The 144,179-nt window shown below is 41.8% G+C and overlaps 2 protein-coding genes and 1 non-coding gene across 7 annotated transcripts in view; all 3 read right to left on the bottom strand.

Moving 5' to 3' along the window:
- Positions 1–21,662: 21,662 nt before the first annotated feature.
- DCLK3 (doublecortin like kinase 3) lies at positions 21,663–66,498 on the bottom strand. Of its 2 annotated transcripts, none has more exons than XM_039526180.1 (5): positions 66,187–66,498; positions 43,170–45,049; positions 32,560–32,692; positions 31,460–31,627; positions 21,663–27,906 (listed from the first exon to the last, which is right to left on the bottom strand). In XM_039526180.1, the coding sequence occupies exons 1-5, from the start codon at positions 66,263–66,265 to the stop codon at positions 27,710–27,712; spliced, it is 2,457 nt and encodes an 818-aa protein (XP_039382114.1). In that variant the 5' UTR covers positions 66,266–66,498; the 3' UTR covers positions 21,663–27,709. The 2 variants fall into 2 exon arrangements, with proteins under 2 accessions (XP_039382114.1, XP_039382115.1); XM_039526181.1 differs by lacking the exon at positions 66,187–66,498 and adding an exon at positions 51,756–51,775.
- A 9,695-nt stretch (positions 66,499–76,193) lies between these two features.
- Positions 76,194–76,268, bottom strand: TRNAK-UUU. The gene has a single exon. It is a non-coding gene; the product is annotated as a tRNA-Lys (tRNA).
- Positions 76,269–95,933: 19,665 nt separating this feature from the next.
- Positions 95,934–144,179, bottom strand: part of TRANK1 (tetratricopeptide repeat and ankyrin repeat containing 1) — a 77,838-nt gene continuing 29,592 nt past the window's right edge. For 2 of the 4 annotated variants that reach the window (XM_039523829.1, XM_039523828.1), the window contains 17 exons: positions 143,991–144,122; positions 142,078–142,248; positions 138,617–138,778; positions 131,813–132,067; positions 130,274–130,450; positions 124,933–127,854; positions 124,125–124,324; positions 123,444–123,581; positions 121,539–121,682; positions 120,376–120,532; positions 119,604–119,692; positions 113,013–113,116; positions 112,715–112,847; positions 111,158–111,303; positions 102,508–105,575; positions 99,894–99,995; positions 95,934–99,047 (listed from right to left, as the gene is read on the bottom strand). In XM_039523829.1, coding sequence (XP_039379763.1) covers positions 98,938–99,047; positions 99,894–99,995; positions 102,508–105,575; positions 111,158–111,303; positions 112,715–112,847; positions 113,013–113,116; positions 119,604–119,692; positions 120,376–120,532; positions 121,539–121,682; positions 123,444–123,581; positions 124,125–124,324; positions 124,933–127,854; positions 130,274–130,450; positions 131,813–132,067; positions 138,617–138,778; positions 142,078–142,248; positions 143,991–144,122 — 8,210 coding nt within the window. In that variant the 3' untranslated portion in view covers positions 95,934–98,937. Of the gene's footprint in view, positions 99,048–99,893; positions 99,996–102,507; positions 105,576–111,157; positions 111,304–112,714; positions 112,848–113,012; positions 113,117–119,603; positions 119,693–120,375; positions 120,533–121,538; positions 121,683–123,443; positions 123,582–124,124; positions 124,325–124,932; positions 127,855–130,273; positions 130,451–131,812; positions 132,068–138,616; positions 138,779–142,077; positions 142,249–143,990; positions 144,123–144,179 lie in introns of those variants that run through there. The other 2 variants (XM_039523831.1, XM_039523832.1) reach the window with 2 other exon arrangements.

Consider the following 144,179-nt stretch of genomic DNA (forward strand, 5'->3'; position numbering starts at 1 on the left):
TATACCCACATTGCACAGGTAAAAGATGATGTAAGGCAGGGAAGAATCAGGTCCCTAGTTTCATATGAACTTCTTAGTACTGGCTGTAATCCATTCAAAACCATAGAAGGCTGCTGCCACGAAAAAGGGGGATTAGCAACACATGTTCTTTGTGAGAAAGAAGGCCAATAATCTATTTAAATTGGTGCAATTATCCAGTCAGGTCAGGAAAACAGAACATTTCTTATCTAGGAGAATAGTGGTGGGTACTCCAAGCTACACGTTTTAAGGGGGCATCTAGACAAAGAAATACTATTTTAGGGGTGATTATACCCCTCTTGCCATAATTATATACATAATTTAGATCAGGTACATCTCAATCAGTGCCTAGATATTGACCTAATGCATTCAGCATCAGCGAGGCATGACTGTGTTCTAACTGAGACAGCAGGACAGCATAAATCCACGGCTTAGAAAATCAGTTGTAGAAGCTTGGGACTGTTAGACACCAAAGTACCCAACAGATAATTGCAGAAGCCAAGTGCGGAATGTGGTGCACAATTATTTCATTAGTCAAAATAAAACTAGCAGAAGTCCTAGTATTAACTTGCAAGGAGAGGTGATCAGCAGTCAAGCACTGATTGCTATAGTGGCTAAAAAGAATAAAGAGTGATCTAAAGACTAATTCTATACAGGGGTGGCTCCAGGCCCCAGCACGCCAAGCACGTGCTTGGGGCGGCAAGCCACTTGGGGGCGCTCTGCCGGTCTCCCACAGACGTGCGGAAGGCAGTCTGCCTGCCGTGCTTGGGGCGGCAAAATGCCTAGAGCCGCCCCTGATTCTATAGGATTGTGCGTATGTGCAGGGGTTGGGGGTTTTTTTGGAATTTTGGGGCAGAGGGTTAAAGTGTAATGGGCTAGTTCAGTGCTTCTCAACCTTTTCTTTGCTGAGACCCCCTTATTTAGTAACGTGGAAAGGGCAGGGTGGTCACAATCCCAACACCCCTGTATGACCCTGGATTGAGAACTCATGAGATATTTAGGTTGCATTGTACCACTGCCCTTTACAGGAGAGAGTCAGAACTGTTCACATATGTTTCATAGACCTTTTAGTGGTATGAGTTAATGAAGAGTCTCTTATAGCTGAAGTGGTAGAGGCCAGTGCTTTCAGAGCAGGCGGCAGTGAGTTCTGTCCCCTCTGCTACGGTGAAGTTCTGATTATGCTGCACATCATAGCCAATGATAACTGTGACATTCCTAGGGAACCACAGATTTGTTACAACAGGAAATAGTATAATGTTCATAGAGGCTTTTTTCTATGCTATAGTACAGTTGTTCTGGAAGCTACAGTAGGTATGATCCAGAAGTAGAAATGATCCCAGTTACTTACCATGCTTTCCTCTCTGCCTGATTTGACTGAATATTGTGCTTCTCACCCCACAGCTCTTTATAAGCCCTGAATTGTAGCACGTTTTTCGTGCTCAAACAAAGCAGTGCTATAGCTCCAGAAATGGGAAAGTCCAGTTTGAAGCAAAAGCACAGAGGCCGGGATCCTCAAAGGCCCCATCACCCATTGATTTCTGGCCCAAAGAGACACTCCCCCCCCCACACACACACACACTTGCAGGTAGCAAGATAAAATAAGCAAAAACATCCAACATTGTAACATGTATTTAGTTATTTTGAACACTTAACTTTTATGTTGCAATACATTTGTTGCAGACATTGTTGTGCAGCCAAACAACTTTCTAGTCACTTTTGGCTTTCTGCAGATCCATCCAATGACAAAGCAGCTCTTCTATGTAACTCTGCTATAGGTGCAATTGAGACTTTGCATTCCTGCCTCTGAAGGAAAGCAGCATCCATCACCTGGGAACATTTGCACGTTGTCTGATGTCAAATTATCCACCTTGGTTTCTCAGATGTTTGGCTTCTCAAACTACGTCCACAATTCTCAGAAGCTTATGCAGCCAACACTGGAAGCTTGGGTGACTACAAATATACACTTATGGAGTGTTTTACAAGTTTTCTTCTTTGCCCTGTTGCAGAGGATATGAGTCTGTTATCGAGTGATACATCTAGATCTTCTCGACGAAAATATGTTTTAAAGGGGGATGAGGGGGAATATCCAGATGGGAGTAGATGAAAGAATGGGGTTGTTCAGGGCATAGCTACTCAGCTGGGATTCTCATGAGCCACACCAGGGCTTTCATGGACCCATTTTAGACATGTTCAGGCACAACTAACTCAGCATGCCCCAGCTAATAATCTGACCTCACAAGCACTCATTGGCTGAGGCAAATGCTGTACGCTGTTGGCCCTAGTACACAGGGATTAAAAGACCGCCAAACACACAGCATAGATTAGAGAGACAGAGCATACTAGAATCTAGTCTTTGTTTGTGGGTTTGCCCTTGGCAGAAGGAGGCTGGCAGGAAGAGAAGTGAAGAGAGGCAGGCATGAGGATTGAAGGCTGCTGCCCAACTACACATGCTTCCAGACACGATTCCTTTCTACATGCAGAGGCAGGTGAGGGAGAGGAGGGAGACCAGGCTGGCACAGCAATGGAGAAGGCAGTAGCAGCAGCACTACCTGGTTAATCAGGTGTTTGAGCACTGCAGAATCTTCTTCAACTTCATGGAGACATGTCATCTGGCAGTACCCCTGAAGCCATCGTGAGAGGTGACCTGGCCAGACGGACACAGAGGAGACAGTTTGGAGGTGGTTTTTAGCCTTCATTGGAGAGGCAGGGTTTGCTACCACTCAAAACAGGAAAACAACAACATGTTCTACTGAAAGTGCCGGGTTACGCAAAATACAATTACCTGATTTTGCACTGGGCTGGGACAGCAGGTTTAATGTACCCTTAAGTCTACCAAAATCACTAGAAAAGTTCAAGTGTTCACTTCGTCATCCCCACCAGAAGCCAGCACCTCTGGCATCTCTGTGAACAGTGCTGGCATGAAGTACTGGGTGAGTTCTTACTCAGAGGAAAGTGTGCCACCTACTGATTCACAGTAGGGAACAGACATGAGGACCATAGTTAAACCCAGATATATTTTAACAGCAGAATCCCTATACACTCAAATTATTTATTGTATACAAACCTGACTTACAAGAACCTCAGCTGCTCACCTTTGATCTGGACCCACTATCCTTACTGTCTGAAGGCTCCTGCTGGCAAATTGCTAACAACTGTGCTGTTTGCCTTTGTAAACAATACAGATATTTTAGTTTTCCTCTGAACTAGACAATATTCTAGCAAGTTAAAAGCAAAACAAGTCAAAAAAATGCTAAAGCCTTTTCAATACAAAAAGGGTGGTACTGTTTTATATGAATCATTTATATGGTTTGGGTTCTGTTATAGGTCCCAGGTGTGCTCCTGCACTGCCTGAGAAGGAATTTAAAGAATATGCACTTGATCTGGTCATATTTAAACCAATGGAAATTTTGCTCTTGATTTCTATGGGAGCAGAATCAGAGCCGAAATCTATAACTAGTTCGAGCACTAGCTGTTGTTCATGATATGTTGTTGAATCTCAAAAGACCAGATACATTAGTGACATAGGTATGTACAACTCCATTGACATCCATGTTGATTGGAATGGAACTGTGCTCAATTTCACCAGTGGGAGAATTCTACTCTGATCTAACAAGAGGAGAACACAAACTCCCCTTTGCAGAGTCTATCTGGAGTGAGTAGAAGAAAAGAAAATACCTCTAGTAGAAGAGGACAAAAGATATATTTGACATTTCTTCCACAATGAAAATCCAGAACCGAGCCATTACTTTTATTTTTATTTTTTAATCCTTAACTCTGTTAGTGTTTTTAAAGCAATGATAATAACCATCCAAGGGTCAAGTATGGACACTACCATGATAGTCCTATATACCAATCATGCTCTAAACCTGAGGTCAGTAATAGTTTTATGTAAAACTGCTCTCTTCCTGTGGAAACACTTTTATATAGAGAAATTTTGTGTAACTGCTTCATCTGGATTAGTTTCAAAGCAAAGGGACTTCTATGCATTCTGAATAAAAACAACTGTTTGTGGCAGACTCCATTTCAAAATTAATATTGTTCCAGTAAAAACAAAAACGTTAAACAAACCAAAGAAAGTACATACTGTGATGGTCAAGATTTTACTATCATTTTTGTGCTGAGATCACCACCTGGTGGTCATTACTTGAAAATGATGTTTTCTCAGTGTATTAGAAGGCCAAGGGATGAAAATATTTTAAGGAGAGGACAAGTCAGAAACGGGATCTGTGAGAATTGGGTTGACATTAAGAGTTTATTGGATTGGCTGAATTTAGAGCAATTATCATTAAGATAGAAGTGAATGAAAGCCATTGTTGTGTGACAACAGTTCAGTGCCCATATGAAAGGAGTTGGTAGTCTCTATACTTGACTGGTTTTTGTTTTGATCTATTAAATGCTCAGTAAAATGTTACTGCAGTGGCTGCTTGAAGCAGCATCACCCATGAAAAGGAGTAACAAACATCCCTGACAAACAAGTCCTTGACAATTGTTCTCAGATAAGAAAATTATTGGTGTTCCAGAATCTTTAGGTTTTCCAGAGTAACACTGTCATTCAATGGCCTATCAAATTTCAGTATTTACCATCTTAAAGATAACACAGCAGACATTGCTTGTTTGTTTAATCTCATGTGATAGTATTGGGCTCCTTCATAAGTCATCAAGTTTCAGGAATTCATATTGGTTTGGCTTGGCTTATCTTCTAGGCAACCTTCCCTATCTCTCACCACTAAGTCCCAAGGCCTTGTCTACACTAGCAGTTTTCTGCACAGTGAAGCAGTTTCCTGTGGTGTAACACCCAAAGTGTACACACTGCCAAGCCACTTAGTGCACAGAAACTGTGCAGTTGCAGCGCTGTAAAAAAAACCACCCCGGCGAGAGGCGTACAGCTTTCTGCACCAGTGCTACAGCACCGCAGTGCCAGTGTAGAGACACTGACCAATTACAGCGCTGTGATTGGCCTCCGGGAGGTGTCCCACAATGCCTGTTCTTGCCTCTCTGGTCATCAGTTTGAATTCTACTGCTATTCCCTCAGGTGACCAACCGTGAGTCCCACCCCTTAAAGTCCTTGGGAATTTTGAAAATCCCCTTCCTGTTTGCTCGGTGACGTGCCAGTGGTCTCAGCGCATCTTTCCAAGTGGCCATGCCTGTTTCACACACCAGAGGCGATCCCCCCGCTTGGGGCAATGCCAAGCTGCTGGACCCCATCAGCATTTGGGGAGAGGACGCTGTCCAGTCCCAGCTGCGCTCCAGCCGTAGGAATTATGATACCTATGGACAGATTTCACGATGCATGACAGAAAGGGGCCATGAACAGGACACACTGCAGTGCAAGGTCAAAGTGAAGGAGCTGCAGAACGCCTACCACAAGGCATGGGAGGCAAACCGCTGCTCCAGTGCTGCACCCACGAGCTGCTGGTTCTACTAAGAGCTGGACGTGATACTCGGTGGCAACCCCACTTCCACTGCGAAGGCCACTGTGGATAGTTCAGTGGCTCACATGACAGTCAAGAGTGGACTAAGCCAAGAGGAGGAAATCTTGGATGAGGATGTGGAGGGGAAGGGTGACGCAGAGGACGACTCGGAGGTCAGAGATGCATGCAGCCAGGAGATCTTTTCTACCCCGGAGGAGGTTAGCCAGTCAGAACTGTTGGAGCTTGGCGAAGCACAAACGGGAGAGGAGGCTCCTGGTAAGTGGCTTTGATTTTGGGAATTGCTGAAGGGAGTTGTTGGGGGCAGGAGGGTTGCAGAAACAGGGCGGGCTCCAGGCACCAGCTTATCAAGCAGGTGCTTGGGGCGGCAACTCTGGAGCAGGGTGGCACTTTCAGGTATTCGGCGGCAATTCGGAGGAGGGTCCCTCACTCCCGTTCGGAGCGAAGGACCTCCCGCTGAATTGCCGCAGATCGCGATCGCGGCTTTTATTTTATTTTTATTTTTTTGGCTGCTTGGGGCAGCAAAACCCTGGAGCCGGCCCTGTGCAGAAAGCAGGCTTGTGTCTGCATGGTGATCTTACCACCACATGCCTAGTCTGGCCGGTGGAACAGGATGTTGATTGACTCCCTCACTTCATGGAAATCTGCCTCAGAGATCTCCAGGAAACTCTCATGGAGGTACTGGGCAATCTGCTGCCGCGGGTTCTTTGGCAGAACTGCTTTGTTTCTTGTCCCATTAAAGGTAACTTTCCCACGTCACTCTGCCGTCACTGGGGGTGGGGGACCATTGCTGCACACAGGTGAGCACACAGGTGAGCCTGGACAGAAGCCGCAGTCTTGGAGTAGACCCTCCCTTGATTCCCTGCTCACTCTCAGCAGCGAGATATCTTCCATAACGAACACAGCCTGTGGAAAATGTGGGGACAGTAATGATTATAAGCCCCCCCCACCCCTAGAGCCACATGCCCAGTGTACAGTAGGGTCTGGGAACACTGATTTCCCCTGCCCCTACGGTTACTCAACATTTTGGGGGTCTTATGGCTCATGTGTGCTTGCCTAAGGTCAGCCAGTTAGTGACAGGTGTGTAAATAGTGGCTGTGTTTTAAATCAGTGGTCTGTGTCTTGCAAACAATACTGCTTCTGTAAAATGTTGTATTTTGGCTTCACAGATATGACCTTGGGAGCCCAGCCTCCCTCTTTGTTATCGCTGGCTGAACAGCTGCACAGAATTAGAAAGTGGCCATGAAGAACTAAAGAGGACTTCCTGCGTGATGTCATGATGCACTCTGCAGCCAAAAAACAAGAATTGAAGGAGTGGCAGGACAGTGAGAAGAGGGATGGAAAGGAGAAAGCGGTGCGCCAGAATGAAGCCACGGAGTGGCTCTTAAACGTTATGGAGTGCCAAGCGGACATGCTCCAGGCACTACTAGCACTGCAAACCGAGCAACTCCACACCCGCCCTCCCCTGCAGCCGCAAAACTCTTTGCCATGCGCCCCCCCCCCCCAAACACTGCCAACACACTCTTATCAACCTCCTGGATCCAGTCTGTACCCGCTGCATTCCACTCCTGCCCCATCACAGTCCAGCCCTGTGGACTCCCAGTACCCACTGCACTCAATACCCGTCCCTCTGCAGTTTAGCCTGGCTGAAGTACAGTACCTGCTGCACTGTACTCCATAGGACAAAGTTGCATATGATACCTGGACATACACAAAACTTTAACCATCCTGGGACCCCACCTCTCCTGGGACCCTCCTGGGACCCTCCCTTCCCCCAGTTCCCCACAGTGCTGATGTGTTTTTTCGTTTGTCTCTCTCCTCTGGTTGTTGTTTTGTAATAAAAGAATTGTTCTGGTTTGAAAGCAATCTTTATTCCATTAATTGAAAGCAAACAGAGCCCTGCAAAGCAACAGGCAATTTTCTTAAACCTTCATAGTGCATCGTCTGCACCAATCACAATCACCTCCTAGCATTACAAGCACTGCACTCTTGAGCATAGCAACAAATATTAGTGGCTTTCAGCTTCAAATTGCTGCCTCAAGACATCCCTGATCTTTATGGTCGTGCTTCTCTAATAGCCCTGGTCTCTGGTTGTTCATATTCAGATTCCAGGCACTGAGCCTCAGCGGTCCAGCCCTGAGTGAAGCTTTTACCCTTCCCTTCACAAATATGGAGCATACAGCACGCAGCTATAAGCATAGGAATATTGTCATTGGCCAGGTCCAGCCTCCCATAGAGGCAGGGCCATCCCTAGCTATTTTGGTGCCCTACGCAGCCCCCCCGCGGGGGTAGGGGCTGGCTGCTCTGCTCCCCTGGCTCCCAGGCTTGGGGGGAGGAGGGAACCACCCCCCAGCACTCGCCGGCGGTGCAGCTGGGAGTCAGGGGAGCAGAACAGGCTGGGGCCGGGTCGCTCTACTTACCAGTGAGGGCAGGCCCAACCACTTCTGGAGTCCTCAGGGGAAGGGCTGGTGTGGGGGCAGAGCAGGGGTGGGAAGAGGCAGGTGGGGGCGGAGCAGGGGCGGAGTGGGGGTGGGGCTGGGGTGAAGCAGGGGCGGGAAGAGGCGGGGCTGGGCGGGGCAAGGGCAGGAGCCATGGGGAAGAGGTGAGGCAGTGGCTGGAGCAGCACACAGCTGCGTAGGGCACCAGATTGGTACCCCAAATTTCCTGGTGCCCTACGCAGCTGCGTACTTTGCATATGGGTAAGGATGACCCTGCATATAGGCAGTGCCAGCAGGTCTTTAAATGGCCAAAAGCACACTCAACAGTCATTCGGCACTTGCTCAGACTGTTGTTGAACTGCTCCTTGCTGCTATCAAGGTTCCCCATGTTTGCCTTCCTAAGCCAGGGCATTAAAGGGTAGGCAGGGTCTCCCAGGATCACAATGGGCATTTCAACTTCCTCTACAGTGACCTTCTGGTCTGGGAAGAAAGTCCTGGCTTGCAGCTTCCTGAGCAGGCCAGTCTTCCAAAAGATGCGTGCGTCATGCACCTTTCTGGGCCAGCCTGCGTTAATGTCCGTGAAACTGCCATGGTGGTCCACGAGCACCTGGAGAACCATTGAGAAATACCCCTTGCGATTAATGTACTCGGTGGCTAGGTGGCCTGGTGCCAGAATTGGAATATGCGTCGCATCGATCGCCCCTCCGCAGTTAGGGAAACCCATTTGTGCAAAGCCAGCCACAATGTCACACATGTTGCCCAGAGTTACAGTCTTTCGGAGCAGGATGCGATTAATGGTCCTGGACACTTCCGTCAACATGCGTTCAGCAGTCAACTTTCCCACTCCAAACTGCCCAGTGACCAATCAGTAGCAGTCTGGAGTAGCCAGCTCCCACAGTGCAATCGCCACGTGCTTCTCCAGTGACAGGGCAGCTCTCATTCTCGTGTTCTTGCGCTGCAGGGCTGGGCGAGCTCATCACACAATCTCATGAATGTGGCTTTCCTCATCCGAAAGTTCTGCAGCCACTGCTCATCCTCCCCGATGTGCATGACGATGTGACCTCACCACTCAGTGCTTGTTTCCTGAGCCCAAAAGCGGCGTTCCACTGTGGTCAGCACCTCTGTGAATGCCACAAGCAATCTTGGGTCGTAGCTACTACGCATGGCAAGATCAATGTCGAACTCCTCTTGCTTTTGTAGTTTAAGGAATAACTCCGCTGCCACTTGTGGCGTGTTAGTGAGAGCAAGCAGCATACTGGTCAATAGTGCAGGATCCATTCCTGCAGACTGAAGAGGCAGAGCGCACTGTACACAAACCGTTGAAAGATGGCGCCAAATGCGGACGGAAGCACAGGGATTGCTGGGATGTGAAACAATGCATCCCGGGGCATTGGGATAGGACCCAGGATGCCCCGCAACCCCCTCTGCCTTCCCACAATTCTTAGTGGCAGAAGAGGAAGAGATGCTCTGTGGGATAGCTGCCCAGAGTGCACTGCTCCAAATACCGCTGCAAGTGGCGCAAGTGTGAACACGCTATTGCGCAAGCAGCTGACAGTGTGAAAACACAACAGCAGTTTCCCTTCAGTGCTCTCTGAGTGGCGATGTAGCTGCCAGTAATGTAACTCTGCCAGTGTAGACATACCCTGAGTCACAGCTATATTGCAGTACTGCCTACAGGACCTCCGTCGGGCTAGGTATTGTATAAACCCATTAGAGCCAATGGTCCCCTGCCCCAAAGAGCTCACATCTAAAATCCCAATCCTGCAACCAGCTCTACATCCACAGATCCCTCTGGTATCCCACTGAAGACCCCCATGTGGATCTAATTGCAGAATCGGGCCTAACAGACAAAAACAAAGGGGAGAGGAGCTAGAAGGGTTAAAACATTCCAAGCCAGTCACCAAGGTGAAGACTGATAGATGCACATCTTATTTACCATATTCTTAAAGAAATTTTAAATACAATTTTTTACTCCAAACTTTCTCTTTTACGTTTACATATTTATCCTTATCCCCATTCAGTGTTTAATTTAACCCTGGCCGTACTGAGTGTTAAGGTTTTAAAACACTGTATATTTAACTCTCTTTCCTCCTTCTTTCAGTGACAATCAATCCTTACCTGCTTTAAAGTATTTTTAATTTATTTTAACCTTGGGAACCCACAGTTCGGCTGCAACATTACTTCCCTTTTTCACTCGTTTCCCCCAGAGGCCAGCCCTTCCCATTCTCACCTGACCAGTGTTAGTGATACCAAGCCCCCTTCCCTTTGCAATAGGGATCATTCCATTGATGGCGTCAGCATCCTACACCTACCTGCTTCTCCCAGCATAGTGGGGAGGAAGAACTCCCTGGAGCTCCCGTTGCACCCAGCTGGGAAATTGAGGGAGGTGTTCCAGTCTCTGCTCCCTGCTGGCTTCTAGGGAGTGTAGCAGTGAGAGAAGCTTGGACCACTCAGTCACTACCCTGCCTTTGAGCTTCTCTTACTCCTCTCAAGGGGAAGGAGCATTTAAAGTTCGTTGTGGGAGGAGGAAGTTACCATAATTCATTACAGACATTACAGTAGTGGTTAGAGATACTAACTGAGGTTGGGCCCCTGCAGTACTAGCACTGTACATACACACTGTCCCTGCCCCAACAATTATCATCTCAATGGACCAGCCAGACAAAGGGGTGGGAAGGAAAACAGAAGCACAGAGAATTGACTTAACTAAGGTCACACAGCAGGTCTGTAGCAGAGTCAGGAATAGAACAGAGGTCTCTTGCCTTTTACGATGCTGCCTTAGCCACTAAACCATGCTACTCCACTGAGGCTTCAGACTTCTTGCTCACTGTGACCAGGGACTCACACCTTCCTCTTCGTTTGCAATTATTTATGTGCTGCATTCAGGCTTCAGCTAGTGTTTCACAATCCTCAGTCTCCCTTGAGTACAATAAATAAAGAACTTGCTCCTGTAGGGTCTATCTGTGTGTTCTTGAGCTATCGGCTGCAGAAATACATTAAATAATTCAAAAGTGAGCTAGGGGAGACATCCTTGTGGGAAATCATTTATCTAAGTATATGACTGTTTAATGGAAATCTTAACAGGGAGAAATGTGCATGTCAATTGAAAAAAAAAAACATCTCCCTTTAACAGAAAACTCCCACTGGCTCTACCTGGTTAACTGATGAGCAAAGATAAAGAAAACTGTGACGTTAAATATAAAACACAACTTTGGGATATTTTCAGAGGAATGGAATGAGTCTGAAGGGGAATCCCAATCGGTGTATGAACGGCTGCTCCACTGAGTGGTGTGATCACAGTTGGAGAGGAAGACCTGGGGAAAAAATTCAAACAGAAGTCCCGTGGGGAGCCAAAAATCTCCCAGGAAGCTGGTCCACCCCATCCTTTAAACCCTTTTCCATCTCGGAAGCCAGCAAGCTCACTCCTCCGCAGGCTCAGGACCTCATTTAGCTAGTAAGTTACCTGCAATGGAGCAAATCCCTGCCAGAAACATAACCACTAAAGAGAAAAAAGCCCACACAGAGATAATTTGGGAGCAAATTACCTACATTTAATTTCCTCAGAGATCCAAGAAAGAATCACAGACCACTGGGAACAGCACATGCAGACTGACAATACAACACAATCCTAGGTGGGCAGCATAGGGTCGTATGACGTTTTGGTATGTAATGCTGGATTCACAGATTGGTAGAAACATAACATCAGAGGTCAAATATCCTCTTTAATTCTCCCTCTCGCTTCCTCATCTCCATTCTCATTTTTTTCCCTTAGGGCTTGTATTCTCTGTAGATAGATTAACTGGCAGGATGTGCATTCATAGACGCGATATATTATGTTGATGTGTGGTAAACACATGTATCACATACCAGTGCAGTTTATCACATGCCTCTCCAGTTTATCACATGGCTATCACCTTCACATAAATACATTGTAATCTTTTAGCCAAGAGGAACATAATGTTAAAGTTCCAGAGGGAGGATCTTTTTCATTTATAACATTAACACTTGCTGAAAGAGCCTTAAATTGAAGAAATGATGCTTACTGGTGATATGAGCTGACCATTTGAATTATATGAATCTTTGACAGAACAGACATCAAGTTGCAGCCACAGTTATCAAGTGGGACTGAATCTGGGCATTTTCGCCTCAAAGCCTCCACCATTTGAGCTCAAGGATAATGCCTTCACCTATGAATTAAATTGCAGGCTGCATAGTTGCTGGGACCAGCCACTAGAGGGATATTCACCTACACAGTGTATATTATATTCACATTCATGTCAGTATCTTAAAGCAATCTCATGTTTTCATTTCCTAAAACGTTTCTAAAGCCCAGTTTTACACAATGCAATTAAAAAGATAAACACATTCCATTTCAATGGTTACATCGCTATTATTCCAACATGTGTTTTTCTCAGCTGGCAACCGCCATAGAGCCTGTCTTACAAATTTTACCATGGTCGATGCTAAATGAGGGAGCCCGTAAAGCTATCTATCTCATTTTAAAATTCTTCTAGGAAGTTGATTGGTTTGTTTAAAAACCCTGTGCGAGTCATTTATATGATTATAGGAAATTAGTGCTCTCTAAAGCGATATCTGTTTTAAAAACATGATAATATTACTTGTCTTTTTGTTGACATAAATTATATTAATATCACAATATGTAAAGCAGTCATTTTCTTTTATGCTACCATGGCTTTCCTAATAGCAGTCCTTCCCAAACATATTCTTTCATTATGTCATGTTTTCAAGATGCACTTGGCAATGTGAAACTTGTCAGATTGAATGTACAACCACCTCTATTTTTAATGGCATGTTTACAGGTTCTAGCATGAAAAAACAGTTTACCTGCAGCAACAGAATGAATATCATATGCTGCTCACTTTCAGTATGAATTTTCAAATCATAAACCTGCCTTCCAGTTTTCGGTACTTATGTCTCTGGAGAAGAAATTAGGAGTCTTCAGTTTGTAAGCTGTCATTTACTATGTTTGTACAACTCCAAGCAATCGGAGTCCAATCTGGTTGGCATCTAGGTGCTATCACAATATTAACACTGAATAAATAATAATGTTTATTTTTTTTAAAAGACCTGACAACCAATTTCCCTGATTTTTTCCCGCACTGTTAGACTAGGAGTCAGGAACCAGGGTTCAACTCCCAACTTTATCACAGACTTGCTTTGGACTTTGGGCAAGTCACTTAATCTCTCTATGCCTCCTTTTCCCCGTCTGTAACTTTGGAATTATGATACTTATTCACCTAAGAAAAGCGCTTTGAGATTCTCAGATAACATTGCTATAAAAGTGCTAATACCAGAGAGTATTGTTCCCCAATGCAGATGCCTCAAGCCACTTTTTAGAATGCCCCAGAGGAGACTAAGGGGGGATATGCTGCTCTGCAGTGTGACGTAAGATAGGAGCAGCACAAAGAAAAGATCCATTCAGGTCAGACAATAAGCGTCAACCTTGAAATTACATCTACCTTAACTCTGGTGATGTAACAGGAAACATCAATCCTGTCAGGTGGCTGATTCCATAATGCCCTGGAAAACTCCCATAAGCCCACACTTGCTTGCTTACAAAATTAGTCGAAACAATAGTTAAGAATAAAATTGTCAGACACATAGAAAAACAAACTGTTGAGCAATAGTCAACATGGTTTCTGTAAAGGGAAATCGTGTCTTACTAATTTATTAGAGTTCTTTGAAGGGGTCAACAAACATGTGGACAGGGGGGATCCAGTGGACATAGTATACTTAGATTTCCAGAAAGCCTTTGACAAGGTCCCTCACCAAAGGTTGTTACATAAATTAAGCTGTCATGGTATAAAAGGGAAGGTCCTTTCATGGATTGAGAACTGGTTAAAAGACAGGGAACAAAGGGTAGGAATTAATGGTAAATTCTCAGAATGGAGAGGAGTAACTAGTGGTGTTCCCCAAGGGTCAGTCCTAGGACCAGTCCTATTCAATTTATTCATAAATGATCTGGAGAAAGGGGTAAACAGTGAGGAGGCAAAGTTTGCAGATGATACTAAACTGCTCAAGATAGTTAAGACCAAAGCAGATTGTGAAGAACTTCAAAAAGATCTCACAAAACTAAGCGATTGGGCAACAAAATGGCAAATGAAATTTAATGTGGATAAATGTAAAGTAATGCACATTGGAAAAAATAACCCCAACTATACATACAATATGATGGGGGCTAATTTAGCTACAACTAATCAGGAAAAAGATCTTGGAGTCATCGTGGATAGTTCTCTGAAGATGTCCACGCAGTGTGCAGGGGCAGTCAAAAAAGCAAACAGGATGTTAGGAATCATTAAAAAGGGGATAGATAATAAGACTGAGAATATATTATTGCCCTTATATAAATCCATGGTACGCCCACATCTCGAATACTGTGTACAGATGTGGTCTCCTCACCTCAAAAAAGATATACTGGCACTAGAAAAGGTTCAGAGAAGGGCAACTAAAATGATTAGGGGTTTGGAGAGGGTCCCATATGAGGAAAGATTAAAGAGGCTAGGACTCTCCAGCTTGGAAAAGAGGAGACTAAGGGGGGATATGATAGAGGTATATAAAATCATGAGTGGTGTGGAGAAAATGGATAAGGAAAAGTTATTTACTTATTCCCATAATACAAGAACTAGGGGTCACCAAATGAAATTAATAGGCAGCAGATTTAAAACAAATAAAAGAAAGTTCTTCTTCATGCAGCGCACAGTCAACTTGTGGAACTCCTTACCTGAGGAGGTTGTGAAGGCTAGGACTATAACAGCGTTTAAAAGAGAACTGGATAAATTCATGGTGGTTAAGTCCATAAATGACTATTAGCCAGGACGGGTAAGAAATGGTGTCCCTAGCCTCTGTTTGTCAGAGGATGGAGATGGATGGCAGGAGAGAGATCACTTGATCATTGCCTGTTAGGTTCACTCCTTCTGGGGCACCTGGCATTGGCCACTGTCGGTAGACAGATACTGGGCTAGGTGGACCTTTGGTCTGACCCGGTATGGCCGTTCTTATGTTCTTACCCATCTGAGGTAGTAACCTGGACACCTGATTGCAGTGTAGCTGTAGCTATGTCGGTCTCAGGATATTAGAGAGACAAGGTGGATGAGGTAATCCATGGTCCAATAAAAGGTATTACCTCACCCACCTGGACACCTGATTGTCATTTGTAATACTGTAGTGTACAGAGTTCAGCTGACCATGGATCTTCACATTTCCCCTAGATGGCCACCAGTGCTTGCATATTGTTAAGAACTGTGGCAAAGCACAACACTACATATGTTGAGTGCTATCTACTGGCACTTTATCTATTAACTCATGATTTACATCTACAGAGAGCTCTCAGCCTCAAGCCAGCTGATAGTACACTTGTATGATTGATTTCTTCTGTGATACAGAAAAGTGAGTATTTTTTTCTTATAATGTAGGCCCAAATTACCAGTACAGAATCTCTGGGCCTTCACTTTCAGACAATGCACCCTCTCAATCAATCCCCTTCCCTTGGTACCAGCTCTCTCTAGCTCTCCTTGCTACATGCAAGTGTAAAAGTATAATTAGCCAGGCCAAAAAAGAATGTGAAGACCAACTAGCAAAAGACACAAAAACTAACAGCAAAAAATTAAAAATTAAAACATCAGCAGCACGAAGCCTGCTAGACAACCAGTGTGGCCACTAGCTGATCAAAGTGCTAAAGGAGCATTCAAGGCAGACAAGGCCGTTGCTACTCCTGGGGGAATTCTGCACCAAAAATTAAAAAATTCTGCACACAATATTTTAAAATTCTGAATATTTTATTAGTCAAAATAACACAATATAATCATGCCAGTGTCAATTATTTTGGTAATTTATTGTCAACAACTATGTCTGTAACAATACAGATAACAAAAAAGATTCAGGAAATGTTTTTTGACAAATAAATTCCTTACTAGGCATATTAATATAGAACTTTGAGTAATAATTCATTTAAACTACAATACAGAAATGTATTTTCCTCCAACCCTTAGAAGCAGTGCAAAGGCTTAGGTGAGTCAGGGGTAACAGAGGAGCTGAGGGAGAGGGAAGCAAATGCTAGGAAGAAGCGGGGGAGTGAACCTGGAGGGTTATTAGGGGAAGTATGAACAGGTTCTTTGGTTGGGAAGGGATTGTTAGTGAGACCCTGGCTGATCCCTAGCCTCTTTCATTCAGTCAGGCACATCTGCCCCAGTCCCCATGTATTCCTACACCTCAATTCAGCCAAGCACATCTGTACATGTTGCCATGTGGCCTTGCACCCCCACTCTCCCCTGTCGCCAATGTGTCCCCGCACCCTGGCATAGCTGCCCCATCTCCTTATATCTGTGCACCCTCCTCCCCCCATCCTTATGTATCCCTACATGTATCCCCTCCATCCTTATGTATCCCATGTGGCCCTGCACCCCTACTCCCATTCAGCCCCTGGCTCAATGCTGTCACCCCACTAGCCTCTGTGCCCGTTCCAAACTGTTCTGCCCACTAGCCTTTCTGAACTCCAGCCTGTGTGACTCTGCCCAGCATCCGTGTGCCCCCCAATCTGTTCTCTCCCAGCCCCCATAGCCTGTGCCTCCTCACCTGGCCCTGCAGGCAAGGGGCTGTGAGGAAGGCGACCTCTCCCTGTCAGCAGCTGGCTGCTCCAGCCCATGAGCCCACGGTCCTCTCTTCTGGCACAACCTGGTGGGCAAAAGGTGTAATTACAGCTTCCCTTTGCCTCCACATCAGAATCAATTATTCTGATGGGGGTGGAATCTGTGGGGGACATTAATGCTGTGCTTGTGCAGTGGTGCTGAATTCCCACAGGAGTACATTGTGGAGAAGCTAAATGAATTCTCTGCATCAGTCTTCACTGCAGAGGAAGTGAGGGAGATTCCCACACCTGAGCCATTCTTTTTACGTGACAAATCTGAGGAACTGTCCCAGACTGAGGTTTTGGAACAAATTGATAAATTAAGCAGTAATAAGTCTCCAGGATCAGATGCCATTCACCCAAGAATTCTGAAGGAACTCCAGTATGAAACTGCAGAGCTAACTGTGGCATGCAACCTATCGCTTAAATCAGCCTCTGTACCAGATGACTGCAGGATAGTTAATGTAACACCGATTTTTTTAAAACGCTCCAGAGAAGATCCCAGCAATTACAGGCCCTTAACTCTAATGTCAGTACCAGGCAAATTGGTTGAAACTATAGTAAAGAACAGAATTATCAGACATATAGATGAACACGATACGTTGGAAAAGAGTCAGCATGACTTTTGTAAAGGGAAATCATGCCTCACCGACCTATTAGAACTTTTTGAGGCTGTCAACAAGCATGTGGACAAGGGTGATCCAGTTGATATAATGTATTTGGACTTTCAGACAGTCTTTGACAAGGTCCAACACCAAAGGCTCTTAAACAAAGTAAGCGGTCCTGGGAGAAGAGAGAAGGTCCTCTCATCAATAGGCATATGGTTAAAACATAGGAAACAAAGGGTAGGAATAAATGGTCTGTTTTTACCTTGGAAAACGGTAAATAGCAGGGTCACCACAAGGATCTGAACTGAGACCAGTGCTGTTCAATATATTCATAAATGATGTGGAAAGGGAGATGAATACTAAGGTGACCCAATTTGTAGCTGATACAAGATAGTTAACTCCACCAGAGTGGCCCTTTGGGGCCATCTGCCTGTCCCAAGTCAGGGTAAAGGAGGAGGGTTGGGCGTGGGGCTAGCAACCCCACCCCATAAAACATTAATTTGCTACAGAAACGCCAACAATAGAGATAACAGAGGCTTTTATCCTGGAAAAAGAAGGGTCTTCAACTCAAAGACACATGATGCTGGGTGGTGAAAGCTGCGAGGAAGCCACTAAGCCGATCACCCTTCTTGCAACCAGGATTACCATCGGCACATGGAACGTGAGGACCATGTACGAGTCAGGAAAGACGGCGCAGGTTGCAGTAAAGATGAGGAGCAACAACCTGACCCTACTAGGTATTAGTGAGACAAGATGGAAATTAGAAGAAGGAGGTGGGGCTGGATAGGACACACACTACGCAAGCAGCCAATCAACATCACCAGACAGGCATTGCGGTGGAACCCCCAAGGCAAGCGGAAAAGAGGCCGTCCAAGAAACACCTGGCGACGCGACCTTCAGGCTGATTGCACAAAAATGGGCTATACCTGGAACCAGTTAGAGCAAATGGCCCAGGATAGAGGACTCTGGAGTTCTATGGTTGGCGGCCCATACCCCGACTGGGGTGACGGGCATGAAAAAAAAAAACAAGATAGTTAAGACCAGAGCAGACTGTGAAGAGTTACAAAGGGATTGCATAAAACTGGGTGACTGGGCAACAAAATGGCAATTGAAATTCAATAGTGATAAATGCAAAGTAATGCATACTGGAAAACATAATACCAACTATACATACAAAATGATGGGGTCTAAGTTAGCTGTTACCTCTCAAGAAAGAGATCTTGGAGGCATCATGGATAGTTCTCTGAAAACATTCACTCAGTGTGCAGTGGCAGTCAAAAAAGCAAACAGATTGTTATGAACCATTAGGAAAGGGATAGATAATAAGACAGAAAATATAATGCTGCTATATAAATCCATAATGTGCCCACACTTTGAATACTGCACGTAGTTCTGGTCTATAAAGATACACTAGAACAGGAAAAGGTACAGAGAAGGGCAACCAAAATTAGTAGGGGCATGGAACAGCTTCCATATGAGAGATTAAAAGACTAGGACTGTTCATCTTAGAAAAGAGATGACTAAGGGGAGATATGATAGAGGTCTAAGAGATCATGAATGGTGAGGAGAAAGTGAATAAGAGTTATTTACCCCTTCACATAACACAAGAATCAGGGGTCACCCATTCAAATTGATAGGCAGCAGGTTTAAAACAAACATAAGGAAGTACTTGAGTGATCCATCCTATCGTCCAGTCCCAGTTTCTGGCAGTCAGAGTTTTAGGGACACCCAGAACATGGGGTTGCATCCTACATTCCCTCTAAGGTGCGTGCCTGCACAGCCGCACAGGACACCAAGAGCTGTGCACTTAATGAGCAGAGCCGTGCAGGAATTCACACTGCACTCAGGGGTGTGGCCACAGGTGGGCCTGGAAGATGTCAGTGGGGTGAGGTGGGGGTGATGGGGAAGCTTGGGGCTGCGGTGGGGCAAAACGCTTCTTCCTCCCCAACCCTGGAGCTGCTGTGGCAGGGAGAGATGCTCTCCCCCAGCCCAGGTGCTGCTGCAGGGAAAGAGGGCTGGGGGGAGTAATCTATCCTCACTGCAGCCCCAGGGCAGCCTGGACCCCAAACCCTTCATCCCCGGCCCCACCTCAGAGCCCAGACCCGCAGCCGAGCCCTCCCCAACCTCACACCCCAACCCTCTGCCCTGAGACCCTTCCCACACCCTGAACCCCTCATCCCCGGCCCCACCCCAGAGCCCTCACCTCCCACACTGTAACCATCTGCCCCAACCCTGAGACCTCCAACACACTCCAAACCCCTGGGCCCCACCCCTGCCACACATCACCTCCATATTGGTTCACATAACAAAATTAATTCTGCACATTAATGGGAAAAATTAGAGGGAACATTGGTTGCATCTCTGACCAACTTGGTTTATAGCCATTGATGGGCCTATGCTCCACGAACTTATCTAATCCTTTTTTGAATCGTTATACTTTTGGCCTTCATAATATCCCATGGCAATGAGTGCCACAGGTTGACTGTACATTGTGTTAAGTACTTCCTTTTGTTTGTTTTAAAAAACTTTGCCACCTCACTGTTTACCCCTTTTTCCAGACATTTACGAATATGTTGAACAGCACTGGTCCCAGTACAGATCCTTGGCATTCAAACTCCTTAGCTGGCCTAGAAGACGTCATCCTAATTGTTTAAGGAATGTCATTGCCTAAAAGTAGGATCAGCTATATAATGGTGTGATTGTTTAAAAAGAAAAATTGGAAATCAGATTCATTTTCCTGCCTTCAGTGGTTTTCTGTATATAGCTTTGTTCAAATTTTCCTCTCATTTCCTGCATCCCTTCTACAGCTCAGCACATTTTTGTTTTACAACCTTCCCACCCCTTTTCCATAAACTTGTGTTTTTTGTCTTTCTTGAGGAGTTGTTATTACATTTTAGTGCTCTTAAGTATTGCCTGAGAGAGTTATGAAGACATTCACAATTAAATTTCAATGAAATCCTTACTTGGTTGAATCATTATTCAGACTTATTTACATGATGGAGAGGTTTCAGTTTTATTTATTTTTTAGGACTCCCACCCAACACTCAGTTCTGTTGTTCAGGAGTGGTGACCCAGATGGGAGGATATTAGGGTTGCTATGGTACATACTCAAAACCACTTTTCCCCAGACACACTTAGAAATAACTGGGAAACAATCACTGGAATGTTATACACACTGAAAACACATTTATTTTACTCAAAGATTCCTTCGCCTCATTTACATCGATTTATTTCAAGAAAATAAAGACATCGTGGAAAAAGTAAAGAGTTTCTTTGCATTTTCATCCCTTGTGCTTACCTGTCTTGATGGTCTCCTTTTCTTTTGCTTAGCTGTTACTTCACAAGGGCCACCATTTTAAAAATAGGTGCAAGGTGCACACCAACAGGGTTACTGCATATCTGTTGAGTTTCTATATGTGCAACATGCATGTGTTTTTGCAGGTATACCACTGCTTCTATGTTTGAAAGTTGGCCCACAATGTATCCTACACTCATCAGTATGTAGACATTAGCATATCCTATTAGGTTCTGCTTCCAGTATTGGCCAATATCAGATTGTTCGGAAGACAAACAATAACAACGCACCTGGCCAGTTCAGTGCCATACATAAAGTGGGTGCAAGGATGGGTTTTATCTGTGCCAAGCAGGTGATAAGCTTATGCTCTGAAGTTAATTAAAGTTGTCAACATCTCAAGCCCTGTATCTACAAATGTTTACGGTCACAAAATTATACCTTCCTTTTAACAATCCAGTAACAGAATTTGCTTGATAATGGGCTGCTGTAATGAATTTCACAGACTTCTGATCCACTCTGTAATTACAAGTCTCTCTAGAAAAACTGTCTTCATTACTGAAACCTTTGAGATTAAATATTTTTTGGAAAGTTCTGTGCTGAAATTTTTCCAGAGACATGCCTTCTGAAGGGACACCGACAATCGTATTCTAAGAGGCATCATTGCCTCACAGAGCAATAATAATATGACCATCGTTCATTTAAGGCATGAAACTCTAAGCAATCAAACCTAGCATCCAATAGACCCTATTCACTACAACTATCAACAAAGGATTTAGGAAATAGTTTGTAATGGATCCTAAATGTTTCCCCCAACCAATATAGTCTGGTTGTATTTTTCCATTGAGCAGATATTCCCACTACTTTACTGCAGAAGCACTTTTATTTCTAAATTAAGCTGCACTGATCTAATTTAGTATTTAGAGATAACCTTAATGCTCCAGATCTTAGTTGTTTACTTACATCACTAATCAGCCCTGATGGTAGCACACAATGTTTTTTTCCTGTTCTGAACCATTTCCCTTTTAAATGATTAAAACTAACTTTTTGCACTATCCAAGCAGTTTCTGAAGTGCCAATGCAGGTTTTATTTGCATGTAAATAAAATCTCTGTTTATAATGCAAGGCTGGTTTAGTGAACAAGTAGACTGGATGTTACAAGAAATCACCTCCTCCCTTCCCAACAAATAGCATCTGGTTGTGACAATTTTAAAAGCATATTTCAGTAAAGTATTGCCAGACTGTGACTTTATTAGGAACACAGGAAACATAACTATATCCAGCTGTTAAGATCAAAGCATTAAATCACAGTCTTAATTAGCCCTCTGAACATACCACTAAAATGCAATGCGGCATTGTTATAAATTAGAGTGATTACTATAAAAAGGCAAGTATTTGATAACCGATACCACACAGTTATTCCTAGTTGAATAGTAGGGAAGCTGTGGTATCGTAGGTAGCATGTTACGGTAAATGTGGACACATACAGATTTTAAATGGCAACCACTTTATCACAGGCATTCATCAGCTATAGAGAAAGCCTTTGACTTCTGTAACTTCTTAATATGCCATCCATATATTATATACATTTCTATTTATGATATTTCAGGTACAAGAGTATTGATGCTGAAGACCTACAGGAAAATAGTACTTTTCAATGTCAGAATTGAAATATACATGAACTGCTGAAAAACCGAGTCCTTTTGAAGAAGTAGCTTTTGTAATAATTGTCAATTTTACTTATAATTGCTTGTTTTCTCAAGCAAAGTAAATCCATTTTAAAATAAATAAATTAGAATTTTAAAAAATGAATATATGACATTTCAATGCATTGCTATGTACATGTGGTTTTAATGGAAATAGCTTCAGTTGTCATGCTTGCTTGCTGGAACAAAATGTTCAATGGACATGATTAGTTATGGCACTGAAATAAGGACCCTACTGGAACTAATTTATGCCCCTATCCTGAAAATATGTACATATCTGCTGCGCTTCACTACTGTGAGTAGCCTCCATTGAAATCAATGAAGTGATTGTGGTTTGAAATTAGGCATGCGTGTGTTTGTATGACCAAGGCCTTAGAATAGGTCTTTCCCAGTGAAAATGAAGACACATTACATTCGGACTGTGCCAGCATCAGTCTTTTTAAACACATTTCCAAAACTGATAAAATATATATTGTTAGAAAACCCATACACTTACAGCCTGTACTCCTAATATAGTAAATTAGAATACATGATATACAGTGTTCACATGCTGAAGTTTATATCCCAGTGTCAGTTGGAATAATGGTACAATTTCATGCTACCTGTAAATTGGTCTTATTATAGGATCAACAGTACCAATACAGATGCCAAATCATTGTGATGGCCCATACTCCTCTGAGAAGCTCATGACACAACCTTGTTGAATTCTACTGCTGGACTTGCATAGGACACAAACTTGACACCAAAAGAAGTTTCAGGAGAAATCTAGGAGGCAAGAGAAAGGACATCTAGGAAGGAGAGAAGGAAGTAAATTGGTGGATTCATGCCTTTGAAAAGATCAATTTACAGATAGAATAAACTTGTCACAATCCCAGGCAGACTGCATCTACCAGTCTGAATTCTGGACACTGGGAAAAGGCAAGCTGTAGACAATCTTTCCTTCCCAGTGGAACCATCAGTCAGACCAGAGTTTGGAGGGTGATGCTCCAAAAGTCCTTACATTACCTTGCAACCAAATGCTACCTCAGTAGAGGGGTGGAAAAGCTACCTCATAATGTCTGATGAAGGAGTATACCAAGGACCAGCTGGTGGCTTTCAAGATTTCTGATTATGACTCTGTTCTGAACCATCCATAAAGTAGCTATATATCAAATAGCACTCACATGAGGAAAGATAACCCAATGGTGAGGACATTAGCCTAGGATTTAGGAGAGCTAGGTTTAAGTCCCTGTTGTGCTGCAGACTTCCTGTAGAGCCTTGTACAAACCAATTAGGCACCTAAATAACTTTAAAAATCTAGTCCTAACTCCACTGATTTCAAGTTAGTTAGTTGTTTAGGCACTGACTTGCTAGGTTCCTATCTGCATCTTTAGTCTCTCTGGGCCTCAGTTCCCCATCTGTAAATACAGATAACAATACTTCCCTAGCTCAGAAGGTTGTTGTGAGGATAAATACATTGAAGATTGTGAGGTAATGCGATATAACAGTAATTGAGACATGTAAATATAGATAGATGAGAGGATTGGGACCCAAGTAAGGCAATACTATGTTTTTGTTAAGGTGGAAGGGGGAATTGCCCTTTGTGCACAAAGAAAGGAGGAGGTCTGGGGGAAACTTCATTAAGTAAGAATTTAATCAGCGAAGAGAATTGTACTAATGGAGAGAGTTGTGAGCCTATGAGTCATGATAACTGCCACCAAAAGTAAAGTTTGGATTTAGCCTTCAACATCATAGCTTATGAGGTGAGAAAAATGCAATATTAACCACAGGAAAGAAACATACTTTTTGCTTGTCGTCCTCTTGAATTTGATAAAGTATCTAGCAAACCCCGTTACTCGATTTTTTTTTTCCTTTTTAGGGAGATGCCATTGATTTCCACAGCATCTGGAATACAGAATCCTATTTTACGCTTAACTTTTCTTTTTAAAAGGGTCTTTCCTGGATTTTTCCTTTTTAATATTCAGAATCATAAGGACACTGGTAATTAGTTTTAATATTTATTCTAATGGAATAGTCTGGCAATATGAGCAGAGGAAGACAAGGAGGAAAGAGAAATTTCACTCTCCTCAGGAGGGTGAAGAGGAAAAGTGAGAACAAGATCTCAACGCGGCTTTAGTCTTCTCTTGCTTCTGGCTGTTTTCCTGTGTGATTTGGGGTTTGTCTGTTTTTTGTTTGGTTGGTTTGGGGTTTTTTGCTTTGCTGAGGCAACGAAACTGGCTCATGATGATCCAAATCTAAGGGGAAGGTGACTCAATCTCAGGGAACCATAGGAGGGAGAAGGGGTGATCGGAGAAGATTGCTGAAGTGGGGGGGGGTAAAAAAAAAAGAGAGATACAAATGGGGAAAAGCTCCCTCCAATGAACAAATCCATATAGAAGAAAATTTGGGATCTATGCACCATAAAGACTGGGTCTGGGTTGGAAGGTCTTGGAATAGGAAGGGAAGAGGAGAGAGAGGGCAGAGGAAGAGAAGAAATAGTATTAGATGGGAGGAGGGTTGCGAGCCCTCACGACTGAGGTGCTTTCACAGATTCCCTGCCTTTGCTAGCTTTCTTTGGCTGAATCCTCCTCCATCTTGTTAAATGTCAGCATGAGCAGGGGATCCTTGGTGGTACTGGGCAAGCAAAACATTTTGGCCCCCTGCAGACTCATTGCTTCAGGTTCTTGGTTTAGACCGCTCTAGGCCTCTGAATCCACAGAACTGGCGAGTGTAGAGCTGCAGAGACTGGGCCCTGGAAACAGGGGAAGAAAAGAAAAAACGAGAATAGCTAAAAGGGAAGGGAAAGGAGAAGGTGAAAGCCCCGAGGAGGAGCACTGAAATGCTTCCTAAACATCTCAATTGAGGCAGATGATTGGAATCCATCACTGAGTGTCTCCTTTTGTCCTGTGCAAGACCAATGGTAAAATTCTTCAGTGCTTCCTTCATAGTGTAGTGTATTAGCATTCCCTTCCATGACTGCATTGTCCAGGGCCAGGACTGTGTGCAATGACATTAGGCAGTATAGGCTGCATTTAGTCAGTCTAGGATTTAGAGAGCCAGAGAGAATGACAAGAACCTGTCCTTGTAGCCGCAGAAATAAGAATCCCTTTTATATTCATCACTAGTGCATCCTGTCTCTGCTGTACCATAAAGCTGTTACACACACACACAATTTCTTAAAGGTGATCAGACTACAGGGTTGTCTGAAATCCAGACTGGCAGATTCACTGCACCTAAAAATGTCACTTCAAGCTTATTCTTATATTAAAATATCAAGTAAATTAAGAGAATTGCAATATCTGATATTGCAAGTTAGAAGCTGTGTTTTACAATAGTTTCCTGTCAAAGAATTAACAAGTTTACAGAGGGAAAATTACTACTTACACACAATTACCACACAAGGCCTCTGGAATACTGGGGCTTTTTAGGGCCCTGACTCAGGAAGGCACTTACACACATGCTTAAACACATCCGTGTTCAGGAAAGCACTTGAGCCCATGCTTTACTTCTTTCCTGAAAAGGGATGCGTTCCTTCATCAGGGCCAAGACACAAATGTACAGAATATCAATTAAATATAATTACTGGCATAGTTTCATTTAAAGGTCTGAGAGTTCTGATTAGTAGTTGAATTCCACAGTAACCTTTAATTGAGTAAGTATTAAACATAAGCCAGTTCAACTTGATCATAAATATTGAAGGCGCAATTCTTCTCTCCGGCCACTTACCAGATCTCAATTCTGACATTTTATTCTTGCTGCAGAACGCTTTGTTAGAACAGACACATGGTGCAACACCTTTCATTTTCCTGGCAGTCCCGTCAGTTTAAACTTTAAACTTAAAAAAATATTCTAGTCCTTATGGTTACTAAAATATCCTTCTGATTATGAAACAATACAACATTGTTTTACTGTATCTACAGATAAAAACACTGAAACAATAGCTCTGAGTTTGCCCCCTTCATATCAATATTGTTGTTAACTACCACATGTGAGCTGTTGGACAATTTTACCAGAAACAGACAACAAATGTGCTTCTTGCTTTTGGTTGGATAACAAATAACTCAGGGATACAAAAGATATATTAGGTCAGACTCAATCCCTAGACCAGATTTTTCCTGACAGATTTTTTTTTAAACACTTTATCCTGTCCAGTTTTAAATAACTCAGTAACTGAAGATTTTTCCACTTCTCTTGGGAGATTTTTCTATAGAATAATAGGAACTATTTTCCTGATTTTAGTTTTTAATTTCATCCCATTATTCATACTTGTAGACTAGCCAAGTAAAACACCAGGGAAGGGGGGCATAAGCCACCAGGAGAAGGTGGCAAGAGGAAGGAGGCCAGTAACAGACACCAGAAGAGTCAAAAGATGATTAAGCAGAGGAGGGAGGAGGAGGAGGGAAATTATTATGTTGAGAGGAGGAAAACAATCAGAGAAGGGGCTAAGGAGAGCTTTAAGAAGTCCCACAACTTTTTCCCCTCCTGCAGCACATGAGAATACTGGAATCCAGAACCACCAGTGTGGATCTGAGAGGAGAAATCTGATCTTCAAAAAACACCGAGTAACTATTCTCCACACTCCGCCTCATAAAAGAGAGACAGAGTTCCCACAGAAATTGCTCACCCTCCCGGACTTTTTTTCCCCCAGAGAAGGAAAAGAGAGACTCCTCAGTAGCACATAGCAAAATGTTACAACAGTCTTGCACAGCTGCCATGAAAAATTACCAGCCATGACATCCTTCCTCTCTCTCAAGAATCAATGTAGAAACATAGGAATTGCATACCGTAACAGACCAATGGTCCACTCTACTGCTCTGTCTCTGAGAATGACCAAGGAAGGATGTTTCCTAATACCTAACACCACAAAATAGCTAATTCGGTGACTACTTTTGTGAGCAAGACTGCAAGGATTTTTATTCCCTCATACATACTTAGGTGTTCACATGATAAGCCAAATCACAGAGGTTTGAGTTGACCTTGTAATATAGAACCCCACTGCTGAAAGAAGAGGGGTTCAAATTTTTCTCTACCTGTATCAACTCACCACTATTTATATTGAATACAAGTAGCTTGCATCATATTTAATGTAACCTATAGCTAAAGGATATATTCCTTTATATTTTGTTTACTTATCATTTCTGTCAAACAGTAACTGATATAAAGGCTCGGTCTAGAAGTTAAGTGCAGGGTGTCTACATACATATACGTATTTCCAAAACAAGGTGCCATAAACACAAAACTTCTGGCAGCTACCATAAAAATAAGTACAGAAAACACTCTGTAATCATTACTGATGGTAACTGCAAAAGCAAATACTTTTAGTCTATAAAAGAAAAACAGTTTGTAATATAAAGACCCAGTTCAGTGTTTAAAAAAAAAAAAAAAAAAAGGACACATGTAGACCTATCCAGTGCCCACTGAAGTCAGTGGAAAGACTCAGTCACTTCAGTGGGAGCTGGACCAGGCCTTGGAATTCCAGAACTTCCCCAGATTCTCAAAATCTAAAAAAGGTCAAGCAACAACAAGCAGCAGCTATGGGCTCAATTCATTTAGGAAAGGAAAAAACAAAGAGGACTAGATTAACAAGAAGGGGTTTCATGTGTCATCATCTACAACTCCCTTCCTGCGCTGGCTCCGAAAGTGGCGCTCAATATTTATTGTCACTTCCCTCTGCAGGTTTCTGCTGTTGGTTTTTCCAGCTGTTCTGATCCAGGGGTGCTGAAGAACTTGTTGAGCTGTGTAGCGCTTTTGAGGATCTATCACCAACAGCCTGGTTATCAGATCTTTCGCTGCTATTTCATGCCAAAAAAAATAGAAGGGGAAAAAAAATACAGTGTGATGATGTTGATGTCCTGATGTCCAGTGATAACCAAATAAAACATTACCTCCATTTTCTTACTACTTTTGCCATAATAATATGTATGACTATCACTGAGTCAGTGCAGTGATTGGAATCAGAATTTAATGCCATGAGGTTGTTATGCTTATAAAAAGCACACAAGATTTTTTTTATAGGGGAAAAGGCAACACACTGCATTTATTGAGAATACAGCAGTTAGCATATGCTTTTTAGTCAGTCTCACACACACACACACACACACACAGTCTCACCAGTTGATGTTTATAGTTATTAGTTTAGAGTTTGGATTAATTTAGTGGCCAGCCAGATTGGTTGCAGAGGGGAGCCGGGCTCTGTTGATTGCGATTTGATGCTTTGGAGTTGTTGGCAAGACGAACCCAAAGCCCCATGGCAAAGCACTTTGTTATTATAGTTGAGGGGGTTTTGTTGAAGTTTATGGATTTTGCTGAGTTAGTTTATGACCGGTTATTTTTTAGTGGGTATTGTTTTTTGATGGCTCAAAACACCTTCGGGAGGGTTATTTTGTTTGGTTTTGATTTAATTAATTATTTTGTTTTAAGGATGCTAGCCTTTACCTTAGGGTTGTTAATTTGCCCCTTTTTAACTATAGATGCGTGTTGATTTTTTTTGGTGATTTTGAGGTTTTTTAGGGTTGGGTTTTTTTGGTTTTTCTTTTTTTGGCCATTTAGCTTTAATAATGGCCTTTACATTTTTTTTTAATGCATACATTTTTTATTTACACAGTTTTTTGCAGAGATCTTTAAAAGGTAACAAATTGCAGTGTTTTATGTTGAACAAGAAAGGCATTGTAAATTAGACCTTACTAAATTTTGTAATTATTTTTTCCACACTGGGGCCTCAGCCTCTGAAATTCCTCTAATTTAATTAACAGACACAGACAAGATTCTGTCTGTTACTTGCAAGGCATAAATAAAAAGAAAATGGCTAATACTAGCATTTATTTATTTTATTACCTTAATTCTTACTATAAAACATACACTGTATATAGCCAAAACATAACCAATTATATAGCACAGTACCCATGGTACAACATAATCCCCCTTTTGACCCCTTGAGAACAATTTTTGAGTGGGTCATATTTTATATACCATATATACTCGTTCATTAGCCCATTCGTTTATAAGCCGACTCCCCCAAGATGCTTAGGTAAAAATAGCAAAAACTGTATGACCCTTTCATAAGCTGACCCTATATTCAGGGGTTGGCAAACTTTGGCTCCCGGGTGTCAGGATAAACTGCTGGCGGGTCTGGATGTTTTGTTTACTTGGAGCGTCTGCAGGCATGGAGCCCCTCCGCTCCCTATGGCCGCAGTTTGCTGTTCCCAGCCAATGGGAGCTGCAGGAAGTGGGGCTTCCCGCAGCTCCCAGTGGCTGGGAACGGCGAACTGTGGACACAGGGAGCTGAGGGGCTCCATGCCTGCAGATGCTACAAGTAAAACAAAACAATAATGTATTAGATATTCAATTAAATGATTCCATAGAGTTTAGAATCATCAGATTTTGGTGTAGACCCATTTATAAGTTGACCCCCGCTCTTTGATTTATCACTTTTTACCAAAAATATTCAGCTTATGAACGAGTATATATGGTAATTGTTTTATAGCAACGTATTGGAAGGGAATTTGAGCATGTGGTTGTAATTTGACAAACATTTTTATTTAGCAACACATACAAAACATTTTAATTAGGCAAATACAGAATAGTACCAATACAATTAACAATGGATGAAGCATGATTGATAATATACCTTTGGAAGTGGGAGACCAGTTTGTAAAAACATTATACCAATGATATGCAGTAAGGTTGGTTTTTTTTAGAATCAGCTATTTTAATTATATATTTATTTGCATGTGTTTTTTGGAAAATTTGCTTTATATTTTTTTGAGTTTATTGTAAAAACTGAGTGACTTTTGCTTTTAGAAACAAATGATTAGGTAATTTTTGCTAATTCAAACCAAGGGAAATGGAGAAGTTAACTAAGGGGGCGATTACGGTACTTTGGGCTTTTTTTAGCTTAGGAAGGTAATAAGTGTGATTATTAATGTATAAAATGTTTGCATTGCATTTACACTTATTTATTGGTGACTAGGTAATGCTGTTATTTTTTTTTTAATATTGTTTTTTAGGATACAATACACACACATTGTTTATTATATACAACACGGGTTATATTTTATAGTTTATTTTAGATGCATGTGCCTAGCGATATATTTTTACTGCATGGTTTTGTGGTGGCAGGCAGGGCGAGGCATACCTATTTGCAAGGGTTTTATTTTGACTGACTTATAATGCGAGGTAACCAGAAAGATTTTATGGTCAATTTTGGTAGTGGTCTGGTTTTGATTTAATGAATTATTTTCTGTTTTAAGGATGCTAGTCTTCACCTCAGGGTCGTTAATCCGCCCCTTCTCAACTATGGATGCGAGCTGATGGTTCTCTGGCGTCTTTGAATTTTTTCAGTTTTTTTAATTCTCCTCCCTTGGCCATCTGGCTTCAACCATGGCCTTCACACCTTATCTTTCCCTGATGCATACATTCCTCATTCACACAAACCGTTCTTTGCAGAGATCTTCAAAAAATAACAAACAGTGTTTTATGTTGAACGAGAAAGACATTGTAAATTAGACCTTACTAAATTTTGTAACTATTTTTTTCTGCATTGGGGCCTGGGCCTCCAAAATGCCTCTAATTTAATTAACATAAACACAGACAAAATTCTATTACTTGCAAAAGATAAATTTTTAAAAAATGGCTAACACTAGTATTCACTATTCTATTTATTTATTTTATTACCTTAATTCTTACTATAAAACATACACTATATATAGCCAAAACATAACCAATTATATAGCACAGTACCCCATAGTACAACAAGGTGACATATCCCTAATGTGTCTTTTGGCATCACCATTGTCCCCCATAAGAAGGCAGGAGGGCAGAGGCAAAGGGCAAATTTCCAAGATAGAGGATTTCATCTGCAAGGCACCAGAGGAGGACAAGCAATTGAGGGAGCTTTTGGCTGCCAGGTTTGGTTACTTGGTGCCAGGCCTGTGGAAGAACAGAGTTCTATGTGCATGCTTAAGACTAAAGGCACTGCTGAACAAGGGTTTTCAAAAGAGATACTGCAGACAGATAAAGTATTAAACTGGATGAGGAATCCCATTAACTTCAATGGGGTTATGGGGTCTCCCTTGGACATTATCCTTGTGTGTCTTTTTGCACAGACCTTCACACTCTAACATCACCAAATGTTCTGCTTTGATGCCTTAATTGTAGATACATTTATAGCCAGACTGCAGAAAAAACCCTTGCTCTTCAGAAAGGGAATTATATCCAATTTAAATGTATCAGATCTGATTTTTATACACACAGCTGTTGATGTGAACTGAGGACTAAAGTCATGTTTTAAAAAATACTGTGACATTCTGTAAGATCCTGAGGTAGGTTATAAGTAATGAATCTTACCACCCGAAATACTGTCCCAGTATGGTGAAAGGAATTCATAGTGACCCAGCTCTATGATTTTAAACAGTTCTTCCTGATCTCGCTCCTGACTTCGGAAAGGAGGGAAGCCACATAGCAGAATATAGAGTATCACACCAGTAGCCCACATGTCTACTTCCAGTCCATAGCCTAGGGAAAAGAAAAGAAAATACCATTTTTCATACCACAGGTTAAATGCCTCTTACCAAAAATACCTTTTAGAGATGAAACTCAGACTTGCAATGAACTGCCGGCTTCATATTACATTCTTTAAGAAACACCATTGATCCACAGCTTTGCCTGCTGCTCAGAAACTCAGTTTTCTGACCAAGAGTGGTGAATGGAATAAGTAGTGACCAAGGCAGCTCTTGACAAACTGTGTACTACACTATACTATCATTTTATAATAACAGTCCTTCCATAGCATCTTTCCTCTTCAAATATTGTCAGTGTTACAACACCAGTGTCTATTATAGCTTAATTGAAAAATGCAGCATACATTTAAAAAATACCCTTGTAAACCAGTTATTTTCAGGTTCACATTCCCTTCCACAAGCAGTAAACAGATCCCGAGTTTCCTTTGTAATTCTGAATGATTACAGATGGGTGAGTCTGCTCTAAAAACAAGAACCACAACCAGCACACTCATGCCCTGAGCCAAATTGAACCCCAAACCTTTTCCAGGTTTGAATATATTTGGATAAGAAACTCCTCAACTCTTCCTTCTCTCTCTTTATCTTCCAAAAATGTTGGGTTGTTGCTTAGTGAGACCATTCAGGGTCACTGCCTCCTCTTGCACTGATGGGACTTTAAGGTTGTAGGGGCTTCGACCATGAGGTAGAAGAAAACAGGAATCTTCAGTGAGTAACACCAAAACAATTCTTCTTTCTTTACACAATTTTAACAAACATAATCTATGCTAGTTTGATTCTTGTCAATTGAGAAGAATATACATTTTAGTATTTATACATTAATAATAGGAAGGTTAGTTAGGTTTCTTTAGTGACAAGCAATGCACAGAAATATTTTATGAATAGAAAAGGCAGAGTAATTGATTTTTTAAAAACTGATATTATATTCACCCTTCTCAGCAAGTATTTCAGGGGAAACGTATGTTGGTGTTCCACACACAGTAAATATGGGTTTCGTAACCTTCTTTGCAAGGCCAAAATCTGCTAGTTTCAACGTAGTAGATTTATCTGCATTATGCTGAACCTGTACCAAAACAAAAACAAAACAACACAAAACAGATCTTTAATCCAATGGCGTTTGAGAAGCAAATGAACAGATGAAATTCAAGATGGGGATAAACAGAGAGGATAAAATCTTTAGCCCAACAGTAACAAATTCAAGTTAGCCAAAATGAAGTAAAAAATCAACATACCAATAAGCAAGAGCAGTCTGTACATTCAGAAAGTCAAAAAGACAAACATTTTCAGAAGGAAAGGATATAAATGAAAAAGAAAACTTACTCTTCTATAAACTGTGTTACTCAGCAATTTCCAAGGAAAAAACAGGTGGTGTGGCGGGTATGAATAAAGAAGAAATTGTTCTTGTTTCAGACAGAGATTTCAATGTTAATTTACCCACCATCACCGCCTTTGGAAACTAAATGCTTCACAAAGAAAAAAGCGGTGGGGTTCTTTCACACTACTAGTAACATTTCTGGTCACATTAATTTCAGATAAGATATCAATTTTGTAGTAGCACTGCAAACTGATTCCCCTCAACTTGATTCATTTATATGGCACTATTAAGGGTTTTCAAAACCTGGAAATTTACGCATTATTCTGCCCAAATCTGTACTCTGCATCCTTTTATGGAAATGGATATGGTGGAGTTGAACACAGGAATAATATAGAAAGGACAGGAGGGAGGGACCCTGACTCTGGAGCATTCTTCTCATCACTATACATCATTGGCAGATTACATCTTGATATCCCTCTGGAAAATATTCAAAATCTACCTTTCATCCTAGTTTTGTTAGTACAGATATTTAATTTTTTTTAAAACCATAATTAATGAAACATTATATTTGAGAAACCAAAGTACTAGAAAGTCCAGCAATGCAGAAATGCTACTGAGTATATTAATATTCTTAATACTAGTACAATACTTAGTATTCATACTAAAATTTTAAAAAGAAAACTAATCACGTCTTTGCTTTGAAAGAGAAAGTGTTAACCTCTATCAAAATAGGAAACAAAGAAATGTGGCTAACTTTTCTGCAAGAAATCCAGCAAAATCCAGAGAAATCTGGACTTCTCAGGTTTTGAAGGGATAAGTTAGAATGTGAGATGCCAAGCACACCCCACATTCCGTAATTACAGCTTGAGATGGCAACAAATTCAAAATGGTCCTTGTAACAAAACAACTGAGGGCACAGATGGGATGAGGTTTGCTATCCCATATGCACTACCCAGTCAAAGTACATTTGTATTCATTGCAAAAATTATAAACATAGCAATGTTCCCAAATCCACTAAGCAAATTTAAAAAAAAAGACATTTTCAATTCAAAAAAGAAAATAAGATATGTATTAATATAGTTAATAAAAAAAATCCATACCACTTTTTAGTAATGCACACCCAAACCTGCTGAATTTTTTTTAAGAATTAGTCAACTCCCCGATGACATTTTGTATTCTAATTTCTCAGCAGCACAGCTGACAAAATGCAAAAAACATTATTATTTATACAAAGGTAACCAACCACAGTTTTCTAGAGCACTGTCTATACATAGAGCAGTGGTGAGCAACCTGTGGCCTGCATCCACAGGCGGGCTGCCAGACCGTTCGTTTACATTTGCGCGGCTGCCCACAGCTCCTAGTGGCCATAGTTCGCCGTCCCCAGACAATGGGAGCTGCAGGAAGTGGCGCGAGCCTGGCTGTCACTTCCCGCAGCTCCCATTGGCCGGGAACAGCAAACCACAGCCACTGGGAGCTGCGGGCAGCTGCACAGATGTAAACAGTCTGGCAGCGGATTACCCTGACGGGCCGCATGCAGCCCACGAGCCGCAGAGGGAAACTCAGTCCAGGTTACCTAGTAGAGCTCACACTCTAAGAATACAAGCACCAAATCAAGAAGGATACACGGATACAATCGAAATACATAAAGTCTTTATGTACACTGCGTATGTATGTGCTTCCTGTTTGTAGATGTCTATGTATACCTACATACATATACACAGAACTTTTTTCAAATATTTAATAAATGCATATCAAATATACCCAACTGCCACTCAAACCCTGCAAATTATCTTATTAAGAGATAAATGAAAGTGAAATTCTCACATCCTCATTTTCAAACTTGGGGACATTGGCCCCAGTCCTGCAACGAGTTCCATGCAGGCAGACTGCTGCTTCTGTGCAGAACCCCATTCAACTGAATGCGATATTGTATTTTCTCTTTTATCAACCAATCTTCAACTCTACTCTCTCATTCCAACACAAGGTGGCGATGGTGCACCACCTGTTATTTCAGAACACCACCAATTTGTTTTCCTTTCACATAGCAGCGAAATAGGTAGGAATACTAAACATCTTTGATATATTTTATGGCTGTGTAAAAAACACATCTTTCAAAGAAAGTGCTGTAAATTGTTGGGATGCTTGGAGGCCCCAACCACATAGTGATCTGCTAGCTCATTATGCCTGGAAACAATTTAAAAGCCAGCCCAGGTGGGGTGGCTATCATTGCTCCACACAGTTCTTTTATCCCTGTCCTCTCTCTCTCTCTCTCTCTCTCTCTCTGCTATAGAGCCTTTCATCAGGCAGCAGAAAAGCAAGTAGACTTCCCCTACACAAATGTTTATACACTCTGGTAGAATAAATTACTTGTCAATCTCTTTTTCCTTCTGAGATCAAAGTATATAATCTCAGTGATGTGACCGAGATCCAAGGCTCCACAGCCTACTGAGCTGAAAACCGACTGCCTCTCCCAAGCCTACAGTGTGTGTTCCATGGGACAGAGTACAATCTTGTCAACCAAACATGGCAGTTAGTGCTGCCATCATCATACTTAGGGGTTTCTAATGCATCCATCACTGTGCACCCATATGATTTCTATTACCAAGCTACTATTTGACTTGGAAGGAAGGGCCATTGCAGCAGTGAATCCTCTTTTCCCTTCTCCATTAACCTGACCACAGCTACTCCTGCTCCTTTTCTCTGGCCATGTCTACACTATGAAGCTGAGCCATGTTTAACAGGAGGTGTCAAATCCTCCTATACCCCTTCAACTGGCATTAAACAGGTGTCTTGTTTTTGTGGGACAGAGTCAACACTTGAGGTATCAAAGTTTGCTTGCTCGAAAGCGCAGTTTAGCTCAGCTGACGGAGTTAGTTGCTCGGAGGGAGACAGAGCAGCTGCATTCACCTGTTGTTGAGCATATTTTGTTTCTGTAGTGCAGCCACAGCCCTTATGCCTCCCAGTTCTGCTGCACTGAGTTTGGAAGGAGGTGGCAGACAGAGGAGTAAAAAACAAAAACAATGAGAGCAAATGACTCCTGCAAAAGTTGCCACTGATAGGTGGAGGGCAACACTACATGGAGAAAAACAAATGAGTTTTCCTCTCACCATAAAATCATAGAATATCAGGGTTGGAAGAGACCTCAGGAGGTCATCTAGTCCAACCCCCTGCTCAACTAAATCATCCCAGCCAGGGCTTTGTAAAGACGGGCCTTAAAAACCTCTAAGGAAGGAGATTCCACCAACTCCCTTGGTAACCCATTCCAGTGCTTCACCACCCTCCTAGTGAAATACTTTTTCTTAATAGCCAACCTAGACCTCCCCCACTGCAACTTGAGACCATTGCTCCTTGTTCTGTCATCTGCCACCACTGAGAACAGCAGAGCTCCATCCTCTTTGGAACCTCCCCTTCAGGTAGCTGAAGGCTGCTATCAAATCTCTCTTCACTCTTCTCTTCTGCAGACTAAATAAGCCCAGTTCCCTCAGCCTCTCCTCCTAAGTCATGTGCCCCAGCCCCCTAATCATTTTCATTGCCCTCCGCTGGATTCTCTCCAATTTGTGTACATCCTTTCTGTAGTGAGGGGCCCAAAGCTAGACACAATACTCCAGATGTGGCCTCACCAGTGCCGAATAGAGGGGAATAATCACTTCCCTCCATCTGTTGGCAATGCTCCTACTAATGTAGCCCAATATGCCGTTAGCCTTCTTGGCAATAAGGGCACACTGTTGACTCATATTCAGCTTCTCGTCTACTATAATCCCCAGGTCCTTTTCTGCAGAACTGCCGCTTAGCCAGTCGGTCCCCAGCCTGTAGCTGGGCATGGGATCCTTCCATCCTAAGTGCAGGACTCTGCACTGGTCCTTTTTGAACCTCATTAGATTTCTTTTGGCCCAATCCTCCAATTTGTCTGCGTCACTCTGGACCATAGCCCTACCCTCCAGCGTATCTACTTCTCCCCCAAGCTTAGTGTCATCCGCAAACTTGCTGATGGTGCAATCCATTCCATCATCCAGATCATTAATGAAGATGTTGAACAAAACTGGCCCCAGGACTGACCCCTGGGGCACTCCACTTGATACCGGCTGCCAACTAGACATCGAGCCGTTGATCACTACCCACTGAGCCCGACAATCTAGCCAGCTTTCTATCCACCTTATAGTCCATTCATCCAATCCATACTTCTTTAACTTGATTGCAAGAATACTGTGGGAGACCATATCAAAAGCTTTGCTAAAGTATATCATGCCCACCGCTTTCCCCATATCCACAGAGCAGGGTATTATAGAAGGCAATCAGGTTGGTCAGGCATGACTTGCCCTTGGTGAATCCATGTTGACTCTTCCTGATCACCTTCCTCTCCTCCAAGTGCTTCAAAATGGATTAGTTGAGGACCTGCTCCATGATTTTTCCGGGGACTGAGGTGAAGCTGATAGGTCTGTAGTTCCCTAGATTCTCCTTCTTCCCTTTTTTAAAGATAGGCACAAGTTTTCAAAGATAATGGCCAATGGCTCTGCAATCAGCCAAGTCCCTCAGCACCCACAGATGCACTGTATCTGGCCCCGCGGACTTGTAAAGGACTATTTAGAAAAGCTGGACTTGCACCTGTTCTTTCACCACTGAGGGCTGCTCACCTCCTCCCCGTACTGTGTTGCCCAGGACAGCAGTGTGGGAGCTGACCTTGTCTGTGAAGACTGAGGCAAAAAAAAGCATTGAGTACTTCTGCTTTTTCCATATCATCTGTCACTAGGTTGCCTCCCCCATTCAGTAAGGGTCCCACACTTTCCCTGACCTTCTTCTTCTTGCTAATGTATCTGCAGAAACCATTCCTTTTAACCTTCACGTCCCCTGCTAGCTGCAACTCCAATTGTGCTTTGGCCTTCCTGATTACATCCCTGCATGCTCAAACAATATTTTTATACTCCTCCCTAGTCATCTGTCCAAGTTTCAACTTCTTGTAAGCTTCCTTTTTGTGTTTAAGCTCACCAAAGATTCCCCTGTTAAGCCAAGCTGGTCACCTGCCATATTTCCTATTCTTTCTGTACATCAGGATGGGTTGTTCCTGCACCCTCAATAAGGCTTCTTTAAAATACAGCCAAGTCTCCTGGACTCCTTTCCCCCTCATATGAGCCTCCCAGGCTAATCCTGATCCTGCCCATCAGTTCCCTAAGGGAATCAAAGTCTGCTTTTCTGAAGTTCAGGGTCCGTATTCTGCTGCTCTCCTTTCTTCCTTTTGTCAGGATCCTGAACTCGACCATCTCATGGTGACTGCTGCCCAGGTTGCCACCCACTTCTACTTCCCCTACCAATTCTTCCCTGTTTGTGAGCAGCAGGTCAAGAGGAGTACGGTCCCTAGGTGGTTCCTCCAGTACTTGCACCAGGAAGTTGTTTCCAACACTCTCCAAAAACTTCCTGGATTGTCTGTGCACTGTTGTATTGCTCTCCCAGCAGATGTCAAGGTGATTGAAGTCCCCCATGAGAACCAGGGCCTGTGATCTAGAAACTTCTATTAGTGGTCCAAAGAAAGCCTCGTCTAGAAAGAAGAAAGCTTCCTGGTCTGGTGGTCTAGCAGACGCCCACCATAGCATCACCCTTGTTGCTCTCACCTCTAAACTTAACCCAAAGACTCTCAACAGGCTTTTCTCCAGCTTCAGACTGATGCTCTGAGCAGTCATACTGCTCTCTTACATACATTGCAACACCTCCACCTTTTCTCCCCCACCTGTCCTTCCTGAATAGTTTATACCCATCCATGACAGTGCTACAGTCATGTGAGTTACCACACCAAGTCTCTGTTATTCCAATCACATCATAGTTCTTTGACTGTACCAGGACTTCCAATTCTTCCTGCTTGTTTCCCAGGCTTCTTGCATTCGTGTACAGGTACTTAAGATAACTAGCTGATTGCCCTACTTTCTCAGTTTGTATCAGGAGGCCTCCCCTGTTGCACCCTCCTCCTTGAGTTTCCTCCCGGTATCCCACTTCTCCACTTATCTCAGGGCTTAGGTCTCCATCCCCCAGTGAACCTAGTTTAAAGCCCTCCTCACTAGGTTAGCAAGCCTGCCTGCGAAGATGCTCTTCCCTCTCTTTGTTAGCCGGATCCCATCTTTTCCTAGCAATCCTTCTTCCTGGAACAACATCCCATGGTCAAAGAATCCGAAGACCTCTCTCTGACACCACCTGTGCAATCATGTGTTTGCTTCCACAATTCGATGGTCCCTACCTGGGCCTTTTCCTTCAACAGAGAGGATGGACGAGAACATGACTTGCGCCTCAAACTCCTTTATCCTTCTTCTCAGAGCCACATACTCTGCAGTGACCTGCTCAAGGTCATTCTTGGCAGTATCATTCATGCCCACACGGAGAAGTAGGAAGGGTAGCGGTTTGAGGGCGTGATCAGTCTCGGCAGACACACCATCACATCCTGAATTCTAACTCCAGGCAAGCAGCACGCTTCTCAAGTTTCCTGGTCTGGACGGCAGATGGATGACTCCATCCCTCCTCTTGGGAGTGGTGGTCATGGAACCCCCATCCCTAGGACAATGCATCCCATGCCTTCTGGTTGATGGGGTCTCCTTCTGATCCCTTCCCTCAGATGACTCTTCCAAACCATTCTCCGCCATAGTACATGTGCAGAGAGTCTGAAGACGTTTTCTTACCTGTATCTGCACTGGGGGTACATGGGTTCTCCTCTTTCTTCTTCTGGAGGTCACATGCTGCTAATTTTCTTCCCCGTTCTGCACTGCCTTCTCTGATCTTCAGCATGCTGTGCCTGCAGTAGCAAACGCTGACTTCTATCCAGAAAGTCTTCATTTTCTCTGATGCAACGCAGGGTTGATACTTGGGTCTCTAGTCCTTTAACCTTCTCTTCCAATATTGAGACCAGCTTGCACTCCATACAGATGAAGTCACTTCTATCCTCTGGGAGAAAAAGTCAAATGTGACACATCTTGTAAGGTCACAACTGCTGATCGCTCGCTATCCATATTGTCTTCCTTCTAAGAGTCTCTTCAGATGTTCTATTTACTGCTCACAGAAGCCTTAAAAGCAAAAACTCTGTGGGAACTCCCCACAGGCAAACTCCCTCTGTTTGCTTCGCCTCGGTTCGCAGCTCACTCACTTCGTAGCTGGCTGCTTTTTTATAAAGCTGCTGGCTCGAAGCAGTTGCCCCTGCTCAAAGCCTTCCCTCCAATCAATGACTCAAGGCCCACCTGGAAAAAATTCATACTTTTCAAACAACCACACCTCCCATTCCTCAAGTCCTGGAAGTTGTCAGGGAATCCAGTATGAGGACAGGCTCTGATAGTCAAGGAGAAAACGGAAACACGGTAGCACTCTTTGTTTAAACTGATGACACTCCCCTCCCCAGGGCCCATTCCACACCCCATTACCTGCCAAATGCATACGACAACGGGATGAGACTATTAGCTTGTGTTTCACATTTGTCATTGCTAGTCTTCAACTGACAGCACTTTAAGATTACTGGGAGCAGTTCCTCCTAGTCCTATGCCATGTTTCCAGTCTGTCTGAAGACTCAGGGAAACAGTATTACAATGGGTCACATTAAAAGGTCAGAAAGTTAAAAGCTATTTCTTGAATGTATTGTGTTTATAAAGGTGCTTATTGGACAGCACATAAGTGCCTTACAAAAACCAACAACAACCATTATAATTAGAAATAAAGATCAATCAGCTCAAATAGAATATCGATCAAGACCTAAGATTCTATAGGACAAATGCAAGACCCCAGTGACAAGCAACCCACCAAAGAAACGAACACAGTTCCTGGTTCACATGAAGAATGGGGAAAGAAAGGGGCTTGACAACTAAAGAAAAAGGAAAACAAAAACAACAAAAATGACAGCTGACATTCCGCAGAACCTGACAGGTTGATAAAGTTTAAACTCCCTGGCTAAGCTCAGCAATAGCACAGTTCCAGATGTTTATGCATGAAAGGACAGGTCAGCCCCATGCTCATTCAGACTTTGTCCTCTCTGCCAAGACTGACAACAAGGGGCCTAATTAGTGCCAGTTGTGCTTGCAGTTTTTGAGATGTGGAGCATAAATTCGTTTCCCACAGACTGACAAGCAGCCATCGCTATAACTGTAAAAGAATAAGAATTATACATTTAAAAAATAGCGTTGACCTCAATTTCAGCTCCTTCCATAATACCCCTATGTGTAATACTTCTTTTAACACTGAGTTTTAAAATATTGTGGGCATTGTGGATTTGTTCGTTTGTTTGTTTAAAAGGATTTTTTCCTTGCAAGGCTTTCATAAATATGAGAATTTCAAACAGCGTTTCATAGCAGTATCTACAAATACACAAAACAATATTGGAGGTTTCTAAACTCGTTTGTATTAATAGCCCATTCAACCTCTTAAATATGATATGATTGATATACCCAATTACAACCAGTTGAGGTGTTTTTCTATAAAAAGTATCTATTATAGGAAGTCAGCCAAGTAACAGTAGGAGGCCTCTAAAACACAAATTTGTAAACAGCTATTTCTCATTAGCTTTAAATATCCATGCTCTAATATGAACAAATATCTGCTGAACATTAGGTACGTTTCTCTTCATAAAATCTTCTGTATCCCATTGTACCTTATCTGTATGCAACAGAGTGGCCAATATGAACATATTAATCCTGTAAATGTTCACTAGGAGACAGATTCTCCATTACTTTGCACCTTGTGTAGTCATTTATACCAGTACAAAGTGAGTGTAAAGTGCCAGAAGATCTTTGCACTGGGATAAGTACCTACACACATGCAGGGAAATGGAGAATCAAGCCCCAAGTATTTTTACCAGCATTGATTTAATTTTGGTAAAGTTTGGAAAAAGAGGCCTGGGTTCATAATGGAAAACTAGCTTCAGAAAGAGTGCACTTGAATTCTGAGCCTTTCATGCCAAAATAATAGGGTGTGCAGGCCCTGCTCAAGGCATAGCATAGAAATACACTTCTCCCCATACCCAACTGCTTCAATACACACCAGCACTCACCAGGAGCCAGTCCCCACATTGTCAGCAAGGCAGACACATCCATCTGGGTTCCAAAGCAAGTCCTCCATATCTATCCCTGTTCATTCTCTATCTGCCCACAGGCTACTTCCTCCTTTGTCACACTGGACTTACTCCATATTCATGAGAAGCATATGTTCCTTTAGGGATTTGGTTTGCAAAGCGTCCAGTTTTTTTCCTATGTCCCTTTGCTAGCAGAAGAATTAGAGTTGTTCAAGACATGCAAATACAGCCATCTGTGTTTTTCCATCTGGTCAGAATTTTGGAATACTGGTGAAGAGTACAAAATGCATAACCAGCAAGACAGAATAACTCACTTTTACACCTTGAACAGGGCATAATCCAAAGCCCCAATCATGGCAACACTTATGCACACGCTTACACATAATCACGAGTCGTCCCATCGACTTCAGTGGGACTGCTCATATGCTTGAAGTTAAGAATGTGTGTAAACGTTTTTGGCATTGGAAGCCAAGTTAGAATTTTGCTCTTTGGGAGAAGCTTAATACTTCAGCTGACTTCAGTACCATACTTCACTGGGACATGTATGTTTTCATTTCAGGAGACTTATCAATCAGTGAGTAAATTCCAGGTTCATGAAGTAAACAATTGCATCATGCTCTTATCATCAGTAACAGACATATCCTTACAATGTTAGAAATCACCATACAATCTCCAGTAGACGACTAGCATGCTGGACTGAGTGATATAGCTGCAATGGAAAAAGTGACCTTCAAATTAACAGGCTGAATGGGCATTATTTAATAATTTTTGGTTCACGTGTGATATGTTTTATGATTCAGAGTACGCGTTAGACAAAACATTTGCGCTTCTGAACCTAAAAATAGGTCCCTAAATAAGAGGCCTGATTTTCAGAAGAACTGCAAACACTCAGCATCTCTGAAAGTCAGGCCACTTACTTAAGTGCACAATTGCAGACATCTATACTATATGGTAGGCCTCTCTGTATTTATGCTAAGGAAACTGTAAGACTGATTTCTCTTCACCTTTGTACATTTATTTATTTGAAAACGCTAACAGTACAGTGTGTATCTTTTCCCTACTACTGGATATTTTCTGTACTGTATTTGTTTAAAAGCAAAAAAAAGAAAAAAAAATTACATATCCACAACTCTCCACCCACCCCAAAAAACCTCCAATAATTTCTAGACAGATGCAACTTAACTAAACTTCAGTACTTACCAGAAGATTTTCTGGTTTCAGATCTCGGTGGACAATGTTCTTGCCATGAATATAAACTAGAGCCTCACACAGATCAGTTATCATGAGAGCAGCATCGTGCTCAGTGAACTTTACGCTCTCTATGATTGCATCAAATAGGTCTCCTCCTGGGACATACTCCAGGATTAGGTAGATCTCAGCCTCAGTTTCATACACCTCAATCAAGCTCACTATGTTGGGATGAGAAAGGCTCTTAATGATCAAAATTTCATTTTCCATCATGTCCTCCTTCCCCTTCAGCTTGGACTTATCAACAATTTTCATGGCATAGTTCTGATTGGTGTTGCAGCGCCGGCACTCCTTCACAATAGCAAAGTTTCCATCCCCAATGGTTCTGCCTATTTCATAATAGCTCTCCACATCAGCTCTAGTACGGATATTTTGCCTCAGCCTCATGCTTTCAAATTCTTGTGGCTTGTTTTCATCTTTGTTGGCTTTATGTTCTCCCATCTTTTTCATCCTTGTCGATTCATTCTCTCCACACACTACATTCTCTTCCCCTACAGCACTTTCTTCTTTTCCCTTCCACACCTCTTTGCTCTCTCCCTTTGCTTTTATGGGCTTCCCTGCATCTCCTTGACAGTCTTTCATTAACCAACAACTTTGATTAATTCTGGAACTGCTTCTATTCTCTTTCTTTGCTTCAGGAGCCCCCTGCAGAGCTTCCACCGTATTTTTCTTTATCTTTACTAACTCTTTGTCATGATTCTCATGCCTTTCCGGATCCCTTTCCTTCTCAAAACTCCTTTTTTGGTTTTCTAGCTCTTCATTAACATTCCTTTGTAGAGGTTTCCAGCTCCTTCTACAGCCAGTATCCTTCCATTCAACTTCCTCACCTTCTATAGAGTTTTCTGAAGACTTCCTGCAATTCCTCATTTTTACATTCCTTTCTAAATTATATCTCTGACACATTCCCACATTCAGGCCTCTGCTCTCAAACGAGACATCAGCCTGTCTTTCCCTTTGTAGTTTTTGCCTGAGCTGTCTCTCCCTTTGACACTTCTCACATCTCATTATCTCATCTGAACTCTTTTCTGTTTCATTCTCAAGACTTTTCTCTTGATTAAAGTACCTTTCTGCTTCTCTGGCTTTTCTAGGTGGCTTCGTATCTTGCTCTCTGCCCCAACTGTCTCTGCCCCATTTTTTTTTGGCCTTCACCTTTTCTTCTTGCCTGGTCTTAGGTTGAATTTTTCCTTCATGCCTGGCTCCGAGTTGGGAAGACATGGCATCATTGCAGTTCTTGGCAATCTCTGTCTCATCAAAGCCACTATCCACAGCTTTGTCACACAGCCTGCTCTTAAGTTTTTGGGACTGTTCCAAGTTTTGTTGAATTATACCAACAGCATATGGGTTACTAGGAAAAAGTTCTTGCATTACCACTTCAAGGTTCTTCAGTGTCAACTGCTCCCTTCCCATAGCAATGAATGCATCACCGTCTCTGAAGAAATCAGAAACACTTCTTATTTCTCTGCCTTTCAGGTTGTAAAGTTTTCTCACACGATCATTTTTCCAACGTGGAAATCCCAGAGCTTCTGATATATCAGCCATCAGCTGTTCAAAAGTCTGTACAGATCGCCTGTTCAGAAGCAATGTGATCTTCCTGAGTGTGTGTCCACTTGGTTTCACCACTGTAACAATCCTCGGCTTTACAGGGCTATTCTCTGAATGGATAGTGTGAAAACCATTCCTGGGGTTTAAAAATGGGGAACTATAACTGTTTGCACCCAAGAAAGGTTTTCCAAAATTTCCACGGCCAACAGGTGGACAAGTCCCTTGTAGCCTCCTTTGTGTTATCCTTGAGCTTATGCTGTTTAAAGTGTGGTCAAACAAGCCTCGGTGTCCTGTAACAAATAAAGAGACTGCAGATTATTCATTTTCCATCAGAGGAAATTTCCAATTAACAATTTGCTACACATCAATATATATAACTTCTGGAAGTAAAGCTAAATTCATTAAATATTGTTGAAGTGCTTTGAAATCCTTTGATAGAAGGCAGTATGTACTTGCATCTCCAACAATATTTTTATTTGCGTGGTAAGGGTTTGACCACACACACACTCACACGTAATTCTAACAAGAATGGCAAACTGGAATTTTCCTATGTAATATATTGAAACAAACTGGAATTTTCATTCTACTCTTCTATAAACAGAGTTTTGCATGAATTGCTTGTAAAACTACAGTAATATAAAATTATTATTTTGTGGTTCTAAATAACATCAAATGCTAATAAAAATAGTTACATTTAAATGCAACATGCCATTTAACATTTATACTCCATCATGATGTATCTCTGAGAAATATATAGTCAAAATTCATAAAAATATATCTTTAAGAATTCAGAATAATCACTTACAACCTATCATCTTCTGAAATGTTTGCCTGTGTTTTATATTTGTCTGTCTCAACTGGAATGTAAACTTTTCAGTGCAAATATCTTATTTTTATGTGGTTGTAAAGTGCTACATACACTCATTCAGATACCTTAGTAATGGAGACTCTATAAATACCCACATAGATTTGATGTAGGGGACTCCATAAAAAATAAAATCAACAGTGATTTTTTTTTAAGACAAGCAACCATAACTCACTATTTCCTTGGTTTCTAATATTTGGTTACTGAATATTTACTGGTTTCAGAGTAGCGGCCGTGTTAGTCTGTATCCGCAAGAAGAACAGGAGTACTTGTGGCACCTTAGTGCCATTCTGTGCATCCGAAGAAGTGAGCTGTAGCCCACGAAAGCTTATGCTGAAATAAATTTGTTAGTCTCTAAGGTGCCACAAGTACTCCTGTTCTTTTTGTGAATATTTACTGAAAACACTGTGACCATACTTGAAAGTTTTCCACGTAGGATTTCAGCATAGAACGAGTATACCCTTGCCTGGAAGAGGCCTTCAGAACCATACCAGATGTCAACCAACAGAGGAAACATTCCACTCATGTTAAAAAAATTGTTATCTTTTCATATGATTTCCTAAAGACAGGAATGAATAAACACTATGTTTATATGTAGTGATGGCTGACCCATGTTAAAATATGATTTATTCTTATGTATGTAGATGGCAAAATAATATAATCATTTTAGAGAACCATGTTTTAGTTTCCATATCTATCAGGATTCAAATATGGTTCCCCTACATTATTATAATGCAGTTCTTTCTATTCATACAGACACGAACCAAATTTTTAAAATATGGTTATATCATGTTACCAACTCTGTTTAAATAGGTCTGGTTTTAAAAGTGTACTTGTATCCTATGATGGGGTATATAAACCCCACACTGGGCCCTAAGGGGTTAAAAAGCAATACTGGGCTTAGGTAGCCCCGCCCCTCTGGGCCCACCAAGCATGTTCCGACTGGAGGAGCAGGTTAAAAGGAGCTCAGAAGCCGAGACAAAGGATGGTGGACAGGCTGCAGGAGAGAGGAATCCTTCTTCAGGAAGCCAGACAGAAGGTTGATCCTGAGAAGGGACCAGAGAGCGGGTAAGGCCCCGGTAAGGCCTTCTCCAGCCACCACCTCCTTTGAGAACCTCCTGCAGGGCCCTGTTCCTTTGGACAGTTTTTTGTTAAGCGATTAACAGACTGGACCATAAGGACCAGGTCCCTAATTGAAGGGATACATAGGAAGGAAGAAGCCCAGAGCAGCAGACTTAGACTCTCTGCCAGGAGGACCCTGCTGGTGTTGTTTCCCACAAGGTCCTGGCTTGGAAAGGGAGGGCTTGGATCCCCATACCAAGCCCCGGTAAGGGCTGAGACCTAGATGCAGATAGAGAACAGAAGATTCTCGGCTTAGGGTCAGAAACAGGCACCTCTATCACCCTGACAGAGAGGGGCCGGAAGTTGGGTGCACCACCCAGCCCTCTGAGCACCCTATCACATGGCCAAACATTCAATATATTTGTAGCCAAAAGGATAAGACATGAAATGGGAGCTATAACAATTACTGGACAGTGAAGATGGAAAGTCCAGTATCCAATTTTTCAGTCATCCAGATGGTTCCATCCCTTTTGACAAAATGTTTCAAATATCCTTCTCAGTCTTTCACATCTCCATTTTCTTCTGCAGCATTCAGGGCTCCAGTCTTCAAAGTGCTGAGCATTCTGACCCCAGCCAGCAAGGCACTTCAAGCTTTGTCTAACTGCACAGGAATAGTCCCAGTGACTTCAACAGGTCAAGGCCAGAGTGCTTAGCACCTTGCAGGTTTCAAGCCTATAGTGCAGGGGTGGCCAAACTGTGGCTGGTGAGCCACATGCGACTCTTTTACCATTAAAGTGCGGCTCCCCACCCCCCACCCCCAATTCTCCACCTATCGGACTGCAAGGGGAGCTCAAAACCTCTGTCTTGCAGTGGGATGGACAATAGGGGCTTCTGCCCAGCAGGGTGGGGGGGCCTCGGGGCTTCAGTCCTGCAGGGTGCACTGGCCAGGGCTTGGGACTTCAGCAGGAGCGTGGCTGAAGCACCAAACCCCGGCTCCCAGCAGATGTGCCCTGGCCCTTGAACTTCTAAAGATTGTTGTATGTGGCTCAGAGGCCCAGTAAGTTTGGCCACCCCTGCTATAGTGATTTGCTTTTTATCTTTGGGAACATCATCTTCAATATGTTAAACTATGTATCTTTGTTTGTTCCTTTCATTAACTCAGAGTAAGTGAAGGAGACCATGACTCCTTTCCTAAACCTTAGGTAAAAGGGAAAGCCATTCTTAAATGGAAAGTATTTCAGCATCCTCCGTTTTCCCTAAAACAGCCCATCCGAGAGGCACTGTGAAAAAAGGAAAGAAAAGAAAAGAAAAAAAAGAAAAAAAGAAAAAAGTTCCTCAGCTGTAATTGTGGCTCAGCAATGATGGCTGTGTATCCTTCAGCAAGTCACTTAGCTTCCTGTCCCATCTGTAAAATGAGAGGATATTTCTCCTCGGCAGGAGTGTTGTGAAGTAGTATTAGTGTCTCTTCAGGTTGCTGTAAAGCGTTATGTAAGTGCTATGCATTACTAATGCCCAGTGGTGTACTGGAGAGAGTTATTTTTGTCTTTATTTTATAAGCATGATGTCCTGGTTTTCTTGAAAGGTCAATGTGCTCTACAAATTCTTCAGCCGTATGATTTATATTTTACCCAGAACGGAAGCCTACTGTGAATGTATGTAACTCAGATAATATATTTATTCTCAGAAAATAAAAGACTATAAATGAAGTCTAAACCATGCTGGTTTCTAGGAAATGATAAAGTTCTTAATTTCATGCACATCTGTATGTCCACACTTCCTACGTGCACAGGCATCCGCCACTGTCAAAAAGTTACTTCACTGTATTGAAACAGTGTGAGACAAAGTGATACAGCGCATTATCCTCTTGCAGTATGAACACAATGCTGCTGTGAGAATTAACTTCTCTACAGATCATCATTCTCTGGCTTCCCACCTGTACTGCTATGAGTGTTTGCAAAAATACCCATTTATTAAAAAACCCTTGGTTAGGTTGTTGACTGATTGTTATTTTAACAAAAATGTTCCAGTATAAACGCCCACCAAGCTGAAGCCAGGCATTTAGGGGATAATTTAAAGATATGATATTTTTAAATGGAAGTTTCCAAGTTATGCCAAACATATTTGCTAACATTAATGTTACATGTCAACATCAGCACAACTCCACAGCATAGACGGCCCTTATCCTCTTCCTCCCTCTCTGTTGGTAATTCCACCATCCTTACTTGTCCCTCAGACTACAACTTCAGTGCTGCTTTTTACTCCTCTCTTCCTCTTCAATTGATATTATTCCTAAATCCTGCTGTTTTTTCCCCTTTGCAACATCCAGCCATTCCTTATGGCTAAACTCTTGTGCAGACCTGGTTCCACCTCCCTTGACTACTGTCAACTCCCCTTTTTTGGCCTCCCTGACTCTCTTCTTACTCCCCCACATTCCAACCAGAACGCAGCTGTGAAACTTTTCTAGCATCCCCATCAACTCCTTGTTCTCACTTTCAAGGCCCTGCACAAATTAGCTCTCCTACCTCTCTGCTCTTGAATTTTTTTCCCCCCACTGCCTCCCTCACCACCCTTCATTCCTTCCCAGCAGCTTGCCTGACCACCACCACCGCTCTTATCTTTTCCCACGCTCTAGACCTTCTTCAAGGCAATCACCCATATCCGTAACCCTCTTCTTGACTCCACCTAGCATGCTTCCACCCTCTCCTCCATCATGCTTCTCACCCTAATCTTCCCTCAAAGTCAATGTATTTTAAATAATAACTATAAAACCTTCAAGAGGCATGCATCACTAACCTAAAACACCCATAAGGTGTGTTCCCTCATCCCTCTACCCTCCCTCCATATATTCTTGGAAGTTCCTCAAGTCAAGGACACTGGATTTTTGTCTGTAGAGTGCTATGCACATTTATGGCACCATATAAATAATACTAATGATAGGGCTGGAATGAATGGTTCATCTGGGCTGGGAACTCTGTCAAACAAACCCATCAAAACCTTAGGAGTCTACATGTGCTATTCCAGTTTGTGATGAAAACAACATAAAAGCATGTAACTGGGTAAATGCAAAATGTAAGCAGCTTTCAGCATGGAAGTACCTGAAACTGGCAGCACTAAAAGAAATGTTCTGAGCAACATCACAGCATAGCATGTATGCACTCTAGTGTGAGTGCGAACAGAGAGCCGAACAATATTCAAAGTGCAAAAATCACGAAATCCAGAATTTAAACTCATTCTTGTCCCTATTCTTGAACAAGATGCAAAGAAATAAAGTATGGATTAAGCACCCACACTGCTTTTGTGGGAAATATGTTGAAGTCATGGAAAGCCAATGGAGAGGAAATGCATTTCTTCTTTCCATACTTCTTGTGACCTATAATTGGTTTGAGGGGGAGGGGAGTTACAAGGTCCTTGTAAAGGCTGATATGAATCTATCTTTATATGCATCACCATGGACATATACAAATGTCAATACATACCCACATGTAAAATCCGAATGTGACAGGGATTATGAGGATTTGGTAGGTGACAGGAGGATGTTGAGGATTGATGCTGTTGGTAAACATGGCAAGAGAGCAAAGCTGGGGAGAGTCAGTATTGGGGTAAACCAAGCTGAGTACAGAGGGCCATGAAGTTCTGCAAAAAGACATGTAGAAGGTATGCAGTTCGGGGTTGGTGGGGAGATGTAGACACATATAGGAAGAAAAATATATATAAACAGTGGTGACTATCCAAATAAATAACTAACAACATAAATAACTATCTACAAGGAGACAGTCAGGATGCATTGATTACAATCAAAAGTGATTTAAATCACCAATTTTAATCATGATTTAAATTAGCAAACAGGAAACCTTAATTTATATTTTGGTTTCCATTTGTACTTTTTAGTTATTTTCTTAAAGAAAAGTTTATTCTTGGTAATCATTAAACCACGCTGATTTGCAACTAAATATAGGCTTTACACTACATTTGGTACTACTTTTTGATAACCAGGAGGACACTATATCTGTTCACGTGTATTTAAGCAATTATATAGCTTAACATACAGATTTTTAATTTTTACATTTTTATGTTAGAAAATGGTGAATGATGTGTTTTTCTTGTTTACAAGCTGATTACTTTTTTACTTAAGATTTGTGTTGAATTCTATTTGGATGGAAACTGACATTCAAGAGAAAAAGCACAAAAATATTGTTTCAGTATTCCCCCCCTCAGCCAACTGATTCCCAATCTCCTCACCAGTTTTCCTCACCAGCTCCTTGACTCAGTCACCTCCTTGGTTCCCAGTCTCCATCCCCAACTATTTCCAGCCTCTCTCCCTGCCCCCTAGCTGTCAGTGTCAGCCTCCCCACCGAATCCACTCCTAGCTTCCACCCAGCTCCTGGGCCCAGCTTCCCCTCTCTTCCAGTCCCAACCTGTAATCAATATCTGGCTTTTAAGAATAATCTTTGCACCTGACATGCTATACATTTGAATAAAATTTTTCCAAGACTAATAGGCTAGTGTTTCCAGTTGTAGCGACTGTGTAAACAATACCTCTGTAAAATTTACTTACTGTAAAAGGATGCCTGTGATCACATTTTATTTCCATCTGACTAATTTAATACGTTCAGGAGACTTGTTATATTGTGCCTTCCCTCTTTGCTCCCCTTTCCTACTCTCTCGTACACAGTATATATTAGCCTTGCAAGTTGCAAGAGTTAATAATTTACAATAAGGAACAGGAGATCAAGGCAGTATAGTTCTGCAAGATTCAGATTACATCCTACAGATAACAGCTGATGCACGCTGGTAACCTGTGTGAATTACTTAAGGAAACCATGATATTTAAAGGACTGCTCTGAATTGAGTGCGGCTCAAGTATGCATACTTGAGAGAATCTCTGCCATCAATTGCTTTCAGATAACCATATATGCAATGATCTGTGTCATCCCTGGAACAATGCAGCCCTTCAAATACTGTTGTTCTAGTACTGTTGACTACTGATCTTCTATCTTTAGAAATAAAAATTGAAGTTATTTATTTTTAGAGTCTTCTTCGGATATATAAACTGACCATACAGCTCTCACCTGACAGTGTAGCAGGGCCATTGATCATTTGCATTCAGATATCAATTTGGTAGCTCTGCTTTAAATAAGAGTTGAATAACAACAAAATCTTTCTCCTTGTTGAGATTCAGTCAGTAAAGGCAGTGGATACTCAAATTCCTAGCTCCTTAATTTGATCCGGCAGGGAAAAAACATATACTCTGATGCCACAGTCCCCATCACCAGAAACTGAAAGGACAAAAAATGTTGAGAACCAGTGGATTTCACTCTTTTTAAAACTTATTTGATTAAATGTTTTGGATTCAAGTTAAGATTATTTTTACTCTCATGTTCTCCATTGTTTCACCTGCTTTGAAATAGGAACTGGGGATGCTCTGATAAATGGAGCAAAAGATTGTCTAGTTTTAGATTGCCTCCATAGGTCCCTCTCTATCCTTTGCTGAAGTGATATTTTATTATCTAACAGGAATGCTCTTTGTATGAGGTACTTCTTCTACAATAAAACTGTTGTTTGTGCTGTGATGAAAGCAAATCAATATCTCATAGGGTGCCAGTTCCACAAAGGCTTGAGCATGTGTGTAACTTTACTTGTGCGAGTAGTTCGACTGACTTTAAGGAGACTTCTTGTATGCATGCGTGTGTAGGATCAGGGCCTTAGATTGTAATATGTTATGATTATTCTTCTTTATAATTATTCCAAGGGGCTCTGTACTTGAAGTGTAGACCTAATAAAAATGATATTGACAAACAGTGAAGTCATGGCTAACTATTATATTGCTTCTTACTATTTAAAGTCACTTTGTAATACTGTCTTTAAAATATTCATCCCAGTGAAACCTGTGACATGATACTTCATCTGGCTGCAGGGAAAAGCACTGCAAAGGCATAAATACTGAAACCATGATCTTGCGAGGAAGAGCCAAGAAGGAATGCAAGACACTGAGTGGAAACATTTTTCCATTGTTTTTGACAACCCGCTCTGCACTTGCTCAGCCAAGGTGGCCCTGTGAAAACTCTGACAGGTCGCCTCCTATGTCATCCACAGGAGGCCATACTCATTGATAACAGACAGCGTGAGCAATGCGAAGAAATGAAGGAGTCAGTGCAACGCCCCAGGCAATACTCGGTCCCACGCCCGGTCCCAGAGCCTATGCAACTCAATGTAGCCCGCTGCCATTTGACTCCCTAGGAAAGAGAATGCCGTCACTGCCACGATTTTTGTTCCCACTGTGGGGAACTGGTCACACAGTTGCCAGTTACCCGTCAAGGGCCACAGTCAGGCAAAATTCAGGAAACAACCAAAGGGGGCTGGTCTGCATGGGCCCCGAGCCATTCATCCCCTTACTGAAACATGCCCAAGGCACGTCAAGCCCTCATTACACCTCCAAGTTCAGGTCTGCTTCTTCATCCTAAGCAGGTCTCGATAAGTTCCCCTGCAAATGGGTACTCATAGACTCCAGGACTGTGGACAACTTTATAGATACCGATGCTGCACGTGCCAGTGCAGCCAAAGGCAATACCCAGCCTTGTAGACAGAACAGATGGCTCACTCCTGTCCTTGGGCCCTGTGACATAGGATACTATGCCACTGGAAGTTGTTATCCAGAACCACTGAGAAACCATAAAGTCTGCTTACCACACTTTCCCATAATCCTCGGCGTCTCATGGTTGTTGATCCATGACCAACATATCCTGTGGCAGGAATGGAAAATCAGCTTCCACTCTGAATTCTGCCAGCAAGGCTGCCTGAATGCACTGCCTGATGGAGCTCAGCCAGAAACCAGGTCACTGCTTAGGAATTCCCCAGACCGGGATCGGCAACCTCTAGCACGCAGCCCACCAGGGTAAGCCCCTTAGCAGGCCAGGCAGGTTTGTTTACCGGCCGCACCCGCAGGTTCGGATGATCACAGCTCCCACTGGCTGCAGTTCGCCATTCCAGGCCAATGTGGGCTGCAGGAAGCGGCGGCCAGCACATTGGCCTGGAGCGGCGAACCGCGGCCAGTGAGAGCTGCAATCAGCCAAACCTGCAGATGCAGCAGGTAAACAAACCAGCCCAGCCCACCAGAGGGCTTACCCTGGCAGGCCGTGGGCCAAAGGTTGCCGCTTCCTGCCCCAGACCCTGGCTGTGGGCCAGATGAGACCATCTCTAGAATCAACCCCAGCTCTTCCTGCTAAGAATCACTAATACACAGAAGTCTTTGAAGAAAAACTGTGGATGTCCTACCACCACACTGGGACTATGACTGTCTGACTGAGCTACAGCCTGGGGCCAAAATACCCTTTGGCCATCTCTTTGCAATGTCAGAACCAGAACTGGTCATCCTGTGCTCCTACCTCCAGGAGAATCTGGCCAAATGCCTCCACCACTTTCCAGCATTTAGTGAATGAAATATTCCATGACCTCTTAGACCAGTACGTTGTAGTTTACCTTGATGATGTACTTGTCTTCTCCAAAAGTTCAGAGCAACATATCCATCATATCTGATTGATCCTGGATCCGCTCTGCCAACATGTTTTGTATGTGAAACTCCAAGTACAGCTTCAGCCAATGTTCTATGGAGTTCTTGAGCTATATCTTGTCAGCTGAGGACCTCCAAACGTACCTCAAGAAAGTGGACATTGTTTGGACCTGGGTAGACCCTCAAAGCACCATGGAGCTGCAATGCTTCCTGGGGTTTGCTAACTTTTATAGACATTTCATTTCTGTTTTTTCAGGCCAAATAATCCTATTGACAGCACTTCTACACAAGAAAACCTCCTTCACCTAGTTCCTGGTGGTACAACAGGTTTTCCACCTGCTCAACATGGCCTTCACCCATGAACCACCCCGACACACCCCAATCCAATGCAGTTCTTTGTCATTGAGAAGAACAAGTTAAGACCAAAGCAGATTGTGAAGAACTTCAAAAAGATCTCACAAAACTAAGTGATTGGGCAACAAAATGTCAAATGAAATTTAATGTGGATAAATGTAAAGTAATGCACATTGGAAAAAATAACCCCAACTATACATACAACATGATGGGGGCTAATTTAGCTACAACGAGTCAGGAAAAAGATCTTGGAGTTATCGTGGATAGTTCTCTGAAGATGTCCACGCAGTGTGCAGAGGCGGTCAAAAAAGCAAACAGGATGTTAGGAATCATTAAAAAGGGGCTAGAGAATAAGACTGAGAATATATTATTGCCCTTATATAAATCCATGGTACGCCCACATCTCGAATACTGTGTACAGATGTGGTCTCCTCACCTCAAAAAAGATATTCTAGCACTAGAAAAGGTTCAGAAAAGAGCAACTAAAATGATTAGGGGTTTGGAGAGGGTCCCATATGAGGAAAGATTAAAGAGGCTAGGACTCTTCAGCTTGGAAAAGAGAAGACTAAGGGGGGACATGATAGAGGTATATAAAATCATGAGTGATGTTGAGAAAGTGGATAAGGAAAAGTTATTTACTTATTCCCATAATACAAGAACTAGGGGTCACCAAATGAAATTAATAGGCAGCAGGTTTAAAACAAATAAAAGGAAGTTCTTCTTCACGCAGCGCACAGTCAACTTGTGGAAATCCTTACCTGAGGAGGTTGTGAAGGCTAGGACTATAACAATGTTTAAAAGGGGACTGGATAAATTCATGGTGGCTAAGTCCATAAATGGCTATTAGCCAGGATGGGTAAGAATGGTGTCCCTAGCCTCTGTTCGTCAGAGGATGGAGATGGATGGCAGGAGAGAGATCACTTGATCATTGCCTGTTAGGTTCACTCCCTCAGGGGCACCTGGCATTGGCCACTGTCGGTAGACAGATACTGGGCTAGATGGACCTTTGGTCTGACCCGGTACGGCCTTTCTTATGTTCTTATGTAATACTTTCAGAAGGGTAAGGTGCTAAACCAAAGTCAGCTGTATTGGGCCTTGTTCTTCACACATTTTAATTTCACCATTACCTACCTCCCTAGAGCCCAGAACAAGGCCACTGACACCTTCTTCCAAAAAGGGGAGTAGTTCACCAGCCAGGACCCATCTTGCATGGAGCGACCCTGCATCCTCAGTCGCTGTGATTTCTTGGACACCGCCATTTCCCAAGACCTCATGTCTTTGATCCACTCAGCAAAGAGGGTGGAGTCCCTTCCCAAGGAACTCAGGGTAGGAAGCAAGGGGCAACATCAGATACGGGATGGCTTATTCTACATCAAGGGTTGTCCGTATGTCCGATTGGGACAGTCCCAAGTGGAAGTACTGAAACTCAGCCAAGACTCCCCACCAGCAGGTTACTTCTGCCTTTGCCTGATTCCCTGCTCTTTCTAATGGCCTCAAATGCTCTCCTCTGTAGATTTTTGTGAGGTTTGTGTTTGCATTAAGAGGCCACGCTAGAGACCCCTGGACACTCCAATACCTACAGAAACCCCGGCTAGACTTTGAGCAGCCATCAACCCCGATTTCATAGTGGAGCTTCCCATGTCTGATAGATATACCATCACCCTCACTGTGGTTGATCAGTTTGTGAGGTTTGTGTTTGCATTAAGAGGCCATGTTTCCACTGGGAAAAGTCCATTCTACACAAACTTCAGGTTTCATCCCTGTCTCCATCCGGATGTACCTGCTGTCTCCACAAACTCCACTGCCACCAACTGGTACAGCAAATTCATAAAGCCCACAAGGAGCTTAAGACGCATTTTGAAAACACGCAGAGGGACTATAAATGATACGCTGAATGCCGGCACCAGAAAGGCCCAACATTTGCAGTTGGACAAAAGATCTAGCTCTCAGCACAACCTCAGCTGGAGTATTGTGTCCAGTTCTGGGCACCGCATTTCAAGAAAGATGTGGAGAAATTGGAGAGGGGAGGGTCCAGAGAAGAGCAACAAGAATGATTAAAGGTCTAGAGAACATGACCTATGAAGGAAGGCTGAAAGAACTGGGTTTGTTTAGTTTGGAAAAGAGAAGACTGAGAGGGGACATGATTGCAGTTTTCAGGTATCTAAAAGGGTGTCATAAGGAGGTGGGAGAAAACTTGTTCACCTTAGCCTCTAAGGATAGAACAAGAAGCAATGGGCTTAAACTGCAGCAAGGGTGGTTTAGGTTGGACATTAGGAAAAAGTTCCTAACTGTCAGGGTGGTTAAACACTGGAATAAATTGCCTAGGGAGGTTGTGGAATCTCCATCTCTGGAGATATTTAACAGTAGGTTAGATAAATGTCTATCAGGGATGGTCTAGACAGTATTTGGTCCTGCCATGAGAGCAGGGGACTGGACTCGATGACCTCTCAAGGTCCCTTCCAGTCCTAGAATCTATGAATCTCCACACAGAATGGCCTTGTCGAAAATCGGGCTACCAATACCTTGCCCATACACGATCAGCCAGGTGATCAATCCAGTGATGGTCAGGCTCTGACTCCCCAAATCTGTCAGGGTATACCCACTGTTCCATGCATTGCTGCTGAAGCCACAAGGCGATAACTCCTTTGCTCATTGACAGCAACCGCTACCCCTTCCAGTACAGGACCAGGGTCATGATGAATGTGAGGTCCATGAGGTTTCACATTCTAAAATCAAATGTTGTTGCCTCATTAACTGGGAAGGTTATGGCCCCGAGGTGCACTCCTGGGAACAGATCCATGTGCCTGACCTTGAAGCAGCCTCCCGGGCAGCCCACCCAGACAAACCTTGAACTAGGGGGATGATGTAAGGATTGGCAGGACTCAAACCTGGGCTGGCAGAGCCACCAGGCAACAGACACCTCCACACCACCACCAACAGCTGTAATCCAGCCCCTCCCTGCAATCTACAAACCACAGCAGATGTACACTACTCGGACATCCCATCCAAGAGTCCCGATTGCCAGCCACCTCTAAGGCTCCTCATTGGCCCCTTAGCCCCATATAACTCCATGGGACATACCAGGAATCGTCCAGACAACAACATGGACCCCAGTGAGCTGCCATGACCAACTATGCTTCTCTGCTCCCCAATTCCCAGCATTGACTTTGGCTCTGACTTGGATTCTGACCCTCGCTCCAGACCCAGAACCCTGACACAAGTTCTGACCTCTGGAACTTACCTCAGCCCAGAAATTTGATCTTGAGCGCCGACCCCCATCCCAGAACTCTCACACTGTGACTCAGTGTCCCTATCTGTAAAATAACCTCCCTGCCTCCCTCAATTAAAAAAAATTAGTTAAAAAACAGTTAAGATTGCTTAGTTGAACATTCCATAATACAACAATTAAAAAGAGTCAGAAAATTCCTAATTAAATCCTCAGTCATTTCTTGCAGCCTACAGCCATGACTTTACTATCTTCTCATTATCTCATCTTCAAATATCACCCATGTACAGACATTCTTCCATCTACCTCCTCACAAAAGATGCAACTTTTGACTCTAATTGTGTGGATGTTTCCTAGTTGTTTGGAAAATTAAATGTGTTTCATGTTGAAGTAGTGTGTGTTGTGTAGATTTTTAGTTTATGGTTATATTTAAATTTGTTGTATTGATTGGCAGTTTGTTTTTTAAAGTGGAGATAATTTGTAATAGTGTTATTTTGGGGAAGATAATCATAGAATGTTTCTATCACTTATTTAGGTGAGGTACTGGAGTTAATGTTCTGTGGTTCGCGTGGAGGTGGAAGGAAGAGATGTGTGCAATGTCTGAAATAATGTGGAGAAAGTGACTTAATGGTTACAGGTTGCAAGAGATGACAGAGGTCTTAGCTAGGGATTTCCTGGCATTTTAATAATTATGTTGGTAGAATATTCACTTAACCAGTTGTTACTAAAGTATTTTGTTTAGGAAAATTTCCCAGATTTTTAAAGAAAACTGTATCCAGGGGGATAAAAATCAGATTTTTTAAAAATTAAGTTAAATACATTTTGTTGTTAAAAATAAGCCTATTTAAAATTAAGTTTGAAATCAAAGCAATGTATGTTAAGGGCTAAACTTAATAAAACCAATTATCATTATTTAAATTAAATGCAAATATTAAGCAGTATATGTTCACTGCCAAAGTGTTAAGGCACTGAACTGGTGGAAGTCACTGGCTAAGCACCTGGAACCAACTTTTGTTGACATGTTAAACCAACTTTTGACAGCAATAGCCTCTTTTGCAGGTGCTGAGAAAATATTTTCTTCATTTCAGTTTATTCAACTAGTTTCAGTTCAATGACTAGGTCATTCAAAGTTAAGAAATTGATTGGGATTTGAAAAAGCGGGAAAGGTTTTTTTGTTTTTCTTTTCCAATCTGCAAATAAAAAGTAGGTGTGAGAGGAAGGGAAGGGGCCACAGAAGGGGACAGGCTCCTGCATGTGTGCCGCTTTTGCCTTTTGAAAAGGTGGTCACCTTACTCTCACTGGAGGAGCTGAGGACAGAGAGGGCACTGATTAACTGGACAGGGCCAGGGGTGCATGAATTTTCAGCCACCCTGCCAAACGCCTAAGATCAGCAGTAGAGGGACAGAAAGCTGGAGGTTAGGCAGGTCTGCTTCCTGACCTCTCTCTACTCCCTACGCAGGCCACTATTCACTGGTAGGCATCCTCCTGGCTGCTCCTCTGTTCCCATACAGGCCCAAGTTTGGCATAATAATTACTCAATCTATAAATTCCTAAATTAAACCATTATTTTACATTAAAAGAACTACTCACAGCAAACAATTGCTGCAATGTTATGCTTCTTTGCACAGCTGGGGGAATAAATGAGTTCCTCCCACCCCTCAATGCAGAGTATGAGGATAGGATGTCATGGCAGTTTGTACACAAAGCCCTGAGAAACCCACAAAGTAAACAAACTGAAAAAGGGAAAATATTTTTTTCTCTAATCTCTTTCCGTTTTTGTAATATTAAGTGCCTGAGGACGGGCTACAGGATGTTCATGGTGGAAGGCCTATGAACTCATACTCCCAGTAGGTCAAGCAGAGCCCAAGTCTGTCAAATCTACAGGGAACAGTGTTGGTGTTGCATGACCTCACAGTGTCTTAACTGTAGCATTTATTGGTGGGTTAACACAAGCAGGTATACTCCCCAAAATGACGACACAGGCGAGAGCTCAAACAAAAGAATATCTATTTATTGCTGGAAGCGGTTACAGAGAAAACTCCTCTCCTGCTGCTGGCGTTGCTGACTCAAAAACATGTTCGCCTTCTACTTCCCAAAACATGGGTCCTTTCCATCTGGGAGGGGCACACCCTCAAGGGGCTGTCTGTGATGTGCCACACATGTTGGAGGCCCAGCCAGCACAGTAACTGCTATCATAACCCTGTTTATTTATTCAGGCTTTTGCCCAAATTAGGGTGACCAGATGTCCTGATTTTATAGGGACAGTCCCGATATCTGGGGCTTTTTCTTAGATAGGTGCCAATTAACCCCAACCCCCTGTCCCAATTTTTCACACTTGCTATCTGGTCACCCTAGCTCCAATGGTGGTGAGACAATTGGTGGGAGGGAGTCTGTTTAGTTTCACAGTGTTTGGTTTCCTGTTTTGTTTTTTGAACTCAACATTTTTACTGAGTTTAGGTAAGTAGAGAATTATGCAAACAATCCACAGTCCATTAGGCAATTCCACTCCCCAGTTATTTAAAAAACAATGAACAATGCCAGACTGTAGATGCACTTAGAGCTTGCCAGGCAAGTGCATCATAAAATATACAAGCTACCATTTAAAATAAAAACAAGTGAGCAGTTGCAGAATTTTCTTTTTAATCTTTTATGCAAAGTCATAACTTAATAGCTTTGAACTACACTACAAATGACTGTTTTATTTATGTGCACAGTGCATCACATCTTTACAAAAGGTAAGTCAGTACAATTTTTAGAGAGATTTCCTAATGCCTCTTTTTTAAGCTATACCACCTCAAAATGTCAAAAATTAAAGTTCTGCACTAAAACAAGGTTTAAAAAATGGCACTTCTGAGTCATCAGCTCCCTAAATGTATTTCAAAATCAGATCATCACTCTTCATAAGTTTTTTTTATACTCCTGGTAGTCAACACAGCTACGAAAGGAGCTGGATTCCACCTAGAGAACGATTCAGTTACTCTTGAGCAAATTCAATGAAAACAAAGAACATGCACAGGTGCCAACTGAGGGCATAATTAGGCCTGCAGAACCTTTAACAACTCGTGATGATATTGCATAAGGAAATAAAGGCCCCACTTGATTGTCACATCCCATGTTTAGTTTGCAGAATTGGCAATTAGATAAACGATCGTTTTACTTGTAAACTGAGAAAACCTGATATAGAGTCACTCAGAGCTAATGTATAGTACACAGGCTTTGCTGATACAGCTATACCAGTATATTAATATCAGCAGAGCCACCTAGTGTAGATGCAACGTATGCCAGCAAAAGGAGATTTTTTGCCGACATTAGCTAAATGAATAAAAGCACTCTTCTGACAGCAGAGTTGCACCTACACAGAATAGCTATCTTGGTGAGGATGGGTGTTTTTTTCAAACCCTGACCAATATAGCTATGCCAACAAAGTTCTGTAGTGGATACCTGGCCTCAGACACAAACATGGAATGTCCTCAAAGTCAGTATTATACAATCTCTTTTTAAGAGTAGAACCACATCAATAATGACATGACCATTTAAACAAAGACAGTTGCGTTGGAACAGTTGTGAAAGAACGTGTCTTCTGCAAGGTGAACTGTCAGCCAGCGCTAATTATATTTAAAAGTATAATGACAGCTTAAAAATCAAGATGTTCAATCCATTAATTGCTAAACATTTCTATTAACTTCATTGTTTAGGATGGCACAAAAATGATAAATTTCAATTTTTTTTCAAGCAGGCAAATACTAATTGAGTGGAAGATCGTATTTTCAAAATGATTACTGAAAGCTTCCTCTAGGACTACTTAACACAGTTAATTGTTTTGCATTCTTGTAATAATTAGGCTGCATAAATTACACTAGAAACAGAGAGAAGCTGGAATATGTACCTGATTTTCATTTCCAATGAAAGCAAATTACCTCTAGGTAAGTTAACAACTTCCAAGTGTTATGGAAACCTCAAGAGCATACTAGAAGCAATTAAATAAGTAATTTTCCTTTTTTATATTTTCTTAAGTGTGTATAGGATATTTTCCCACCTATCTATTTTTCTGGGAGCAATACACTTTGAAGAGCAGCAGTGGCAGACATGCATCTTGCCCTCATTAAATCTTCAGATCTTCAATAGGCTGATTCAACTCAGAAGGAGCACAATAATATCCTAAATGAGATGCTAAATTCACAGTAGTGCCCAGACGCCAAATACATTTTTGAGAATATATAAACGGACTTCAAAAGTTGTCAAATAGTTTAGTAACAATCAAGGTGAAGACTGGGTGTGATAACAGTAGCAGAATCCTATCCAATTAGACCTAAAACTGTTGGAAGATAAGGAAAGGGAGCCACAGAAGTATCATTATTCATCTTTTTCCATATGTATGCTTGTCCCTGTGGAAAGCCAGACAGCGAGGACTCACAGTGTTGGACTAATCAGAATGAGGACAGAACAAGGGAATTTGCCCATCGGCCTCCCCTAGCAATCAAATGTGGGAATTCCCATGGATTCCCTGGAGCAAGTGAAGAAGCAGTGGTAGAACACAGATAAAGGAAGCAATACTGAAGAAAAGGAACAGTCCACTGATGACACAAGGAGACTTCAAGAATATCCTAACCCTCTATACCGTTTTTCCCCCCTCAGGAAACCTATGCCACTTATCCCATCAGCAGATCCAAACACTGCCCCACCCAGTCTACTAGAAGGGACATCAGCCAGGAATTTGTCAGAGTTTCCTGACAAGAAAAGGAAGACAGCTTCAACTGACAGCTTCAACTGATAAGAAATGCAGCGGTTGAAGGATGGAACAGCTGGTGAGCAGATGACAGATGCATCTTACAAGTTAGACCAGGAAGATTTTTTGTGCATTTTACATCACTTGAAGGCTATTTTTATACATTCTCATAAATGTATTGCTCCCAATATTTCAAGGAATTAAACTGCATTCGGAGTGGGAGAGAAGGGAAATAATTGAAAAACGGAAAGGATGGCTAGAGAAAAAGTAGAGGAGTTGGGAGGGCGGGGACATTGTGCTTTGATGTCCACGTCATTGACATCAGAAAGGGAATATTACCCGAATATTTTTAATTTGTTCTAGGAAATTCACTATTCATGCTTAATTTTTTCCAACTGAGACTTCCTTTTCTTTTTTTCCCCCTCACCCCCTTCCTTTGCTGCCAGGAAGTATTTCCTTGGAAACCATCAGAGCAAAGGAATTTTTTAATTTGTAAATGCTTCTCCCTGGTTCCCACTTTTCCAGCTCCAGAAATATTTTAAGTTTTTCTCTGACTTACCTGCTTCTCAATTCCTTTGTTTATATTTATTTTATGAATAATTTAATTCCTTTGAATTTTTTTCCCAGACCAGTCTCCAAAGAAAAAGAATGCATCAAACATACAATCAAAAATTGCAGCCAGGCAGACAGAAAAGCAAGTCAGAGCAGAAGCTGCAGTATAGCAAAACAATCATGTATTGGACTAACATCTAAGTAGGTTTTTAAAATATTTTATATGTTAATAGCAAAAATACTCTGAAAAAACAATTAGTTTTTGGTTGTAAATGATACTGCAAACTCTGAGATAACCCACAATATAGTTTACAAATTAGAAAGAAAAGATTTTTTCCCTAAGAGAAGGTTTTATTGTTGTTTTTTTTTTAAGAAACCTTTTAGTATATTATGTGGCAAAAAATATCATTAGCATCTGGGGAGTTTTCTATGTGTTGTGACCAGAGAAGCAGAAAATTGCCCTACCAGAACAGACCAATGATCCATCTTTTCTCTCTCTGTGGTTATTGCCACATTTTCTTGAGGAAATCTCAAGAAACCCCATAACAGAAAAGTATGGAATACCTTATCCATAAATATCTATTCCATTTGTTTATAATGTACAAATTTAACTCTGTTTTTTAAAGCTGAAATAATCGCCGAAGTCAGAGGGGTTCAATGCTAGAGTAGAATCTTGAACTCTGTCCACGTGTTTATTCATGTAGCTCCACTCCCTATGTCCAAGAATCTGTTTTTGATATGCAAGGCACGTGACAATCTTCCCCACCCTTTGAAATGCATGTACATTATGCATGTATGCATGTACAACCACAAGTTGCGGTTCTAGTTACTTCCAAGACAACTTAAAACTGAAGGCTAATACACAATCCTTAAACTTGTTTTAACACACAGTTGTGCAATACCTAAATCTCCGTACAGCAAGAGCTATTAATTTCACAAAGCTTGTTTGCTCTTTATCGGTCCAATGGATTGCATTCATTTTATGTATATAGTGCAAATACTACAAGAGGTTGAATGTTTCCAGAACCCCAAGTAACTTCTACTCTTTGGCTCTTATTGTAATATAAAGGAACCCTGCCCATGTCTGTCTGAACAATAAACCATGAATTTTATCTTGTGAATTTAAAACCATCATTTATTGCTGTTTTTAAATGGTCTTACAGCCTGGGAAAAGATAAGTTTACTCGCCCTCTAATACTTCTGCAAGAAACAGCAAAAAAATTATTCAAGTTTTAGTAGTCTTTTTCATCATTTTCCCAAAGGCCTTGCACTTAAACAATAAAAAGCCAGTGAGGGGTTTATCACATCACATAAGGGCACTTCTCTTTCCTCAAAAAAATGAATTAAAAATTCCATATTCAAGATACTTCAGTGATGAGCACAGTATAAATGGGAAGATGAAAAAGAGATACCAACTTCAGACAATCTGTAAATACATTTAAAAAAAATAAAACTATAATCTTAGTTTGATCAGCTGGATATTCATAAATTTACTCCAATGTGAGAAATCATTTATCTTTAATACAATTTGCTATTACATAGTCCCAAGTTTAAAATGTAACAAAGATTTCTCTTCTTTCCCCCTTTACACACCAAAAGTGAATACCATACCCCAAGTTTGTACTAGGAGAACAATACTGTGACTGTTCTTGTAAAACATGATTTATTGAGCTGCTTATCCCGCCATACATGGTACAACTGCTACCTTAATAATATATAACAAAACTTTCATGAGCAACAATACTGGCTTTACAGCTACTTTGAGACATTATCCAGTTATAAATCTGAAAAGCACTGTTTTATCCCAACCCTCACAACCAGAAGAGAGTATCAGAGGGGTAGCCGTTTTAGCCTGGATCTGTAAAAAGCGACAAAGAGTCCTGTGGTACCTTACAGACCAACAGACCTATTGGAGCATAAGCTTTCATGGGTGAGTACCCACTTCGTGCGTATTCACCCACGAAAGCTTAAACTTATGCTCCAATACATCTGTTAGTCTATAAGGTGCCACAGGACTCTGTCGCTTTTAACCAGAAGAGAGACTCAAAGTACTGTATGATTAAGGGGGATCATCCATAAAATATTCTTCAAGACTTGGGGAGAGAGAGAAGCAGCTACAGAAATAACCAGGAGAATAGTCATAGAGGGTGGAGAGGGGAAGAACATTAGAATGGCCTTAATGGGCCAGACCAACCATTCATCTAGCCTAGTAACCAATGCAAGGTGCTTCAGAGGAAATGGATCACTTGATAATCATCCTGTTCTGTTCATCCCCTGCAGCCCATTCCCAGGTTCTGACAGTCAGAGGCTTAGGGACATCTAGAGCCTGGGTTGTGTCCCTGACCAAACAATTACATCCTCTCCAAGACAGATGCTCCCCTGAAACTGCCCTGCAGGGCGTGGCTCCCCTGTCATAGCAGGGCAGGCATCAGGCACAACATGGATTTTCACAAAGCAACATAGGAACTGATGCACACGAACTGCATTTTGGTTCATCCAGTCCAGTAGCCTCTCTCTGAAGGTGGATAGTCCCAACTGCTTCAGCAGAGAAAACTCTGAAACAGGCAGCGATGGCCAGGGAAAGTTTCCTCCTAAAGCCCCAATAATCAGGGCTTCGCTTCTGCCCCAAAGCTTGGGGGAGGGGGTATTTACATCCCTTCCAAAGCTCTTATTTAACTGTAATATTTACTTTTATATAGATAAGAATATCCAGTTATCAAGGTCCAATCTCTTTTGAAACCTGGCCAACTAAGCCCTGGCCTCAATGCCATAACCTGCCACCACCACACCCACTCACCCCCTTGCCCCAGTGCAGTCACACCGATAAACATCAGAACTGCCCCCCATGGGCTGGGGAAGCTGCAAATGGCTCGACAGCCTGGTGGTCTGAGCCCTCGGCCAGGATGGGGGTTATCCAGGACCCAGCCCCCCCCTGCTCCAATGGGCGGGGGAGGTCCAGTACCTGACACCTTGTTCCGCTTTGCAGAACAGACGCCCACAGCTCCCTGTGGGACCTGCTGGGAACTGCTGCACCAGAGCGGCGGCGGAGGGGGCAGGACCCGGCGCCCCAGAGCAGGCGGGCGGAGGTCACTGCCCGGGCGCTGGAAGGGGAATGGCGCTGGCGGGGTCACTTACCCGGGTGGTGGGCGTAGGGGCAGCAGGAGCCCGCGGGCCCCGCCGGGGGGTGCAGCGGGGGAGGCGCCGCGGCGGGCATCGTCCCGGGGGTCGCTCCGGCAGCTGCTGCGGTCGCGGCTGCTCTGGCTGGCCGGGCTCACGGCAGCAGCAGCGGCGGCGGCGCCGCCTCCCGCTCGGGGAGGGGCCGGGGCTGGCCCCGGGGAGGCGGCGCGAGAGACACAGCCCAGCCGGGCGGGGCGCGGCCCCCGCCGCTCTTTCCCCACCATCCTCCGCCCCCTACGCTGCTGCCTCTCCCTCAGCTTCGCATCTCCTAGTCACCCGCCACGTCCCGCCTTCGCCCCTCCCCAGTCCGGCCAGTTTATTTAGTGTAGCAGAGAGTGTGGGGCCTCTGGTTCTTACCAGCGCCCAGCACATGAACCTGGCAGGGGCTCAGCAAATCCTTTTACTCCCTGACTTCCCCCAGTCAGCCAAGTCCTCCCCCCCACTCACAGACACACCCCCTCATCCTGGAACACACTAGCAAGAGAAATGGGAGCTACTCCATCACTTGATGTCTTCAAATCAAACCTCCACAGCCTCTGTGTGTTAGCCAAACTCAAGTTATTTGGGCTCAGTACAGGGGTAATGTGTGTGATATACAGGAGGTCAGACTAGATGATTTAATAGTTCCTTCTGGTGTTAAAAAGTCTTTAAATCTCTGGCTCGAGGCAAGAGTTTAAAATGTGCTAGATTGATGCTCCACCGGCCTAACATAAATAGCAAAAACTTTCAACTATATAAATTGTGTTCTTCAAACACCTTCTTACCCACCTATGGCTGACATAGGAGTTAAAAATGGGGGAAGAATTTAGAAAAAATTATTAGGCTGATTGAGCCCCTTAAATTAAAACCCATTCTTTTTCATAACCTCACCCCAAATCTTCTAATCCTGTTTCCCCTCACTCTTCAAACCCTTCTATGTCCACTCCTCAAAACATTATCTTCTTTTTTTTATCCTTTGCACCTAATCTGTTTCACCAGGGCTGGCATTACCTACCACGCAGCCATTTGAATTTAAGGACCCACTGATTCTTCTCGTAAAGCATTCTATTTAGAAATCACTGTGTGTGATACTGCATTTTCTTAATTTCTCTTCTCACATTGTTATTGCTTAGGGACAGCTGCATGAAAATAAAATCTACATTTTAAATTTTAATCATTCCTGATCCACTCCTGTTGCTATAATGCTTTGTTTGTGATATTACAATTGATTGCTGGGGAAATTATTTCAGAACAGGTTTATTACTGCAGACCAGGAATAAGTAACAGGAGCAGATGAACTCCTAAATCAAATATAGCTACCCCATTTGTCTTTATGTACTTTGCTTAAAATATACTACAACTGTCCGTGGATACACAATGCTGCTTTAAAGTTAATCTATTTATTTCCAGCATCTGCTGGGAATTGCCATCTGTCTTCCTGGTGCCCAGAAATCTGGCCTATAGCACTGTACAAATAAAGCTAGGAATGGGGATTCCATAACATGACAATGTTAAAATTAAACTCATCTGCGAAAATACTGGTTACTTGATTTGTATACATGTAGTAGCAGTATTCATTCAAGGCTATTTCACAACTTGCTAGGAGCCCTTGTTATGTCACATTAGGTTTCATGTTTTAACACTAGCACTATAATACAGTCTAAGGCTTGCAGGGAAAATTTGCCAATATTTTTATTACTCTTAGTTCATCATCAACAGTGGGAGTCCTAGTGCAAATACACCACTGGTTGCCACAGACATTTTAAGAATAGTGTCATGTAAGCCTGTTCAGAGCAGATATAACCAATGTGATCCTTAAAACACAAAAACGAGTGCCACCAGACTCCTCGTTGTTTTTTGGACACAGACTAATACGGCTACACCCTGATCCTTAAAACATAGGCAACTATATTAGGGATGCTAATACTGCTACCACTGGATCTGTGGTAACAACTGTGGGAAATGTTTCCAAACTATCCCTCTTGTAGATAGAACTGCAATTAATATAGCATGGCTCAAAAGAAGCATCTCAAACCATTTTACATAAAATAACCAACAGCCAGAAAATTAACCTTTACTGAAGGCTAAAAAAAAAAAAGACTAAAATAACAAATCTTAACTGAATCCCCCAAATGCACATATTTAAAGTTCAATGAAAGTAAACTCTACAGCTTGATTGCAATTGCTATAAAGCTGAAGAAATGTAAACTGAATGTAGCTGTTTAGTACTCAAGAGGCAAAATCTTAAAACCTGTTCAGTAAGATACCAACAACCTGTATTAAAGTCTCCAAGATTATACATATTGCTCAGATCTGACTTATAGAGGAAGCCATATTAATGTATTGAGTAGATTACATTAAATTTGAAGTTTCTGAATAGATTTTAACACAAATAATGAAAGGAGGAGCATTTAATAATATCATAGACCCAAATAAACACATCTTGCAACAGATTAGCTTAACATTAGAAAATTCATTGTCATCCCGTTATTTATGTCAGAGAAGGATTTCAGTTGAAAATCACAGGTGCTGAGTCCACAGGTGCTGAATGAAAAGACAAAACAGATGTGGTTATCTTATGCAGAACAGGGGTAACACAAATTGTAACAAACGCATCAAACCAAATGGAAGCAATAGAAATTGTCAAAATCAAGGTACCAACAAATTCAGGTTATAAATGCTAATACAATGAATGGAACAATTTCCAAAGGGAAGGAAGTGGGCATGCTGCGGGTACTCTGACCTGAACTAAGAAAGAGTAGTATTGTCCCAGAATAATCCTAATACAATCCTGTAGGTAATAATATTGAGTAAATTAAAAAGATCAAAGAAAAACCAGTAAAGGAAACTACCGCTACCATAGCCAGCAATATGACTCGAATTGAGAGGCAAGCTTTTGAAGAATCATTACCACCCAGGGAGTAATAATCATATCATTCTGTACCTCTTGCCAGCATGAACTTGTATTTCAAGTATGCGTTTGAAAAAACCTATACATTCTTTCCTTTTTAAATAGATTTTTAAAATCTAAAATTTTCGATACCAGGTTAAAAAGAGTTTATATTACAGAGGGCCAAGGAGGCGATGTTCAGATCTGGATCCAGATACCTGCAGTTGTAGTGTTGGGTTGGACTTCTGTTTTATACTGAACCAGAACTATAGCTTCTGTCTCAACAGTGCCAAAAGCTCATGAGCTCATAGTCTCCTCAGATTTCAGAACCCACTGGCAGAAATCTTGAGCGATCATCTGTTCTGCATCCTCCTCACCTCAAATCCTGTCTGCTTGGAGGATGGGAGTTGTTTTTATTCATTCTTCCTAGAGCTAGATTAGCCCCCATGAAACTTGTGGACTCCTAGGAAATCAGAAAAAAAAGCCAAAGAAGTCCTAATGTAGACAGGGCTCCAGCAGCTTCCTGAATCGTTAACTCTATATTTATAAACCTAATAGGGTTGCTACTAGCACTAACACCAATTCAGCTGAACAAGTGGGAATATTTTCGTAATATTCCCCAGTGATGACAATGCTTACAGCTGCCACACCTAGGATCCTGCAAAGCTGCACGAGGCTCCAGAATCGCAGGTTGAATTTCAGTTTAGAGTAATTGTTGCATTTCAACTATTATTATAAGGTGCAGAGAAACTTGTAGTGCTTCTTGCATTCAGCAATGGTGTGTAGCTATACTGTAAAGTTTCTGAACCCACAACTATGACTCTGTCTGCTTCCCTTTTTGTTCTGGAATGGCAAGTCGTTGCATTAGCAATGACATTCACCTGGAATTTTACTTATGGGGAGGAAATACAGAGCACGGTAGTTTGGACAAATTAAGTAATGTTAGCTTCAAGTATCGTCCTCTTAACAAATTGCCTTGTTTCAGTTTTTCAGTCGCTGAGATAATTAATCAATGTCAAATCAGGATAATTAAAAGTTAAAATGTAGTGATGCTCTTGATCGTAGAAATATTATAAATGGCAACATTTTGATGAGGCTGGAGAATTCTCTCTAATTAAGCTTTTGGAAATGACTAATACATTATTTTAATGAAGCCTCGTCAGAATAAAATGAACAGAAATTGTGACCACTTGACATTCTCTGCTCTTCCAGATTGTGCCTCACATCATGTGGCTTGTGTGTTGTACTGAAACATACTGGTTTAGGACTGCTGTCTCCCTGGGAAACTCACAGAATGAGACGTCTCCCTCAGGACAGATATCTCAGTGAGCAACATTTTATAATAAAATAATAATAAATTGCATACAATAATACCTTCCATTCAAGGATGTCAATGCTCATTATAAACATTCATTATTTAAGCCACACAACAACCCTGAGGTGCTCGGATACCTCGGTGATGGGTGACTTTAAAAGAAAACTCTAGATAGATAGATATTATCTCGGTTTTACAAACAATAAACTGAAGCATGAAGAGATTAAGTAACTCAGTCAAGGTCACACAGCAAGTCACTGGCAGAATTGAGAATAGAACTCAGGATTTTGACTCTCAATCCCTTTGAGCTATGAGACTCTATTTTGTTCCCAAGAGAAAGATGTAGTCCAATAAACGATTCACAGGCTTGCCACTCAGGAAGCCTTGAGTTCTAATCCTAGCTCTGAGAGAGGCTTCCACAATGATTTGGAACAAGTAGCCCAATTGCTCTGTCTCTGTTTCCCCAGCTTTAAGAAGGGGGAGGGGGAATAATGATACCTACCATCACAGTGCTCTTGGGAGACATCTTCTTAGCATATGCACAACGTGCCTCAGTGTCACGTGACCAGGATTCATTACCAAATGTGGTCCTCTGGTTGGCTCATGAGCTTCCTTGGCTTGGGCCGGGGAGTGCGACATGAACACTGATCCATGCCCCTGTGTTGGGATACTTAATGTTGTCAAAGCATTTGAAGATGAAAAGTGCTACATAAGTGCTTTTATTATATAAATCAAGAAAAACTCTCAGCAGCATTTATTGCCTTTCTTTATAGGGCAAGAGTGCACAGGTCCAGGACTCTGGGCAATCATATATGAAAACGTGGTCAGTGGTCCCAGGGAATTTACAACACAACAGTGTTTTCTGATATCAGAGACACTGATTTTGGATAACATTTTCAAAAGCATTGGGCTAGATTTGTAAAGGTGTGTGAAAATTTTACCTGCTGTGCATTCATCTAATTGCTTTGTTTACTTCATGTTCTGATGTAAATTATAAAGGCACCTTCGGGGAATTCCTTATGGGAGACAATGCTTTTCACTGGTACTAATGGCCATGGCAGTAGAGAATTTACTTGCGACGAGCACAAAAGTGATGTTGGCAGGATCACAGTTTAAAAAATGACCATTTGTAGTGTGTGCAGGACCCCAGTCTGGAGTTACTGATCGCATGTAGGTTTTCCTGTTATGGATCCAGAGTATGATTAAAAATAAAAATAAAAACAAGAGAAAGAGAGATAGACGGGAAAACATAAATCACCAGACCAGAAATTGTAACAGAGCCTTTCATCTCTACGTCATTTAATCTATTGCAGTTCAATACTGATGAAGGGTTCTGACTCCTGCCAGCTGGTGCCTGATGAGGTAGTTAGGTACCAGCAACAGGCCAGAGGGGGAAACACTTTCCTTGTTTCCTGGGCATCTCCTCAGCAGCAGCAGCTTCTTTCTATTACCTCAGCTCTGCCTTGTAGCTGCCATTGTCCTTCCCATCCCCCTGTTACATAATGCGTTCTCACTCACCTCATGCACAGAAGTCAGACATTGTGGGAAATCCAATTCCCTGTCTCCCCCAGAGTAGGCTCCCTAAGGGAAGGAGATGGGGCAGGGAGTTCATTTTTATTTACACAGGCAAGTGGGCTGCGATCCTGCTTGCCAACCCTCTGAGGTTGCTCTGATGACTTCTGCCACAGATTGTCATGAGACCAGTGCCTCCAGCCACATCTCCAACCAGGAAGTAGAAAAAGGGCTACAAAGTTGCAGATTCAATTTGAGAAACACTCCAACTATTAAAAAAAAATTTATTGTAACAAATACGCCCTGGTTGGGGATTTTCTGTACCTTCTTTAGCAACATTTGAATTTTGTGTTTTGGGGCAAGATCTACTCTCATTAATACTACTTATGTCATATATAGTGTCTTTTATCTGTAGATCTCAAAGCACTTTATAAAAGATGGGTAAGCAACGCTATCCTCATTTTCCTCCCCTCTCCTAACTGACCTCTCCTCTCACCGTCGTCCACTCCCTCCCCCCCAAATCATTTATCACCATCACATTGTTCATTCTCTGTGTTATATGCCTTTCCCCTATCCTTTGTCTTGTCTGTTTATATCACAAGCTGTTTAGGGAAGAGATTATTATTCTGTTTGTATAATGCCTGGCACAAGTAGGGCCCCATTTTTTGTTGGCCCCCTAAGTACTAACATAATAAACATGACTAATACTACTAACAATTTTACACATGGGGAAGCTGAGGAACACCGAGATTGTGGGTCTAATTGCCCCTCCCACAGGAAAATCTATGGGCTATGACAAAGGGGGTAGAATTTTCCTGGATGCAAGCCTTGCAGAGTTTTCTCCCAATCATAATAAAAGGCAAGTGCAACACAAAGAGCGAGATTTGCCCCTATAAACATTTAGAGTTTGTTTAGGTTAGAAAAAGAGGTTGAGGTTAGGCCAGGGTTACCTCATACGTGTTAGCTAACCTGGACCTTTACCTTAATGTAGACCCAGATTACTGCTTAGATTCCATAAGGACCAGCTAAACCAAGGTAACCTGCACATACACTACAGAAAAGACTGGTTAAGTCAGTGTTTGGTAACCTGGTTTAGTTAACCCCAGCCAAACATGGACCTCTTTTCCTAATTTAGACAAACCTTTAGGAACCCCTTTGATAAATGTATATTATATTATTTTGTTCTATGTGCTATACGGTGTTATCTAAAAAAATATACTGTAGGCTTTTGCCTTTGTTTCAGCCTCAGGCATGTGAATGGGAAATATGTGGGCTGTTTCTGTTTGAATCCATTACAGTATGGAACATTAGGTTTCATGTCATTCCAGTCTGGAGGAGAAAAGGCTGCTTTTAAAAACAGATCTTCTCTAACAAATTACAATTAGCACAAAGAGATTTTTTTTTATTTTGTCATTGACATCATCATTCCACAGCCAAAGTAACTTGTATTCAGCTATGTACTTAGGAAGAAATTGGATGTGGAGGGGGCAGGTATTAATTTGCAAATTACATCATATGACAAAGAGAGACAAATCCTCCAATAAAATTACATTGTAGTGAAGAATGTGACAGAACCAAAGATATTTGTATTATACTGACCAGGGCCAGAAACCCAGAATTTGCATAAGTGTTATAATATATATTTTTTAAAAGATAACTGGAGTATAATTCTTTTGAGAGGTCATATTAGCAAGAGAGCTTAAGAAGAATCATGTGATGACACAGAATCCTTGAGATGTAACTACATTTTTCATGTTTGCCTTGGCAAAGATTTAAACACACACATGTGAAATTGGACAAATGCTGCCCTCAGTTATACCCTGTGGTACACTATATTTAGAATGTGTCAGATATTTTTATATCTTTTGACCTCTGTAATGCTACATCAATAACATCTGATTCATTAAAGAAACCAAATCATTCCAGTATATGGTGAGAGGCAGCACAGCCTGGGGGAAGGTGTTCTGGATTCAGAAGGTATGTCTACACTTATGGCAGGATGTGGAGTACATACTTTGCATGTCCTCCTAGGATGGGTATAAATAGCAGTGTAACTGGTGAGGCACTGCTTAGGCAGGTATAGTACATACACGCCAGAACCCTGGGATGTACACTCTCCTTGGCTCTCTTCATGCCCAAGCAGTGTAATGGCCTGCTGCCAGAGTCTTTCCCAGCTGCCTTCCCCCAATCAGAGCCTTTCACTGATGCATGTAGCTACACACCACAGTATGGACACAGTCTGCTTTTCACTGTGGTGTGTAGCTAAATATACCCTACACGCCTCCACAAGTGTAGACAAGGCCCCAATCAGGAACGGAGTCTATGTTCTATTCCTGGCTCAGGCACTGATCTGTTACATAACCATATGGCAGTCACTTCTTCGCTCTGTAGCCTCTGGACAGCAATCTGAACTCATATGCAGTGGCCAGGTAGACAGGAAAGTGCGAGCCCTGCGAACTTTTGAATATTTCTGTTTGCCCAGCGTGGAGCTCCGATCAGCACGTGTGGTGATGCAGTTAAAAATCAAAATAAAGAAAGAGCTCGACACTGTTGTGTCCATTTATTCTGTTCTTTCAGCCAAAATCATTTTAAAAATCTCCAGACAGACGCCATAGCAGGCATGGACTGGAGGACCAAGCTATCCCACAGTTCTTGCAGTCTGCATTCTTGGCTGAGCTCCAAATGCTTCTAGGGTCAAACACAGTGTAAAACAATCCTCTCTTGACTCTTTTACATGTCACCCTATCTTTACTGAATGCTGCAGATAGACCCGATGCTGCAGCACTCCATCAGCGTATTGGCACATGGGGCAGTGCAAAAGGACTGGTAACCATGCTGACTAGCATCGGTGAGGTCTATCAAGGTGCCTGGCCCTAATTTTTCCTGGTAGATGGTACAGTATGGCTGATAACCATAACAGGGGCTGAGCTCTGTCAGCCCACACCCTTCATGTGATTCAATTGCCCTGGACTAGCAGAGGGATGCTGGGCCTCTCCTACACACTCCTTACTGTCCTGTCTGGACTATCATAGCAGCTGGAGGCTGCCTTCCACTCATTTCTCACTAACAAGTCAGTGTGTCTTATTCCTGCATTCTTTATTACTTCATCACACAAGTGGGGACAAAGGCTGGGAAGAACGGAATCAACAGGTGGGGTTGTTGCAGGAGCACCCTGTGAATAGCATACAGCTCATAATTTCTGCAGGATCTGACACAGAGCAGCTGCACTCTCTGATACAGTGGTTCTCTAGTACACTTGCCCATATTCTAGCCAGGACTGATTCTATTTTTAGATAGGAGGGATTGACTCTGGGAGTCATTATGCTCATCTTTTACCAATTTATGGATTGGTAGATGGTACAGTATGGCTGATAACCATCTCTGCTGTCATGCAAAGCATGCTGCTGTGCTGTGCTGCTGCTCTGAATCTCCTCTGTGAGGCATCTAGTACACATACGGTGACAGTCACAAAAGGCAAAACAGGCTCCATGATTGCCATGCTATGGCATCTGCCAATGATTTTTGCCCCATCAGGCACTGGGATCTCAACCGGAAAGATTTAATGTGTTTAGTGTGGCCGCGCGCACTCGATTTTATACAATCTGTTTTACAAAACTGGTTTATGCAAATTCAGAATAGTCCCGTAGTGTAGACGTACCCTGTGTCTCCGCATCACCTTCCACACTTTGTCTTGTCTCATTCGACAGTAAGATCTTGGAGGGAAGGACTGTTTCCTGTCATGCGTATCTACAAAGCCTAGCACAATAGGGCCTCACTCTCCATGGGGATTTCTAATAATTATATTATATTACAAAGTTCCCCCAAGTGTTACAAGGAAGATGGAGCCTCACATCCACCAGCAGTTGTTTTTCTACAGGATTCAGATGGCGCTGCCATTCCATAACTGTTAAAGAACACTGCTACAGTGGACTATTAAGGTTGACTATTTATACTATACTGTGATGAATACTGTCGTGGGTTGGGTTAAACCTCATTTGTACTCTTGGGTGTGATGCCAACCCTCATTTCAGGTAGCTGTAGGAGACAGTTAAGCAGCTCCTATCTAAAACAAAGGCATATGTGAGTCCACCTAGGAATTTGGACCAAGTGGGCAAAGTGCTTTTGCTGGGCATTTTTTGGGTAGCAGTGTGTGTGTGAGTGAGAAGCAGGAGAGAAAGAGAAGCAGACAGAAAGCCAAGTAGACAGTAATAATGTCAGATAACATCCTGGAGAGATGCCTTCTTTTGTTTTGAGGGGAACAGCTCCTTTTTCACCTGACCAGGGACTTGAACCCTGGACCCTCAGATTAAAAGTCTGATGCTCTACCAACTGAGCTAGCCAGTAATAGCAGGGCAGGTAACACAGCTTTGAGAAAGTTAAGGGTCTTTTTGGCATTGAGTGCTAACTTGTAAGTCAGGTTTGGAACAGCAAGCAAAGATGCTGTTTCCTACTATTTAATTCCTACTGTGTTCAGGGAAACAGGACTTTAAGTATAATCTTTGTAAATAAACAAGCAAATACCTCACTGTATAATTAATTTCTCCTCCTAACTGGAACAACCCACAACACTCCAAACTTTGCTAAATGCTCATGTCCAAATACTTAATAAGGGACCAGCCATACTATCAGTGTGTTTTTTTCAAAATGAGATGACCCAGTTTTATCAATTCTCACACATCTATCACAAGTCTTGTGATATTTGGTGCTTTTCTTGACGTCTCAGCCCCTGGAGTCCTGTGATTACATGAGAATCTCAGGTTTCAGAGTAGCAGCCGTGTTAGTCTGCATCCGCAAAAAGAACAGGCGTACTTGTGGCACCTTAGAGACTAACAAATTTATTTGAGCATAAGTTTTCGTGGGCTAAAACCCACTTCATCAGATGCATGCAGTGGAAAATACAGTAGGAAGATATATATATATACACAGAGAACATGAAACAATGGGTGTTACCATACACACTCTAACGAGAGTGATCAGTTAAGGTGAGCTATTACCAGCAGGAGAGAAAAAAAACTTTTGGTAGTGGTAATCAAAATGGCTCATTTCCAGCAGTTGACAAGAAGGTGTGAGGAACAGTAGGGGGGGAAATAAACATGGGGAAATAGTCAAATCGGACAGTCTCTGTGTAAAAGAATAAATGGACACAAATCAGACATCAAGAATTAAAACATTCAAAAACCAGTTGGAGAACACTTCAATCTCCCTGGCCACTCGATTACAGACCTAAAAGTCACAATGTTACAACAAAAAAACTTCAAAAACAGGCTCCAATGAGAGACTGCTGAATTGGAATTAATTTGCAAACTGGACACCATTAAATTAGGCTTGAATAAAGACTGGGAGTGGATGGGTCATTACACAAAGTAAAACTATTTCCCCATGTTTATTTTACAAATATCTTACCAATTCCTTTTTCTTGATAGTACTAACGCTTTCTTTTGCTTCTGTCGCTGATCTAGTGTGTTTACAATTTTATATTATTTATAGGCAGGTTTTTTTAAACTCTGTGTGTTAACCTCTCTACTCACCAATCTTTTCACTCTTGATCTTGCACAGCACGAGTACTGGGTTGCACACAACAGCACAAGGTGAAAAGTGGTGAGGAAATAGGGCCTGATGCAAAGCCCATGGAAATCAGTGGGAATCTTTCCATTGACTCCAGTGAGTCTGGATCAGGTCCACAGAGCAGAGCGGGCCCTGGAGTAATGAAAGCACTGCTGTATGGCTGCCAAGTTACTCCCATCAAGCTGAAGGAGGAAAGCCTAAGAGGACAGCATGTAGCTAAGTGCTTTATTAGTTTGCTTTAACAGGTGGCTCCTCAAATATTCCTATTTATCTGTTCATGCTAGGCCCCATTTTTACCCCATGTGATTGCAAGTAAAAGAACTTGTACACTTAGGCAGGGTTGGGTGGGAAGGAGTCTGGGGACTGTGACAAATATGACTTTCAATGGGAAGAAGTATGCTTTGAATGTAACCATGCTTGTGCCTCCTTGTGTCCTCCACAAACATCACAGTGGAGCATGCAAGGTCAAACGCTTGTTATTTTGTTTCCTCCTCCTCCTCCTCCTGCATCTCACCAGTGCAGGTTTGTTCTCCGAAGTATATTCTCCAGAGCTCTGTCTAGTCTAATTTTAAGGGCCTAATTTTCAAGTTTAGGCACAAACTCACATGCCTAATTTATGTGAACACTTTCAAGGGTGAATTAACTATTCTCCTGCAGTGGATGTGCAATTTCCCTGCACATGATCTTTATTCATGCTTCTTTCCTACACTGTCAGCCTTTTAATCTGCTTTTGGGCATTCCAGAGGCCCATAGGCACTAGACCCAGGATTTGGTCAAGAACTGTGCTCAGTTACCCCTCTGTGAAATGGGGATAATAATACTTACTGTCTTCATATGTTAAACGGTGAGCCTTGACATGTATAAAGTTCTTCAATATCCTTAGATGCCAATACTTGATACTTCGTCACGCCTTGCATTACAAACCTGTGCTTTTATTGCTATGGTTTCACTGGCCTCCAGAGGGCTACAACCTTTTGCTTCTGATATTTGTCCCACTTTCCTGTACCCCTCTGTTTCCTCCATCAATAGAACCAGTCAACCAGCCAAGACTAGACTTGACACTCCTACAGTTTAAAAAACTTCATCCCTTATAAAAGTTCAGATCTTCTCTTTAAATCATAGAGGAGCAGTAAAAGGGCACAATTCAAGGTGTTTCTTTTAAATCCACTGTAGGTCACCTTAAATAATTCCATTGACCTCTACCTTATGCAAAGGAACCAAAAGACACTGCACCAGATCTTTGGCTAGAGTTGATTGGCCTTGCTCCACTGATATTTGCTTAGGAAAATGTACTCACTTTTCAGGGCAACTCTCACCAAAGTTTCAGATCACTTCATATTTTTCCTGCGTAACAAAGCAACGATTTCCACTCTCTGACAGGGAGAGGAGGGACCGACAAAACCCTCTTGAATAAGGAAGGACACATTAGTGAAACTGTGAAAAAAAATATTTCGCCAAACTGATTAAGCAAACAGCATCTAATCCCTCTTCACTTGTTAGGAATAGGCCCACCGCAGTGTATTTGCCTTTAGACTGAGAGCCTGGGGACTATGTTTTGCTACCCAGGCAACTTATCTGCATCATCAGAAAAGAAGTAAGGATAGCCCCGGAGACCTAATCTGAATGAAAAATACTGAGTCAGTTCCTTCAAGTCATGTCATGTGGTATTTATCTTACTATAACAGAATGTGAATGTGAATACAGTCTGTATTTGACATTTAAATAAAAGGGGAGGGGGGAGGTTTAAAATGAAAGAAGAGTGACTGAACACATTACTGCCTGTAACTAACTTCATAGAAATCAGAGTTGGAAAAAACATGATTATATCAGTCAGTGCTGGGTTGTCTCCTACAGAATATTTTGGAAAACTCCAAGGCAAGGGGTTCCCATCATTTTCCCTGGAAACTTTAAAGACAGCTGCTTCACCTATTTCACTCTCCACAGCACTCTCACCATGGGGTGAATGTGAGCTTTACTTGAAAATCATGTTTGGAGCTAAAATTGGCTTTTCTGATAACTTGCCATTCGTGAGAGCAGCCCTATGGGAATCAGAGCTCACACATCAATTTCCAGCCTGCTGTTTGAAGAGTCAACAAAAACAAATGGTTTAAAATATCTTGAAGTCAAATTTCTCTGTAGCAACATGCAGAACACCCTAACTGTAAGGACTTTCTCAATATTTAGAGAGAAACTTCCAGCCTCTGTAGTTCCCTTATACCGTATGTCTAAGTCTGTGTACACTCCATTAGGCATAAGGCTTTGAAATTATTACTACTCTGAGTTCCTTTCAGTTTTCAATAAGTGTTTTTATGGAGGACAATATAGAGAGATTTTGCTGCTGCAAATTACTAAAGGCTTCCAGTAAGAAAAGAGCTTTATCCTGATTGGACTGCCATCTGAGCTTGGGCATTCCTAGCCCCAGTTTTAGGGCAAGAATTAGAAAAAAAAATCATAATGGCTTATTTAAAAGACAGTGAGTGGCTGCATATATAGTCAGTCTTTTTATGGCATCAGGATTAAATACAATAATCCAGGTATGTTGTGGATGAGTGCACTCTAATTGTAACCCTCTTTAAACTACCCTCTACACACTTTCAAAGTGACACTGCATAAATCCAAAAGGAAATAAGTAGCGTAAATGCTTTGACAAACAAAGTAGTAACACAGCTCTTTCAGCTCTAGGTTCCATCGGAGTGGCTGAATCCCTACCATGTGTCTTCTTTGAATGGAAAAAATGAGAAAAGCTGGCTCAAGGCTACAAGGATTCACTTATTCGCTTTTAATCATCAGACTGATATCAGGAAATCAACCCAGGCAGCTAAATTCAACAATGCTGACATCAGACAATGCACACAGAGACTAAATGAGCCCAGCTAGGGAGTAAACCATGACCAATGAGCAATTTAGCAAGACCAAGCAATCCTACCACAATGGCATCACTACCTAGGTCATGACTTGTAACCCCACCTTGCAGGAAATATTAATAAGCCAAAAAGCGGTCCAGGCTCTGACCTACTAAAGGCAACAATGTTTTATTTACTTTCCTCCACTGAGATTTGGGGAGGGTGGGCTAAATAGCATGAAACTTAAGCCAACAATTTACTTAATGTATTAATCTGCTCCTTCACTCTGGCAGTGAAGTGGGTCAGACTCTGACTATCACTTTTCTGCAGCTTGGTTTGATGTAGCAGAGCACATGTCTTTCCACCCTTTAAAAAGAGCCCGAGACCTTCTGTCTTTGCTTAGAAAACTGTTTTCACTCGAGGCTCTTCAGCCTGTCAATCAGTTAAGACTCAAATGTGGGATAGAAAGTAGGTCAGAGATCCCCAAAGAGGAATTAAAAAAAAAAATTTACATCGGAAGCCTAAGAGTATATAGGGTCATTTTCCTTTTAGCATAAATGCTTTTGGCATAAGAACTCTGTTTTATGAGTCAGCATTCAGGACACAAATAATTTACAATAATAAAAAGCGAGATAAAGCCCAGCGCTTTATAGAACATGTTTTAGTTACAGCTACCTCTTTTCACAGTGAAGAGAAATGGGCATAGAGAGGTGAGATGATTTGCCCTTGGTCACAAAACCAATCAATGATAGAACAAGGAATAGAACCCAAGTTTCCTGACTCCTGATCAGAGTCCTAGCTAGTGGATCACACTACCTTTCTGTAGCATCATGTTTGTGTGCTGAAGATACATGTGGATCCAAACTGAACAATGCTCCCCATGAAGAGAGACAGCTAAAAGGTATATAATTCCAGTAACACATACAACTACGAGAGACCCCGCACCCCACCCCACTCTTTCCACCTAAAGAAATAAGCACTTCTTAGAATGTCCCAAAGGAAGAAACAGGCTCGTTGGCCCAAATTTCTCAACAGCATAAGCATGCGCATTTTCACTAAAGTCAACAGAGTTGAGGTTTGCAGTATCCAGGGAACCTCTTTCAGATCCCTGACCAAGACTTTGGGACAACCAAAGAAAAGAATGCTTCCAGAAAATCCATCTCAGGGTTTATACAACAACCAGTACGTGCTGGGCCGGGACTTAAGAGCCAAATTCTGTTCTTCTTTGCCCTGCTTTTATGCTATATAACTCCATCAATTTCCTTTGCTTTTACACTAGTGAGAGCTCAGAACCTAAGCTAGGAATATTATATGGTGTGTGTGTTTGTGTGGCTCATAGCATCTGAGTCTCAGTGTTTTAATTTAAGGATTTCCCAAAAGACTGGAACATGAACAACTGTGTTATATCAGTAGTGAATTCGGCCCCAAGTCTTTAAAATAGTAGCTCGTTGTGAAGGAAGTGTGGAAAATTATTTAATCTGCACTGCAATAAATTATCAGAGACATTTTTTCTCCCTGAAGGCAAGTGCTGAGGGAGAGAATCATCATTTTAGACATGCACCCACTCAGTTTCATTTTAGATTGAAAAGTTAAATAATAGCCTGATCTGAACTGTGCTCTGTGCAGATGTGAATAGTATGTGTATTTTCCATCTGTTGGTGAATCTCCCACTGAAAACTAGGCCCCAGTCTCCCCCTATTCTGATGAAGGAATTTCTATACTTTCATTTTCAGGATTACTTTAAAGTAGGGCTATCGATTAATCACAGTTAACTTGCATGATTAACTCAAAAAAATTAATAGCAATTAATTTCAGTTTTAATTGCACAGTTAATATAATATCAGTTGAAATATATTAAATATTTTGGATGTTTTTCTACATTTTCATACATATTGCATTCTGTGTTGTAACTGAAATCAAAGTGTCTATAATTTTTATTACAAATATATACATTGTAAAAATTATAAACAAAAGAAATAGTATTTTTCAATTCACCTCATACAAGTACTGTAGTGCAATCTCTGTTGCGAAAGTGCAACTTACAGATGTAGATTTTGTTACATAACTGCACTCAAAAACAAAACAATGTAAAACTTCAGAGCCTACAAGTCCACTCAGTCCTACTTCTTGTTCAGCCAATCGCTAAGACAAACAAGTTTGTTTACATTTACAGGCGATAATGCTGCCCTTTTCTTGTTTACAGTGTCACCTGAAAATGAGAACAGGTATTTGCATGGCACTTTTGTAGCCAGCATTACGAGGTATTTTTATGCCAGATATGTTAAACATTTGTATGCCCCTTCATGCTTTGGCCCCCATTCCAGAGGACATGCTTTCATGTTGATGATGCTCATTAAAAAAAAATGCATTAATTAAATTTGTTACTGAACTCCTTGGAGGAGAATTGTATGCCCCCTTCTCTGTTTTGCCCGCGTTCTGCCATATATTTCATGTTATAGCAGTCTCGGATGATGACCCAGCACATGATCATTTTAAGAACACTTTCACTGCAGATTTGACAAAACACAAAGAAGGTATCAATGCGAGATTTCTAAAGATAGCTACAGCACTCGACCCAAGGTTTAAGAATCTGAAGTGCCTTTCAAAATCTGAGAGGGACAAGATGTAGAGCATGCTTTCAGAAGTCTTAAAAGAGCAACACTACAGAATCTGAACCACCAAAAAGAAAACGAACCTTCTGCTGGTGGCATTTGACGCAGATAATAAAAATGAACATGTGTCAATCCACACTGCTTTGGATCGTTATCGAGCAGAACCCATCATCAGCATGATGTATGACCCCAGGAATGGTGGTTGAAGCAGGAAGGGACATATGACTCTTTAGCGCATCTGGCACATATGTATCTTGTGATGCCAGCTACAACAGTGCCATGCGAACGCCTGTTCTCACTTTCTGGTGACATTGTAAACAAGACGTGGGCAACCATTATCTCCTGCAAAAGTAAACAAACTTGTTTGTCTGAGCAATTAGCTGAACAAGAAGTGGGACTGAGTGGACTTGCAGGCTCTAAAATTTTACATTGTTTTATATTTGAGTGCAGTTTTTTTTACATAATCATACATTTGTAAGTTCAACTTTCATGATAAAGAGATTGCACTACAGTACTTGTGTTAAGGGATTTGAAAAATACTATTTTGTTTTTTTACAGTGCAAATACTTGTAATATAAAGTAAATATAAAGTGAGCACTGTATACTTTGTATTCTGCGTTGTAATTGAAATCAATATTTGAAAATGTAGAAAACATCCAAAAATATTTATATAAATGGTATTCTATTATAACAGCGCGCTTAATCGTGCAAGTAATTTTTTTAATAGCATGACTAATTGCAATATTTTTTAATTGCACAACTAATCACAATTAATAGTTTGACAATCCTACTTTAAAGCCTTCATTTGTAATAAAATGGGCAAGTGATCTACTCACAAACTGGAAATGAAACTGCTTCTGCCAGAAAAGTCTAACTAAGGAGTATAAAGATTAATTGAAGTTAAGAATAGGGAGCCAATTTGAGTGTGAGCAATTGCACATGTGGAATGTAATCTAGTAGTTAAAGCACATACAATAGGGCCTTGGGCACTATTCCTTGGTTTGCCATTGAGTAGCCCTGTGTGATCCTAAAGCATATCACAATCTTTCTGTTCCGGAGTTTCTCCATCTGTAAATTGGGGATAATCAACACCTTCCACTTTTAGTTGGCTTATGTTTGCAGAACACTTTGAGACCCATGGAGAAAAGCCTCATGTAAGTATGGAGTGTTACATTTCCCTTCTAGATGTGGTTAGACTTAAACTCACTGTTTTATTGACTAATATATCATAAACCCTCCCTTGCAGCCGAAGCCATGAACGACGAGAAGTTATGAGCTATACATTCCAACTCATCCACCCACCCACCCCCACCTCTCCTCCATCTGTTGTAGACAGAGGTTTTATTTCCTGCAAAAATGTTGTCTGGCTAAAAATGAGAGTGCTCTTTACAGGAGGATCCCACACCCTCCTCCTCACACACCCACTTTCCAAGCGCCTAATTTTAATCATGACATCGCATTTGCTTCTTGCTTAATACACGTGTCAGAAAAAGGGGCCTACCGTAGATTCTATTGGATGACAAGTAAGGTCTGCTGGAAAATCCAGATGGCATTCATTATCATTCATCCTCCTTCCTTAGAGAGATGGAGAAGAACAGGGGACAGCCCATAGCTCAGAATTTTTTTCCTCCTCTTTTCCCCACCTCTTACAAGTAGTCCAGAATAGACAGAGGCTCAATGTTGCCAAATTTCGAGGTTTAATCACAAGTGACCTAAGTGTAACCCTAAAGACTCAAACAAGAAGGCAAACAAAAAGAACCTAACACTTGTTTGTTTTTTTTTTAAACTCATGATTTTGAATCCAAGGTCATAATTTTGGGGGCCCTCGCTCAGCTCATGATTTTTGAACCCTTAGGTTGAAATGACTAGGCCTGGGGAAACTTGCAGTCATTGAGGCAGTTTGCCCACCAGAAATAACTAAAACAGAATCCCAAGAGTCTGACTCCAAACACTGTTCAGATCCCAATATGAAGCTTATGTTTCAGAATCATCTTCAAAGGGAAAGGGAAGGCACAAAGCTAGTCAGAATAAAAGGAGAGACAAGATGAAGGAGCAACTACTGCTGAAAAAACGTCTAACTTCTCCCTCCCATCTTGAATGGAGAGACCTTCCAAAACACTGGAGTTTTGTAAAATTTGGAGTTGTATCAATTTGACTAGTCCCTCAGTCACTAGTCCTTCTTAGCTCCCACAGTGGCTGTATTTATAATGCAGCCAAGACTCATGTTAGAAGAAACATTAATTAATAACAGGTCTTTACCTAGAGAATTGCATTTTATTGGTCTATGTAGGAAGAAAAAAGTGGGAAACAAAACTCTAGCTCTGATTAATGGACAAGGGAAGTGGTGTTTTTCCCCCCAGGAAAACTGTTTGTTATTGTTAACTCGTATTTAATTCAAACTCTTTGACAAACAACTGGGAGAATGTACTCCCCGCACTGACCTCTCTTCAACCTAGATTAAATGGGCTCTGCTTGTCTCTCTGCTGTCGTGCCAGGACTGTGGGGATTGGCATTCCTTTTCCTCCACCAGTCAGAAGGTACAACTTATGTTATATACCGGGGTCAGCAACCTTTCAGAAGTGGGGTGCCGAGTCTTCATTTATTCACCCTAATTTAAGGTTTCATGTGCCAGTCATACATTTTAACATTTTTAGAAGGTCTCTTTCTATAAGTCTATAATATATAACTAAACTATTGTTGTATGTAAAGTAAATAAGGTTTTAAAAATGTTTAAGAAGCTTCGTTTAAAATTAAATTAAAATGCAGAGCCCCCCGGACCAGTGGCCAGCACCCGGGCAGTGTGAGTGCCATTGAAAATCAGCTTGCGTGCCACCTTCGGCATACATGCCTACCCCTGTTATATATCAAAGCTTACTACTAGTAGTAAGCTTACTTACTACCATGCTCTACAGCTTTGGAAGTATTTTCTCTTGGGTGAGTGGAAGGACAACTCTGGAGCTAGGGTCACATCTGAGCTGGCTCTGATATTTGTACAGCGAGAGGCACAATCCAAATAGTCTGTATGGGGGGGCAAATGTCAGGATGCAGAAAAGCCCTTTTTGTTAAAGAATAAACTTCCACTCTTTCAAACTGAGGGCTAAGAATTCCCAACCCATGTCTCTGGGTTCTCCAAGGGGGCACCCCTGAAAAACAGGAAAGAGTTATTATCTCTAAGCTAAAACACACACAACACCTCTCCTCATCCCCAAAAAAGAACTTACAAAAAATAAAAAGCAACTTTTGACAAAAGCAGCCAAGGGGGGTGGGCACAAAAAAATCTTTTTTTAATCCTCTTCATATCACCTTCAAGAACATTTAACTGTTTTTAGTTCCCAAAGCTAAGAATATCTCACATAAAGAACATACAATATCTTCTTCCCCATTACAGCAAGACTCCTACAGAACACATCTTATGAATTGCTGCTACAGATTCCCTGGGTTTGTGGGGATGATGCCTGTTATGTAACCTTGTCACCCACTCCACACTTTTATTCTGGTTTTTAAATGTAAAAAACTTACTGTATGCAAGCTAGCAACAAGGTGCCAGCAATGTGGGGACCCAGAATATTGGGAAATTCCTTCCTATTATCCTGTATTTAATCTTGTGGCTATCATCTTGAACAGCAGAGACAGATCCAGAGTGACAGGGTCAAAATAAACTAATAAGATTTGCCCAGGAAAGTTATTTACAGAAACAGGCCGAGTGGCTGAAAGGTTAAGTCTTTTTCTTCACTTATGAATTCACTTCTGCTTTGTTCCCTCAGTTCCTTATGCAGGCTTCCAGCCAAGGGATTCTGGAAATTACTCAGAGTGGATCTTTCTGAAACGTCGCTATGTTTTATCCTGGAACCGTGGAAAACAGATTCTGTCCTGAATGAATCACAACACCAGCAGTTAAATGTTTTGTCTTTGCATGGTAAACACAATACAAGTCAATACAACCTTGCAGCTAACATACCATGTTGATTTGTGCACAAATGCTTTAGTTTTCACTTGCATGGCACCAACCATCCTGGAATTTCAACGTCTTCATAAAAATTGAGTTTCACCCTCTCCTCTGAAGTCAGTATTCATATCTTCCTTTTATGGAAAGGAAGAGAAAGCTACAGGCAGGAGAGGTAGCAAGGCCGAGTAGCTAGAGCACTGGACTGGGAGTTAGTAGAGTTGGGTTCTATTCTGGCTCTACCAGTAACTTGTGGGCAAATAGCTTCCCCTCCTCCATGGCTCTTGCACTGACTTTCTTGTCTATTTAGATTGTAAACTCTTTGGGACAATATGTGTTTGGGCAGGTACCTGACACAATGGGGGATCTGACACTGGCTGGGCCTTCTAGGCACTATTATTAATATGTTACCTAAACTGACAAAGTGAATGAGGAACAAAACTCCCCCTCTTCCTCTGAAGTCCTGCTGCCTAGACCCTAGCTCTAATCACATGACCACAATCCCACCCACTTAAAAGCATTGAGATGTGTTAGAGTCTAACAATATTTAAACAGGGCTGCCCAGAGGATTCAGGGGTCCTGGAGTCTTCAGCGGCAGGGGTCCAGCCGCTCTGGGTCTTCGGGGCATTTCGGCGGCAAGTCCTGGAGCGAGCGAAGGACCCGCCGCCGAAGACCCGGAGCGGAAGAAGCTCCGGGTCTTTGGCAGTGGGTCCTTCACTCACTCTGGGTGCGTTCGGCAGCACTGAAGGACCTGCTGCCGAAGACCCGCCGAAAACTCTCATACGGGCCCCTGCAGGGCCCGGGCCTGGGGCAAATTACCCCACTTGCCCCCCCGCTCCAGGCAGCCCTGTATTTAGAACTACATTTCTCAAATGCAACCACCAGGGGCTTTTCGTGCAGCCATGACAGGGTCCTGGGAAGTCATGGGGGGTGTGGCTCTTAGATGCACCACCCTGCATTGCCTCTGGAGAGAGGTGGGGCACAACGCTGCAGGAGCAAGGTGAGTTCTTGACCCATCTTAGGGGTTTGGGTGGCAGGCTGTCAGGAGGGATCATGTGCCCCGCCCCAGCTCCAACTAGGGTTGCCAACTTTCTAATCGCACAAAACCGAACACCCTAACTCCACCCCCTCGCTGAGGCCCCACCCCCCACTCACTACATTCCCCCTCCCTTGGTGGCTCGCTCTCCCACCCTCACTCACTTTCACTGGGCTGTGGCAGGGGTTTGGGGTGCAGGAGGGGGTGAAGGCTCTAACTGGGGGTGCAGGCTCTGGGGTGGGGCCAGAAATGAGGGGGGGTCCAGGTTTGGGGAGGGGGGCTTGGGGCTGGCGCAGGGGGTTGGGGCACGGGCTTATCTTGGGCAGCTCCCGGTCAGTGACACAGCAGGACTAAGGCAGGCTGCCTGCCTGTCTCGGCATCGCACTGTGCCCCAGAAGCAGTCAGCAGCTCCGGCACCTAGGTGGGGGGCCAGGAGGCTCTGCAAGCTGCTCTCACCTGAAGGCACAGGGCCCCCCCCAGCTCCCATTGGCCAGTTCCTGGCCAATGGGAGTGCGGAGCCAGTGCTCAGGGCAGCACACGGAACCTCCTGGCCCCCTGCCTAGGTGCCGGAGCTGCTGGCCTCTTCTGGGGTGCAGCACCATACCAGGCCAGGTAGGGACTAGCCTGCCTTAGCCCTGCAACACTTCCGACCGGACTTTTAATGGCCCCAGCCCCATCACCACTGACCCCCCGCTGCCTCCCCCAACCCTGCATCCCTCCCCCACGCACCTGCTGTCTCCCCTTTTACCCACCTCCCCTCCCTGCCCCAACTAGAGCTTAATGGGTCTTGGGGCTTGCTGAGAAAAGTGATATTAAACATGCAAGTATCACTTTTCACAGCAGACTTACTAGCTATCTGCAAAAAGTGATATTTGTATGTTTGTTAATATCACTTATCACTTTTCAGAGCCTCTCAGCTAGCTACTAAGTGTGCTGTGTTATTAACAAATATGCAAATATCACTCCCAAAGGAGGAGGCAGCATTATTTTTTATTATTGAGTCTGCCAAAAAACCCTACAAATATAAAAGTTACAATGAGTTGGGTGTGTATCTGTGCATATTTAATTGTTTTTCCTAAAGTAAATTAAGTACTTTAGGAAAGAGTGTCAGTGCGACCACGAGTAAGAAAGGCCCTCTGAGGCTACCAAAAAATTAGCTGTGAGAATCCCTGATTTAAAAGGCAATTTCAAAGACATCTTAATATGGTTTCTTTGAGTACCACAGACTCACTATCTGAAGTAGAAGAAAAAAAGGATTTTGATTAATGACTTTTGAATTGCCTACAGAATAGAACAGAATCTTGTTGAGCAGAAGAAATGTTACCCTGTTACATTATAGGTGTGCATTTCAGAGGGATTTTCTTTCATAGTTCTCTTCCTCTCTATTTTTAGGAAAGTAGACAAATTTTAAATGGCTTGATATTTTGTATGCATGTTCACATTCCATCTCAATCTGACTTTCTTTGACGGTGAAAAATATACCTAGCATTGACTTTCAGAAAAAGATCACCAACACAGGACAAGTGAAGGTTACTATTACCAATTCGTGAAGATGCCAAGATGAGCATCCATGTCACAACCTCAGGAGAGACCTATTTATCAATGATATAAAGGGAATTATATGAATTTACTTTTTGAAGGTTTAATAAAAGCTAGTCATTGATACTAATTAACCTTTTATTTTCTTGTGTCATAGTCTTGGGGCTAATCCAGTTCCTTTTAAGGGTTTGGTTTAGAAATTGTCTGTAGACAGTCAGGTACATTAGTGCACAAATAGACTGAGGCCTGGTATATACTTAAAAAGTTAGATCAACCCAGCTGTGTAGCACAGGCACATGAAAAATCCACACAGGGCTGGCCCACAATATTTTGGCACCTGAGGCGGGGAGCTCAAATGATGCCCCCATGTCCCCTCGCTTGGGTCAAAACTTTGAAAAGTCTCAATTCTGCCTTCTTCCTGTTCTACTCCTTTTATGGTACTGCTCTGCTACCTACCCCAATAAAGGAGAACTAACAACTTAAAATGCCTTGTTCAAAAATTTTAAGTAACACTTTACTATGCAGATAAGAACAGTTAAATTTGCTGTTCAGGCATTTGAAAGTAAACACTGGCATTTTTATCTGTTTGAATGATCAAGGTCGTGCTTTCTGTGCCTTCTTGGCTGCAAAGATTTGAACTGCTTCCTGAAGGGCCACAGTCTGAGCCAGTACACGCTCTACTGAGATGGCTGTAAGGCCAACCAGCCTCTCCTGTGTCATTGTGGAGCGTAGATGTGTTTTTATTAACTTTATCTTGAGGAAGCTGCGTTCTCCACTGGCAACTGTTACAGGAAGTGTTAGAAGTATGCGCAGAGCAACAAAAGCATTTGGAAAGAGGGTGGTCATCTTATTTGTGCACATATATTCCAGAACCGCCTTTGGAGTTGATCCAGCTGAAATGTATCTTGAAAGGGCTCTCAGTTCATCACTTAAATCACTCGCATCAGTTTCACGCATGTCATCATGTGTCAACACTGTCTCTAGTGCCCTGCATTGCTGGTGTAGGTCTTCATCAGGTATAGTGAGGAGTTTTGGAATATCATACAACATCCCAAATATACTGTTGTGTTCTCTGAGCTACATGAAATGTTCGACTGACTGTATTGCACAATCTAGCACATGGTTACAGAATATAACTTTGAATGGCTGTTTGGGGGTCTCTTATGGGATTATCCCATGCCTCGTAATCAAAATGTCGTCTTCTTCGGTGACTCTTGTATTCTTGAATGGGTGGGAAAATAGCTTCAGTGTGAAGTTCCTCTGCCAACTTCTGTGCACTCTTCAGAATGTTTTGAAATCCCTCATCTGACCGGTAAGACTGTAGGTATGACTTTGCTTTGTCCAGTTGTTCCATTCTTCCAGATATATCAAGGTCAACACCTTGGAGTCTCTTGCTTACAACATTTATTTCAAACAGTATGTCATGCCACAACACTAAGCCACACAGAAATTTGAAGTTATGTATGTTTCTGGTGATTCCATTTCCCTCTGCCACTGTTCTCCCACAAACAGTTCCTGTCATAGCATTATCCTCCATAATGGCAACTATGGCATCATCTATCTTCCCAATTTGGTGTTTGATAGGCTTTATTGCCTCCACTTGACTTTCCCATCGTGTGGCACTCAGTGTTTTCAGTGTCAGAGGGGACGTTCCCAGATGTTGCTTCAAAATTTGCCATCCATGAGTTGATGCAGAGAAAAATACATAGATGCTTTAAATTGCATTAAAAAAATTCATCAGCCTCACTAAAAGCTGATGCTGCATCACTGACCATTAAGTTCAACAAATGAGAACTGCATGGGACAATAAAGCTCTAGGGTTTAACTCTCGGATCTGTGTCTGCACTCCTCTGTTCTTTCCTCTCTTGTTGCCACCATTATCATAGCCCTGATCTCTCATGTCAGCTATCGCAATTTCCCTATCTTCCAGCTTTTTAAGAAGCATATTTGTCATACCAGCTTCTGTAGTATCATCGTCAATAAATTCTAGAAAATGCTCTCTGACAGTCACCATTGCAGGGACATTTTCACTAGGTTCTATTGTTGTTACAAAACGCAACATTAAAGTCATTTGTTCTGTATGGCTGATGTCAGGTGTGCAGTCCAGAATAACAGAGTAATATCTTGCTGATTTCAGATCTGCCACAATCTTCTGTTTGACTTTTGTTGCCAGTAACTGTATGATCTCATTTTGAATTGTTTTTCCAAGGTAATGGTCTGTGTACATTTCTTGGGTGGTGACTCTTCTTAGATGCTCCTGGAGTACAGCATCAAACTCAGCCATCAGCTCCACAATTTTAAGGAAGTTTCCATTGTTTGGCACATACAGCTGATCTGAAGTGCCACGCAGTGCTAGGTTTTGGGTAGTTTCTCACAATGGCAATGAGTCTTTTCAGAACATTTTGCCAGTGAAGAGACTGATGCAATCGTCTCTTGATGCTGATCATCTATGGTGGCCTTTAACCTTAGTCTCATTTCAAGCTCTTTCCACCTATGGAATGCTCTCTGGTGATTGGCTGTCTTCTCATGGCATGCCAGATTTCTAGCCAGATTTTTCCAGTCCTTTGTTCCTGTAGAACCCAACGTGGCTGGAACATTAGACTGGAAGAGTTTGCAACAAAAACATTATGCAGCATTCTGGGTTTTTGAGTACATAAGCCATGGCCCCTCCACTTTGTCATCATTGGGGATTTCACGCCAGTAATGTGTTGGATGGAAACTTCTATTTTCATTGTCTTTGGGGAACATGAAGTTTTTCACTTGCTGTGGCCCAGTACAAGGAAGTCCCTCAGGCTACTGCTCAAGTGGGTCCACAGTCCTGGATCATCTAGACTTAAGGAACTAAACTCAGTAGCAGCTGTTTCTTGCGCCTCCACCACACTCTTTTCTGATCTACACTTTTCTTCAGGAATGTGCATGGTTACATCCATTTGAGATGGAGATATGAATGCTGCAGTAGTTGCCAGGTCACCTGCACTCTGACTAACTGGAAGATCAGGCATCTCCTCACCACTCACATCCTCACTGGGGCCGGAAGGCTCACCGTGAACATTTGTGTTTATGTATCTCAGGAGAGCTCTTCCTGCTTAGATAGAAAGAAAGCAAAGGAAGCTTTTCTTTTTTTGAATGCTGCCCCAGATGGGCGTTTTCTTCTTTCACTCATGACTGCTGTTCTGTGCCAGCAATAGTGGCTCTCAACACTCAACTGAAGGGGACAAATAAGCAGGCTGGTAGCAGAGCCTGAGTGAGGGAAGATATCAGCGTCTTAAGAGCCTAACTGGCTCCTACTACTTCAGTTGACTGCCTGTTCTCCTCAAGTGGGTTCAGGGAAGCAGCAGGAAACAGGAAGCTCCCTGAGAAGCTGGTGTTAATCAATCCAGGCTCCTGAGGGTGCTAGAGAGGTAAATAAGAGGCTCCTCCTCTATCTCCCTGCAGCTCTTGCTGCTTTCTGTTATTCCCCCTCAGCTTTCCTCCTGCCTGCCTGTTATGTCTGTGGTGCCCTCCTTCCTCCAGCACAGCACTCCACCATCTCTGTGCATCTAGAGCAGAGAGAATATATGTGCACCAGCAGCAGACAATTTTCTACACTTTGGGTCCTAGTGGCCGCCTCAGTTCACCTCATGGTAAGGCCAGCCCTAAATCCACACTCCTGAATGATGTCATTAAGCAGACCTAAGCCCCAGTGTAGACAACACTAGGACGATGGAAGAATTTGTCCATTGACCTAGCTACCACCTCTTGTGGAGGTGGATTACCGGCACTGACAGGTGAACCTCTCCTATGGGCGTAAAGAGTGTCTACACTGCCATGCTACAGCGATGCAGCTGTAGTGTTCTGAGATAAACTAGCCCTTAGTTAACTCAGTGCAACTGTGTGGATATTCTTAAATCAGTTTCAGGGGATCTTAAATTGGTTTAGCTTAAGTTGACTACAAACCAAATTAAGGGGAACGATGGATCGGCACTGATGATGTGTCCCCATAAGTACCCAGCTGGAGCTTGTCTGTGGCCTAGAGAAACAGGCAATCCAACTAGCAGATCAAATTCAAGGATTACCATGAATTTCAGCCAACCAACCAAACAGGTCCCGGAAGATGACTTTTTAGTTATAGGTCCAGCTCTTAAGGTCCTTTAGCTAAGGGGTTCTCAAACTGGGAGTCATGACCCCTTAAGAGGTCATGGGGTTATTATGGGAGGGTGACGAACTGTCAACCTCCATCCCAAACTGCACTTCTCCTCCAGCATTTATGATAGCGTTAAATATTTTAAAAAGTTTATTTTGAATTTATAAGGGGGGGAATGGTGGCACTCAGAGACTTGCTGTGTGAAAGGGGTCACCAATACAAAAGTTTGAGAAAAAACAGTTACCTTTTCCGTAACTGATGTTCTTCGAGATGTGTTACTTATGTCTATTCCACAGTAGGTGTGTGTGCTCGCCCAGTGCACCAGTACCAGAAGTTTTTACTCTAGCAGTACCCTGGGAGGGGGAGGGGGGGCGGGAGTACCCCCTGCAACCCCTGGAGTGGCGCCTGCCTGGCGCAGTATAAGGGGAGCTGTGTGTTCCCCCCACCCTCAGTTCCTTCTTGCCAGACAACTCCGACCGAGGGGAGGAGGGTGGGATGTGGAATAGACGTGAGCAACATCTCGAAGAACACCAGTTATGGAAAAGGTAACTGTCTTTTCTTCTTTGAGTGACTGCTCATGTGCATTCCACAGTAAGTGATTCCAAGCTATATCTGTTGGAGGTGGGTAAGAGTTCACAAGTTCCCAGGATGGAGCACAGCCCTGCCGAACCCGGCGTCATCCCTGGTTTGGGAGATGATCGCATAATGCGAGGTGAACGTGTGAACCAAAGACCACATGGCAGCCCTACGAGTGTCCTGGATGGGGACGTGGGCCACGAAGGCAGCCAACGAGGCCTGCGCCCGGGTCGAGCGTGTCCTCACAACGGAAGGCGGGGGAACACCCACCAGATCATAACAGGACTGGATGCACGAAGTGATCCAATTGGAAAGCCTCTGGGTGGAGATCGGCTGGCCCTTCGCACACTCAACTGAGGCGACAAACAGTTGCGAGGACTTTCTGAATGGCTTAGTCTGCTCGAGATAGAAAGCCAAAGCCCATCTCACATCCAGGGTGCGGAAGCGGCGTTCCTCACTGGATGCGTGAGGCTTGGGGCAGAGGACCGGTAGAAAAATGTCCTGACTCATGTGGTATGCAGAGACCACCTTTGGGAGGAACGTGAAGTGTGGGCGGAGCTGGACCTTGTCATTGTGAAAAACCGTGTACTGGGGTTCAGCAGTCAGGGCTCTGAGTTCCGAGACTCATCTAGCCGACATGATAGCAACCAGAAACGCCACCTTCCACGAAAGGTGAGACCAGGAGCATGTGGCCAACGGCTCAAACGGGGGCTCCATGAGATAAGTTAAGACCAGGTTTAAGTCCTACTGTGGAACCAGGGGTTTAGAGTACAGGAAGAGGTGTTCCAGACCTTTAAGGAACCGGCCAGTCATAGCCTGAGAGAACACCGTGTGTCCTTGGATTGGCAGATGGAAGGCTGATATGGCCGCCAGGTGCACCTTGACCAATGAGGGCGCCAGGCCCTGGGCCCTCAGGTGGAGGAGGTAATCAAGGACAAGCTGGATAGGGGTGGACACTGGGGAGACACCCTGGTCCGTCGCCCACTTAGAGAATCGTGACCACTTATTTGGCTAAGCGCAGCGAGTGGAGGGCCATCTAACTTTCAGAGGATGCACTGAACCTGTTCTGAGCACACCCTCTCTTCTCCCCCTAACCATTGAGCAGCCATGCCGTGAGATGGAGTGCTGCCAGGTTGGGGTGGAGGAGGCGGCCCTGATCCTGTGAGAGCAGGTCTGGGCGGAGCGGTAACCACCACGGAAGAGCTACCGCCAGGCTCGTGAGGGTCTCGTGCCAGTACTGCCTGGGCTATGCCGGGGCAATTAGGAGGACCCGGGCCATGTCCAATTTATCTTTTCCAGGACCCTGCTGATTAGAGGGAATGGGGGAAAGGCGTAGAGGAGCCTGCCTGACCAGGACACGAGAAGGCATCGGAGATAGCGCCCGTCCCCACGCCACCCCTGTGCAGAACCAGGGGCATTGCCAGTTCTGTTGAGACGTGAACAGATCCACCTGGCAGGGTGGATCCAAATCCCCCTACCCCTGGCTCCGCACTCAGGGCTGGATGAGTGCTAACCCTTAGGCCAGAAGACCTGAACCACTGACTGTTGATTTGCTCAGCTACACCTGAGCTACAGATGGTTAATCTGCTCAGTTGCACAGCCGCAAGCCAGAACTGCTGAGAGACTAACCAGCCATAAGCACTGATTCTCCACCGCCGAAGAGGACACACTGGGCCCTGAGAGGCAAGAACATTACATTAAATCATCAAATAAACCGGGAGAGATTTGGATGAACTGTAACTTCATTGCATTAATCACACATTAGGATAGGGTTCATGAACAGAAGGCTTTTTATTCAAAGAGAATGGCCCGGGGGAGGGCAAGAATTTATGTACGCCAAAAAGAGGCTCAAGCCAAGCACCGAGATTTGATCTTCAGACCCAGATTTCCTGTCTCTATTTGAGTAGAGCCAAACTCTGGATCCAGACACTCCTGAATTTGAAGGGGTGGGAGTTGGAAATCTGAATGTGAACTTCAGAGACTTTAGGGAGCTGTTTGAATTCAGCTCACTGCTGAGACAGGTTCCATCCAGCAACTCTGATCCAAAACTGGAGTCAGACTTTTTGTATGGATTCATTTGCACTTTCCTTTGCATAGATGGATCCACACAAGGAATCTAAAGTCCCTGTACAAGTGTACTATGATTTGGCTTTTAAGCTTAAGTTTTTGCTTTTGTTATATCTGTTTCAACTTTTTGGTCTGTTACAGTAATTTCATTTGTTTTTTAAATGCTTTTTATGGGAAAACACACCTAAATGTCTGACTTTTTCACTAAAGTGAAGGCCAGTATATATATAATAACTTAAATATAAATGTGAAGGGCTTTTCAAATATGAAATGTAATTAAAATACAAAAACTGTTTCGCTAACAATAAAGTCCAGAATTTAAACACTCAAGTCAGAAAACTCAACAGTTAAGTTCTTGGAGTAATGTTTGCATGACCCTCCTGTATATTTATAGCTTACAATTAACAACAAAACCCAAAATCTTAAGATACACATTTTTTAAAAATTAACTGACTGAAATTTCAACATGCAATATGTGCAAGATAGCCAAGAAAGTTAGAGAATCTTACCTTTTTTATTCTTTGACTCAAGATTATTTAAACACTTGACTTTAATATTACAGGAATATAGGCTTTAAAATGTTAATCCCCTGTTTGTTTGGCAGGGATGGGGGAGCTAAGAAGAAAACAACACACACCTTTTAAGGTTACTAGCTGTGAACGTGCCCTAGATATACAGCCCTGGAAGCTAAAGAAAGAGCACACAGAGTATGGGCAACGACAGATAGGTTTTCTCCCAACTCCACCACTATGGCACCTTCACCCCAGCCTGGATGTACCACGCTTAGAACAGAGCGAGTAGATCAGTTTTCATGACCATTCCCAAGTTGCCAACTGTGATCGTGTCTGATGGGATGTGGACACCACCTCGGGAAAAATCAAATTGAGACCGATCCACTCATTTCATAGAGCACATTGAAAATGGGATTGCATAATACATTTTTCTTCTTGTGATGGTTGGGTGGTTGGTACTTGATAGATGGCTATTATTGCTGCCCATATTGCACAGGTCCACGCTGATGTTTTGCTTTTATCAGTGCAATGCATCCAATTTCCAAAGCAATGGGCCCAGGGGCCCAGAGGAAAATGCTTAGGTAGCTACCAGGGTGGGTGATGGGAAAAATAGAGGGACAACTGTACCAGAGCCCCTGAGGTCAGTACCCACCCCCCAAAAAAGTCTAATGTCTATGTAAACAAAGTGAAATGGGAGACGGTTCACGAACACTATGTATCAGGGCCCCAAATTTCTCTTGATGTGTCTGGTAACTACTAAAACAATTTGATATGTGAAAACAAAATAGCGACCTTTTGAAAACTAAATATCCCAGCCACACAGGAACACATCATCATTAAAAATACAAAAAACATCCGAAGAATAGATAATAAGAGATGTGAACTGCCAGAAATCGCAGTGCTGGTGAGCATCATTCCACATCCTATACTTTGTCCCAAATCCCGCAGCTCTTTTGCATGTGAGCAGTCCTATATGGCCCCCACAGCAATTAAAAAAAATGACATCAGGCTACAATATCAATCTTGTTGGCTTTATAAAATGTACTACATGTAAAGATTTTTTTTGGCAAGTCAAATCTATAAAATAAGTAAAATGTATAAACAATCTTTAACTTTAAAGAATCATCAGATTTTTTGATAATGTACAGAGCATAATCAAATCAAGAACAAATAGAAAAAAAGACTTCTTATCCATATCTAACTAGAGCTGTATTCAATGGTGATAGAACACACATATGAATGTGTTTAGAACTCTCTGTACTCACCATTCCTGACTCTGGAATTAATAGAAGAGATATTGCAAGTTCCCCCAAGGAGATTTAAGTTCCTCCAAACATGGGAGCGCTCAGTAGCTGGCTAGCTCACTATGGCTATTTGAAACTCTGTCCTCCAGGGACAAGCTGTCTTTGACAGTCCAAAAAAGATATTAAAATCCTCCAAGGAAAAAAAAAAAAATCAGAAATCATCTTCCTCCCCATGAGTGTTCCAGCTCAGCAGGATGGCAAAGATGCAAATTAAAAGCAGGAAAAGGAATAGGTGGGGAAACACCCCTGAGTAGAGGCAGAAAAGTGCTATTCTTTCCACTGGCTCATTTCAAATTAGTAAGGCTATGTCTACACTAGCACTTTTGCTGGTATAACTTATGTCACTCAGAAATGTGGAAAACAAAACAGAACACCCCTCTAAGCAACGTAAGTTACACTGACAGAAACGCCAGTGTGGACAGCTGTACATCGATGGGAGACGCTCTCCCACCCACATAGCTACTGCCGCTCTTTGGAGGTGGTTTAATTATGCTGACAGGAGAGCTCTCACCCTCGGCACAGAGCGGCTACATGAGCGATTTTACAGCTGCATTGGTGCCACTGTGAGCTTGCTAGTGTAGACATGACCTAAGTTACATGCTGGCATATGTCACTTCTGAGTTGCCCATTTGGTTCTGCCTGAAGTTTGTCCTGTCACAGTTTAATTTTTAAAATACATAAATTTATAAATAACTACAAGCAGGTAGGTCACTGTTCCCCGACAATAAATGATTAAAAACAATCAAAAGTAAAAAATCTTTGCTGGTATTTTTCACATTTTCCCCCTTGATGTCCCTATCCCCTTATATTTTTTCTCTTAAAGCCTTTAACAGTTTTATTCCTAAATTACAGAGGTACAGGGTGGGATAGCCATCTGCATATTTTTCAAATTATTATTTTCTACGTTTTCCTTTTTTTCTTGAAGACTTTTTAGGGATTAGTTCTTCAAAGGCTGCCATTTCATCCTCTTCTTCATTTTCAAAGTCTTTGTCATCTGCAAAATCTATTTAAAAAAAACAACAAATTGTTCAAAAAGGTACAAGATTGAAACTTTCTTTTCCTAGAGGCATGACCAAACACACACTATTTCCTATTCAGGCCCCAATTCAACAAGGCACTTAAGCACAAGGTGGTATAAAACTTGTGCGTAAGACCAACTGACTTCAAGAAGACTTAAGCTAAACTAAAGTGTGTTGCTGAATAAGGATGAATTGGTGAACCAATGAACCAATCTTATGTAATACAAAATTTTACAACCAAATAAATAAAATCAAGTTTAATAAAATACCACTATTAAAGCTAAATATTAGGGGAGAGGCAAAGATTCTCTGAAAGCTTTCCTAGCAGCAATAGTTTCTTAGCAGGTTCCTCTTGCATATTTACATTTTATGATAGCAAAATTAAGAACAAAGGCATCTTAACCTAAGTGTTAAAATAATTACCTTTCTTGAGTAGACTTATTAGCTTCAACCAATGAACAAGTCATTGGTTGAGAACAATGTAAGAACAATGTAAGAACAATCACTCCTATTAGAAACCACTGACCTAAGAACTTGGGGTTATATAGATACCAGTCCAAAAACATACTGATGCTGTACAGTTCTGAGAAACAAATTCCCTAGTGTTTGGTGAAGAAGGTTCTATTTCCCTCCCCTTTTAATAGTTATTTGTTCTATTCTCAACAGCGCACCTGACCCACCGCTACCTGCATACACAGCCTACTCGGTCCACTTTGGCTATGCAATAATGGTAGGGGCCTTGATAAAACCTAGAAGGCGAGTATCTCCAAATTAAAATATAACCACATCATTTCTGTGGATATGGAGACTTGCATAATTTGATGACGTACCTTCCTCCTTTACCATATGTGACTCGGTGTTCTTCAGCCACTTACGAGCATCACCAAGATAAATAGATAGACTGCCAACAGGCTTGGTCATTATTTCTTCAGCTGAAATAGATAAATTGTTAAACATACTAAGATCGTGCTTATTATTTGAGGGCTGGATAGTGACTTAGAGAGACAGCCCACACTAAAGGAAAGGTGTTATAGGGCCATGCTGCACTGAAAACTTTAGGAAGGATTTTGTCTGAATCAACAAGAATTCTTCCTGGGGGCTTCCAGAAATACATGCTGCGGGGGAGAGATACCACCATGGAACAGGATAGAGCATGCACTCCTCTCCGCATCAATCAATTCTGCCAGACAGAGGGGGAGGATCACAGCCACACCCTCACCCTGTCCCTTTAAGAAAGGCCATGCACAGCCTGAACTCCCCATCAACATTATGGCTAGCTCTGTGCAGGGCGCAAACGAGAAGATTCCTTGAATTCTCTCCTCAATCCCCTTAAACTCTACAGGTTCATGCACAATACACTACAAATGTATTGTTGCATTTGTTTAATGAACTGTAATATTACCGACTTAACAAAAACACTTTCAAAGAAAAAAACAAAACAACTTCAGAAGCAAAATATAAAAACTTGTAAGTAACGTTTCCTCCAGGATGGAAAAACAAAGATAACAGGTACTGAGATCTTGCAGCTAAATCTACCATTAACAAATTAGGTATGTGAATAATTAGAATTACAATAATAATCAGAATTTGTACTGAACAGAAGTACTCTAGCTGGCAAGATGACTTCTTAGACAAAGAATCGATAATAGCTTTGCTACAGTTCCCAAAGAAACAGCTGTGTTGACTTCAGTGGAGCTATGCTGACTTACGCTAGCTGACGATGTGGCCTACTACTTCATTATGTTAAACCAGAAGTCAAAACATGTCAGGGTCTGTTAACTAACCAAGATTTTTGTACCTGAAATAAAGGACTCTCAAATTAAAGTGAAATCTTCAGCTTTCCCGCGGTTCTGTATGATGCTCTCCCGCAGGGGGAAAACGCTTTGACATCTGTCAGCCAAAATCTGCAGCAGTGAGAGATGTTTGTATTTCCAGTGCACACAGCAATACATCTCTCTGCTACTGCTAAGACTGTGTATATTAATTTTATTTTATATTTATTTTAATATCTAGTAAGTGTAAAAAAAACTTAAACCGTGCAATCTGAATATGGTTTGTTCTAGATAAAAATCAGCAACTTTCACCAATATAAGGTCACAGATAGGCAAGCCTACAGCATGTGTAATAAACTGACTTTATGCACTTTACATCTTTGTCTGTATATAGAAATTTTCCAAATAGTGTAACATTCCCATGAGAGGAGTAACGTAAGACTTATGTAACACACTGGTGAACATAGGCTTATGAATGACAGTCTTGCAAAATTCTATTCATCACAAGTAGGTGAATGAAACATTGTTAGTTTTGTCATTATAAGTCACCTTAGACAAGTGGATGTTATGCCACAGTTGATGAACTGCCATGACACTTTTGAAGGCTGGTCTAGCGTTAATGGCAGGGTTTTTGTTTAAGGTGCTAGTGTTTTTCTAGGAGCAGTTGGTCCATTCTATTCTGTTCCTAGATCATCCACCCACTCATTACTATTTAATTTTTCCTTGCCAGAGACAGTGCAAAACATCAAATATATGGTAAACAAATATGAAATAATATTTGTATCCTCATATTTATTTCCTAAGATATAAAATTTAATACAACTCCTGTTCAGTCACTGTTAGCATTGCTTTTTTGCCTTGTCCGCACTGAGGATCTTTAGTAATGCTCCCACCATCGGTCTAGCATCAGTGTAGCTAGCACAGTGCTAGCAGTGTTGGGGGTACAAGTGTAGACTAACTGCAGGTGTTCTTACTCACTGCACAGTCTAATCTTGACCCTACCCTAACACCAGTGCTTCCATCTTGCTAGCACTAGTGGAGCTGCCATACCAAGAACTGAAAAATTCCTAAAACTTCTTAGTGTAGACATAACGTTAGAGGTGTTTCTAGAAGTACACTTCAGACAAGTTAGAAACTGCCACAGAAGCATGACAGCAGCACCTAATCATGCATCTAAAATACTAAAAAAACGACTTTAACAAAGAGCTGAATTTGAGACCCTATTAGAAATACTCATTCTATCTGCTGATTGTATTATTTAAATACTCTTCTGTGTGTTCATTAAATATAAAATTTATATAAATAAAATACGACTGTCAGTAGCATCCTTAATTTTAACTCGTTTCATTTGGCAAAAACTGAGAGGCAGTGTAGATCTTTCTTTACAAGCAGACTTTAACAATAGGGGCCTGATTCTCCATTCACTTGCACTAGGATAAATCAGGAGTACTTCCACTGAAAATCAGAATAAGTAAAAGGAGAAATCAGGGCCTATATTATTACCGCTGCACAAAAATATTTAGAGACTGTCCCATACTTATCTCATATCATTGAGAAACACATTTTCCTCAGTGATCTGTCACAACATTCAAGTGTTGGAGGAACCTAAAATACAAGGCCATACAAGCTATAAGCAATGATGAGATGGCAATACAACAAAAAAAAGTCTTACCATCAGCCCAAGCCTTTCTCTTATAGATGTCCTCTACTATATCAGAAATCTTCTTAATGTTCTCTTGAATTTTTTTTTGCACCACATTGGAATGTTCTTTAAATATCAAGTGTCTTGTGAGCCAGGTATTTTGTTCAATTGTGTCCACTAGATCTAACCCTTCACGTAATTTTGGATCCACATTTCTTTTGAAAAATTCAAAATAATTCTGGTAGGCAGTGTATTTATTTCTATGCTCATCCAGGTATATGTGCTTCACATAAGTCTCACTCGCCACAACAGTTTCACTTCTTTTCATGCTCTCCTTTTCTCCCTGATCAGTCTCTCTTGGTGTCACAGCTTCAGAAGTTTCTCTCTCAAAGTCTTCTGTCTGGTTAAAGTAGTTTTCAGGACCCTGGATAAATTTGACTCCACAAAGGTCACATTGCGTTCGGTCAGTATCTGCTTTTTTAAAGATTCCTGATACCAATTCTTTCATTTCCATCCCACTGGGATCTGCTTTTGAACACGAGTTCCTCTTCCATTTTATGCAATAATAGGCTAAAAGAAACAAACGCCACAATTTACGCTTAGCATGAGCTTTCTGCTGTTGTTTCTGCTGCTTTATGGATGCTATGGCTGTTAGGGGATCCTCTCTCTCTTCTACATAGAGATCCCTTTCAAGTTCTGTTTCTGGTTCCTCAAAATATTCCAAAGGATCCAAATATGACTCAAATCTGTCTAGGTTTACTTGCTCATAAAAGATGCCCCGTATACTTGCTCCTTTGGCATACATAGTGTCCCACTTCCAGTGGCAGTCCGCTAAGTACTCCTCATCTCGTTCAATCAGCAGCTCCTGCAGGCCTTCTGCTATTTTCCTCACATTTACGGCATCATTCACTCGTTCCACAATTTTAACCAATCTTTCTGGCACTTTGGATGGATAATCTTTTTTCATATTCATCAACTTTGCCTTGATTTCAGGAAAGTGTTCATATAAAAGGGATTTACATCTAGGACTAAGCACTTGATTTGCATTCACTAACATCACTAAGCATAGCACCATTGTACGCTCTGCTTCCCCTGACGTAATGCAATCGGTGTCCCCGAAAGCATCAAGAAGAACATTGAAATTACTGTTTTTAGCGCCGCACAAAACTTTTGCAACATAAAGGAGATGAAATTTGAACTCCTTCAGAGCCTCATTTGTGTCCTTTGGTTTGTACTCCTGTATAATGGAAAAGATGTCTCTAATCTCTTTCTTCTGGTCTTTTTTTCTGAACAAAAACTCCCAGTAATGAAAGAGAGCGATGTAACTTTTCGGAAGACACAGAGTAATGTTCTTGCAGAGGCGCATCAGAACGGCACAACAGAGAATATACTGGAATTCCAGCAACATCACTGTATTTCCTATGCTAGGAATCAGAGGTTCAATGCATTTCTTCACCAAGACATTCATAAAACGGAAAAACATCCACTTACAGTCTTCTGGGTTTCTGTAAACATAGAGCCGCTCTAGCGAATTTTCAAGAAGTCGAATGAAACACAAGTGTGTGTTTTCTGCATTTCCAGAATACTTATCAGGTATCAACATGCCATATCTGCCATCTATCCCTTTGGGTCTTCCTCCTCTGCCTCTATCCTCCTCTTCATATTTTTTAGCTTCTAATAACTTCAGTTCTTTGTTATAATCATCTTCCTCCTTAACAAGGAGCCTCTCAAATTCTTCGGGATAACTGGAAGACAAGATGAAAACTTGCATTGCCCTGAGCCACAAGTCAGTTGATTCTCTTCTATTTATGGCATTTTCACTTTTAAACTGAACTATGATGTACTCCTTCAGCACCATCCTACAGGGTTTAGAAAACTGACTGAGTCCCAAGATATCTTTGCATGCCTTTGGGTTTTCAGACACCACTCTCAGATGAAAATGTTTAGGGAAAACAAAATCTAATAGGGATTTGCATAATGCATACTTATCCGCAGTCAAAATTTCATCAATGTCATTAAATTCATGCAACAGCTCTTTTGGGAATACTCTCTTGGCCTGTAACAATAGTCCATTTATTGCTGCCAGATGTATTTTACACTGAAGTATAGATTTTGCCTCATGGCGCAACAAAGGTCTATGGAAATCTTTACAGGTTTTATCCTCACACTTCAAGCCAGCAATGAACTTCATGCAAATATCAGGGTAACTCTGCTCAAGTATACTGCATGTAATTGAACACAGCCTGCTTAAAAAGTGCTTATTCAGTGCAGACTTTACCTCTTCCATGCCTACAAAGAAGTGATCTTTAGCTTTCTTCTCTTTCAGACTAGGATTATCGGGCAAGAATTGGAGAATATGTCCAGCTTCATTTTGAGACACCTGGCAAACATTGCCATCTATTGGCAAAATCCCAAAATAATCAAAACATGACCTGACCATTTCTTTCTCAGCATTGGTGGTTGCTTTTTGGAGAGCTCTGACCAGATTTAGAAGGGCCTCTAAACCACAAGGTGCCAGAACAAAGATGTCCTGGCTTTTTGGTTCACAGTGGGTTAATTCAAAGAGCGCTTCCACCACACCAGCATAATGATTCAAAGGCGAGAATTTGTAGAAGGCCTCTTCGAGCTTTCTAAAATCTTTCTTTAGAACTCCCTGCAGAAAAGTTGCCTCAGCAATGCTGGATTTTTGATTTGTTTGCTTACAAAGCTCTAAGGCTTCTTCCAGGATGGTGTCTCTGTTTTCCAATTCTGAACAGCCAGTTACGCTAAAACGGATCGCAGCAAGCAGACATGATGCTCGAAATTCCTTTCTGGTAGTGAGCTTGGCTGCTTCCAACACAAACCCATGCTGTTTCATCAGCATAGCAGCCTCTTCCTCTCGACCCTCCCTCTTCAACAGGTCTGCTGCTTGGGCCAAGCATTTGCGTGATTTCAAGAATACAAGCTGGTCCTCGGTGTCAAGTCTGGAGAGGACTGCCATCATTTCCTTGGTTTTGTTTTCACGCAAGTATTTTGCAGCTGCTTCCAAATAAAACTGGTTTGCAGAGTATGAGAGTTTGGAAACTGGTTGTCTTTTCATCCTTAGTATCTCTTCATATCTGGAATAAAGATACATCAATGTCACGTTACTACCATACATGAATAAAACAGACACAATCTAGCATTTTTTTTTAAAAGATCACACAATCTCCAGCAAGGTAATAACTCTGTGCAACTCAGGTCTTCTCCCAACGCACTTCAAATTTGTGCATAATGATGAGAGGTCTCAGAGATATGAAAAATTATCCCAGTACTTTAAAAGATCTACAAATCATTTCATTACAATTTAAAGCTGTCTGAATTAAAACCACTAAAATTTCAATCAGGAATCAGATTAGAAGCTCAGAACATCAGTGGGTCTTGCTACAAACTGCTTTAAAATGATGATGAAAGCGAGATTAAAGTCATTAAAAACACAGCGGTATGAACTCCTATTAAGATACATGATACTTATGAATCTGCTACATGAACAGTCAGAATTTTGAGACTAAGACCCTCACATTATCAAATATCATTCTTCAGGGTCAAACTTGGTAAATCCAAACAAAAGCTTACAGCAATCACTGATCATTTTATGATTAACAGAATACATGTGCACCATAGTACTGTATATAATATAAATCCTTCTCCCATTGTTGCTTCTGAGTGGCAGATCAAGATACCTTTTTCAACATTAGTTCTGACATTCAGCTAACGGTTAATTACTGTTATATGATGTCAATAAATTAGTAAACTTGTTTCATAGCCAAACTTCAACCTTGCAATAGTCTTCTCGCCCACTCACCGAGGGCAAAGTAATGTTTTTTGACAGGTGAGTAAGTCATCATTAGCTTTTCATTATCATTTTTTTCATGGTAAGAGTGAAGGAGTAGATTTTGTGCCTGGGATGATAAATTTGCATAAATGATTTTGCAAGGTTGATTTAAAATAACACATTAGATGTTAAAAATAATTTTAAGACTTCCAATTTTGAATCAAACTATTTCTATACATTTGGTAAATGCTATTCTTTAAAAAAAAAAAACCCCAAAAACTTCCCAAGTACAGTGGTAATAAGTGTTATTTTCCAAATTGGGAAATGGTTTGATAGGATAACGTGATTTAGTCAATAGGTCAATAACGTGCGACCACTGGTAATTAGTACCAAGGGTCAATGTTGGGATATTGAAAGTCTTTTTCCTGAGTGTCTGGCTGGAGAGTCTTGCCCGCATGCTCGGGGTTCAGCTGATCGCCATATTTGGGGTCAGGAATGAATTTTCCTCCAGGGTAGATTGGCAGTGGCCCTGGAGGTTTTACGCCTTCCTCCGCAGCATGGGGCAGGTGTCACTTGCTGGAGGATTATCTGCTACTTGAAGTCTTTAAATCAGGATTTGGGGACTTCAACAGCTGAGTCAAGGGAGAGAATTATTTCAGGAGTGGGTGGGTCAGCTTTTGTGGCCTGCATCTTGCGGGAGGTCAGACTAGATGATCATAATGGTCCCTTCTGATCTTAAGTTCTATGATTCTATGATACATTATATACCATAAGATTTCATGCTATGTCATACAGAATATGAACATTAACTATGCTGTTTGAGGAACATACATACTTTACAGTGAAGTTTTAAATTGTTGAATTAAAACTGTGGAAGCTCCCTCACTGGAGGATTTCAAAAGGAGGCTGGATAGCAATCTATTTTGGATGATTTAGACACAACAAATTCTGCATATTGGTAGGGGGCTAAACTAGATGGCCCTTAAAGTCCCTTCTAACCCTATGGTTCTAGGTGGGGCAGGCAGCACTGCGTATTATTACGGTCCATCACTAGCACTTTTTAGATGGGATGTTTTTCTAGAAAAGATATGCTCTACTAACTATTTTGGAGGAATTCCATGGCCTGTGTTATACAGGAGATCAGACTAAGTAATCTCAATAGTACCTTCCGGCCTTGCTATCTATGTATCCATGAAGGTTGCTCAATACTTCCCATCGTAAGACTCTGTTTTCAGTTGCTCATAATTCTGCCAAACTTTAATCATTTGGGCCGAAACTTTTCACGCTGGGTATCTGATTCAGGTTGAATTTTATTTGAAAATTTCAGCCAAAAAGGTTCAATCATTTCCAAGAGCAAAGCAGGAGAAAAATAATATGTTTTGTCTATGTTAAAACATCCCGGAAAACTTTTTTTTTTTAAAAAAGGTCTAGTGTCCCCACCATCAGTATTCCCTCTAATTTTTTACATCCATGTGCAGAATGAATTTTGTTATGTGCTCCAATATGGAGGTGATGTGTGGCGGGGGTGGGGCCGAGGGGTTCGGAGTGTGGGAGGAGGCTCAGGGCTGGGGCAGAGAGTTAGGGTGTGGGGGCTCCAGCTGGGGTTGAAGGCTCTGAGGTGGGGCTGGGGATGGGTGCGGGTGGGGGTGAGGGCTCTGGGGTACAGGCTGCCGCGGGGCTGCAGCAGGGAGAGAGGACTCCCCCCAGTCCTCTTTCACCACAGCAACCTCGAGGCCAGGGCAGAGGCATCTCTCACAGGCCACAGCAGCTCCGGCAGGTCTGGGCTGGTGCCTCTCCCCAGCTGCAGCAGCTCTGGCTGGGCTGGGCTGGGGGAGGGGTGCCTCTCCCCAGGCATGGCAGCTCCAGCTGGGCGGGGTGCCCTTGATAGCCCACTGTGCAGCCATGCAGCTTAGAGGGAACTTAGCCATATTTTTAAGCAGTGACTTAAAATTTGGCAGGGATGAGACTTTTGCTGTCCCTGTGAAAATCTGTTAAATTTGGCCAAGATATGAACATGTCGTGAAAAGTTATAAACCAAGTTATGAAAAATTGCAGTTCACACATGCATAGACGATTTCTTCAAGTTTAGCTGCTAAATTCCCCAAAGATTCTGTCCATGTTGGGCATGCTCCTGCCCAGGGATGAGCAGGACTTTCCCTGCAATTGCAGCCCTCGGCTGTGTCAGGCTGGGACTGGGCACCTGAACTGACAGCAGATAACCCGTCTTCCCTGAGCTCTCAATAACTCCTGCTGGGTTCAGGCAACACAGAAGAGAAAACTGTCTTATCCAGATGCACAAGGAATAAGAGCAAGACCTGCTGAGGAGAGGGTGGTAGGGACAAGGACCCTGGTAAAGGGGAGAGACTGGTCTAGAGGTTGGGAGGTGAGGGGAGAATAATCATAGAAGATTAGGGTTGGAAGGGCGCTCAAGAGGTCATCTAGTCCAACCCCCTGCTCAAAGCAGGATCAATCCCCAGACAGATTTTTACCCCAGTTCCCTAAATGGCCTCCTCAAGGATTGAACTCACAACCCTGGGTTTAAGCAGGCCAATGCTCAAACCACTGAGCTATCCCGCCCCACCGTGAGTCATGATGTATGAGGTGGGGGGAGGGGCTGTGACAGGTTAGGCAAAGAGACTGGGACTGGGAAGAGAAATGGTAAAAAGGACTGGGAGCCAGCAGGTGTGTGTGGGGGGGGGAAAGAGACTGAAATCAAATAAGGAGCCCAGGGGGGAGTGAGGGAGAACACTGGGACTGGCTGAGGAAAGAGACTGGGATTGAGAACCAGTGGGGTGAGGAGAGGGGAAGGGAGTCAGATCTGTTGAGGAGCCAGGGAAAGAGGTGGGATCCTGAGATAAAAACAAGGAGATCACGGAGAGAATTTGGGAGTGGGAGCCAGTGGGGATGGGTAACTAGAGGCCAAGGTGGTGGAGAGAGACAGACTGGATGAAAAGGGAGAACTGGGACTGGATGGGCAAGGAGACTGGGAGTTGGGGGAGGCTGGTACTGGTAATATGAAGGGGTGAGACCAAAACTAGCTCAGCCAGGAGACAGAGACTGGGATGAGAAGCCTGAGTGGCGGCGACTGGGCATGGCTAAATGAGAAGAATGAGACTGGGACGACAGGCAGGGGTGGGGAAAAGAAAGAACTGTGACAAGGACAGGTTAGAGGAATAGGATGGAAAGGTCTGTGCCAAGTAGAGCACACTCCCCTCCAGAGCCTTCATGCATCTCACCATTCCTCTGCTATCTGCAAATACCTGTGAAACCCATCAGCAAAGTGCTCCATTTCTCTCTGTCATCCTCTATAAAGACAAATCTCCTGTTGCTATCAGTTACTCCATTAGCTCAACTGACAGAAGTCTGTGTGGTGGATCTAAAGCTTCTATGTGGTATCAATATGATGCCACACGATGGAATTTGTTTTTTCTGTTTGCTTTAAAAAAAAAACCTAGAAAACTGCACACAAAAACCTATGTCACAATAATGTCATCAATGTTGCAAAGTCAAGCACTAAAAGTTAGGAAAAGCAAGAATTAAGGTTGCCTGTGCAAGCTTAATTTGGTGCCTCCTTATGCATATGCAGTCTTTAACAACATGACTGTATACTATGTTTTCCACAAGATCCCTATGTCATTCAGTGCACAGTCCTGCTCTGGGAATGAATCAGGGTAGTATAGTGGAGGAGGCTGCTGTCTTCAGGACCCCTGATTCATATCGTGCAAATCTGGAATGCGTGTAGTGAATGATGCAAGAGACTACAGGAAGAGAAAGGATGATCCCACGGTTGAATGCTACCCTGGAGAATTGGATTTTTTCCCTGCCTCAGCTAAACTGTTTCTACATGATGCTAGCAAATCACTTAAACCAAACTTCAGAGGTGGTAGCTAGTTGTGTGCTCCTCATTTTCTGGGTGCCTGACTTGTGACCCTGGGGTCTGACTTGCAGAAGTGCTGAAGAGAACTCACAGCTGCAACTGAAGTCTTTGGGAGTTGAGCTTTGAACATATGAAGTGCTATAAAATGATAAATACTCTGAAAAATAAAGGTTCCAATCATCTCAGATTTGGAACTCAATATGAATGGGATGCTTTTGACCTTAAGCTCTGTGCCTCAGTTTCCCATCTGTAAAATGGGGAAATACCACTTCCTGATCTCACAGGAATGTTGTGAAGCTAAATTCCATAATATTTCTGAAGCATTCAGACACTTAAAGAGAGGAGTGGCATAAAAAAAATCCCATGAAGAAATTAATAATTCTGTCTTCAGAGCAGAGTTTGAATTGTGTGCAGCAAAAAAGACCTGAACATTGAGGAGAAAACAAAATATTGAATTTTCTCATTAAGACTATGTCTACACAGGGATAAAAAACCTGCAGCTGGCCTGATCAGCTGACTTGGGCTCACAGGGCTCGCTCTCGACGGGGCTGAAAATTTGCCGTGTAGACATTCAAGCTCAGGCTGCAGCTGAAATTCTGGGACCCTGCGAGGGTAGAGGTCTTTTATCCCTGTGTAAACATACCCTTTGTGAGCAATCATAGACACATATCCATAAGGATGCCAAATTAAGGGTAATGAATCTGTTATTATCTTGAATCTTTCTGTGATATCTACCTTAAGGATCTAGTTGAGGAGACCCGTCCAGACAGAGAACCGAAGATCTGACATGGCTGACATGAAATAAATCCTGGGAAAAAAATCAAGTTCTCTATCACAGTTCAAGCTTGCGGGAGTTCTCATAAACCAAATGAATTTGATCTTGGTGCAAAAGTAATGTCACCAACTAAAACCCTTGTCAAAATCTGTGGAGAACCTACTTTAATATGCTCAAGCAGCACAAGGAAGAAAAGAGATTTTTTTCTTCTGCAGCATCCTCTTTATGAACATACCTTTCCACTAAAATAGCTGCTTCCTCATACAGTTCCTCATGGCAACACATCTTAAGCGCAAGATCAAACTCCTGGATTCGTTCATAACATCTGGATGCATCTCGGTAGCACTGGCTTCTTTTATAGAAATACGCAGCATCTTTTATCTGCACCATAACAACTCTTATTAATATTGCAATCTTCTAAATATTTGAAGAATACCAACAGAAAAACTATATTTTTATCCATATAATGGAGCGAGAAATGGATGCAGCCAGTTCCTATGACCTTCTATTGATAACCATTCCCATCCAGATAATATTGTTAAAATAGATTTATGTTTGTAAAGATAAATGTATTAATCAAAAATAATCATTAGAATGGTGAATTGTTTTAAAAACTGAAACATTTTAAAGTTAAGAAATTGGAAATTAAGGTAAAAAATATATACTAGGATTGGATTTTCAAAAGTGCTCTGCATTGGCTGAACTCTGTGGTGCGCAACCTGCGGCCCATCAGGGTAATCTGATTACAGGCTGCGAGACATTTTGCTGATGTTGCCCGTCTGCAGGCACGGTCCCCCGCAGCTCCCAGTGGCCGCAGTTTGCTGTTCCCAGCCAATGGAAGCTGCGGGTGGCTGTACCTGCAGACGGTCAATGTCAGCAAAACATTTCACAGCCCGCAATCGGATTACCCTGATGGGCTGCAGGTTGACCACAACTGGCCTAACTGCCCCTACAGAAGTCAACGGGAATTTTATCACTGACTGCAATGGGAGCAAAGTTAGGCTAATGCTGAGTGTGTTTGAAAACTCTTATTTTGAACTAAAATGTTGTTTTGTTTTTTTTTAATTACTGAGATATCAGAGATGCAACCTGGGTTTTTTTGGGGGTGCATTATTCCATCACACAATTTCAGTTGTTTCTGCACTTTTTCAGCGAATGGATGATGATAGAGTTCACAGGCAATAGTTTAAACTGAAAAAATTATAGTAATTTGTATAACTCTACATTATTAACAGATTGTTATTCATGTTAGACCAGTTCAGGCACAAATTGTCTACTTGGCACATAAATTGCTGAAGCCAGCAACACCTGAATGGTTATATCAAGTAATAGTTTCAGTCTTAGTCAACTATCAAACAAAAATAATTTTTCTCCTTCCCCCGCCCACTTGACTGTATGGTGATAAAGGTTTCCAAGTTAGAAACACCAACAAAGCCAAAGCAAGAATGACAACTCTTTGGCGTTGTGGGGAATGGCAAAGAAACCTAATCTATTAATGCAAAGTCCCTGATATTGCCTCTTCCCTCCTCTTATTTCTGTTCTGTGATGTATGTTGCTTTTGGACATATGATCCACCTGAAAAAACACTGTATTTTATTTATGACTCTACCAGTATGCCGTGGAAGAACATTTATCTAATCTCACCAATACTAATATGAGATAACAAATATAAATTTTAAAGCATCCTGTCTAGGACCATGATGTTTAAAATCCCTAAATAGATCTAAAAATCCCATAAGAAGACAGACTCCATTAAACACTGGGTGGGGGAGGGGAAAGATGATTTTAGTACCTTGCCTAATTTTTCACATAGTGCTGCACAAAGCTGAAATTCTTTTGCGTAAATCAGACATTTCAGGGATAGCTTTGGTTCTCCACATTCCAAATAGGTCTTAGCCAGGTACATATAGTCCATCTGTTTTTCCCTATTTAAAACAAAAAACAAAAAAGATCACATATGCACAACCAATCCAATTTAACATTATTTTTTGCAAGTCTGGTATACCAGCAGTTCCAACAACAAGAACATGTTGTTCCCTGTATTTTCCAAGTAACACTACTAATAAATTCAGTTATATTTCAGCACTTACTTGGGGCTGCTTTTCTTTGATTGCACATTAAGTACAGCATCATGCGCTAAGGCCAGTTTTTCCTTCTCAATTGCTCCTCCTTTTTGGTAACATTTGGCTGCCACCTGAAATTAGATAAATGATATGCACATATGCATTCCTTCATGTGTCCCTAAAAACGTATCACACATTCATACAATTTTCTTGGTAAAACAACCTGTTTGCCTAAAAAATTGTTACATTTCATTTTATGGTGACATCAAAGGACACATTAACACCAGCAAAGCACCTGGAGGAAGGGGAAGGACAGCATTTGGGTACATTTTTAATATGAAGACAAGCGTCAAAATAAGTTCACACACAATTTTAACTTAGAATTGTTTACAATTAACCTGAAAGCAGGGAAAGCTGCATTTCGGGTGGATTGGCAACACAAACAATACACTCCTACTATATTAGACTCTAAAGGGTTAATTGATATGTCAGAGGGAACTAGCCCCATCAGCGGAAGTCAGTAAACCCTTCCTTGCATATTTCCCTGCATCATCGTGGGCCCTGGGCTAAACTCAGATGTTCAGTATTCACAACCATATAGTTAAAAAATATTCGACACATGCAGTAGTGGATTTTTCAAAACATACATGGGCAATATGCACTATCTGAGATTAGAAGCTGGTTCTCCAGCATTTAAACTATGCGCAAAGCAATTCACAGAAAGTTAGGGAGGTGTTGCCTAAAAAGCACTTATTCCAGTTAGATCACTATAGGATGAAAAATAGATTTGTTCAACGTAGAGCAAAATCACAGAACATGGACTATTTGTTTACAAACAAGGTTAATATAGCAGTACTGTCCTATGACAACAGGGGAGTTTGAGAGAGAGATCCCCTGCTGAAGGAGGAGTGAACACTAATTCTTGGCATGAGTGGGCAAACTTGTCTATCTGGTTTTTCTTTCAGTTTGCTTAAAATTTACAGTAGTGGTCTGTCGGTGACTGTGTGAGAGTGTGGGCCAGAGGCCTGCTAGCTGAGTGGTCACTAGCAAGGCTCTAGCCTTCTGTCCTTTGAGCCTTGATCATCCTTGTGATCACCATTCCCGTTTGTCAACGAGGGGGAAAGGCTGACTTAGGAGAGAAGGGCTTAAAAGCCAGATGCTAAGTGACCACGGGAAGCTAGCCAACAGAGGGCAGCAAACAGAAGAGTCTGAGAGGGAGCTTGTAGGAGGGAGAAAGAATCAAATGGCTCGGAAAGGCTGCATCGCCAATGCTTCTGGCTCCTCCACCTGCACCTGTGTAGAGGCAGAGAACCCAACCACGGATCTCTACCCAGGTCTTGGTATGGATTTGCAGAGACCTTGACCTGCATTTCCCCTCACAGAAAGCCAGGCTGGGAAGACCATCCAGTGTGAAAGGTGTCTACTGGTAGAATCTCCCAGGAAGCACATGGGAGAGCTACAGGAGGAGGTGGCTAGCTGAGGAGCATGTGTGCACAGGAGAAAGACCTCCAAGGTGAAGGAAGCAACTGGCTGGAGAAGACTGCAGTACTATCAGAAAAGGAGGAACCTGGCTGCTGGTTACTTCTGGCAGCAGGCAGTGCTCCGCCCCTGCTCCCAACCTACTGTCCATAGAGATTTAAAAAAATGGTACGCTGCCCTGACAACAAGGGATCCGGAATCTCCCCCCCGGCCATTGGGGGAGGAGGAGAAGCCATGTATTTCCAAGGCTGGGAGCATCATGACCACCACTCCCAAAAGGAAACAGAGGGTGGTGGTGGCTGGTGATTCCCTTCTAAGGAGGACGGAGGCATCAGACTACCTGTACCTGTCAATAATGGAGGGGACAGAGTGAGGGCAGCGGTTTCAGCAGATGTTACTGAGCATGCTCAGTCCATGTGAGCATGCTCACTACAAGCCAACTGGGGGGTGGGGTGGGGTGGGGAGGGAGAGTGACCCTGCATGCCCCTCCACGCATCACCTCTAGGAGGCATCCACCTGTTGGCCTGACCTGGCATCCTGGGAGGTGTACTGTCCATAGAGTGCCTCAGCTGGAGATGCTTCCCAAAATGGGGAAGAAGATTATAAAAAGTAAAAGGTAATCAACCTAAGGCACCCCACCTCCTCACTCTCTCTCTGTCCATCAATTCGCTGCATTAGAGGGAACAAAGGAAGCAGACATTCAACAGAAGAAGTTTGGCTAGTGAGACTGTTGACAGAATGTGGTGAGAAAAAACAAACTACGTTAAATTCAGTGTAAAGTTAGGCATTAGTTCCGTTTTATCTTCATTTTTCTTGTAACTATTTCTAACTTTTATGTCTCAATACTTGTAGTCACTTAAAATCCCTCTCTTTGTAGTTAATAATCCTGTTTTGTTGTTTTATCTAATTCAGTTTGTTTGAATTGAAGTGTTTGGGAAACTCCATTTGGCGTAACAAGGTTTGGTGCATATCATTTCTATTAATTAAATGATGGACTTTATGTACGCTTGTATTGCCCAGGAGAGGGCTGGGCATTACAGGAAATACCTTTCTGAGAGGAAATCTGTGACTAGGAGTGTGTTGGGGTCACCCTGCAGTATAATTGAGGCTGATAAGAACTTAGGTGTGACTGGCAGGCTGCAGGTGCACACAGTCATAGCTGGGAGTGATTTGCATGCAGGAGGCTGTTTTGGAGCAGTCCAAACTGGAAGCCACAGCAGCAAAGCAGTGTAAAGAGCACCCGAGGTTAAAGGGCAGCGGTGACAGCTACTCACTAGTCTGGACTCTACTCTGGGTATGTCACAGTGATATAGCTCAACTTTTGTAAGGCTTTTGATACAGTCTTGCATGACCTTCTCAAACAACCTAGAAAAACATGGCCTAGATGAACCTACTAAAAAGTGGGTGCACAACTGGTTGGAAAAGTGTACTCAGAACGTAGTTATCAGTGGTTCACAACCGAGCTGGAAGGGTGTATTTAGTGGGGTCCCACAGGAATCTGTCCTGGGGTCAGTTCTATTCAATATGTTCATAAATGATTTGGATAACGGCATAGAGAGTTCACTTATGAGGATGATACCAAGCTAGGAGGGGTAGCAAGTGCTTTGGAGGATAGGATTAGAATTCAAAATGATCTTGACAACCTGGAGAAATGGCCTGAAATAAATAGGATGAAATTCAATAAAGATAAATGCAAAGTACTACACTTAGGAAGGAATAATCAATTGCACAAATACCAAATGGGAATACTGCAGAATAGGACCTGGAGGGTTACAGTGGACCACAAACCAAATGAGTCAACAATGTAATACTGCTGCAAAAAAGTAAACATCATTGGGGGATGTATTAGCAGGAGTGTTGTGAGCAAGACAGGAGAAGTAATTCTTCCACTCTACTCAGCACTGATAAGTAAGGCTTTGATTCTCATGGGTATTTTTAGTAAAAACCACAGACAGGTCATAGGCAATAAACAAAAATTCATGGAAGCCCACTACCTGTCCATGACTTTTACTAAAAATACCCAGGGGCTAGGGGAGACACACATTGCCAGGGCCAGGACTTGCAGCTGCTCCAGCCCCACCGCTGCTCCTGAAGGGGCTGACTATTGCTACTCCAGACCCAGGGGGCTGACCCAACCCCAGCTGCTGCTCCCGCCCTGGGAACATGACTGGCAGCCCCCAGGCTGGCTTCCAGTCAGCTATTCTGCGGCCCCTGGGCTGGCGGCTGGTCAGCTGTTTTTACAGCCACTGCTCCAGTAGCCCCTGGGCTGAGAGCTGCTCCAGCCCTGTCCCAGATGTAGTCATGGAGGTCCCAGAAAGTCAGGGAATCTGTGACTTCCGTGATAGAATTGTAGCCTTACTGATAAGGCCTCAACTAGAGTTACTGTGTCCAGTTCTGGGCACCACTTCAAGAAGGATATGGAAAAAGTCCAGAGGAGAGCAACAAAAATTATAAAAAATAAAAAATATTAAAAAAAAAAAAAAAAAAGCCCTGTTTGTTTAGTCTGGAGAAAGAAAACTGGGGAGACATGATAAAGGTCTAAGTTCATAAAAGTCTGTTATAAAGAGGAGGGTGACAAATTGTTATCCTTAACCACTAAGGACAGAACAAGAAGCAATGGGCTTAAATTGCAGCAAGGATGATAGGAAGTTTTTCCTAATATCTAACCTAACCGTAAGGGCAGTTGAGCACTGGAATAAATTAACTAGGGAGGCTGTGGAATCTCCGTCATTGGAGGTGTTTAAGAACAGGTTAGACAGACAAACACCTGTCCGGCATGGTCTAGAGATAATACCTAGTCCTGACTCAGTGCCGGCAACTGGACTAGATGACCTATTGAGTCCCTTCCAGGCCTGCATTTCTACGATTCTATCATACTGTAGCATCAGAGCGACAGAGAAAAAACATGCTTTGCCAGCACTTTAGTGAGTTTTACTTTATAGTCACTCGGCAATAGCATGTCTGTCTTATTCCACCAATACTTTTTTTTGTTTGGCATGTTCCATTTTGAGATGCAACATCACTTATAGCACAAAGCAAACCACTTTTGGCATTCAAAAATCCTTTAAGTGATTTTTTTTATAACAACAATAAGCAGAGAACAGGCTTATAAAGAAAGAAGTATAACAGCTAAAATCGCATGGGTACATGCTTGTAGTGTTTTGTTATAGGTTACAAAACTACATATTACTGATCCAAATACTCCTCAAATATGCACTATACTAAAACATGCATTTCTCTTTTTTTTCCCAGTAGTTTACTGTAGATTAAAAAAAAATTCATTGCCCAAAGATTCATGAGAGAGACACGTTAAGAGTGGGGCCAGAAATGAAGGGAGTATGGTGTATTAAAAAAAATTGTTTCATGTTCAAAAGTTGAATTAGATTTCTGTTTTTCTTGCGAGAGGGAAAGGCAGAGTTGAAGACATTTTCTGTTAGTTAATCCTAGTTACTATTTGGATAAGCCCTACACATCACGGTAGGAGCTCCAAGGATCTCTGTAATGCGGTTGGCACCCCATGTCTCCCGGGTGCCTCCTTTCTGGTAGGGTGTGAGCCTGCTTTTCTCTCTGTTCTGACAATAGGGGGGCATTCACTTCTTGTAGGTGCCCCTCCCTTCCCCCCCAGCCAATGGTTGTTCAGCGAGTCTTCAGTGACTCCACCCTCTGGCTGAGTGTCTCACACTCTCCCAACATCCAGGATATACAGTCTAGTTCTTTCTCATGGCCCTGGTATGGAGCCATAGCACCAAAGCTTCCTTCCCGGAGGCACTGCCTTCTTTAGCAGTCCAATAGGGGCCCACCTCAGTACCTTCAGTTGGCATCCTTTTTGGCAGCCCTCCCTGGGCTCTGTCTTCAACCAGACCCAGCAGGGCCCATCACGGGTACCCTCACCTGGTCTGGCTAGGTCCTGAGCTCAGCCTTCCCTGCAGTGAGCTGTCCACAGTCCTGCTGCTCTTTCAGCTGGCCAGGCACCCAGTCTTTGGCAGCCTTCTCTGAACTCAACCCTTCCTGCAGTGAGCTGTCCACGGTCCTGTTGCTTTTCTATCTAGCCAGGCACCGGTTCCCCCTCTTCAAGCTCCAGGCAGCAACTGACTGCTCTGCATGTGCTGCTTCCTTTTATATGGCTCTTCTGGCCCATGATTGGTCACTCCAGCAAATCCTCGAATTGGCTGCTCCCCTTCAGCCACTCTAGGCTGCCTGGAGGACTTCTCTGCTCTTTTCTGGGGCAGGGTGAGGCAGGGCTGTGAGGCCTCCAGCAGGGGACCTCCAGACCTACTCCACCCCCATCACAATCTCCCACATTTTCCTTTGCTTTAAGTTAATCCCCTTTCTTACAGTCAACCATTGTAGCCAGAGATATGGAAGGATCTTCTGCTAACTTCCTCACTGGTCTAAGGAATCAGTATTGGATATAGATAATCCCATTCCTTCCAGAACACTCAGTCTATCAGATTAGGAAGCTTTTTTGGGGGGAGGGAGCTGTATAGCAGGAGTACTGAACACACAGTTTGTGCTTCCACAGAATTTTTTTTTTTTAAAACAAGAGCTCTATATGCTGCTGTCTTCAGGAAATGTAATGTACCATTCTGATACCCACCACAGAAACTTAGCCTTATAGTTATTTACTTGAGAAATAGTCAGAACATTTCCACACTATCAACTGACCAGACAGACCCAATTTGGACGATATTAGCTAACAATCTAGCAAATAATAGACTTTAAAAGTCAAGAGTTCTAACAGGCCTTTTTAATAATACAGTGCACACTTTAAAATGATGGTTTCATTTTTTATTATTCAATATTTTATATGGACTTTTGTATTGCAGCAAAATCCTTTGGTTCTCAGATATTACTGCTAGAAAGAGATTAATTAGATACAGACATAAACCACACTGTGACCTTAAAAGGCTCTGGGCTCATCACCCAGATCATTATGTTTCCAAGAAATTGAGTGTCTTGCCTACAACACTGTTTACTGAAATAAAATTTTAAATGGTTCAAAGTCACAACTTCCAACTGACTCATTTTTGTTACTGTAAAACAGCCAAACGATTCTAAAGTGACTTTTACGGGTACAAAGAGAACAGGGTCTCAAAACTGAGATAACATAACTTATCTCAGACAAACATATGACTTTACCTTCCAACACTGATGCTTAGCATAGTATTCTCCTTGTGCAATCCATTCTTCTGGGGTTGAAGTTTTAACAAACATGCTATCATCAAAATCTAGGTAGTGGAGAAGAGGGAAGAGTTATTCTATGTTAGTGGTATGGTGTAAGAGAAGACACTTAATATATGTTAAAACTAAGGATTATCATCATTTTACAGTTTTCCATGATTTACGCTTAAATCAGCTGATCACACCAAGGAGTAAATTAGATTTTTCCTATTTTTTTTACTTACATTTAAACAATTCAAGTTTTATTTTAAACAGCCTCTAGAAATTTTAGTTACTATGCAGGTAACAAAGATTAGAGTCACCTTACTGTCCCTTAACAATAAATAGGTTGTTTCATTTGCTAACAAGTAGTTTGATTTAACTGAGAGTTTTTCATAATCAATACTCAGTGTTTATGGGTTGGTTGCATACCTTCCTCACTTGTACAGGAAAGATAATAAACACTGCAGATATTTTAGAGCTAAGTTAAAGCAAGCAAAACTCTCGCTAAAGTCAAATGGAATTTGCTTGAGCAAGGAGCAAGTAAAAAGTATAGTATTTTACTCTTAAATGTACATTAGAGGCAAGCAAAAACACACACACACACCCCATTCATCATATTATGATAATTCAAAAGCTGGAAATATTGGCTAAGAACACGGGAATTTTAACTGGTTTAATACAAACAACAAACATTTAGTGGATTATCTTGTTTTCAGAGTTTTATAGGAAGTTTTGATGTAGCTTTTACCTTTGTTTTCATCTATTTTGACAACTTGAACAAATTCCCTTTTGATGAAATATTTAAAAGCCGGAGCCCGCTTGTCACTGTTTTCATCAAAGATCCAAAGATTGACTCTGGCTCTTGTAATGGCAGTATACAGCTGCTTCAGCTCTCCATTGAGCATCTAGGATACATTGATTAAAAAAGACAAATGACATGATATGTGCAGGAAATTATATGAGTGCATAGTAAAAGGAATGCTATGAGTACATACTTTACTTTAAATAGTTAATTCTGTATCTTAAAATAAGCCACATTAAATATTAAGGGCCTGATTTTGAATTATGCCTGCAAAAATGCATGTGCAATTTTGCATCTAATTTGTGTGCAATTACTTGTACTGCAAGTTAGAAAGTTCCATACACAAAGAGACAGTTTTGTGTCTAAAAAACATTTACAGATGAAGTCATTTATTTTTGCACACAATTATGGACACTTCAAGTACAAATTAAACAAATAATAACAATTAATAATAGGAGATATACCTATCTCCTAGAACTGGTAGGGAACTTGAAAGGTCATTGAGTCCAGCCCCCTGCCTTTACTAGCTGGACCAAGTACTGATTTTTGCCCCAGATCCCTAAGTGGCTCCTTCAAGAATTGAACTCACAACCCTGAATTTAGCAAGCCAATGCTCAAACCACTGAGCTATCCCTCCCCCCAAATTTCTCTCACAATTTTGAAAAATCTGGTATTAAGAGTCTGGTTCACTACTGCATCCCTCATGTAACTTCATTGCTTTTAATAGATACAACAGTATAACACTAGAATAACAAAGAGGTCAATTAGTCCCTAACTCTTAATTTGTTTTTGAACCATAACTACTACAACTAAGAGTTAACTATATAAGATCTTTGCCTTCCCACCTGCTATATGCCCAAAAACATACAAACTTCTAAATCGCCCAAGAAAATCACATGTTCAGTAAAAGCCAGAAAAAAGAAAATGGATGGATCTGGAATTAATTAATTACAATATGTAATATTACTATATTACTGGAAGAACTGTTATAGATGAAAATGGCAAACAAGATTTATTAGGAGTCTTTCTTGAACTTTGAGATTTTTCTTAGTTTGTTGTGTGCTTGCTATCTCCAAACAATGTGTTATAAAAAACCCATAGTGTATCACCTTGTACATTTCTGGATTAAGCACCAGAGATCTGCTTTGAGTAGCAATATTTTTCTCTAAAGGTGTTTCGATCACCAGCTTGCTTTCTCCTAGCGAATCAGAGGAAGGGGTAAAAGAAGAAATGATCTTCCACTCTTTGTAAGCCTACAATTTGAGAAACATACAAAGATTTCAGGTTAGCTGAATCTACTGCATACCCATGCCTACGTATACGTACACATATGTAATATATATTTTAAAAACACATGCACACATCCAAGATTTTGAATGCAGCAATCTACCTATATCCTAAAAGTTGTGGATTGGGGCCTTAATTTGTAGAAATACCATACATAATTCTCAACTAAAATCTTTACTAAATATCTTTTCTGCTGCTTTTAAATTATTGCATCTTTTCTTTATTAAATGAAACACTGTTTCAATAATGTCAAATTTGTGGTACAAACCTGAAAAAGTCAAGAAAACCAAAGTTAAGCTTGATATATATGAAAAAAAGCTAGGTATTATTGACTCTCTTGCTAATTGTAATTTAAGTCAAAAACATTTTATGTTCCCTGAGTGCAAAAACCAAACTTCTAAGTTTCTTTTATATTCATACCTCAAAACATGATGCTTACATGGCAAAGTCAGTTAACAAAATAGTTTTTTACTCTGGAGACCTGTATCCAAATTCTGCCTCATTAAAGAGGACTCATCCTAACTTTTGACTAGACTTCTGTGAACTGTGCAAAACCATCATACAGATGGCTCTCTCTTTAAGAGAAACCAGAGATTTGACTTATGGATGCTAAAGATTATGGGGCAGATTCTCCTCTCACTTATGCTGTTTTAACTGTTGAAGTCAATGGCATTACTCCTGATTCACAACCAGGGCCGGCTCCAGGATTTTTGCCACCCCAAGCAGCGGGAAAAGAAAAAAAAAAAGCCACGATCGCGATCGGCGGCAGCTCCACCGCGCCGCTTTCTTCTTCAGCGGCAATTCGGCGGCATGTCCTTCCCTCCGAGAGGGACCAAGGGACCCGCCGCCGAATTGTTCGACGAAGAGCCCAACGTGCCGCCCCTTCCCCTTGGCTGCCCCACGCACCTGCTTGCTAAGCTGGTGCCTGGAGCCGGCCCTGTTCGCAACAGTGGAAAAATGACAGGAGGATCACTCTTCGGGACTGATGTATGTATATGAGCAGAGCTATGTTAAAAAGCTCAAGAAGTCCACAGTATACCTAGCTTTAGCCCAATGGCTCTTAACCTTTTCCAGACTACTGTATCCCTTTCCGTACCCCAAGCTACATCTCACTTAAAAAGTGCTCGCTTAAAAATCAGACAAATGCAACACAAAAGTGTCACAGCACACTATTACTGACAAATTGTCTATTTTCTCATTTTTACCATACAACTATAAAATAAATAAATTTGGATACAAATATTTTATTTACATTTCAGTGTATAGTCTATAAAGAAGTATAAACAAGGCATTGTCTGTACGAAATTTTCATTTGTACTGACTTGGCTAGTGCTTTTTATGTAGCCTATTGTAAAACTAGGCAAATCTTTAGATGAGTTGATGTACCCCCTGGAAGACCTCTTTGTACCCCCCAGGGTACGTGTACTCCTGGTTGAGAGCCACTGCTCTAGCCTATACTGCTGGTCCGTCACTTCCCTGAACCCAGCTCATATCACAGAAAACTTTTTAAATGAGAAAAATAAATACCAGAAATAAGCCAGTGCAACAGAAGATGCAGCAACCTATGTAGGGATGAGCGAGCAGCAGCTCAATTTGCTTTCCAATGAGCCCTGAGTCCTATTCTGTAGTAGAACTCACTGTCTCTAGAGAGAACTGTATATATTTCCTCAGCTAGGACAGTTAGACCAACTTTAGACCAACAGGAAGAAGTGCAATTAATTAAATACCTCAGAATCTGTGAAAAAGTTGTAAAGGAGGACGTCATCAAATTCTAAGCCCTTTGCTTCATAAATTGTTAGCACAAGTGCTAAACTAAGTTCCTCTGGAATCTTATCCTTCACCATTTCATTCGCTACCAATATCACCTGTCAAAACATAAAATGCATTAGTAACACATGAATTAAAAAGACAACATATTTCATTTAGAGGGTGGAAAACGAGCAATTAGTTATGGCAATGCCAAGTTATCTAAGAAGTAGACTACAGTAGGTATCAATGTAGTATTAAAACTATGTTAACTCCATGGATACTTCAGCACATTCCAGAAAAGGGGTTGCTAAGCTGCTTTCTGGCTGCCAGAACAGTGACACACTACCTCTTATTCTGAGATAGATGGAGAAATAGTGGAAGAGAAAAATCTGAATGAAAAGTGGAGCAGGACTGAGCAGAAATTACAATGAGAGAAAGTCAAATATACCTGTTTTTAAAAAGGTTCTGAGGCAGAAATGAGAAAGCTAAGTCCTGAATTTGTAAGTTATAATTTATCAGGAAGCAATATGGACACCAAAAGAATGTTGCAAGCAATCAGGGAATTGGTCCTTAAGAAAAGTGGATTGTGCTATTACATTTGGCTACAAACCAAAAAAAAAAATCTATATAAAACATCATAAACAAAAAGTAAAGCCAACCTGATGTGCTCCAAATTCAATTGGCTGTGTTTTTCTTTTGTTGCCTCTCAGTAAAATTGCCAGGTCACTAACACTGCAAGACTCTAAGACAGTAGGTTTAGGTCCGTCAAAGAGGCCAGAATCCCTAGGAAGACGATCAAAAGATTCTGGGAAATAGTACTGGAGTAAATCAACCACCCCAGAGGCCAGATGTAGAATTCCTGTGATGATCAAAAATACATATTACAAACGTAATATATACCTCACATAAACATAACTATAATGAAAATGAACCTTGTTCAGATTGCACAGCATCTGGAAATGCCGGATTAAGACTGTGACTAGGAGGAGACAGCAGCTGTAGGATACACTTTAAGCATCTCTGATTTGCAGGGCCACCACAAATCAGAACATAGGCTACGAGACTAAGCAAAGGTTAGAAACGTGGGGGGGGGGGACCCCATCAAGAGCAGAAGTAGACCACTTGTCCTCAAAATTGTGAATTTTGAGGACGGTATGGAAGCAGCAATTTAAGACAAAAACATTTTAAAAAAACCCATCCTAAATGGGTCAAATACCCCGAACAGAACATTCAGTGAGGGAAAGACTTTCAAGAATGACTGATGATTTTAGGAGGCTCCATTTTTGGGTGCCCAACTCAGGATACCTTAAAGGGATCAGATTTTCCAAAAGCGCTGAGCACCTGCTGTCTGAAAATCAGTTCCCTTTAAAAGTATCTCATGTTGAGCACCCAAATATTGAGACATTCACAATCACTACTGCCTTTTGAAGATCTTGTCCCCAAAACATAATATGGTAATTTCTTTACCTGAATGAGATCTGTAGTTTTGATATAGCTGATATATCCTTTTAGGTTTTCTAACAACACATTGTTTCTTGTCAACTGAGTTCTTGCTGGCGTAGTGGAATAGTGACCTCAGATCACTAAAACGAAAAGCAACTCCCTTCATTATGCTTTGTGCAGTGTCACCAGTAAGGAACATTGCATTAGGGTCATTGATGCACTTCATTAGCAGTGCAAGCTCAGCTTGAGTGAAGTCTTGAATCTCATCACCATAAAGCTCATGGATGGACCATGGTAGCTCCTCAAGCTTAGAGAGTCTTTGAGATAAATTGTATAGGACATCTTCCTCATCAAAGTAACCTCTTTGTGACCTTATCTGCTGATAAAGACAAAAGAGACGATAGATTTCACTCCGGTCTTCCTTGAAGTTTGGTGATCTCTTCCGCCCTAGTTTTTTGTACTCTTCTTCTGTAAGTTTACCCTGAGGACAACTTAGTGCTTCAAAAGACCCTTTCAAAAAAGATTTTATTTCTTTCCAAACCAATGCAGGGTTATAGGAGTTTTTGCCTTTCATCATTTTTGGCCACATTTCATTAGCAAACACATCATAAGTCACAAAAACTCGAGGGTCATTTTCTCTTGAGTGAGCTTCTGCAGCCTTTTCATCCTCACCATATTCTACTTCAGCATTACCTTCTTCCTCCTCATCTTGCCAATTTGGAATGACCAAATCTTCTTGAGTGGACCAACCAACAATGGTTCTTTTAAGACTTCCATCTTCATTCCTAAGAAAAAATGGATCAGGCATGGATGCATCGAGTAATAGTAACAACTGTTTTGAGGTGACATACAATGGGAAATTTTCATCTTTAACTTCTTGTAGCTTGTAAACATTTGGCTCAAGTGGCTGGAAATGACTTGTTGACTTAGAAGACTTACTAAGCTCAATAAAATTCCTCTGAACCTCTTGGCACAGAACGTGATTTTTAGTAACAAAGATCTGATGCAAGTGTTCCAATTTGTCGGATTCTACTGCGCTATGCTCTTCCTCCTCTTCACAGTCACCTGATAAATTCAATTCAGCGTCATCTGCACTTGAATATTGTTCACCATCATCTTGTTCATCATCTATGCTTTCCAACTCAATTGACTCACTAGAGTCATTGCTGCCTTGCTTTTCATCCTCCTCCTCCTCCTCCCCTGTGCTTTCTTTTTCAGATTCAATTTCAAACTTTCTTCTCTGCCACATTTGTCTAACCAGCAAAGGGGCTTCTGCCAACTGTGCTTTCTCCCAGTAAGAATGGAATTTCTTCCATAGTCTATATAAGCAACAAGTAGTCTTTCCTGTTCCACTCCGTCCAATTAAGATTATTGGCTCCATGGGCTTGGGACTGAGGTCAATCACTGCATACTCTAACTCACCAACTCTGAAGGGGTATTCAACAGTAGAATTCATATCATTTATGATGTTAAGTGCCATGTTAGTACTGAAGCTGTGAAATTTCATTATATTATATTCCGTTTCCACTGCGCTGGCTGGAGGGAAGTATTCAGGTATGATGTGTTCTTTTGTTTTTTCTGCCTCTGTGTCTTCAACATAACAACGAGGAATGCGCTTTTGCATTTTCAAGTTAGAAGACTGCTTGATTTTACTTATACCCTTCAGTTTTTTCCTCAAGATGCAGGACAAGCCACGGTTGTATGCAGTACATATAGTGCCGATAGCACGGTCAAGTTTGCAATGATCAAGAACAATGTCCCATATTCTAATGATTTCGGTGTAAACTCTCCCAGACTTCTCTAGAGGATGTATAGACTGTTCTGTCTCTATAATCTTTTCTGCAGCCTCACTACAACGGGGAGAAAAGTCTATTGCAAGCTCCCATAACATCCTTGCTCCTTTGTCCAGCTTAGCTTCGTACAGCTGAATATCGGCTTTCAAATGTTTTAGCCGCTTTTGGAGGCTCTGGGTCCATTCTCCATTTCCAAGCTGCTGAATTGCCAGTATAATTTTCTTTTTCATATAATGAGGTACAGCTTTGCTGCCTAGCTTCTTCAGCATTTCAGAAGTGCACTCTATTTCCCATGTCATATTATCAAAGTCCTGAATATATGCCTCAATGTCCTGAATCTGCCCACTAACTTCCATTGTTTCTTCACCTACACCATTAGGCATGGGCATGTCAGATTCACCACACTCCTTCTCAGTATCCTCCACTTTCTCAGGGTCAGCATCCTCTCCTTTACTGTGAGCCAAACTCTCATATCCACAGGTTTGCTGGGGCTCACTCTTTTTACCTTCAACGCTCGTTGGTGCTGAAGATGGGTTTGGTACCTGAGAATTATCCTCTATCGGGTTGTCACCCAATTGAAGACACTGGATTAAATCTGTGATTGTTTTCAGTAGGCTTTCCCGCAGAGTCAAGGGCTTATTTACTTCTCCAGTTTCTTGCTTTGTCAGCTGAGCATTGTCTGCTTCTTCCCAGTTATCAGGAACTGGATCTGTATTTTGGATATTAGCAGGTGCTGAGTTGCCAGATGATGCTCTCCAGACAGATGCAGATGACGAATGAGCTGTGCTTTTTGGCTGTGATGTGTTACAGACTGGAATGGATTTAGGCAGCTTAACTAGCTGCCCTACTGTATCTTGCCGGTGCTTCCTCTTCTCTGACACAGCTGTATTCCAGTTGAGTAGCCGAGGGTCATTTTTTTTTATTCTGTGCCTCACATCTTTTCCTAATTTATTTTTCAAGTTAAAGTTAATGTCAAACTTTGCTAACGAATCCATTATTTTCTTAACCTGCTTTGACTGTGCTTTCTGAAATATAATATGCATCACTGTATTTCCATTCTTATCTTGGCTGTTTGGATTAAGGTGTGGGAAAGTGGATGGGTTTGAACCAAAGAGATCCAGTAGATAGTTCAGAAAGCGTAAACCAATGTCATCTGAAAGAAATATAACAAATCACTAACTTAAATATACTTTCTCCTGAGAACAAGAAAATGTATATTACTAATCTCTTTACTACTATTAACTGAAAATAAATGTCCTTCACAATAATAAAGTGAATTTAGTGCTTCTAACACATCTCATTTTGATAGCCCTAAAAACTGAGGTTTTCTATTTATTCAGAAAAACAGGCACAACAGCAGCAATGGCAACAGAAGATTTGACACATTCCCCCCACCACTGTGCTGAATTTTTCTTTTAACCTTCTTGGGTGAGAGGCTTGTTTAGTCTCCATGTCTGCTCAATTAACAGCTTCTCCTCATGCAATTGCCAACAAAAGTGCCAGCTTTTTTGATTTTTCTGAGGTTGGACATTTGTCAGCTTGGTAGTGAACTATGTTGGGTGACCCATTTAAACGAACAACATCTGATGTTGGTAGCATTTGGTCACTGTAAACCGAGTCCAACTTCAAACCATTTTCCCAAAGCTGAAGTTTCCTGAGCCACCTATATGCCCTACAGAAGATTAGAGATATCAAATATTCTACAGTCATGTGGCAATTTGAGTACACATGAAAAAACAATTTCTAAATTGTAAACCCTGAATATAGCATGATGGCCAAATTTATTACTAAAAATTTTCATCTTAAAAAAATGTATACAATTGTAAGAAAAACTTCAATAAAGACACTGCTTTAATCTTTTGGATTTACAAAACCATTTTTATACAAAACCTGAATTTTGAACCTAACTTGACAGTTTATCAGAACACAAGAAGGGCCATACTGGGTCAGAACAATGGTCCATCTAGCCCAGTACGCTGTCTTCCAACAATGGCCAATGCCAAATGCTTCAGAGGGAATGAACAGAACAGGGCAATTTATTGAGTGATCCATCCCTGGTCATCCAGTCCCATCTTCTGGTAGTCAAAGATTTAGGGACGCCTAGAACATAGTGTTGTGCCCTAAGCATCTTGGCTAATCGCCACTGATGGACTTATCCTCCATGAACTTATCTAGTTCTTTTCTGAACCCCGTTACAGTTTCAGACCATCCCCTGACAATGAGTTCCACTGTGTGTGTCAAGTAATATTTCCTTTTGTTCATTTTAAACCTGCTGCCTATTAATTTCAGTGACCCCTGGTTCTTGCATTATGTGAAGGAGTAAATAAACACTTCCTTATTCACTTTCTCCATACCAACCAAGATTTTATAGACCTCTATCATATCCTCTCTTAGTTGTCTCTTTTCCAAGCTGAAAAGTCCCAGTCTTTTTAATTTCTCCTCACTGGAAACTGTTCCATACCCCTAATCATTTTTGTTGCCCTTCTCGGTACCTTTTCCCAATCCTAATACATCTTTATAGAGATGGGGTGACCAGAACTACACGCAGTATTCAAGGTATGGGCGCATGGATTTATACAGTGACATTATGATATTTTCTGTCTTATTATCTATTCTTTTCCTAAAGATTCCTAACACTCTGCTGGGCTTTTTTTTTTTTTTTTTTTTTGCTTTCTTTTTGGACAGCCGCTGCACACTGATCAGAAGTTTTCAGAGAACTATCTACAATGACTCCAAGATCTCTTTCTTGAGTAGCAGCAAATTTAGACACCATCATTTTGTATGTATAGTTGGGATATTTTCTAATGCGCATTTCTTTGCATTTTCATCTGCCATTTTGTTGCCCAGTCATCCAGTTTTGTGAGATCCCTTTGTAAACTTTTCACAGTCTGATTTGGACTTAACCATCTTCAGTAACTTTGCATCATCTGCAAATTTTGCCACCGCACTGTTTACCCCTTTTTCCCATATCAATTATGAATATTTTGATCAGCACTGTTCCCGGTACAGATCTTTGGGGAACACCATGATTTACCTCTTTCCATTTGAAAATGACCAGTCAATCCTACCCTGTTTTCTGTCTTTTAACCAGCCACTGATCCATGAGAGGACCTTCCCTCTTATCCACTGTCAGTTTACTGTGCTTAAAAGTCTTTGGTGAGGAACCTTTTCAAAGATTTTCTGAAAATTTATAACAAAATGTAAAATAATCTGTATTATTTAATTTATACTAATTTCTTTTGGACTAAGCTCTAAAGTGTTTTACTCAGTTTTTATTCTGTTCTTATTGAGGCAAAGCTCCCATTGAAGTCAATGAATGCTTAGCTTCGTGAGGACCGAATGAAAATAGAGTAAAGAACTTAAGGAAATTATGGGGCAAATTCTGGAGACTCAATAGTTGTAACTCAGTTTTCAACATTTCTCTTCCTTTTCTTACCCTTCACATTTTTTTGGTTCCTATACAATATTAATCATTATACAGGTGTAGAAGTAGAAATAATAAATCTTCCTTCCTAAAATAATCAGAATAAATTAACGTTTAGGTGGAACTGTGCACCAAATCAAAGACTTACCTCTTTTATCTAAGCAGATGGAGACTGCAGCATGCAAAGGAGTATCGCCTTCGACAAGGGAAACACTCCGAGGATCTGCACCACTGCTCAGCAGCAAATAAGCCAATTCAAAATCATTATTTTTCAAACACATCTGCAATGGTTTTTCAGGGATGGCTCCAGTCCCCTCAGGTGAAGCTAGTGAAATAGATTGGAATATTTAAGATTAAATTTGATACACTAGATCTGTAAACTCAAAAAGAGCATCAAATGTAAGACATCACCTTCAGTTGTTGAGAGAGTAGATGTTAAAAAAGAATATATGCATTGTTTAACCAGCTGATCACATTTATACATTTAACAGACTATTAAGGAAATTCAAATATTAAGCCAACCTCATATGAACTCTCCCAAAACTGAGCCAAGTTAAAAACAACTTCTCTCTTCAAACATAAAGGCCAGGATTTCCCTCAACATACCTGCTTCAGTAAATCAGTGTAGAAGTCAAATACTTGAAGAATTCTTCTGGCTTCAGACATATACAGAACTATAGCGCTGCTTGTACACATTAGTGGTACACACTAAGATTACTTCCTCCCTCCCCTTTTAAAAATATTAATTTATCCCCACTGCTTCAGTCGAGGGGGGCTGGGGGGGGAACATGTCAGAGTAATCCTGATTTCCAAACCTAGCAGAAGAAAAGGACTAAAACAGAACAGATCCCAGAGTGTCACAACCAGTAACTGCTCCTCTTCTCCAAAAGCCCTCATATCTGGTGAGCCACAATGGCCATTTCATCTCTTTTCTCTCTCTTTAAAGCGTCAGCTACTTGCACTGAACACTCTTTGGAGAATGGAACTTGTCTTCATGCCTACCTTAAAACACCTAGAATACTGTATAGGAAGGTGGGGGAGAGAGAGAGAGAGAGAGAGAGAGAGTGCGCGCGCGCGCGCATTTTGCCATGAAAAACCTTAAGGAAAATAATATGGGGGTCCAAGGTGAGGTTAACTGTGCCTATTTACATTCAGAACAAAGAACACAAGCTCTTTACAGTTCTCCTCACCCAAAGTGAGAAAAACTGATTTCCCATTCAGATTTAAAGTGGAAACTTAAAAATGGATAAGTGTGGTAGTGTCTGCATGAAGAGCCTCCCAAGAAGTGAATAGCTAAAGCAACTGTGACACACAAAGGCAAAAATGTCAGTTCTGCTCTTTTAAGCAGGAAGAAATAGAGGAAAGGGAATGAGGAAGTAAAATAAATAAATAAAATACAATAAAAAAAATCAAGCAAAGCTTAAGGCAAAAAAATAATGCTTGACCATTTCCCCGCCAAATACAATCCTATATCCATTTCAGATTAGATTCTGCCACACTTACTCAAGCTGAAAGTAGCTTACTCCACAATCAATAGAGGGGATAGAATCAAGCATTTAATAAAACAGCTACTGCATTTACATTGGGCCAGAAGAGGCAGGTTGCGATATTTCTAAAATAATCTGTTTCAGTCAGCAAACAGAAGTTTCAAATCTTCTAGGACATTTTAATATCTGTGAGTTTTCACCTCCTCTTTCTAGCAAGCATCTTACGAGATGCACCCGTCGCTTATCCAATCTGTCAACCTGTTTGATAACACTGCCAATGTTGAGGTCTGAAAGACTGCAGTTTCTGATGAGTCCACCACATGATGGCATTTCCCCGTTGGCTTTCCGTGTTAGCAATAGCAAAACTTCATGCCACATTTGCTTCTCCAACAAAAGCTTTATGAAACTGCTAGCACAGGTATCATAAATGTCACAAACCATTTCTTCAGGAATTTCTGCAAGGAAGCAAAGCAAAAGATAATTAAATAGAAGCAGGGTAGCAATAAAATAATGACCAATGCAAACTGATTCCAGAATCACGGACTGAAAAAAAAATACAAAACCCCATTAAAATACAGTATATGTAACTGGCAGTCTTGCATTAATACTCTATATCCAGCACCATGAGGGGAAAAATAAACAAACAAAATCAATGCTACCTTAGGCAAGCAAAAAGGTTCTTTTCTGAGATCAGCTTAGGAGGCTTAAAAAAATCTAAGTAACCTTAATTTAAATAATGGAGTTTTTTAGATTCATAGATTTTAAGGCCAGAAGGGACTATTATGAACATCTGGTTTGAGATCCTGATAACAAAGGCCACCCTTAGAAGGCCATCAACTACATGATAAAGCTGCAGTTTGACCATATTTTTCAAGACAGAAGATTTAGGACTTCATAAAGGACTTCACAAACTAGTGGTAAATGAGTTACTACTTTAGTACCTCAAGGAAACAAGAAATCACTGGATAACTCAAAACTACCAATCAGACAATTCCCATTCCTGGAAAACGGCAAAGCAGTAACTCAGGTTCTTATTCCCTGAATGGGAGGTGAGTTGTAAACCACAATGATGCTCCAGATACCTCAAACCTTCTCACAAAGCATGAGAGAACTGACTGGACGTGGTACAGATAGAGAATGCAAAATCAGAGAGCAACTGCATCTAATTGTCCCAATAGTGCAAGTTCTTGACACTAGAAGAAAAGACCTTCAGTTTCAGAACAACTCTCGGTGTCAGGAAAGGAATCTTCATCAGGCACCAAATATGCACCTGTGGAATCTTGACTATTAAAGATTAGTTAATGCAGGAGCCTTTGGAGGAGAACCAAAGGGTTACAAGTAAAGCACCTTTGCTATTAAACCGTCTCAATCTAAATACAAGGGTACTGAATACAGAGGGGGCTTCCTATACTGAGATCAGATAGCAGGTAAAGCCAGATAGAATTGGACCAATTAGATTGGATTTAAATAACCCTCCAAAATGGAAGGGAGACCTGAACACTGATCAATACAAAAAATCAAGAAAAACTAAACACAAAGTGAAGGCAGACACAGACTCATTGTTTCCAAGTCAGAAGAGCGTTATTACCACTTTACAAAAAGAATTCTACTTTGCTTAACAACATGTATCACCAGAAGCTGCTTGGCTCCCTGTGAGAAGTGAGTTGGTCTCCATCCATGTCTTAATGGACAGGAGTGTGCACATGACAAAATATATCGCCACAACTGTCACTAACTCACAACCAGTAGAGTCCACGGATTCATAAAGACATGAAGAGTGAACTACACTTTTAGTCCTAAAGGTGATGGTCTCCTGGAAAGGGCTGAGGCACTTCGGTGAGGCAGTATTGAGAAGTCTGCAGTGCTGCTGCCTCTGCTATATCTGTTAAAGGACCTCTGTCTCTGAGGCTCTCAGTCTGGCACTTTTATCAAAAGGACTAAATTCATGGGAATAAAAGAGCTTTTATTCTCCTGCTCTCATCCCTCGATTTTCTGAAACAAACCTCAACAGCTGCACTCTTCTGGACCCTTTTCATCCTTAGGACACCATTTATCTTACTGGCTTCTAAGCTTCCCCCAGCAGAAAGTGTGACTATGCTAATGAACTTCAACTTTTCTTAGGGCAGGCTCATCGCAGCTGTGGCCAGAGGGACTACCCTTTGTCTCTAACAGAGAGATCAATTTACCAGACATAGACACTTAGGGCAAAAGCCAGCTCCCTTAGCAATGGAACTGGGGTGGTTCTGCTGTACAGAGGATGTGACATACATGGTATACGCAACGCAAAGGCCCACACCACTCAAACTCCCTGTGCAGCAGTGAGAAAGAAAAGGGCACAAGTGAGTCAGGAAGCAAGGCTGCTGCAGCAAACACATTCCTGTCCTCTCCATTCCCATTGGGGCCAGGCAGACTACTTCATCCCCCTCTTCCATACATCTGCTTAGTCCAGGACCTAGGCTCTGGATTTGGATCTTAACACAGTTCTATTCTGAAGACTGACTCTAAACAAAATAGCAACATGGGATTCCGTGTTTGCCATCCACCAATTATTTCCAGATCAAATTTGCCGAGTTTATACAAGTACATACATGAGTCTTCTGACTGCCAGCTCGAAAGATCTGAATAAAAGATTTCGCAGACTAAATTCTGCTCTCAGTTTCAACTGTGCAACTCAGTTGTCTACAAGTTCTTTAATTGGATTGCTCTGGTGTAACTGCGGGCAAAAATTTTCTCTACGGCAGAAACTAATTTAAATAGTTCTGCTGTAAGCCAGAACAAAAACACAGTTTCTTTTTGCTCGGTTGGCTTTACAATTCTAGCACTTTTTTTTGTCACTAAAGGCAGTATACACAACTTTGACACAGGGTGCAGCTCTGTTGAATAAGAAAATGCCATCATTTTTATGCTCTCTCTTTTCTGAGAAAAATTTTACTGTAACGTTCACAAATCACGAAAGTCTTTGACTCTTTTTGGAATTTAAAAAAAAAAGGGGGGGGGGGTTTAGAAAGAACCTACTCAGAAGGAGACTAGGCACAATGGAAAGATTCTATAAAAATGAAAGAGTTAGTATCCTGAAAATCTGGGTGAAGAAGAACAGTAGAGTAGAAACTCAGTGGCACGGTCATGAGTGAAGCATAAAAAGCTAGACAGCTAAAGAGTAGACCAGGGATTACTCACCTTTTTCTGATTACAACTGATAACCTTTAAATGCCCTTTTAATCGCAACTCCCTTACAGGCTTTCATATTTACAACAATACATTTCAAAACATGCTGGGGGTTACCCAGTTAGAGTAGCAGAGCCTTTGTAGCATTCCCATCACCAAATTCCCTTTCTGGTCTGACTGACTGCTTGCCAAGCAGCGTTCCCTCTCACACACCCCCAGCACACAGCCATAGTATGTGCACAGCTTTCTAAGATCAAGATAGAAAATGGTTCGATTAAATGTTAAGTTTCTAGCTTTTGTAAAGATGAAAAATTTCCCATTTTTAAATCCCATTATCCTTATACTGAAAAACTACCATGATCCACCACCTCTCACCCCTATAGTATCCCAGCATATCACCTCCCCAGCACTGAGTTCCAAAGTTTGCGAAATGCTGCAGAAGTGAAGAAAAATTAAAAATGCTTTTATCTTTTAGAAAGCAGCTGTTAGCCAGGTGTTGAGCTTTAGGGGGACATGTGATATTCCTGGGAGGGCTAACAGTTCTATATTTTGCTTTGCCCCCCGGGGAAATTCAGAGACAGGTGGCAAGATGCTATTGGCAGCATCAGAAATAAACTTGGTACGTACCATCTTAGAGCTGGGCTAGAAGGCACCTCCATGCCTGCCATAAAGCTATCACTTTGGGGACCTGTAAAACAGGGATCTGTCAAGGATATCTCAGGGAACCTGGGGCAGTTTGTGAACCCAACCTCTGCCAGGATGGACATACCTGATGCAGAGGCATCGCGGTGAAGATGGCATGTGGAGACCAGCACTCCTTGCAAGCCCAGCACTATGTGGGCTGAGCCACCAGCCATGGTCAGTCTGACTCTTGAGCCACGCCTCAGGATTGGTCTGATCTGGTAGCCATGACCTGGCAGAGGACGGAGGCCTGGCAGGCTGTGAACTCCCCACATCCAGGGATCAGCAGACAGCAAGGTCGTGAGAAACTCAAGTTCAACTAGAACATCTGTCTGCCTGTGAGCGGAAGTGCTGGCTCCCCATAGCAGCTGTGGTGGGAGGGGACTGAAGAGAAAAGTCCCTCAGAGCACGCACCTCCACTCATCCCTTCTAGACCCAGCATGTGGTTTAGAGCAACCTACGTGGCCTGGAGAGGGCCAACAGGAGCGCGAGAGCTCAAAGGAAGCATGACACCATTCAGACAACAACACTGTTCGATAAGCAGGTGACACAGCCAACACCCCTTTCTATTCAAAGCAGGAGCCCAGCCAGAACTCTCTAGCCTGAAGGATCCAGATTTCTAAAAGCAGAATCCAGGGTATTTCTCTTAAGTGTCACCGGGAAGGAAAGGTGAGGTAGGGGAGCACCTGAGAGTGAGTCAGCAGCTTCTGAGGACAGGGTTGTTGGTACTGAGGAAAGTCCGGCAATTGCACGTATGGTGGGGTAGGGCTTACATAACTGGGGCAGGTGAACAAGGGAGAACATATGGAATGGGTGCCTTGCTGTCCCCACCCACACAAAAAAAGACAGAAGATGGGGGAGGTGCACTGAGCCAGCAGGGGAGAAGAGCAGCTCTATATTCCCTGCCTCGAGGATAGTGACAGCTGCTCTCCTACAAGTGTGCACAACCTTACAGTGGAAGCACCATCTCCTGTCAATCCTCACCAACTTTTTCCATCCTCCCTGGCATCTTTGGCCCTCTCTGCTATGGCTAAGCAGGTGGAGGTGAGCAGAAAGTGGCTTCCTAGCACCATGACACCTTTCACCCCCTTAAGCCTTTAAATTGCATCCTAGGTTCACTCTCCTCCTGCCTGAAATGTGTCTTCTCTATTCCACTGCTTTATTCTCAAGAGTCCCACCTACTCTCCTTAAATCCTCGTCATTTAGGGCTTGATCCAAAGTCCACTGAAATCAATGGGAGTCTTTCCATTGACTTCAATGTGTTTTGGGTCAGGTACTTAGAGAAAGGGAGTCAATGCAACTCCCCTTCCGTTCCAGACATAATCAACAGGGCTTGGCGACCGCTCCCATAGCCATTGTTTTTTGTGTTTCAATGGGAAAATACTCAAGCTCTGAGTTCAGTCTTCACTGTGGTAATGCCAAAGAGCATACACATTTTACCTGTAGGTTGGTTTCAATATGTATGTAAAATACTTTCTGTGGGTAAATGATTGTTGGGTTTACAACTCTGAGACTTCATCTGCACACCAGATAAACAAAAGCAAGTTCATTTAAAACAGACTGATAATATGTACCTCACTCAAACATCCATGGGAAAAGCTTTTACCATTCTTCAGGGGAGGGTGTTTAGACAGGCTTCCCTCCACAAAGAGCTTCTCTTTCTTTACCCTAAACGAAGTTACAAACAGTTTTCTCAAGAAAGGAAGCACCCTGAAAATATGGTAACTTGTATTCAAAATGATGTACGAATCTTAACTTTTTTTCAGTTCTTCTCTCTGCTCGAGAAATCCCTTTTACAACAATGGCTAGCCATATAAAATGACCGTTGACCTGTATCTGAACTGGTAGAAAAGATTCTGTAATACTATCAAACCAGCTTTCCAGGATCAGGCATTGCAGTGGAGTTATTTCTCCTTAGAGGCTGTTACTTCTAATGCTCACATGAAACGTTCGCAGAGTATAAATCTACACTTTGAGCTGCGGGGGTGTAAATCCCCGCTCAAGGAGACATACCCATGACCACTCTGATCAAGCTGTCATACCCCAAGTACATGTATGTACTAGGCAGCTAGCCCCTCCTGCCGTGGCTACCCTACTATTTTTAGCGCACTAGTTCGATCAGAGCCCTTGTGGGTATGCCTCCTTGAGCTGGTAATTGCACATCCAGCTCAAAGTGTGGACATTCTCAGTGTCACAACAAAATGGCAACGGCGCACACTTCTTCCTTGTTGAGGTTGATACATTTATACATTTTTAAAGAAAAAAATGAGATGTGCATCTTAAACAGGGTTCATACCAGAGCGTCTAACATTAAGCAAGTTTAGTTAACCACAGAAAATACTGGAGATGCTACCAACCATCAGCTAACCTGTCCTATGTAATTTTTTCTTGCCAGAACCTGCCATAAAAAGCAGAATATATGCATAAGTCTTTCTGCAGTTCTGAATACAAAGATCTGCCCCTCTCCAAAGTCAGTATATTGGAATTAGAATAAAATTAAATCTTCCAGCAAACACCCTGGAATAGGTACTAACGGGTCATTAAAAGCACAATGTTTAATAGGCAGAAAATGGAATGCTAACACACCTCCAGTTTATTCAGTATGATTGAAAAAACTGTCAAATGAAGCTTTGATTAAGGTAATTTACATTGATGACGAAGTGGTGGAAAATATACTAATACTTATTGCACATAGATGCATTAATGCAGTTATGATGTAACATGGCACAGACATGATATAATTATTAAAACAACACCTTTTAGATTATATTTGGAACTAGTATACACAGAATCATGCATTGGCCCTTTCCCCATGTCAAAATTAAAAAAAAAAAAAAACACACACAACAAACACCACAGTAGTTAAAAGCATAAAATAACAGACCTGGTATGTTTACATTCTTTTGCCATGGCATTAATAATGACTGTATAAATTTAAGTATCTTTTCAGTGTACTGAGATTTTTTTTTTGTTTCTTTAGTCTTCAAAAAGTTTAAATTAAAAAAGGCAAAACCCTCCAAAAAGAATAGGAAGTAATATTTTTTCTGCAATTATTTCTCTGTTACAGATACTTGTGGAAAGCACTCTGTGTGTTAACATCAAATATATTTTTCACATCTATTAAGTTTGTGAAGGGGAGAGATGGGAATTCACTTTACCTTTTACAGTAGACAAAAGCTTCAGAAACCTCTGAACCGTCTCATGCTTCAACAAATTTTTATGCTGTGCTTGGTTTTCAGGACTGCAAAACATCAAGAACTGCTCAAAAGCATCCAGAAGAGAGTTGATTTCATTAACCAAGGCTTTGCTTTCACTCCTCCCTGAAAAAATATCACTGAAATTGGTAATCCTGTTACTTATTTGTTTGGGGGGGGGGGGTAAAAATATAATTATACAATACATTTTATTGGCAGCTTCTGGAGTGCTAACACGGATAAAAAAAACCACATTTTTTTAAAATAAAAACATAGTAATGTAATACCTCCCAATTTATCCCATGCTCAGGATAATGGACAATGACTGCGTGGTTTACATTAGCTAACAAATGCCCTAAAAACAAAAGTCCAGACTCAGCATGAGTTTGCCAGCAGCTTTGCAGAATGTACGTTTGTCCACATGACAGACCATATAAGAATGACAGCTAGAGACAGCCCGGGAAAGCTAGTCATCTTCCAGGAGATCCAGAAGGGAGGTCAGACAGTTTGTCACAAAGCAGCAACTAAGGTGCAGCTCGCCTACTCCTGCACTAAGCCCAGAAAACCCTGCCATTCAGAACCACGCCCTTCAGAAAGGGAATGAGGTGTAAAAGTGCCAAGGCAAATGGAAAAGAAATTTTTGAGTGGAACAGGCAACCCTGGACCAAACAGTGGATCATATGGGACCTCAGCTCAATAAACTTATGCCCATTGGCATCGGGCTTTGTTGCAAGGATAGGTTCCTGGGTTAGTGTTTATGTTGTATGGTGTACTCACCAGCAACCGCACACCATACAACATAAACACTAACCCAGGAACCTATCCTTGCAACAAAGCCCGATGCCAGCTCTGTCCACATATCCATTCAAGTGACACCATCATAGGACCTAATCACATCAGACACGCCATCTGTACACCTGCACATCTACCAACGTGATATATGCCATCATGTGCCAGCAATGCCCCTCTGCCATGTACATTGGCCAAACCGGACAGTCTCTACACAAAAGAATAAATGGACACAAATCTGACATCAGGAATCATAACATTCAAAAACCAGTGGGAGAACACTTCAACCTCTCTAACCACTCAGTGACAGACTTGAAGGTGGCAGTTTTGCAACAAAAAAACTTCAAAAACAGACTCCAAAGAGAAACTGCTGAACTCGAATTAATATGCAAATTAGATACAATTAACTCTGGCCTAAACAAAGACTGGGAATGGTTGGGTCATTACACTAATTGAATCTATTTCCCTATGTTAAGTTCTCCTCACACCTTCTATTGGCCATCTTAATTATCACTTCAAAAAGTTTCTTTTCCTCCTGCTGCTAAGAGCTCATCTCAATTGATTAGACTTTTCCTGTTGTTATGCATACTTCCACTTTTTCATGTTCTCTGTATGGATAAATATCTCCTGTCTGTGTGTTCCATTCTATGCATCCGAAGAAGTGAGCTGTAGCTCACGAAAGCTCATGCTACAATAAATTTGTTAGTCTTTAAGGTGCCACAAGTACTCCTGTTCTTTTTACTAAACTGATGAGATCTGCATTTTAATTTTATTTTAAATGAAGCTTCTTAAACATTTTAAAAACCTTATTTACTTTACATACAATAATAATTTAGTTACATAATATAGATGCAGAGAGAGAGCTTCTAAAAACATTAAAATGTATTACTGGTACACGAAACCTTAAATTACAGTGAATAAATGAAGACTTGGCACACCACTTCTGAAAGGTTGCCGACCCCTGCTGTAGATTAATCCCATTACTTCTTGTTCTACCTTCGGTGGACATGGAAAACAATTGATCACCATCTTCTTTATAACAGCCCTTAACATATTGGAAGACTTATCAGGTCACCCTCAGTCTTCTTTTCTCAAAACTAAACATGCCCAGGTTTTTCATCCTTTCCTCCTCGGTCAGGTTTTCTAAATCTTTTATTGTTTTTGTTGCTCTCCTCTGCACTCTCTTCAATTTGTCCACATTCTTCCTAATGGAGCTAGTTCCTCAAATGTCTCCAATCCAATTAATCTGTAATGAGTTTCAACTGAATTTATTTTCTCTCTCATTATCATTTCTCTCTCTTCCTCTTCCAGCTAGAACATGTACGTGAAAAAGGAAAGGATGAGAAGAGTACAAAAAGATTAGAAGAGGAAGTGTGTGGGTCAGGCTATGAATACCAGCAGCAGAATTCATCCTTTTGGTCCTTCTTGCTCCCTGGTAGATGGAGGTAACAGGTCAGGATGTTTTCCTTTATTGAAAGGAGAATAGTCAAAAAGATCCAGTTTTCTTTCCAGTTGCTAACGTTATGGAATGGTAAGGTACTGCTCTAGAGTGTTAGCTCTTAATCAGATACAATATAAAATTAGTAAAATAAAAATCATAATTATGTGTGTCTTCTTCAAACATCTAAGTGAATTTAATTTGGCAGTTCCCAACAGCATTTGAGCCTGTTCACTGATGACAGGTCAAACTGATTTCCAATCTTGGAAAAATCAGCTACAAAACTGGCTAACAGGCACAATAGCTGCATTTACACATAACGGAACAAGAACGAGTCTCTAGTCTTAGCCTCAGCTTCACAAAACCATCACATAATAACTGGCACAAATGATAAGCCATTGTATCTCATTCCATCACAATTTTAGGACTATAAAAAATTGAAGGTTATCATTTCTACAGCACCCAGAAGCACAGTGGACACTTTATAATAAATAGGAAGACATGACCCAAAAGAGTTTTTACAACTATTTAAGCATATATGTAACTTCAAGCAGATGAATAGTCTCACTGATGCTTAAAGCTAAGCACATAAGTAAGCGTTTCTCAGGACTGGGAACTGTTTTTTGCATAGGAGGCAATGAGAGGGGCTGACTAACATTAGAGAGGGGAAAGAACGTGAAATGAACAACAGTTGCAGCAATAATTCAGTTTGGACGTGAACAACTTGATTTTTTTTTATTTATTTATTTTTTTTTAATAAAAACAAAGACGTTCGGATTCATCACGGAAGCAGCAAGACTTAAGGAGGAATCTGTACGAGGCCAAAGCAATAATTCAGCAGGTCAAGGCTAACAGGGCATTCTGTGCATCAAAGGCAGTTGGAAAAAAAAACAAAAAACCACAGAGGTGGCTGTGGGAGAAGCAAACAGGGCATCAAAAAGGCATCACCGGCAGAGCAGAGAGACTTCAGGACAGTGCAGTAAGGAGTTGGAAATGTCAGCAGGGGCCTTTGTAGACATGGACAAGATGTCTAACTTGATGCAGAGGACAAAAGGGAGGCAGGGTGGCAAAATTAGCACACTTTGATAAACTTCCACCAAAGAAGAACCCTATAAAAACTTACCTATTACAACCTATGAGAAGTGTAACATTTCTGTACATGAAGAATGTCATTTAAAATGGGGAAAGCAATCAGTACCTGGTGATTCCTTAGAGGAAGCAGCATGTCTTGCTAAGTGACTGTTGATTATATCTACTGCCTTGAAGTTTTTGTTTTTTTTCAAGATATCTGCGGCACACTTTGCTTGTGTGTCTGGAATAGTGGGGTCCACCCCAGCATTTAGGAGCATCTGCACATTATCTATCTGACCTGAAACATAAAATAAATGCAGTAGAGAGTTAGCACTATCCTCTTGTGCAGAATGAAAGAAAAATCACTGCCGTGGTTTCAAATGTTTTTAACCAAAGAAAGGACAGCTCAATTTTATAGAAGCTGTTATACTTGGAGTTGGTCCTTAGAGAAAACAATGCATTTTATCAATTTGTTTTGGGGATTTGGGGGGGGGGTGTATTTTTGATGTTGGGTTTTATGTTTTTGGTTTTTTTTGGCTTGGTGGGTTGGTTGGTGAAAGAGGAAAGCATGTTCAAAAGTATCTAAGGAACTTAGCATGAAACCATAGCTAGTCACTAGGGTTTTTTCGGTATCAGGAGTGGCATAAAAATATGATTACCTAATAACAAGCCTTGTCGCATACATTATCTTCATGTTGATAAATATGAAAGTACTACCATTCTCTTCAATGGAAGCTAGTATCCTAATATAACTGCCTCTAAAACACTGCAGAACAAACAATTGGCCAAACCCCAAAATATAAACTCTGATTCGATGCTTGACACAATATCTTTAATATACCACAAGGCTCTATATTCCTGTCTCATTTTGTCACATTCCATTATGATAGGCATTGTGCTACCTTGATAGAAGGAGATGTACTCTCTTTGCCTCAAACAGCTGAACACGTGCTATAAATCATAGTCAAAGAACAGTGAGGAGGAGCATCGGAGAATCAAAGGACCAGCCAGGCAAGTGAAAGGAGCATAAAATGATTGCTAGGAAAGCTGCATCAGATTATTTCCACTTTCCTCAGACACAACAGCAAGTTTAACAACTTGAATCGCTGTATGTGTCCTGCTTGCTAGAATACCAGGCAAAACTTGGAGAAGAAAAGGATGGGAAGAAGTGAGACACCTTTGCACACTCAACACAGTTCTCTTGCTTTTATACACGTGTGCCTTGCCATTCATATTATTTTAACTGAGTTTTGTCAGCAAAATGGCTCTGAAATGTCTTCCATTATCTGCTTTGCAAGAACTGTGCTCGCTGTGCAACAGATGGAATAGCTGTGACAGAAGAAATGTGACTCCTCTACAGCAAAACTAAATTAAATAGTATGAATGTGACTCACACAGGGAGGCCCCAGAATGTCATTGTGTTTAATGAACAAAAAGCCTAGGGTAACTTCAGGACTGATGCTTACTTCCTGTTTCCACCCAGTGGATTTATTAAGAAATGCAAATAAAAAGCAAACTGGGTTTCTATAGTTATAAGATAAAAGCATCCACAGAGATGGCAGGGCTATTTGACCCCCACAAGAATGCTAAACAAAAGCAGCTCTAAGTTTACATGTCTAAGCCAAGACACACTGCTACTGACATCAAGGGAAGTTTTTATTTGGTTATCCTCTGCAAGTGAGAAAAAACTCAGACTAGTCTGAGGCCTAATTTTCTTTTAATTTCTGAGAGCATCAATACATAAATGGACCAAGAAAAATATAAATACATTGCAGCAAGTTGTGGCTAAATCTTAATCCACCAACCAAAATAAAAGACCTTATACAGAATAACTATGCAAAATGACAAAGAAATAGTCCACCAAAGCAGTGCCTTATAATATTTTAAGTTCTGCTATATTTATAAATGCACATTGAGCCTGCAAGTCTTTTGTCATTCTCCTTCTTTGCATGAAATAAATATCAATGTTTGGAGTTTTTTTCTTTCGCCATAAAAAACAGAAGTGCATGCTGATGAAAAAGTCCATTTTGAATTACATACGTTTCATAGGATATCCACTGGAATGAGAGGCCGCAACATGCAAGACTGTGCAACCATCCTGGTCTTGCTGGTTGATACTACCCTTCAAGTCTGGTATCTCATCCAGTAGCCATGTGAAAAGATGGTTCCCTTCTGAAATGATTATAAATTAAAACCACATGTTATTAAACAGCACACTTTGTCCTGTTA

Source organism: Mauremys reevesii, linkage group 2 (genome assembly GCF_016161935.1).
Source record: "Mauremys reevesii isolate NIE-2019 linkage group 2, ASM1616193v1, whole genome shotgun sequence".
NCBI classification, from domain to species: domain Eukaryota; kingdom Metazoa; phylum Chordata; order Testudines; family Geoemydidae; genus Mauremys; species Mauremys reevesii.

What these genes read in the sequence shown, in the direction of transcription:
- DCLK3 (XM_039526180.1), bottom strand. Translation starts at nt 66,265, where the DNA reads ATGCCCGCCGCGGCGCCTCCCCCGCTGCACCCCCCGGCGGGGCCCGCG. An exon ending in TGAAACCAGAAAATCTTCTG is followed by an intron (nt 32,693 to 43,169) that starts GTAAGTACTGAA and finishes GTTTTGGTACAG; the next exon opens with GTTCAGCATAATGCAGATAA. An exon ending in CTGGGACAGTATTTCGGGTG is followed by an intron (nt 27,907 to 31,459) that starts GTAAGATTCATT and finishes GGCATGAAATAG; the next exon opens with CAGCGAAAGATCTGATAACC.